General features: G+C 45.5%; 3 protein-coding genes, 1 long non-coding RNA gene and 2 pseudogenes across 7 annotated transcripts in view; 2 read left to right on the forward strand and 4 right to left on the reverse strand.

Moving 5' to 3' along the window:
* The window catches only part of LOC134431959 (uncharacterized), a 5,187-nt gene extending 261 nt beyond the window's left edge, over positions 1–4,926 (reverse strand). Inside the window, exons 1-3 of the long non-coding RNA XR_010031162.1 lie at positions 4,794–4,926; positions 4,050–4,168; positions 1–1,591 (exon numbers count right to left, since the gene is read on the reverse strand). The exon at positions 1–1,591 is cut by the window's left edge and continues 261 nt beyond it. This is a non-coding gene — a long non-coding RNA (uncharacterized LOC134431959). The remainder of the gene's footprint in view (positions 1,592–4,049; positions 4,169–4,793) is intronic.
* Positions 4,927–26,739: 21,813 nt separating this feature from the next.
* Positions 26,740–31,587, forward strand: LOC134432060 (ketosamine-3-kinase-like; annotated as a pseudogene).
* Positions 31,588–40,299: 8,712 nt separating this feature from the next.
* On the reverse strand, positions 40,300–51,330 carry RIOK2 (RIO kinase 2). 2 transcript variants are annotated; one of them, XM_063180106.1, is made up of 11 exons: positions 51,156–51,330; positions 50,527–50,665; positions 49,843–49,959; positions 48,840–49,015; positions 46,458–46,546; positions 45,135–45,326; positions 44,658–44,750; positions 43,512–43,707; positions 43,171–43,310; positions 42,181–42,277; positions 40,300–40,598 (listed from the first exon to the last, which is right to left on the reverse strand). In XM_063180106.1, the coding sequence occupies exons 1-11, from the start codon at positions 51,219–51,221 to the stop codon at positions 40,437–40,439; spliced, it is 1,467 nt and encodes a 488-aa protein (XP_063036176.1). In that variant the 5' UTR covers positions 51,222–51,330; the 3' UTR covers positions 40,300–40,436. The 2 variants fall into 2 exon arrangements, with proteins under 2 accessions (XP_063036176.1, XP_063036175.1); XM_063180105.1 differs by having other exon boundaries at positions 43,171–43,707.
* Positions 51,331–54,475: 3,145 nt separating this feature from the next.
* Positions 54,476–55,822, reverse strand: LOC134431654 (large ribosomal subunit protein mL50-like). 3 transcript variants are annotated; one of them, XM_063179753.1, is made up of 2 exons: positions 55,731–55,822; positions 54,476–54,987 (listed from the first exon to the last, which is right to left on the reverse strand). In XM_063179753.1, exons 1-2 carry the CDS (start codon positions 55,817–55,819, stop codon positions 54,591–54,593), a joined length of 486 nt encoding a protein of 161 aa, XP_063035823.1. In that variant the 5' UTR covers positions 55,820–55,822; the 3' UTR covers positions 54,476–54,590. The 3 variants fall into 3 exon arrangements, with proteins under 3 accessions (XP_063035823.1, XP_063035822.1, XP_063035821.1); XM_063179752.1 differs by having other exon boundaries at positions 54,476–54,990; XM_063179751.1 differs by having other exon boundaries at positions 54,476–55,020.
* A 7,889-nt stretch (positions 55,823–63,711) lies between these two features.
* LOC134432423 (post-GPI attachment to proteins factor 4-like) lies at positions 63,712–64,882 on the reverse strand. Its single transcript, XM_063181132.1, is given in 4 exon segments — positions 63,712–63,809; positions 63,812–63,850; positions 63,853–64,455; positions 64,458–64,882. Coding segments are annotated over 4 exon segments (1,161 nt in total). The 5' UTR covers positions 64,879–64,882.
* Positions 64,883–80,918: 16,036 nt separating this feature from the next.
* LOC134432252 (E3 ubiquitin-protein ligase BRE1A-like) lies at positions 80,919–113,921 on the forward strand (annotated as a pseudogene).
* Positions 113,922–142,030: the final 28,109 nt, after the last annotated feature.

Below are 142,030 nucleotides of genomic sequence, written 5' to 3' on the forward strand. Positions count from 1 at the left end.
CGTTAAGTTTTCCCCCTCCCTGAGTTGGGAGGGAGTACAATCCCAGTCTCTGGAAGGAGGTTGCCAGAGGGGTGCCATGGGGGTGCCATGGGGGTGTCAATAGGGTGCCAGAGGGGTTCTTGGTTCCTTGACGAGGGGATTCGCATCTCTGTTGGTCCGTCACGGTGGTTGAAGACAGGCAAGAGGGGTCTTCTTATGGAGCGGAGGGGAACCACCCCAGAGCTCAGTCCAGCCAGATCAAGTGTTTGGAAGAAAGTCCAGTTCAATTGTCCAGAAAAGGGCAGCATGCCCCCTTTGAGTACAGCATGGCGTGTTCTGCAAACATCACTTGTGAACACAGTAGATAAGCAGGAGACTTTCTTTCCCAACTGGCTCAGCAGCTTTAACCCTTCGGTAGTCTTTTCTCATGACAATTGTGAGGCAAAAAATGAAGGATTTTCGGATGGACTTCTACAGGGTGCTCTGACATTTGGCCAGCATTAACCCCCAATGCCAGTGCATGAGCCCACAAAGTGCAGTGGAGGGAGCAGCTGGCCAAACTCAGGCTGTGGAATCTGGGAGACTGCACATTGGCCTAATGCAAATCCTCTATGGTGTTGGACTGAAAGGCCGGACAGTTCACAAGAAATGCTTGACTTGATGCCTGAAGCGATAAATTTCTTTGAAATTACAGGCTTTATTTTTCCTGCTTATTAATATCATCAGCTCCAAAATTTAACTTTTCAGAGGGTGGCCATGTTTTTTTTCTAGATCATGGATCAGGAATCAGTTTCAAACACAAAAACCACTCCCCAAAGCCCTGCTAAACACACTTCATCCTCCATTCAGAAAATGAAGATATTTCTTCAAAAGAACAGAACTGAAAGCTCTAGCATACAGTTCCCAGCAAAGAGTTTCCAAGCCATTTTTATTCTCTGCTTTCTGTGTCCTACTTCATAGCAAAAGTGGATGCTCCAAGCACAGTGACATGGAGAGAGAACAGTCAGTCAAGAGGAACAACACAGTTTGGCGCTCCAGCCTGAAAGCTGGAACTTGGAGCCCACAAAACCCTGCTTTGACATGCAACTGACAGCAACCAGGGAATGAAGCCAGGGGTGACTGCTGGTTTCAGAAAAGGACCCAAGGCGTTACACAGAACCAGGAGAGAAGCCACTGTTGGCATAACAGCTGAAATAATTCCTAAAAATCCTCCCACATTTTTGCATATTTATTGGACATGTCCAGGGCTCCGGTGCATGTACATCTCTGCCTTTCTGCCACTTTGGAAGCAGTCGAACTGGCAGCATCTGCCCGCCAGCAGCAGCTGCTCCAAGCTGGGAATGCCACTGGCAGTGCTGATTTCCAGAGGCTTCTGTGTCCCAGGGGAAGCCAAGGCAGGAACGGGTTGAATGGTGCTGGCACTGCTGCTGCTCTGTGCCAGAGAGCCCCAGCTGGGCAGGGCACGGTGCCCACTGCGCTGCGGGCTCCTTCTCCTGCCAGAGCTGGGCACACCTGGGAACAAGGCATGGCAACTTGTGGGCAGCCCAAGGGGTTTCTGGGGCTGCTCTGCTCTGCACACACCCAGGACACCAGCAGCACAGAGGTTTGTTGCCTAAAAAGATAAAGCAGAGGAAAACAGCTGGAAAATGTTTCATTTTGACCTGTCTTACCTGGTCAACAGAAGTGGCCAAAATGAAAGTTACCAAGCAGGGCCTGATCCCTTCTCCTGCAGGAGGGGCCCTGCACTGGCTTCTGCCCAGGGCTGATACTCTTGTGCTGACATTCAGCTGACTGGGAGTACTTTGTAGTGTAGGAAGTTATAGTAATAGTTTGAGTGATTATGATTGCTTAGGCAAAATTGGCTTGGGTCTGTAGAGGAATGAGAATTTTGCAAGAAGAGAACACTTTCCTTAAGTTTTTTAAAATATTTGAGAAACACTTCTTGTTTGAAGTAATATGTTGCAAACAACTTCTTATTTAAAAGCCTGAGGAAGGTTCTTACTTTTGAGAGCAGTACAATTTTACATTTTAAGAACAGAAAAATGTAGGCAGCTGATGAACTTCAGAATTATTGCACACCAAATTTAGTCTTTCAAGAAAGTATTAGTGATATATATCTGATGCAATGCATCTTTTAGGCAGGTTTATTTCATACATATCTTTTCTTTTTATTGGCTATTGAATTTATCCAGTATGCATCAGGTAAATTGGGCAGATGCTAAATCCAAAGTTGTAGCTTCGAGCAGATTTTAACAGTACTAAGACACATGGTTTCCTGTGTAATGTGAAAAGTAGCTGAAGCCTTTGACTGTGATTAACTTTGATATAACTTAATTGAATGTGATTTTTTTTTCTGAGAGCTGTTAAGTAGGTAAGTGGTTAACTGGTTATTGAGATGGTTAGATATGGAAATAATTTATTTGATGGCATTAAAGAAGTATTTTTTTTAAGACACTGGAAATCGGAGACTGGATGGGTGTAATCAAAGCCTCATTAGTAGAAACCAATGTGACCGTGTTCACAGGGCTCCGAGGATGAGGGAAGAGACAAGGATCTGACTCCATGTTTCAGAAGGCTTGATTTATTATTTTATGATATATTAAAACTATACTAAAATAACAGAAGAAAGGATTTCATCAGAAGGCTGATGTCACCCTGGTTTTTAAGATTTTCTAAGCCTTGTGTTCACATTCTTGTAGTGAACTTTCTCACACACTTTCTGTAAATAACTCATTGTTTTGCATTCCTTTATGGAGGAGGAGTGTCCTGGGTTGACTATATGATGCTTTTATCCCCAATCGTCTCATTCTGTTTATGTTGAATAATAAGTTTTGCACCTTTAAGAGTGTTACAGAGAGTGAAGTGGGGGGAGAGAAGAAGCAGCAGTTTTTTTCAGACACTGCACTCACTCCTCCACATTCCTGCTCCTGGACTATTGTTGTCTGTGGATGAACAGACAGTGGGACAGAGCTCTCTTTTGCTTTTAGTTAGTTTTAGCTAGCTGAGGCAAAGAAGTTCCCTGGACTTTTGGGGTTTTTTCCCTTTTCTTTGGACGTCTTGAAACCTGCTCTGGACTGAACACCCAGGAGAGCACCGGCAGCTGCACCTGTGGCCCACCGGGCTGGGCCTGGCCTGCGACAATTCCAGCACCGGAGGGACTGATCAGAGACCGAGTGCAACTGCAACCCGGGGACGGGGTTTTCTCAGTTTGTTATCTCTTTTGGAGCGGCAAGGGATTTTAGTGTTTGATATCGTTTAGATTTTATTGTTTAATAAACAGTTTTTCCCACCTTTCTCCAAGGAGATATTTTCTCCCGGACCAGTTGAGGGGAGGGGCCGATTGGATCTGCTCTCCTACCGGAGCTCCTTTGGGGGATTCTCCCCCAAATTTGGTCTAAACCTGGACAAGGAGAAAGTTGATGGACTGTTGGGTTGACCACTCTCATTGGAGAGATGGCACTGTCACCCTCCAATCCGCTGTCACTTTTGGAAAACTATAAATGTTGGAGTCAGAAAATAAACTTCCCTTTTTTCTTCACCTTGAGAATAGCGGTGTGAACTTGTATTCTTTCATGTCTTATAGTGACAGGCTAGCTAAGAATAGAAAAAGAAAGAATGATAACAAAGACTTGTGACTCGGACTCTCTGTCCGAGCAAGCTGACTGTGATTGGCCATTAATAAGAAACAACCACGAGACTAATCACAGATCCACCTGTTGCATTCCACAGCAGCAGATAATTTGTTTACATTTTGTTCCTGAGGCCTCTCAGCTTCTCAGGAGGAAAAATCCTAAGGAAATTATTCTTCATAAAAGATGTCTGTCCATATCACCCTTTTTATTTTAATTACATTAAAAAAAAAAGTGTTTGTAATTTTGTCTGCTGTGTCCATGCAGAGGAAAGAACAAACACTTGACAGGTTATCTGTTGCCAGTCAAAACCCCAGTCAAGTGCTGATGTGGAATGAGCAGGGAAATAATTCACTTGTAGAACATCAAATTCTATCCTATCACTGAAACAATCTTACAATAGAGGAAAATGCAAAAAACAATACGAAGAAAGTTCATTACTTCAAGTCCAAACAGCTGAGCTTCAGGGAAAAGTCCATGGACTGAAGATGTTCCTCTTTGCCATCTCTGAAATTCCCATTTGGTCCTGAAACAGGCTTGCAGAATCCTGAAACAAAGAACTGGTAAAGAAAATCATCAATGATTATCAAAAATCCATTGACAGTTATCAAACAATTTTGAGAAAATTTCTAGAATGTCTCGGCCACAGCCCTTTATTGAACCACTTCAGCTGAGGCTAATTTTTGCCTGGTTTTTTTTTTTTTTTTTTTTTTAATTTTATTTTTTGTTTTTTTTTTCTTAAAGAGCAGCAGCAGAGAGGAGCCTCTAAGGCCTTGCAGGAGCCCAGGCCCTCGTGGAAGGATGAGGAATTCCAGACCCAGCCCACAGAATGGTGGCCCAGGTCCTGCCGGGGGAAGCAAAGCCCAAACGGCCCAGACCCAGACCACGAGGTGGGCTCTTGTGTTCTCACAACCTGGCTCCCTGCTGCCAATGCCTGGGCAGCACAAGCGACCGCACGCTTCCTCCTCCCTGGACTACCGGTACAGACTGGCCCTTGGGGAAGAGAAGCTTTCCCAGGGACCACCACCTCGAACCCACAGCAAGCGAGCGACGGTCGCTGTCCACTTTCTCTCGCCTCCGCAATGCAAATGCCAGTGTTCCCGCTTCCTGCCCCTTGGCACCACCCCCACACCCTCGGGGCTGGGGACCAGAGGCAGAACTCCCGGGAGCCACCTTCCCCCTTACCGCTGGGGCACGCTGGGGGAGTCAGGCATTCCAACTCCCAACGGGGAACCCCCGACCAAACGCGAACCGGCCCACGAAAAACGCTGAGTTTGAAAGCAGGCAGCCGGGCTGCACCCGCAGTCAGATGGCAAGCCACGCCTCCCCCAGAGGGCAGGCTGGCGTCCCCTCCCCTGTCCCAGCTTCCCCCGCAGGGGCAGCCACGGGACAGCCCGAAAAACTCGGGGGGGAAGTGGGGCTGATCGCCGGTGCCGTTGCAGCCGCTGGGGGTGGCGGGACCACGGGCAGTTCCAAAGACGGTCCTGCGGGCTCGGCGCCATTTTTAGGATCATCTTGAACTGGGACCGGGCCGACGGAAGGCGGCAGAACCGCCAGGCGGGTTGGTGGGGTCGGTGCCGCTTGCTGATCGTGGTTCTCAGCTTCAGCCTCCTCCACCTGCATGGCTGGCGAAGGCAGGGCCACCGCGGCTGGAGCCCTCACTGGGTCTGCTGGAGGGGCGACCGTGTGAGGGGCTGTGGGCACCTAAGGAAAGGATTTTTCATCAAAGATGTCTGTGACAAGCCAACTTGTTTTATACCTTGCTTTCCTCTTATTTATTTTTTTTTTGTCAGTTCCCTGTGGTAAACAGGCAAGAGAATCTAGATTATCTTGAAACTGGAGAAAATCCTCTGTTCCTGGGGCTGGTCCTGCTCTGCAGCGACAGGCACAGAAGGGGGTTTGCTGGGAGCCCTGGTGGGGGTGGCTTCCAGTGTGCTGGCTTTTTCCTGCATCTCTGCCACTGTACTGTGAGAATGCTATTCTCCATGGCCCCTGCCAGCCACTACCAGCCCCAGTGTATTCCATCCTGCCTTTGTCTCAGCCAGGGCACACAGAGTCTGGAAGACGCCGTTTTCAATGGACTGGTCCTGCCCAGTCCCTGGGCATGAGGCCACCCAGGAGCACTGGGCAATGGGGACTGTTTCCAGGGCACTGACCCAGCTTGGCTGCTGGCCTCCCATGTCTCTCTCCATGGCAATGTCTGCCAGTAGTCCCAGACCCAGTGCCGAGGTGTGAGGGAATGAAGGTGTGCCATGACGTCCCATTGTGATGTCACTGGATGGTGGAGGATAACATCGCTGGGTGGTAGATCATGATGTCACATGGGAGTGGATTGTGCCCTTGCACTCCTTTCTGTTTATATTTAGGCGCCAGATGTCTCTCTGTGGCATCCACCATTGAGTGGTGGATTGTGACATCACTGGGGGATGGATATGAGGTCTCATCCTTCACTACTTGAATTTTGGTGCCAGCCGAGCTTAGGTTCAGACTGGCTTGATCCTTGGCTCCTGCCAAGCATGCCTGGTCCTCGTCTCTCCCCTCCTGCTGCCACAGGCAGACATGGCCACAGAGACAGAGTGGAGTTGCCCCATCTGCCAGGACACTCAGAATGATGTGGCTTCTGCTCTGCCCTGTCATCATCAGTTCTGCCTGGGCTGTATCCTGCGGTGGGCAAAAAGAAATCCCGCGTGCCCTCTCTGCAACAGTCCTCTAGAGACTGTCAGGTTTTCTGAGCGGGGTGAACAGGACTACATACAATTTGCCATCAGCTATCCTGAGGAGTCACCAGAGACCAGCAGACAGGCAGAGAGAGCTCTCCTCCACCTTGCTGAAAATAGCCTCCATGGCCCTTTCCCATCTTCCCCACAGGGAACACTATACCAAGCTGAGCAAGGGGCTGCAGAGCCAGAGCCTGTAGGTAGCCTTCTGCCCCAGGTGTGGGCAGGACTGTTCCAACAACAGCAGCACCTCCTGGATCCTGTGCAGCCCTGGCTGTGCCAGAGGCTGGCAGAAATCTATGGGGATCAGTGGTGGAGGGCAGAGGCTGCAGAGGCCTCCATCCTGCACAGCCTTTGTGCCCATGGTCCAAATGCAGAGGCCTTGGTGGAGGTGCTGCAGCCTCTCCTCAGTGGGCACACAGCACCACTGGTCCATGGCATCATCAGCACCATCGTGGGCCAGTGCAGTGAGGAGGCCCAGAGACTGCTGCGTTTCCATCACACCAGAGAGGACAACAGGCCTGTGGCCATCACCAGCTCCAGCAGTTCCAACTGCACTAGCTTGCAGGAGAGGACTCCTGCCACTGGCTCTGCAAGCTTCAACACGGAGGAGGAAGATGGAACGTCACAGGCAAGCCTCCAAGGGAGTCATAGCTGTCCCCAAACTATGCCTGACCCTGCAGAGTTGGAGCAGCCCCAGGAGGACCCAGAGCAACCAGCAGTGGCAGGTCCATATTCCCAGGGCAGCATCTGCAGCCCCTCTGCTCCTGGCCAGGGCAGAAACCACTCTCTCAAGGATCCCCTGCATGTCCAAAAGAGGAGAGCCCCCAGATCCCAGGATTCTCTTTAGCCCAGCAAGAGGCAGCTCTGATGGTGGCACTAGTGAGATTCCAGGAACCCTTTAGCCAAGAAAAAGTAAATAAATTATCTTTCTCTGACAAAGTTCCTGCTTTCCCCTCCTTCTAATGTCTTTGCCTGACTCCTACGCCCCACCATCAGCTGAGAGCCTCTGGAGCCCCAGGACCATTTTGGCAACACCTCCTCACACAGGAAATCTTGCTGCAGCTGTGATGGTGGAAGAGCTTCTGAGAAAAGGAGTGCTGTGCACCACTTGGTTATCCTGGAAGATGTGTCAGAGCTGTCTGCTGATTTACCTGGATTTCTGTAAGGCTTTTGACACAGTTCCCCCCCAAGATGCCTCCCCTCAATGAGAGAGAAATTGATTAGGACAAAGCAGAAATCAAACTGAGTAAGTAGATCTATAAGCAGAAATCCTGCTTAAAATAAGGAATCAAAATTCATTCTGAAAAGCAGGACCAGCCCAAGGGGCAGCCGTAGCCATGGAGACAGGCCTGGAAAGGTCACCAGAAGTCACCAGCTAGTCAGGGACAGCTGGCAATGCCCTGAAAATAGCTTCAGATAGCTCAGTGTCTTCATTTTGTCTGTGGATTCTTTGATTGGTTGGCTGGTTATTTGGTCATTTAGTTATGTCTGGACTGGCTTATTCCAGATGATTTTTGTTTTCATTAGGATTTGTTAATTTCTGGCATTCTGCTTTGGATGTATAAAATAAACATTTTAATGAATATTTTCTTCAAAACAGTAATTTTTATCTTCTTTCTAATTAAATGTCTAAATGTTCATTTAAAAAGATCTAATCTCTCAACTACTGCTGAAGAGAGCAGTTGTTTTTTTTTTCCCATTGGAAAACAGTTGATGACACAGTCCCTGATGAATAGTTTCTAAATGTTACATATACTCACAACAAAGAAAATCTATTATTATATTGCAACCACTTCTAAAATCTCTGATTTTGCCATTTTTAAATCCTAAGGGTTTAATTCCAGTATATCTTAAATTGGCAAGTGAATATGATTGGAGAGTAATTTTTGCCCTTTGTCCTGTCACTGTAAGATTAGCAACCTTTCTCTTTTAAAGTTTTTTTTTTTTCTTTTTCTGTTGTTTTCTTTATCTTTGCTTGGAGGACTTTCCAAATGAGACTCCACACTGCTTTTCCACTGGAATCTCATTGGAGCTCTACACTCACCATTTCAGCAGCACTATGTCATACTTTGAACTTGATTAATAATGACCACTCTCATTACTTCTCACACATTTTTATTTTGGTTCATAAAGACTGTTTTTCCTGATGTATTTTTCTACTCCCCTAACCGAAATCAATTAACATCAAATTCACTTTGTAAAGTGATCACAGATTTGAAACCTGTGTTCACATTGACTACACTGAAGGTCCACCATTCTGACTGCTTTCTGTTTAATAGTTTATTTGTAAATCAAGCAAAACTCTAGGTACCTGCAGAACATTTTTATCATTACTACAGGTATTCAGAAACTGAAAGGAAAAACTCCAATTCTCAGTGCAGTACTTGTGACCAACTGCTAACTCTAACCCCCAAGATTCAGTTAAATAAATAAATGGGAGCTACGTGTTGATGGACCAGAAGGTAACTCTGTTACTGTAAAATGCTAAAAAGCTCATGTTATTTAATTCTGGTAAGCAAAACTAGTGAAACGCACTAGCCCAAAAATACAATTTATTGGGAAAAGGGGAAAAAATACATGCAATAATACAAATGAAAAACTACTGACAGGGTCAAAATACAACCTGACACCCTGCTAGTTATGGTGGTGGTAGCAGTCCAGATGAAATGGTGGTGTTGAAGTGGTGATCCCATAGAAAAGATCTGGTTGCTCTTGTGGTTCTGGAAACCAGTGGGTAAGGGCAGCTTGTTGTGTCCCAAACCCCAGATAATATTCAGGTGGGTATGCTTAGCTCCTCTCCTGTTGGCAGAACATCTCACAATGGGCTGATATCATTCTGAGTCATGCGGTGGGTCCCTGATTGCCAAGGAGCATCCTCCTGCAAGCCTGACTCCCTACATCGAGCTCCTTTACTCTCATGTGTAGTTAAGGACTCCGAAGGACAGTCTAGGGGAATGGAACTGGCTGCTGCTAGACCAGACTTAGCAGAGTCTGCCACTGTGGTAGGAACACTCAAACTGAAGTCGTGCACTGGAATCACATAATGAGGTGGGAAAGGACTTCAGGAAGTCTTTATCCCAGCCTCCTCCTCAACACTGCATCAGCCATGGCAGATTCCACAGGGCTTTGTCCAGTTTCTCTTGAAAACTCAAAGCAAGGAGAGTGCACAGCCCCTCTAGGTCTGCACAGGAACTCCCAGAATCTGGTCAGTTGCCAAAAATGTCTGGCCTGCAGAACACTACTCTCCCATCTTAAAATTAAAAAAAAAAAAAAACAAACCAAAACCAACAAAACCCCAGCCAACCTCCAAACCAAACCAATGCTCTGATTGAATTGTGACGTTGCAAAAAAATTAGACTGGTATTTTCCATCAAGAGTTATCACAACATGATCAACTTTCTACCAGATGAATAGCTGTTTGCACAGCTGGTGGGCTGATACAATGCTTATTCTTCAAAAATCACCAGCCTATGGAACTGCACAATGCTCATTCTAGGACCATATTGAACATTAACTGAGAACAGGAGAGTAAACAGCCCAGTTATGCCAACTTTTCTGCTAATTTGGAAATAAGTACCAAATTTTTTGGGTGGTCAGTTATGACTTGGGGGTCACTGACCACCGGGGACCAACAAAGAGACCCTTGGGACAGAAGATCACATGGACAGAGTGAACAATCCCATTAATGATTTGGGGAAAATTATTATGAGATGTATGTTTATTACAGGAAAATCAATGATTATGTAAATAAAATATATTAACAGAAGTTTTTCTATATTAGCATGTGGGGTGTTTCAGAGGAGATATCCTCTTGTGCATCTGGCTAAATAAAGAATGCCTGCTTCTTATTGCTTAATTGGTGTTAAGGACTTTTATATAACTGATTTGTGGTAATAACTTGACTCAGAGCAGATGAACTAAACCACCTAATCATCTTGTGGCAATTTTGCCAGTACTGTATTTGTGTAAGCTTGTGCCTTTATAAAAGTTTATTTGTATGGAAAATGTACAGAAGTTTTCCTTGTACAGCTCTCAGTACCTCCTCAGCACACACATGTGCGCGCACACACACACACACACACACACATAACTCATGGCACCTTTTAATTTTTATAAGAAGTATTTGTTTGTGATAAACCTCTTGTTGGAAGCAGTAGCTGTTTCTCACTACCTGAAGAACAACAGCAGAAGAAATAATTTCTTCATATACCCAGTAGATAATTGTCTTGTTGGTATCAGACTTGGCAGAAATTACTCTGCTTCCCCACATTCAGCCTTAAAGAGGTCTGAGCTTTATTCACTGAGAATGGGGAAGATGAGGGCAATGCAAGGAGTCAAAAAGAACATTAACAGAGTTGCATTTTGCCCATAACTGTTACATCTTCAGCTCCAAGGAAGTTGTAAAGCTCAGGCCCACGTGTTAAAATAACTCGCAGCTCAGAGAGAGGGACAGGAGTGCCTTGCCTGGGTGGCAGAGATGTAGAATCCGAATGCAGCAAGTCAAGGCAATGGCTGGAGATTTAAATGCAGCACAGCACTGCCAGCAATTACTGCTCTCATCATGATGAGGTGACTGGTACTGACAGTTTTCCTTTCCTTTTTTCTGGAAACCAAGGCTTTCAGTGTTTCCGTGTTTGTATTAATGAGTAAGATAGCATTTAGGTTTGTGGTTTAATGGAGGGCAAAGCAGTGCCCAAATTCAACTGATTTCATTTTTGTTTTGATTACATTTTTTTCTGTCTTAAAAGTCTGAAAATCATGGACATCTTTTTGGAAGTGCTCAGAATCCAAAGTCTCTGACTTTGCTTGGGTAGTAGCTGAGTGATCCCTCAGAGCCTGTTTGCCTTGAACTGAGTACGCAAAGATGTGAGCTTTTTCAGCCTCTTTTTTTAGAGAGGAGGAAAAAAACCCAGACTCAAACTTAATTCAACCTGTGTTGAACTCTTTAAAAAAATCTGACTTATTGAAGGAAGTAACATTTTGTGACACCTGTTTGTCAGGATCTGTCCTGGTGGACAGATGACCTGATGGTTCATAGGAATGATCTCAGAGTGCAAAAACCAACACGGTACAAGGGGGTTTGCAGTGATAATCAAATCAAATAACCACAGCAAAAATGTGATAGAAGGATTAAGAGAGAGAAAAATATGGAGAAAGAGAGAGAGAGAGAGAGAGAGAGAGAGAGGGGATATAGCTACCAACGCAGAAATGAAGTCCTTTGGTCCGGTCCAGTCGAGGGTCCACCTGCTACGCTGAGGAGATCTCAAAGGGTCTAGCTAACTCAGAGGTTTTTATTACTGAAAATTGCGAGGTGGGGGGGGAAACAGATACAATAGGGAACAGATGTAACAGCTTGCCTCCCACACACACCTCTCCCAGGCTGGCGGTTTCAGTCCCAGTCCTTGGAAGGAGCTGAGGGGCCTGTTAGGAGTTTCATGTCTCAGTCCTTGGTGGAGAAGCTTTTCACATCTACATCTGTCTGTCACGGTGGTTGTAAAACAGATGAGGGTCTTCGGTGGGAGATCACCTGAAACTCAGGAGAAATCCAGCCAGGCCGAGAGGTGGGACAGCTTCCAAAGCTGCTATTGTTGCAAATGGGGCATGGTGCCCTCTTCTTAGCATACAGCAAACACACTTGTAAAAACAGTAGCTTAACACTGAGCTTTCAGGTCTCAGGGCCTGTGGCGTATGACTTTTTTCCTTCAGAGCCATATTCTAGACAGGGGGGGTCTTCTCTTCAGTGGTCTCCCAAGGACGATCGTGAGGCAGATGAGGGAAAATTTGGACAGACTCTCACACTGTTGTATCAGAATGTGCAAAATTTACAATTCTTTGAGACCCTTATTAATCCAGACCAATAATGCTCTTATTAATGTTTTAACACTGTTGGTAGAAATAAAGTTACTTGAATTTTTTTGCTTCAGTCTTCAATGATATTTTGAATATGAGAATATTCATTTGGGAGAGGAACAGAATGCATTTACACAGTTCTAGTATGGTTTTTTTCAACATGCAGATCCTCTCATTCCTCTTCTCTAATGTAAGCAATAAAGCAAACCACCTGCTTTTAAAATGCAGCTCAAATGCAACTGTTTCTGCTATTTTACTTTTTTTTCATTATCTGAAGCATTCAGTTGTAATTTGCTTTGTAGCATGCTTTGTAATTGTGGGACTGAAAAAATGACCAGAAGAATTTTCCCAGCCGTAGAATGTATATAGAACAGTAGTAGACTCTTTGTCAACATTTGTATTTTGCTTTATATAGACCATTATTAAATCTATGCTTTGTAATAAATTTTACCAAGCAGTTCAATTACAGCAATTGCTTTTCAGCAAGCTAGACGAAGAGAGCATTCATTTAGGAAAGTGAGTTTTCCACATACTCCTTGTGCATTATTCCCCTTGAGTGAACTCCTTACAGTTCAATAATTACAGTGTAATATAACACCTACTGTGTAAGAGTATAAAAGGTTAATTTATTCAAGTTAACTTCTTCATTCCAGCACCACTGCTGTATCTGGGACTACATTTTCAAATGTGCTCGCATTTCAGCGTCATGTTCTGTCATTTACTGAGGGATCTTGGACCCCCCAGCACCAGAGAACTGCCCCAGCAGGGACTTCACCAGGCACTGCATGGAAGCAAGACCTGGGAAGATGCAGTTGTTTCCCAAAGTTGCTGTAGGCTTGCTTGGTCCAGGTTTCATCTCTTCCTCTGATGAGAGCCCGTCAGGACTGCAGGGTTGCACAGCTGCCTGCCTTGGCCTCTTGCTGGGTGGGGGAGAATCCTGGGGGCTGGGGGCTCTCCTCTTTCGGGCACACCGAGGCTCCCTGTGAGACCGGTCCCAGCCCTGCCTCTGGCTGCAGATGCTGCCCTGGGCAGATGGACCTGCCACCACTGCCTGCTCTGGTTTCTCCTGGGACTTGTCCCTCTCTGCGGGAATGGGCACAGGTGGGTAGTGCCTGGGACCCCCTTGAAGGGCGGCCTCTGCTACTCCTGCTTCCTCCTCCACGTTTAATCCTGCTGGGACACTGGCAGAAATCCTCTCCCAGGAGCTGCTGGAACTGGAGCTGCTAGACATGGAGCTGGAGCTGGAGCTGACAGCTGGAGGGCTGTCAGTCTCCTCCCTGCCAGTGCTGAAAAGCAGCAGCCTCTGAGCCTCATCATTGCACTTGGCTACAATGACAGTGATGAGGTCATGGACCAGCGGTGCTGTGTGTTCCCCAAGGCAATTCTGCAGTGTCTGGACCAAGTTCTCCACATTCAGACCATGGAGGCAGAGATCATGCAGGATGTTGCTCTGTGCAACTTGTACCAGCCACCACTGGTCCTGGAGTATTCCCTCTAGCCTGTCACACAGCCAGGGCCGCACAGGATCCAGGAGGCTCTGTCGCTCTTGGAACAGTCTTGCCCACACCTCAGGTAGGAGGCCACCCACAGGCTCTGGTCCAGCAGCCCCCTGCTCAGCTGGGGACAGTGTTCCCTGTGGAGAAGGTGCGGGAGACACCAGAGGTCCATGGGGGCAGTTTTCATCCGGGAGAATGGGAGCTTCCCCTGTGTGGCTGCTGGTCTCTGGTGACTCTGGTGTCTCTCTTTCAGGGGAGATGACAGCAAACAGCAAATAGTCCTGTTCACCCCGCTCAGAAAACCTGACAGTCTCTATCAGTGTCCTGCAGAGTGGGCATGATGGATTTGCTTGTGTCCACCGTATGATGCAGCCCAGGCAGAACTGGTGGTGACAGGGCAGAGCAGAAGCCACATCCTTTGGAGTGTCCTGGCAGATGAGGCAGTTACTGTAATTTTTTCTGGCCATTTTTGTGCTTGGCAGCATTTTGGGGAGAGCTGAGGATCAGGAGCTGCTCCCCTTCATTGGCGTCATACACTGCAGGAGAAGCTGTAGTCACTGACTGTCCCAGGGAGGGGAGGAAGGAATGGTCAGGCCCCTGAAGAAGAGCCCTCTCCCGCCTCCCTTAGTCCCATCACTCACCCCATGGCCACCCCAGTGGGACATTTTTGTGCACAGCTCACACTCAGCGCTGCACCTGCAGTACCCAGCTGCCCCAACCAGGCAGGGCAGGGAAATAAGAGTGATGGCTCTAGGATGGGCACTCTAGGAGAGATGTTGATGGCAGCCCCCAACACACCCCCAGTGCTGGGAAAAGCCTGGTTTGACTCTGCAGACCCCACAGTCTTCCTCAGCACAAGTCAAGGCCTGGGCCAGATTGGCCCAGTTACTGCTGGTACCCAAATAAAATTAGCAGTAGATATGTTGTCACAATCTGCTACTTGGGATGTCACCTTCCAGAGCCTGGTGATGTCACAATGGGATGTTCCCCACTACAGGTGCATAGAGCCAGGAAAGGAAAAAAAATAGTTTCTTGTTTTGAACTTCTACATTTTCATGTTGCTCTCCCTTGGTCATCTGTGTCATGCATCCATGGCTGTCTCTTGTCCCTGCTCCTTACACATTGCCAAGGTGTCCCAATGAGCAGGAATTGGTGGGAGCAATCAGCATGGACTGCCTGTGGCTGGATGATGCTCCTTCCCTCACTGCCTTTCCCTGTGCAATGCCAGAATTTGGACTATTTGGGTGGGGTGGGGGTGGCCAGCCCTGGGTGAGAGGAAGGATCCCCTCCAGCTGTAGGCATGTAGGCCACTGTGCTCAGCTGCAAGAGGAAGCCCCTGCCAGGCCCCTCAGGCACATCTGGTGTGGGGGAACATCTCCTTGTGACCCCCATGCTGACACCTTAGGGTGGTGCTCAGGTTTCCAGGGATACTCCTTTTGGGTGGGAAGAGCTCAGCATGACCTCCAGGCACTGGGACCAAGTGGGGCATCAGGGAGCTGCCAGCAGAAGCCAAGGGTGATGCCCAGTTGGATCCTCAATGTACCTGTGCCAAGATAATTTGCCCTTCCTGCACACTCCACCTTTGTCATCTGCTGCACTGTGGGTGCGTGGCTGCAGGGTTTTCTGTGGGAGGAGGCACCACTGATATGGCCCTGAGGCTCCAGAGCCCATGGCTGTACCCCTCAGCATGCAGGTGCCACCAACAGTGGGGCACAAGGGGAAGGGTAAAGGCATTAGTAGGGAGAGAATCCCAGAGACTGTGTGAGTGAAACAACAATTTATTTGCTTTTAATACTTCCTGACTAAAGGGTTGCAGGAGTCCTGCTAGCGTTGCTGTCAAGGTGGGCTCCTGCTGGGAGGAGGAGAATCCTGGGATTTAGGGGCCCTCTTCTTTGGGGGGTCCTGGGACCCCTTGTGCAAGAGCTTCCTGCTGTGGCTGAGAGTAGAGGGGCTGTGGCTGCAGCCCTGGGCAGAGGGACCTGCCACCACCGGCTGCTGCAGTCTCTCCTGGCTCTGGTCCCACTCTGAGGGGTTGGGTGCAGGTGAGGAGCAGCTGGGGCTCCCAGAGGAGGTGGATGCTGATATATCAGGCTTTTTCTCCACCTTGGAGGCTGCAGGGCTGCTGGTAGGGGTCCCCTCCCAGGAGCTACTGGGCTGAGAGTTGCTGGATCTGGATCTTCTACAGTTGCTGGAGCTCCTGGAGCTGGAGCTGGCCATAGGGCTGATGTATTCATCCCTGAGGGGACAAGAGCACAGCAGCCTCTGGGCCTCCTGGCTGCACTGGCCCACGATGACACTGCTGATGCTGTGAATCAGTGGCACTGTGTGCTCGCTGAGGAGTGGCTGCAGCACCTGGACCAGCATCTCTACATCTGGACCGTAGATGCAAAGGCTGTACAGGATGCAGCTCTCTATGTCCTCAACCAGCCACCACCGGTCCCAGTATATTCCCTCCAGCCTCTGACGCAGGCACGGCTGCACGGGGTCCAGGAGGTGCTGCTGTTGTCGGAACAGTCCTGCCCACACCTCAGGCAGGAGGCCACCCACGGGCTCTGGCCCTGCAGCCCCCTGCTCAGCTGGGGACAGTGTTTCCTGTGAAGAAGACAGAGGTGGCACAGCTGCATGACTGGGGCTGTTTTCATCCAGGAGGAAGGGAGCTGCCCCTGCCTGGCTGTCGGTCTGTGGTGACTCTTTGGAGGCTCTGATGACCATGTCTATATAGTCATCTTCTTCATGACCAGGAAACCTGACAGTCTCTACTGGCCTGCTGCAGAGTGGGCACACTGGACTTCTCCTTGTCCACCGCAGGATGCAGTCCAAACAGAATTGGTGGTCACAGGGCAAAGCAGAAGCCACATCATTTTGAGTGTCCTGGCAGATGGGGCAGCTCCACTCTGTCCCTGTGGCCATTTGTGTGCTCTGCAGAGGGCTGGGGAGAGGTGAGGACCATGAGCTGCTCCCACTAGTAGAAATGCTTGGCAGGAGTCAAGGTTTAAACCAGACTGGCCCAGGCTCTGCTGGTGCCCAAATATCAGCAGTGAGATACAGGATGTCAGAATCCATCCTCTGGTGAGGTCACAATCTGTCACTTGTGATGTCATCAGGATGTGAGACAAGATGCTCTCCCCTCCAAGTGCACAGTGCCAGGAGGAAAAAGGAAGTAGGAGTTTCTTGTTTTGAACTTCTACATTTCCATGTTGCTTTCCCTTCGTCACTTGTGTCACACATCCATGGCTGCGTGTCTTGACCCTGCTTCTGACGCATGGAGTGTCTGCAGCTGTCCCTAACTGCCTTTCCGTGTTCAGTGATGGGATAGGAGGATTTGGGTGGTCAGTGGCCAGCCCTGGGTGAGTCTTCTACCCCTGTGGGTTGATTTCCTGCTTCACGGAGAAGCAGAAAGGAATGTTTTACTCCAGCCCTATCCACCCCCACTGGCACTTGCCCACAGTGCCAGGTCCCTCTCCACTTCCAAGCCTCCGTGTTTCTAGAAGTCAGTGTGTTGGTCCTCCTCAAACTCACCAGCAGTGGAACTTGGTCTCACAGCCACAGGAAGGAGCTGGAGTTGCTGCCTTCCTGAATAGGGTAGAAGGGCCTTTGTTCCAGAGTGCCCAGGAACCATCACCATTGTTGGTCCCACTGTCCCATCATCCCTTCTTACCTCGAGCTATTGTCAGCACATTTGAGTCATTAGCACTCTACCACTCCTTTTCACATTTAGAAGAGCATACTTTGTGAGCCTGAGGGCTGGGTGGTGCAAGCTGGGACTGCTGGGGGGGCAGCGCAGGCACTGTCTCTGCTCAAGTGACAGCCTCAAGTAGCACCTGCTCGAATGACAGCCCCTTGTCTCTATTCATGGGGCTTTTCCTCTCTCCCCCCACCCCTGGACAGACCATCACATCCAGGCTTTTCAGGCCCACACCAGATTTTCCTGGGATTTTTTGAAGTCAGAGTCTGTCATCTCTAGAACCCTGCTGGATCAATGGTGATGGCACATGGACACTTTTTGCTGCTTTCTGAGACTGTGTGACTGTTCTGCTTTGCTTACCTATTAAAAAGGTTTGGGAGTTGAGTTTGGGAAAATCCCCAGATGCTCAAACATAGATTTTCTCTCTTTTCTCTTTAAGTAATTGTAAACTCCTTCCCAGTTTTTTTTCCCTAAAAACCTAAAAGCTACAATTAGCTCAGGCTTTTTTAAAAGGTAATGAGAATCAGTCAGTTTCATTAGACAAGTTTGAAGATTTCTTATTGACTTGAGGCAATTTAGAGAAGGTGTCCAATATCAAACATCACAATCTGTTCTGAAATATAATAAAGAAAAGTCTCATGACGAGTTTTGTAAGTGTTGCTAGTGGTTCCATCTCAGAAACTCTTGCTTCTGTTCTTCACTGTTTTGCAGTGGTTTTCCTTGTGCTTTTTAGCATTATTTCTTTATAAATAATTTCCACTGTTCCTCCAGAGGGAAAAAAATGAAACCATCTACTAATCCTAAAAAAAAAAAAAAATGCATAAAGTTTTCCTATTCACCAATACTTAGAGCATCCAGTTGATCAATACTGGGGACAAACATTATTTAATGTCCTGGTGAATGACCTGGAAGCTGGGACAGAGACCACCCTCAGCAAGCTGGGCTTGTCCTTAATTTTTGTGGTTATAGAACTGCATTGTCCAGGGACTCCAGTGGCACCAAGGCTAGCTAAGCACTTGCAGGTTTAGCCATCAGAACCTTCTTTATCATCCCCTCTCAAAATGCTCAGTCATGGTCTGGTCTTTCTTCAGCAGAACTAGAAATAAAAGGTACTTGCCTGTCTCTGGTGCTGTGATTCCTCTTCATGCCAAAATGCATGGACGGCATTTGGTCACCTCATAAACAATGATGAACAAATATCAAAATGTGATTATTGGTGTCCTAAACACAATGCAGACTATGAAAAAAAGTGAAAAAGAAAATGTTTCTGAATATTAATAATCTTCCAAAAGAGAATTTTAAAAAAGTTTAAATAGAACACTTTTGCCTTCTTTTAGACTAGTCTGTAAAAACCTCAATAATATAATTAGTGCTATAAATGATCAAATCTGTAGCCAAATTCATGAAAAATGTAACAAAGATTTATTAGATTGATAACAAAAAAACCAGAAATTTTGAAAAACAAGCCACAGCCAAGACAGCGTCTGCCCCAGAACCAGGTGCTGGCTAAACTAGGGTCCATTGACAAAGTGACAGCATGTCTCCAGGAGTTCACACTGATTGCTCTCAGCAGCCAACTTATATACAGTTTATTCTGCCTGAGGCAGAGATGACCACATATTCCTTTGTGTCCCTTCGCATGCAAAGTTGGATCCATACATGTGTAGAAACAAACAAAGGCGAAGTCCAAACCCAGAGGAATGTCTGAGTGCCCCAGCAGAAGGTGTATTCACATGGAATAGGTGATGCCAGCTCCTGAGTGCTGTAGATTTAATCATTTCCAGATGCAGTCTTGTGAGCTTCCGCAGGACATTCCATTCCAGGAAGATCCAGATGATATCTTCTAAGTGCATGGTGCCACAGGAAACCTCTGATGGCCCAAGCCAGTCTCATTCATACGGTAACTGATCTGGTATTGTCCCATTGGAATTGGTTACAAGGTGCATAACTCTGTCCTAGGTCAGAGTGACTGCAGGCTTATCTCATGGCCCAGGCCTCCCCTATTCATATGGTAACAAATTTGAGGAGCTGGTTTTAATGTGAATAGAATGCTGTTCCCAGCCAGAGTAGTTACAAGCATAGGTTTGGTTTCTCCTAATATTTTATACATACATATATCTATTTCTACAGCATGAATTATCTCTACCATATAAAACATTAGCCATACCTTTTGGTTCACAGCACGGACATAACTAACAACTGGCACATAGCAATGTCAGCTCCTTAGGGAGCACCCTGCAGGTAAATGTGCTAGCATGTAACACCAGCAGCAGACAAAAGAAGAGATGCAGAGGCTGGAGCATTTGATCACCTGAGGATCCACAGGATTCTGGGGGCTCTATTTTTAACATAGCCAATAGTTTTAAGACCAGTAACTTCAAAGCAGAAAAGAGAAAATTCTGCAAAGAGCTCTGCTGCTCTTACAGTCTCTGAGCGCCCTGAAGTGGTGGGTGTTCCTGAGTACCAGTTCCACCTGGAATATGCCATCACACCATTCTTCTGAAGTTTAGAACTAGATCTCCATACAATACTCTTTTTTTGCCTTATTTGCATTGCCAGCCCTGTGCCACAGCTACACTCTTAGGTCTGCAGCTGTGGAAGGCAGAGTCCCAGGCTTAGCTCCAGCAGACAAAGGGAAACCTTGTGGAATTGGCATGCAGACACTGCATGGGCTGCCTCAGATTTTTGCAAAACCCAGCCAAAAAAGTTGTTCAGCCCTCAGATTCCACCTGATTGAGCTGTCTGTGGATATGCAGCAGCATGAGATACATCCCAAAGAGAGTCTTCAAGCATGAGCTGTTTTGAATGCCTATTGACAGGTTTAACTGCAGATCTTGGGTGACATAGGGGTTTGAGATTTGTTTTTGCAAAGCAGGAGAATGGTGGCTCACAGAGAAGAAAATACCTTGTGTCAAATTTAGTGCATTTTTAGTCTTTTACAGAAGTTTACATTTTCTGGTAGGGTGGAAATGTTCTTTGTATTGACTTCATAGGGGTTTTTTTGTCCTGAAGATACTTCTTAGAAAAGTCTTAGAGTATCAGAAGACCAAACAGTCTCTGGGAGGGAGTAAACTCTGAGTCTCGCTCAAGGCTAATTTAAAGCAAAGAACATGAAATTCTAAACTCTGCAGAAATGTTTGCATGCCCTAATTTTGTCTCTCCTTTATAGTTTGGCCACTGCTACTCTGAGGTGAAGAATAGATGCCAGTATCTCCACAACAAGCTGTTAACAAGAAGAGATTAATACAGGAACTGGACAATCAGGAAGTGGAGTCCTGGTGCCAGTCGTCTGCTTCAGCCAGCCAGTCTATCAAGGGTAGCTTATTTACTTAAAATTCAGGATTAATACCTGTAAGATTATGTATGCCATTATTGAATTGTAACTTAATTATTTAAGATTATGCTAATTAGTGTCCAAATTTGGTATTAAAGAAGTTTCAGTAACTACTTTTGTTGTTATTGCTTATGCCATATTTCAAGCTGCTTTTTTCTTGTCTTTTTCAAGGCTTAGGTTTTGTGCATTGAAATAAATTTATCAGCAGACTGGAGGCACAATAATTCTCCTGTGAAGTTGTGCACATTTTAAGAAAAATATTTTAGGAAATTGAAATACTTTAGGATAAGTCTAAGTCTGTTTTCTCTCCTCTCTTGTTATAACTATTTGCCTGGAGTGATAGAGGGACTAGAAATTTGCAGAAAAGAACAAGAAATTACCTTGTTTTGGAGGGTTAAAGAGGCAGAAACTCACCCCTGCAACTTCAGCCCCCATTGTAGTGATGGCTAAATGTATTTGCTTGTAGCTGTAGGTTTTTCCTATAAAATTGCTACTTCCATTGTGCAAGATAAGAGCATTCAACAATCTAGTAGTTCCTCAGCTTTAATAATATTGGGGAAATGAATGTTTTACAAAAATGAAACATATCTAGGTTTTGGGCAAGATTATAACTTAAACATGTTAGTATCTATTTATATGCTATTATCAAGTATTTTTTGAAAAGAGAGAGGAAACTAAGGTATTGTTTACATGAAATATTTATTGAAAGATTTTTGTCCTGAGTGCCATAAATATTACAAAAATGACATGTCTATAACAATTAACTACTGTTATTACCAAATAGCAGAAACTTTTATTTCTTACAGCTTTTTGGTTTTTTTTAATGTAAATTGCTGCTTACTTTATCCTGTGAAAGCACAGATTGTTTGGTCAAAACTGAGCCAAACCTTTGAGTGTCTCACTGTGTTTGTAATTTGAAAATGCTGCCAAGTGAAAGGGGAAGCCTTATGTTTTCAAATCTTTTTTTTTGGTGCTTTTGACACAGATTTTGGTAGTATGCCTAGCTGACTTCATCTCCAGCACCAAATTACCCTGTTGTGTGTCATTGTGAGCCAGAAAATGTTTCTTTTCCAGAAAACAGGCAGTTCTCCATACTGGGATCCATCCTGCCCTGTATCTAAGCCACGTGCCTGGGTCTGATGTGAGCTGCCACTTGGGACACAGCACCTCTGTGTGTGTGCCCATTCATAGACCTGTTGCTGTGTCACTGAGACCCAGCACAGCTGATGGATTATTTTCTTCACCCTTCTTTCATAGCACTTAAAATAAATTGAGCTGGAGATCTTTCTCCTTTTTTAAAGCCTTTATTAAAAATCAGTTTGGGCAGGAAGAACTGACTGGTCACGCTCACGCCGCCACTGCTCCCAGGAGTGACATGGAGGAGGAGGAAAAGTGCACTGGTATGCAGGCAGAGCTGGAGCTTCCATCCTCCTGAGTGCGCCAAGAGATTCCCCATTTTTCAGTATGACATTCGAGGTCCTCTTTCTAGCTGACGTCTTTTAGGTTAGGGTGAGAGGTAAAAAGGTCTTAGTGGACCCTGGATTCTGTTCCTCATGTCTAGACATCACTTCAATCTCTCAATTCCATGTTGACTCGTTGTTTTTAGGGGTTTTTATTAGTTTTGGTGAGGGGCTTCTTCATTTGCATGCCAACCCAGATGTCCTCTCCTCTTCACCGTCAGGGTACCATCTTCCAGGAAGCAGCAGGGTGTTACTGGACAAAAAAAAGGGAATTCCCAAACATCAATAACAGGTAGTTAACAAAAAACTATTAACAACCAGTGTAATCACCTATTAACGTCTATGTTGTTAATAGGTGTAATCACCTATTAACAACAGGTGATTACAACAACAAACAGTTAGAACTCCACCCCGGCAGCAACTGGCCCAACCTGTGAACTCTGCAAGCTTTTAAAAAAATGTGCAACTTTTCTACTTATAACAGCACTGACCTGTACTTGCCTGCACCTCTGGGTTACAGGCTGTGCCTACACTGCAGCTGGAAGTCAGTGCTGCTGCAGAGGTCCAGCACTGCAGTTCATCATTGGACCTGACAAGGCTTTAATGGGACGTTTTACTCCACTTGCACTGAGCATTTCTGAAGTCTTGTGAGTGTCCACAACAGCCTGTGTGCTGCAAAACAGTGAATCTGCATCTCTCTTGTGTACCTGGCGTGGATATTGCTGTTCAGCAAATGCTGGGAGCCCACTGGAGCAGAGCTCATGATGGTGTTACTGCCTGCCATGTAGACCTGACCTGCTCACACAGACACACAAACACTGCCTGTGCTGACATGCTGGCTGGGGTGGCTGATAAAGTGTGCAAGAGTGCTGCTGTCATGTGCATGCAGAGAAATGGGAAAGATGTGCTGGTGAAGAAGAGGGGATTTGTTCTGGCACGTTTGGGTAAGTGTGCTGCTTCAGAAGGTGCTGGAAATCCAGTGCTATTCCTTCAGGATTCCACTCCATCACCACTCCAATGATGCAGGTGCTGTAGACAGGTGAACTCCACACGGGATCTCACTAATCCTTGATCCTGGCCGCTGTAAATCCTCGTGCTGGTATCTAGCAGTGATCAAACAGAATCTCTCTGCTCTTTTTTCTCCACCATCAAGCCAGTGCAGAGAACTGACTCCACTCAAGACATTCCACATGATCAACAGGAAACCTGCCTTTGGTCTTTCTGGCAGTTCTGTTCAATGAGGTTATACATCTTAACTGCATCACTTGTCTGAAAAATCAAAATAGGCTTTGAACATCTTGTGTTTTGAAAGCATAAACTTTGAGAATCTAAAACTTCTGCAAGTTTCAGCAATACTGGAAAATATAATGGGAGGTAAATGAGTATAAACAGAAGGTTATACCTCATTTGCAGAAGGTTTATATCTCATTTGCATAAAGCATGAATCTTTTAAAAAACTTTAAAAAAACTTTTATTGAGAGTTTCTTTTATCAAGTACATATCATTATTGCCAATTACTGCTCCCATCACTTTTCCCCACTCTTGCTCCTCCATCCTCACTAGCACCACGGAAGGATAGAGTGGGAAATGTCCTCAAAACAAAAAATGAAAAGACTTGCAATACCTGAAAGTTTTCAAAGAGGACACAAGAAATGGCAGTGCCAGGGAGAGGTCTCTGTGGATCTTTGCTTTCATTGAATCCATGAATAGTTTGGGTTGAAAGGGGATTAAACATCACTCCATCCTCTTGCCATGGCAGGGACAACTTCCGCTACACCAGATTACTCCAAGCTCTGTCCAGTTTGCACTTGGACACTTCCAAGGATGAAGCAGTGACAGCTTCTCTGGGCACCCTATTCCAGGGCCTCACCACCCTCACAGGGAAGAATTTCTTCCCAATATCCAATTTAACCCTGCCCTCTTCCAGCCTGAAGACGTAACCCTTTGTCCAGTCACTCCAGACTTTGAAGTCTCTCTCCAGCACACCAGTCCCTGTAGGCTCTGAAAGGGGCTCAAAGGTCTCCCTGAAGCCTTCCCTTCTCCTGGTTGAGTCCCCTAGCTCTCACCATCTGTCTCCATAGCAAAGGAGCTCCATCCTTGGGATCAGACTAACTAAACTAAATCTCATGGCAGAAATCAAGTATTTTATTGTGATGCACCATCAGGCTTCCAGATAGATAAATTATGTTTAAAATATGTTATAAACAAAAAAAACTGCCAATTTTTTTTTTTTGTGAAGAAAAAGGTTGCAAAAACTAGTCAGGCCACTGTTGCTGCTCAAGTGTTACCACTTTGTTATGATAATTACGAGTCATTGTCGTTAATGGTTCTTTTTTGGTATCAGTAAAGGCCCCATCTGGGGCTACCTTGATGGCTTTTCGGCTTTTCTCCTCAGACAGTGAAGAGAAGGGACAAAGGGACAGAGTGGGGGGGGGGGGGGGGGGGAGAAAGCAAAATAACCTCAGGACCACATGCCATGAGAGGCTACTACTCCAAACGTACTGAAAAGACCCCCAAAACAACGAGCCAATATAGAGCTGGGAAATTGGAGTCATGTCTGAACGTGAGGAACAGAGTGCTGAGCCTGCAGAGATGCCGGAGATCTTTGTGGCCCCTCACCCTGACCACGAAAGTCATCCCGAAACTGGGACCTGGAGAGGGGAGGCTGCAGGGTTCAGCATCCCCCGAGAGGGGAGGCTGCAGGGTTCAACAGGGGTCACCACGCCCTAAAGGCTCCCACAAGGACTGGACCCCCAGCTCTGCTGCTAGTGGACGAAGCTGCTTATTTCCCCTGGGAGACACAACAGAGACTGCAGACCCATTGAGTTGCCCAATCTTGAGCTGATCACTTTTAATAAAAGCATTAAAAGGAGAAAAAGTCTCCTGCCCTGTTTATTTCAACATGTCTCAGCAGTTGCAGAAGCTACAGAAAAATAATAAAAGCAAGTAAATTGAGTTAAACTAAAACCAAACATAACACAATGCTGACATCTTCAAATCAAGAACACATGGCCAAACAGCCAAGACAAGGCCAGATTATGAGGAACAAAATAAGGGCAACTCATCAAACTGGGTAAACTGTAATTGTGGCGGGGGAAATTTTAATCACTAGCTCATGGCCACCAACCCAAGAAACCCACCAGCTCAACAGATGGGTGAAGGGCTGGAGCATAAGTTTGATGAGGAGCAGCTGAGGGAGCTGGGGGGCTTAGCCTGGAGAAAAGGAAGCTCAGGGAGCTTTCTGGCTCTGCACAACTCCTGACAGGAGGATGCGGCCAGGTGGGAGTCAGGGTCTGCTCCCAGGGAACAAGGGAGAAGATGACAGTACATAGTCTTAAGCTGCACCAGCAGAGGTTTAGGTTGGACATTATGAGGTATTTCTTTCCAGAAAGGATGATTAAACACTGGAAGAGGCTGCCCAGGGAGGTGCCAGAGTCAGTGTCCCTGGAAGTATGTAAGGAACATGGCACACCAATATTGCAGTGACTTGTGAGGGTTCCTCAGGGTGAGAGAGATAGATGAGAATCTTGCTTCATGATCAGAAGGCTGGATTTATTAATTTATGATATATAATACATTATGACTATACTAATAAGAATAGAGAGAAAAGTTCAGAAGCTTGCTAAGCTAAGAATAGAATAGAATCTAAAAACAAGAGAGCTCTCTGAGAATCTGCCCCGGGACCTTGGTCCTGTGATTGGCCCTTAATTGTAAACATGGAACATGAGCCAATCACAGGTGCACCTATTGCATTTCACATCAGCAGATAATTATTGTTTACATTTTTCTTCTGGGGCCTCAGCTTCCCAGAAAGGACAAATCCTAAAAGAAAGGATTTTTATGAAAAGATGTCTGTGACACACCAATGCCATGGTCTGATTGACAAAGTGGTGTCTGGTAACAGGCTGGACATGATGATCTCAGAGCTCTTTCCCAACTAGTCAGAGGAGAGACCTCATTGCTGTGTTCAACCTTGCGCAGGAAGCAAAGGGACAGACATTGATCTCTGCTTGGTGGTGCCCAGTGACAGGGACCGAAGGGGACCTGAAATTGTATCAGGGCGGTTTAGGTTGGATATTTGGAAAAGCTTCTTCCTCCAGAAGGTGTTTGTGCACTGGAAGAGGGAAGTGGTCACAGCACCAACCTGACAGAGCTCAAGGTGTACATTTGGACAATACTCTCAGGCACTCGATGTGATTGTTGTAGTGTCCTGTGAGGAGCAGGAGTCAGACTTGACGAACCCTGTGCATCCCTTCCAATGCAGAATGTTCTGCGATTCTGTAATAGATTCTGACATGAGCACAAGAACAAAACTGAACAGGCAAACTGAAACTGGCATATGAGGAGCGAGAGAGCCCTTTAACAACAGTGGCCAGGGTCATCAGCCCAGCTCCTTTACCTGCCCCAGCCGCTTCTGCTGCCATTTTTGCTGACTTAAGCCGCCCTTTGACTCCCTTCTGACTCCCTTTGTCCCCCTCAAGCGCCCTTTCTCGGCCCCAGCTGCCCTTTGCCCGCTCCTTCTCTCCCTGCCTTTTCCTGTGCCTTTAATTCCTTTCCCACACGTGGCTCCCCTCACAGCGGCCGCCATGGGGGACGCGCTGAAGCGAGCTGGGGCCACCGCGGTGCTGTGGCCAACTGGGCCCTCGGGTGGTGGCTGCATCAGCCCGGGCCGGAGCTGCAACACGGGCCGGGCCGGGGGTTCGTGAGGAGCAGCTGCGAGGGGGAACTGTGGCAGGGTGGGGATCGGGGCTGCCGGGGCTGGGCGGGCGCCACGGTGGAGAGCGGCATCCCTGGATTGTGCCAGTCCAGGTGTGGCAGCGGGCCCAGGGTGGGGACTCTCCCCTGTGCTGGGCACTGATGCGGCACACCTCAAACCCTGCAGGCAGTTTTGGGCGTCTCATGACAAGAAAGACATTGAGGGGCTGGAGGATGACCAGAGAAGGGAGCGTAGCTGGGGAAGGGGCTGGAGCACCAGGAACGGCTGAGGGAGCTGGGAAAGGGGCTCAGCTCAGCCTGGAGAAAAGGAGTCTCAGGAGGGAATTGTGGCTCTGCAGAACCCCTGATAGGAGGGTCCAGGGTCAGGCTCTGCTCTGCTCTGCACAGGAAACAAGTGAGAAGAAGCAACCTTAAGTTGTGTCAGGGGAGGTTTACATTGGATGTTGGAGGAAATTTCTTCACATGCAGGGTTGTCAGGCACTGACGGAGTGCCCAGAGCAGTGCTGAGTTAGTGGTTAGACTCAGGGATCTTAGAGGGCTTTTTCAGCCTTAATGATTGTGTGGTTCTGTGATTCTGTGGCTGCAAACAGAGCTGTTTTTGAAGCTTGACTCTATTTCTCGGTCTGGACAGTCATGGTGTCTGTGAATGTCAGCGCCATTCTTCTAGCCTGCCAACTGATGGTGTATATTGTCCATGACTTCCTAGACATTTGCTGTATTAATAGAATGCTGCACACATTTTGTGTGTATGCAGTTTGCACTCCTTCAACTGTAAAGAGAGTTTCTAAGTTACAGAGAATGCTAGAACCTAACTTGATTTTCACTTTGTTTTACAAACTAAAATTTCTGCAGCTGTAAAATTATCATCAAGCCTGATGGTACAATTCTCTCTGTATCTTGTGCATCATTAAATATTTGTTCCAAATTTTTTATTTATTTTATATTTTATTTTATTTTAACTGTGACCGATGCTTATAGAGACCAATGCTTTTCTTTAATATCTGTCAGGTCAGACAAATGTTTCTGGGAGAAATGGCAAGTTTGGAAGCCATCCTGAAAACACAGACAGTAAGAGTGCCTAAACCCATCAAGGTTGTAGAACTGCCTGGGGACAATACTGTGGAGGTGATGGAACATTTGGAAATGAAGAGCTTACACAGGAAAACAGTTATTTTTGCCTCCTTTGACCAGAAATTTTGGCTATTATGACAATTAAATCACTTGCCTTTATAAAAGAAAAGTTTTTATAAAGCATGTCAAGGGACATGATAAATTATACTGCAGAGAATTGTATAAAACACTTTATAATGTCTCACCTAGCAAACTGATAATACATCAAGAAGTGACTCTGGGTTTTGGTTACTTTTGGTTTGTTTGTTTAGGTAATTAGTGGTTTTTACAATAAGGTTCCGTTTTACAGTAGGGAAAATTACCAACGTGATCACAGGTTTTGTGTACTTGCCTTTGATATAAGAACCAGTGCTGTAATGTTTGCCATGAGTTTGCAGAGGCACTTTCCCAAATAAATTAATTTTGATTTCATTATTTTTGCAACTCTTAACCTTCATTTCGATAGTTTCAAACTTTTGACCCTTCTCTGTGACTAGCACTTAATATGATGAATCCCATCTGATTCCACTGGGGAGGTGATCATGACCAATGTTTCTTTTCTCATTTTCAGAACTTCTGTAGCCACTTTTAAGTCTTGTCCCTCATCCTGCTCATTGCCAGGGTTTGATTCATGAAGAGCCCTCAGTGAGTCCCCAGAGAAAAGACAGAGAACTTGCTGGTTTGGATTTCAAGTGGTACCTTTGGGGTGCAGATTCTGGGGGATAGCTACTATCTGTTAACAGGAACAAAATGAGGAACTAAATTTGCTTTAAATGACATTGCCTTTAGAATAGAGAAAGTTCAGAAAGGTCAAGAAAAGGAAAAGGAACATAATTTGGGGAGCAACTGGCTGTAAGTCTTGTTTGCAATTACTACAAGATTTTCCTGAACTTTGTTGAGGATCAGCTTTTATTAAAAATAGATAATAAACCAGGCCTACCTGACACGCCTCTTTGAGGTCTTTTAGAGAAGAGCAGCCAGAGACAGTGATAGAAGGAAGAGGATCAGCCTTGTTTGGTTTGACAGACAGTTTGCAAGAGGAAATTAAAAAAAAGGCACAACATGTTCCACATTATGTGCATGCTTTCTTACACATACCTTACTGAAAATGCTTAGGGAATTGATACCACACAGGAATTAGAATTGATAGTTTATTATTGTAAGTAAATTTATGATTTCACTTTCAATAGTGGTGTCAGAAACAGCCAGGAAAGTGCATTTTTTCTGTATTAATATGCAGTCGTGATAGGAAGACAAGGTGTTTATAATACTGGGAAATTTTGGGAAGATATTTTGTTAGAGCTGAAGAACTACTGCTTGCTTGATAGACATTTTCAAGTAACTCCTGGAATATCAAGACCTGGATTTATTCATGTGTCAGAGCTGCTAACATTATTTTTGTTTCTTAGATATTCAGCACTGCTTGGAACTCTGGCTGGCTGATCTTCACCTTCATAACCAGCAACTTAGAGAGATGATGAAGAAAAGGAGTGCAGTTGGTACAGTACACAGCTGTTTGCAAATTTAACCTAATGAATAATAATTTACAAAATAATTAAAATAGCTTTTGCCACTTCAGGACATGTTCATCTTCTTCCACTAAAGATAGAATGAGAATAGGTTGGGATGAAACACACAGATGGGAGTGTTCTTCTTTTTGCTTTTTTTTGCCCTGTTTTGGATGTCTGTGATCAGTTCAGTTTGGAAGCCTGAACAAGAACATGGTATCAGAAGAGATACAGTACCTCAAAATACAAAAATAAGCAGTATAACATAGTTACCAGCAGCAGTAACTATTGTAACAAAAGAACATTAACCGTTGTGAAAAAAAGAATGTTAAAGTGCAACTTTTTTTATTCTCAATGGAAGCAGCATTGTACCCTTGCATAGTTTTTAAGGTTCATTTGCATTTTGGATGCTCAGTATTTTGTCATTGGTGTTGAATTTATGTCTTTGGATTGAAAGGTAAAGGACAAGGGCAAATGGAAGTCCAGTTTGTGGACTAGTTTGGCTTTTATACAGTTACCTGCTGTGGTTATCTTCCACAGATAGGTTGTATTTCATCAGACTGATAGAATTTTGTCTCATTTCTCCTTTGGTGACAAAAAAAAGGTCAAAATTATCATAATGTAAATAAATTAATTTTTGTGGAGCCATGAATAAGAAAATCATGGTTTATCCTGCTAAGAAAAATAGTGCTTTGGACAGCACTTATAGCTGCATTGGACACAGATGGCTCTTCAATTTTTGGGGTTTTAATCACTGAGAGAAAATTAATTATTCCTCCAATTTAACATTTTAAGATAACATTCAATTAAATGGTAGCTCTTACTGTCCTGGATGGTACCAGCACAAAGGCTGTGTGATCCTCAAAAGATTTATTTGAAAAAGAACCAAATCTGCCTTTTGTGTGGTATAGAACTGACATCTGCAACAGTGGTCCTTGAGGTGAACAACTGGCAGAGTGACTGGGTGAGTTTCTTTGCCAGACAAAGGATCCAGCCCCAGATGGACCTGATTGAAAGGAGCTCAAGAGACAGGGAAGTAAGGGAACTTTAGGCACAGCTTCAGGTACAAGCAGTTCTCTCAGTTCTCATTACAGTGACAGCTGGGTATCAGTTATCTAGATTTTATTTTCTTAAAACAAAGCTCCTATTCCTTGGTGTGCACCAGGTTCTGTTGGTAGGAGACTCCAGTTTTTAGGGATCAAAATGCCCTTTATTCTAGGGTATAATGGCTTTTGCCACATCACCCTGTGCTAACAATACAGAGTGAATTCCTAAGTGCCAGCGCTTTGCCTGACTGTTTGGGAAATCTTACAGGTGGAAATCATATTTCTCACTCCCTGGAACACTTCTACAATGAGAAATGTACATAAGCAGGGCTGTTCTGCATATTGTTGATTTTCTGTTTGCATCTTGTTAAGTGACTGCAGTTTTGGCTCTTTGGTACTTCCTCGAGGTTGCTGAGAGATGCCTGAGCCTTCTAATGCTGAGGTGGTGGTAGTTGTTGTTATTGAATCTGGTCAATATTACAGCACCAAATGCAATTTTAAATTCTTTATTGTCTTCCTAAAAGAGATTTGATTGACTGTTCTGCTGTTGGCTTTTATGAAAAACAGAAATCCTCTGGATTTGCTCAGCATCTCTGTTAACTTGGTCCTGTGCTGTTTGAAGTTACAGGTTTATTTAATTGACTTTTTAAAAGTTTAAAGTATGCAGATAAACCTCTACATTTTAAGGTGAATGATGTTAGTAATTTACATGTCTTGCACTTCACCCTGCAGGTGAAGATACCCAGTTTTTTCTGTGGTGTAGAAATCATTCCTTCTCTCCTGCATGGGGATCTCTGGGGAGGAAATGTAGCTGAGGATGATTCTAGTCCAATTATCTTTGATCCAGCTTCTTTCTAAGGCCATTCAGAGTATGATCTTGCAATAGCTGGGATGTTTGGTGGCTTCAACAGTTCTTTTTATTCTGCTTATCACAGTAAAATCTCCAGAGCCGCAGGGTTTGAGAAACACCTGAAGCTTTAACAGCTGTTCCACTACATGAACCAATGGAACCATTTGGCCTTCTGTAAACATTATGAGAAACCTTGTAAAGTAAGTTGCTGCTGAAGCCAAGTACTTCTTGTGCTGTTTGGAAAACCCCAGACTTGTTAGTGCAGCTGAAGGTGTAGTGATATTAAAAAAAACCCTTTGAGATCCTTGACCTTGCTCAGCTGAAGACCTTAGAATTAGTGAGTCATACGGAGTACCAAGTAGGTACTTTTTAGGATTGTTGGGAATAGCTTTATCATGTAAATACCTGCAGAAGGAGCTTCTTCATTTGCATAGTGAATAAACTAATCTCAGCATCCAGAAAGTACTTGAGATTATGCAAAGTAATACAAATAAATACTGAGGAAATGCCTAAAAAAGTTGCTCTTTGTGTTTTGCTGTGTCTTCCCCCCTCTTTCTCATGCAGTTGTGAGCATGAGAACAATGTTAACAACATGGTTTGAAAGTGAACAGGAACTATGAGAAGGGATTTGGACTTGCTGTTTATTATCACAGAATCACAGAATGGGTGGGGTTGGAAGGGACCAGTGGTTGTCATCAAGTCCAGCCTCTCTGCTTTAAGCAGAGTCCTGTAGAGCACATTACTCAAGGTTGTGTCCAGAGGCTTTTAAAGACCTCCAGTGTGTTGCTAATATGATTCTTGTGGATGGAGACTATTCTCTTATAAAGCAGAGTGAAATTTAGGTGCCTCCTAGTGTGCTTGTAGTCTGTTCTATTCTTTCTGGTCAGAAGAGAACTAGTTATTTTCTTTTTTTGGATTATGTTTATGTTGAATAGTATGCATTCTTAGAGAACTCTCCAGGTAAGACACTTTGTATATACACATCTTGTGGAGGTGTATTCTCTCACCACTGCAAACAGAAGATGCTTTTTTACTGTTGTCACTGCCCATTCAACAATGCCATCTGGTTGTGATGGAGTCTTCACATACATTTTCTGTAGCTTTACAGGGGCCATGAGCTAACATTTTACTTCAGTCCTTGTGGAGAAATATTGAAAGACAAGTCTGAGCAAAGAGAAGTCCATGGTAGCAGTAGTTGAACAGAAACAAGAAGTCTGCAGCCCCAGGAGCAGGGACACTGAGGCAGCTTGGTGTGCTGCCCTGAGAGAAACAGGAAACAAAGGATGGAGTGGCATGGAGGTGTTGTGGCCATGCTCTGTTTAAAGCAATGCAGCCAAAGGGAGCTAAGCCAAGGAAGGGCCCAACCAGTCACCAAAAGCTGAATTTTGTTTTATTGGCTTGAAAATACAAAAAACTTTTTGTACCTGCATATGCTAATAAATTAAAGACTCTACATGCTTTACATGTGTGAACAAAAATCACTCAGTTTCCATGTAATCATAAAATTACATCAGCTGGAACTTTTTCTTTTCCCCACCCCCAAAGAAAACTATAAATATAGCATAGGAGGGGAGGGCATCAGAGGAGACTTGCCCTGTGTATACTGGAAGGCTGATGGGCTACACCCAGCTGCTTCTCTACAGGGGTGCTGTGGCATTCACATTTTCTGAAAAATTCCTTCACCCAGGATTTTTCTCCTGGGAAGCTGAGAAGCCTCAGAGAAAAAGGAAAACAAATTCTTATCACATTTGCTTCTCCTCTGTTTTGCCCATGTGGAATGTGTTTGGAGATTGTTTACCACAGGTGATTGTTTCATTGGTTTCTGCTGTGAGTGTTTTGACTCAGTGGCCAAGGAGTCCCAAGCTGTGTTGGGACTCTGGAAAGACTCACGAGTTTTCATTATTATCTTTTTAGCCTTTTGTAAGTATCCTTTCTGTATTCTTTAGTACAGTATAGCATTCTTTAATATAATATAGTATCATAAAATAATAAATTAGCCTTCTGAGAACATGGAGTCAGATTCATCATTTCTTCCTGCCACGAGGGTCTCAGCAAATACTATAGGGTGCCTGTCAGGTAACTTTTATTCCAAGGGATTCTACTGCTTGTGCTTTCTCATTTCAGTGTATTTATCAAGGATAGTTTACGACCCTTATTCTGTCACAATGATCAGTAAGCAACACTGTTTATGCCTCTGAAACTGGGAATGTGCCCACTCTTGATTGTGCACCTTCTCTGCATCTGTGTTCGTGAGAGTCCTAAGGCAGACATAGAGTGCTGCACTGTTCACTGTAAAATATTATCTGTGAAGGTCTCCCAGGGACTCAGACACACTAAGGAGGGGAAGATGTAGACACCTCTGGGCCCAGAACATCTTTGGATAACCTGGAAAGCAAAGAGGTCTTCCTTTCCTACATTTTTACATTACAGTCCCCACTGAGTGCATGTGCTGTAGTTCTTGTGGTAAGAGACATGAAACCAAAGAAGATAAATAAGTAATTCAGGTAACAACGCCTCACCAGTGTCAGAAGCCCATGATGACTGTTCCACAGACTATGGCTCCAACGTATTAATAACTCCAAGGTAATAACATGTTCAAGGTGTTAATAGTGAAATTGTTCACTTCCTGATGTAGGCTAGTAGCAGTGCTTCTGTGCAAGCATACCAGGTAGGTGAGAGAGATGCATGATATCTAACATGCACTTTGAGTGTTGGGCAATTACTTTTATTAAAAAAAATGGCTTTGCAGTGGACATTGACATATTACTGAGGGTTTTTTTTGGGTGCTGATTTTGCAGTTATTTACGCAAAGTAGAAGTAAGTTTGGAGAAGGCTGTCACTTCCTACAGATTTTGCTCCTTGATTCTGCTATTTGTCTCACTGGCTGTTTGACTCTTCCTGCACAAAGTCTGGTGGTAAAATAGGTTTTAATTTTGTTGCTTGAATAAAAATTTTCCAATTGATTATGGTTGTCTCTGTTTCTTAAATTAAAGCCTTACATCTTGTGTTTATTTTTGGGGAGCTGCTTGCTCCAACCTACTAAAAATCCCTACTATGTGAGAGAGTTATGATCATCAGAGGTGTTTATGGGAATATGCATGGTCATGGATTGGTCTGGAGCAGTGTGTCGCTGAAGAAAAGGTATGTGCTCTTCATTACAGTGCAATTTCAGGACCTACTCTGCCTTCAATTTTTTATGTATTTTACCAGTGTGTGGATGTTGATGATAAAATGTTCTGTCTGTGCCTTTTTCCTTGATCCTTTCACCCAGACTTAGTCCAGTTTGTTGAGAAAATGCTGTGGAACTTTAGCCAGTAGTCAGCCTGGCTAGATCCCTTAACTGATCCATCTTCCTCCATAATAAACTTAGAAGTTACTTAACAAGGTCATTCTCTTTACAAATCTTCCACAACAATGTTGATTTTTCTAAAATACCAAATACTTTTTATTATTAGCAGGGCAAAATAAATATGAAAGTGGATTTTCTTAAAGTCTTAGATGTGAAATAAACTTGCTGATACAAACAGTAAGTCTTCAGAGGTGACCTTTTCCTAATAGAACTGAATCAAAGTATTTTTGTCATTGAAGAAAAATAGTGTTATTTCTAAGCTACACAAATGTAAACAATTGTATTTACAGTGTTAATGTAAGGGATACTGTGTTAATTTTTTCTAAGCTGTTTTATGCTGTCATTAAAATTTGAAGGGGTACAAAGAGGCAGACAAATGGGATGTAACAGCAAACTCTCTTTTTCTGTGGATCCCTTGTCTTTGAGCACTTCTAGGCAACAGCTGAATCTGGGACTGGAGAAGGGAATGAAATCTCTCCTGAAGGCAGAGTGCTGGTGGTTCCTCAAAAAGATAGTGCAATTCTACAAGTTAATTGGGTTTTTTTTAATACATGCTCTTAGAATTCTTTCTCCTGAGATTGTTCTGTTACTTTAAGTGTTCTAGGCATGCCTTTATTAGTATTCACCTTTTTCTCTCACATTTTGAAGATTGTGTCCTGCTTTTCACCTATTCCTCTGGTTTGGCTCCCCCTGCAATTTCTTAGTCTGACGAGCACATTTCCTTATATCCATGCTCTCATTCTGTATGTCCTGGTTCTCTGTCCTAATTTTGCTGACTTTCTATTTTTTTTTTTTTTTTGACAATGAAAAAGGGTAAAAAACCCAAACAAACAAACCACTGGGTTTTTCTGGAATATACAGTGTATTTGTAGTTTATGTTGTAAGCAGTTATAATGTCCTCTAAATAATAGTTCCAAGATGTATCTTGATGTATCACAGCACATGTATAATTTAAACTAAATTTTGAAATTAATTCCTGAGGGAATTATGTGGTGGATTGGGATATGATTATGTATAATTTGAGTAATATTGATTTCTGCCTTGGAGAGAAGTCAGGGGAAGGGAAACGTGGAAATCGGAACTCAATGGGAAGAATCTTAGAAAAATTTGGGTTAGGATAGACTTCAGAAGGTCACTTACTAGAATCTTCTCCTTAGAGCAGGATGAGAGACAAGGGCAGGCCAGGTCACTCAGGTCTTTGCCTGGTCTTGTAACCCTCCAAGAATGGAGTCTCCACAATCACTCTGGGCTTTACTGTCATTTTTTTGTGCAGACACCTCTCTGCAAGAACCTGCCTTCCTGTTGAATTGCTTATGGTTTCTGCATGCCCAGCATTTCATACAGCCACCTGTCCACAGATCAACCATCCTTTTCCCCTCCTGTTGGAATTAAACTCTCCACCCAACTTCTGTCAACTGGGATCAGTTTGACACAGAAATATTAGAATTATATTCATATAAGATTTTATATTTCTTTGCAGATTAGTAGTGAGTACCTCAGTCCCAATTTGTCTGTTCAGCATAACTCCCTCCTTAAATTTTTAACTGATTGTTACAGAGTTCTTGACCCCATGTGACTTTGCTGTATTGCTTTTTTTCTAAAATCTTGCACCAAGATTTCACCAAGCTATAGCAAAACCCTGCATTTATTACTAAAAAAAAAAACATTGAAGCAAAAAGCAGGTCCCATACATTCAGGAGCTTTTCCTTTTCTCCATGGGAGACCTTCGTTAATCCAGCTGAAATAAATAGAAATTGTTCGATGAGACATCAATAAAACTGGATTTGTAACAAGTGTCCATGTTAGGTTTTTTCTTTTGCTTCTTTTAGAAGCAACTCCCACCCCTTTTTCTCCCAATACATTCTATACATTTTCCTATATTTTTCTTTTTTTAAATTCTGGAAGTGTAAAGTGTGAGAAGACACAGAATGAAAGACATCACAGAGTTGCATTTTTAAAATACCAACAAAATCTTAACAGAAAGTACTGAAAAAATATTGCTTGTCATTATTGTGTTGTATTTTAGAAATGGGCTTGTATCAGAAGTCACTATGGCTTTGGGTCAGTTATAGGTTTGATTTAGACAATGAGCAGAGTAACTTCAGGTAGAGGACTGGCAAAGAAGAGTATTGCAAAAGCATAACACTATTGAGGAATAAAATTATACCTTTGGGGTGAAATGCCATTAATATTAAAAAGAAAAATATACAGACAATTACAGCAGAGGAAAACTACTCCTTTAAAAGTTACTGTTTCAGAAAATGAAACAGAGTTTCATTTTCTGTTTAACTAGTAGGTAAGATATTTCTGTTTAACTAGTGCGAAAATCTGTAGTTTAAAAAACACTTGTAATGCTTTATGTTGTATGATAATAACATTACGAAAGTTTTCACTAGCTAAGATATGTTAATATAGATAAGTGAAATTATTCTCAGGCAGACAGAACAACAGAAAGAACAATGAAATCCACTTAATCTTAGTGCCACAGTCACACTGTGTTTTTAAAAGGAGATAAAAAGATAGCTTTACTCTGCTTATGATGTATTATACTCAACTCTAACATGGAGAGGGAACATCTTTTCATGCCTAAGTTTGCCTGCCATATGTGCTCACAGCAGTCAAATAATGAAAGGAATTCTCTACTTTGTGAAGACAAGATTAAATTCTAAATTGCACCATCTGAGAACTAATTTTATGATCATGATCTCCAGCTTTTAAACAGCCAGGATTTAAAAAAAAGTTCTTCAAGAAAGAAAACATCCTACAGCTTCTGATACAATGGTACAATTTCGATACTAGAAAGTATCTGTCTCTTCTATTGTTAGCTTTTGTTGTTTTCATGTCTCCTTGGTTTAGCTGGGAGGCCTCCCTTAAACTTTTAATTTACTGTGGATATCGCATTCTACACATATTCAGAATCCAGGAAACTTTATGGGCTTCAGATTGTGACGTTAGGTACACAATACCTCTGTTAGTATGATATTTAAAAAGTCACATTAAAATATGATCCCTCAGTTTAACTAAAATGAGGTCAAAAAATAACCAGGATTATTCTTTTATATTCTTTCTGTCATTTATGTTACAAGGCATGAAGGGTGAAACAATCTCAAAATATATGAGTTTTTATATTTCAGATGCAAAGAGGAGGGACAACTCAAAAGTCTTGAAGCAGATGAAAGGCAAAATTCTAGCTCATTCAAAAAGGTCACTTACTGTCAGTCCTATGAAGAAAACTTCAGATTCAGAGTAACACAGAGCTTGGAGGATGGTGCACTCTGGAAATACACACCTGTACCGAAGGAAGAGTGAGGATAACAGGAGCAGGTTCCTCCGTATCTCACCCCAACGTGACAGGATTGCGTAGGAGGGAGTGCAGCACAGAGAGGAAAATGCAGGCTACAGGGCTCCATGTTGTGACAGCAGAGAGATGGATGTTTTTAGAAAGGAATTGCTTCTCTGAAGCCAGAGATTTATGGCCATAGAAAAAGACACCTGAAAGATTCCTCCGTAAGATAGTGGATAATTTAAGGTAGTGGTTAAATAACAAAAAAATCTTCCCTATAAAGAGACATCTAAGAAAAGGTCAGCAACTGGCTTTTGAAACCAGTGTTGTGAAGGAGGAATTTCCTTAAATACAGCATGGTTTTCTTTTTATCTTCAATAGAACATGAAAAGTTATAAATGTACTAGGATACTAGGAATGTATTTAATATTGATCTAATAATGTAAATATCTATTACAATTAAATCATATAGTAAGAAATAAAGCTATTTTAGAGTTCTGCTAGCACTTCGCTTTCCACTGTATGGAAAGACAAATATCTGTCATCTATGCCTATCTATCATTTACAACTTCTCACCCTCCCTTCTTTGCATTTAGAACCTCCAGAAACTAGAGATCCCTAGAACACTGCCTCTTTGAGAGGAATTACGGAGCAAAGAAGCCTGAGGATGCAGGCTTCCTTCCTTCTGAGCAAGGAAGAAAACGGAGGATTCACTTGTCAAACATCCCTCCTTAGCCATACAAAAGAGCGAGGGAAGGGAAGATGTACCGGGGGCATGCCCGAAGACCCCCGGTGCGGGCGGCAGCGGGGAAGGGGCTCTGGGTGGGAAGATGCCTGGGGGACCGAAAGGGAGGCAGGGGAGGAGTTTCAGGCTGCCAGCGCGGCTCGTCCCTACCCCTGGAGCGCGTCCCGCTATCCTCGCCGGCTGAGCCGGTCGGTGCCGCCCCCTCCTCCCGGAGCGCCAGCGGGTGAGGGAGGCGGCGGCGGCCCCGCCAGGCAGCCCAGAGCCACCGCCGCCTCCCCATCCCGCGGCCATCCCGGCGGGAAGGGGAGGCGGGCGGGCAGCCGGGGAGGGGCACGGCTCGGGGCACGGCGGGGAAAGGCTTCAGCCGCTGCCGCACCCTGGTACCCTCTCTACCCGTGGGCAGAGTGAAGGGAACTGGGAGCCGCAGGTGAGAATATCCAGTGACCGTGAGTGTCAGTAAAAAGGAGAATTTGGAATTTTCACATTTAACACCCCAAACTGCCAGTTACATCACTTCCTGTTACTTCTTGTAAAACAGCAGCAGTGTCTGCTTATGGTGCCTAGGAAGATAAATGTTCTGGTGTTTGTGAAGGGCTCCTGCCATCAAGAGTAAGCACTGTGTCTGTAGGGGTTGTATTCTAGGGTTTTTTAATGTTTGGAGTTTCTTGCCTACTGAGTACTGTCCAGATCATGAATATTAAAAAAAAAAAAGGAATATTAAATATTACATGAATAATAATATTAACATGCATATTAAAAAAAAACACAAAACAACAAACCATCAACCAAACAACTCCAAAACTAATCAGAATGGATACGCAAATGAGACTAAATTCCTGTTGGTCAGCTCTGTCAGTACTGATGATTAAAATAGAAATATTAATGGAATAGTGTTGAGATAGCACTCTGCGCAAATGACAGTGACGTATGAGGGATGAACACTCTGCCAAGCAAAATATTGAAAAAATTCTATACTGCTTTTAGAGATCTCTGTCAGCTGTATTTCATTATTATTTTAAGATTAACTTTTTATATCTACTGTAGCTACTTTTATCTTTAGAATAAAGTAGTTGGATGGCAGTAGGATTTTTTGTGCTTCAGTATTGTTTTGTAGAACAGCACTTCAAAATGTGCTCGTGCCAATAAATATTTTAATGATTTCTACTATTTATGTTTCTAAGCTCCAGCAGACAAGGTGCATTGTGCACTAAATGATTATTTCAGCCAATGGAATCAGCCAATGGAATTGTTACATCTGACTAAGTCCCCAAGTTTTGGAAAAAAAGCTAAAAGAAGGTAATGTCACCTGTCACTAACTTAGCAAAAACTATTTCCATTTTACATTTATGGAAATAATTGTGCATCTACAGTTGAAGAAAAAGGCTTTTTGTGCCTCTGCACAACAAAGACACCACAACTCAGTTAAGACAAAACACTACTGGAAATTCCTGTCATAATCTTAATCAATACTACTGATATAATGTAAATTAGAATCAACAGTTTTGACCAGAAACACAAAACACAACCTCCCAGTCAAAGTCACAGGAATGAGAATGAGATTTATTAACTCCCAGAAAAACATCTGGTTTGCATAGCAGAGATTGCTCCTTTACATAAAAGAATTATTGGTAAATTAGCTGTATACATTCCTCATGTTCCACAGGAGCTTTAATAAATTATCCCCAGAAATTGGCTGCATCCAAGCTTGACTTAATGTTGTGCATATTTTCTCGACGCTGCTTGGTGTAAATATTTGCCTCCCCTTTTTGCAGCCGTTGTTTCAGAGCAGATTTCTGCTGCTTGGTCAGCTGACGCTTTATCTTCTGTTTCACCAGCTCCTACAAAGAAACAGGCAATTTGTCATCAAAACTTCTTTAAATCATTTAGCAGAATGACATGACATGATGTCAGAATTTTTTCAGGACCAGCATGAACATTCATGATTCACGATTTTCACCTTGACTGTAGAAATGAACAGAGTTCTTTCCTTGTAAGAAAATCATAAAACAGTTCAACTCACTGAAAAAGGAGATCCTCTGCTATGGACAAAGTCTGCACAGAGTGCTGTGTGTGTGCTCTGATAGTCTTTATTATAAAAACCAGAATTTTAAATATATTTATAATTTTGAAGTTAATCTTCAAGTGTGTTCCCACTGAGATGCTAAAGGACCCACACCTCTCAGTGCAGAACACAGGCCTTACACAAAAATGTAAAAGCTGATTATACTGCAGATCATTCCATGCCCAGCAGTAATTGTTTGGTTTGTGCTTGTTTCTTCAGCACCCTGGTTATTCTGGAGTTTAGATTACAAAAATATGACTGATTCTAAGGGAAAACAACAACTCAGTAACACAAGTGTGGCTAAGGGAGAAGGGGAATTAGTGATTTATAGCTCCTCCTCCAGGTTTTCCCATTCCAACAAGGTGGAGTACTTCCATGAAATCTCATCTGTTACTTGCACTGTGGCTCATTCTGAGTTCTGCTCTCCATTGTGATGGCAATATCTGCCCACAACAAAAACAAAGCCATGATTTTGCAGATTGTGGCATGGTCCCAGCTCAAGTTGCCACACTTATGCCAAGTGCACACTTGCGTATTTTTTCTTGGACGAAAAAGAGACACCAAATTATTTTCATCTATTCAATCATGGTGGAGTCAAATCTTGCTGGAAACCTGCTAGAATAAATTCTGCAAGGCAGATATCATTATCACATGTAATCTAATGTAATTTCACCAAATTCTATTGCTGAACTGCAGCACTTGGTGTAAAGACTCATCAGTCTTTCCACCATCACATCCTACATGTGTTTCAAAATTCCTAATACCAAGTAGACGTATCACCTACTGCCTGCTCTGGAGTTGAAGAAAAGCACATTAAATTCTGCTGAAAATGCCCTGATTTATGTAATTTAGAAGGTCAAATTCAAATTGCCAAAGAGATCTCTGTTGATGGCAAGTTCACAGAAATCTTTCAGAAAAGAATCTGAAGAAATCTCTAAAAAGAGAGGTGAGAAAGCCAAAATTAAATCTAGACTCAAGGATCCACATTCAAAAGAAATAATATTAATTGTCGCTAGCAAGAAAAATTGATGAACTGATGCTGTTAGTACATTAACATTTATTAATATAAATTAGTTATTGGGTAAATGAGAGTTGTTAGTGTTGATATGGAGCTTCAGTGAGAGATCAAAAATCAAAATATGAAGAAGAGTGCTGGAAAGCACTCCCTGTAAGCAGTTACAGCGGTATCAGTCCTATTTTTCTGTGGGAATGGAGATAGACACTGGAGAGGTAGATGGTAACTGTTTTTAAAGATGATTCATGCCAGAGAAGAATTTCAGAAACAGGGCTAACAGTTATGCGCAATTTAAGGTGGTCTGAGGGTAAACTAGATGACAACATAACAAAATAATATTTACCGGAGGAATAGTTGAACAGCTCCCAACACTTCTGATTGATGTGATGCTCTTAGTCCTTGTCCTGTGCCCAGCAATGGGAACAATACACTCCTCATTACTGAAACACAAAAATCTATGTATTATCCCATGAGCAAGATAAGCACACCTTTGCTTTTATGAGCACCCTGTTTGAGTCTTCACTTTCTGGGCTACAACTTGAAAACTTGCTACAAAACATGCAAGTTTTAAACATTACATGTTTAAACAACCAGTTTAAACATTAACACTGGTTGTTCAAGACAGGCACTTTGTGAAAGAAGAATTTGTTGCATAACAGCCATGTAAGTATCAAGCACCAGAAGAGAAACCCCAGGGCATTAAACCACTTCAGATCCTGCAGAATGTTTTGACAGTATTTAACTGAAAAGCAAAAACAAATGAGGAGGAGTATGATTTCTGCATCCACATACACGGTGGGCTGGCAAACTCAAGAAATATAATTTCACACACAAGGGGTTAGTGTGAAGGCAAGCAGGAATTTCTAAGTATGTCAGGAAAGGAATTAAAAGCTGGAACAACATACAGTACAATATATTTGAATCAAACAGCTTGTTCTTGATAACTTCAGCTGAGTGAGTAGCAGAACATTTGCCTTTGACACAAAGTATTTGAATTATAAACTTCGTCAGGGAAGTTATTTAGAAGCAGTATTTTAACATCACAAACTCCTTCATTATCAATATTAGCTGAAATGAAGAAAAAGGGGAAAAAATCCACCACAGAAAATAGGTTGGTCTTTGAAATTCAAAACCTGTTTTCTCATTAGATAAATACAACAAAGGTGGACAACCACACCACCAATAGGAAGGGTATTTACTGGTATATTTTCAAAATAAATTTAATTTTTAGTCTTCAGTTTAAACAACGGCAGCTGAAGAGCAGTCCTTCTTGAGCTACTTTGGGGGGGCAAGGAAAGGGTGAGACTTCTAGACAGTAAATGTGAATCTTTACCTGTAATGACTGAATTCCTCATTTAAAGCTGATGAGTTGACCAGCTCAGGGCATTCCTCTTCATTCTCCTTAGCCTCATGGCACCCTCCTTGACCTGCCTGATCTTCCAGTTCGGCAGCATTTTCAGTTAGTATTTTGCCCTTAAAAGAAGTAATTGCAGAACTCTCTGCATCTTCACTGGACTTCCAAGGCACAGCTGGCCCTTCGTTTTCTTCCAAGGCTGAACTCAACTCTGCCATATTTAGTCTTTGCATATTTTCCCTGCTTTTAGCTGTATCAGCCTCCTCCTCACTGCTGCTTGCAGCGCTGTCAGAGGCTCTGCTTTCAGAGAAATCACCCACCTCACATGGGAAGTCTTCACTGTTCTGTTCATTTCTGCTGAAGAAGTTGAGCCCTTTCTCAGCATCCTCTGGAAGTTCTAACATCTCTGTATTGTCATCCTCATCAGAACCCATGGGGTAAAGCAGTTCACCATCCTCCTGCATCTCCTTTGCATAGCCACTTGCAGCAATCTCTTTATCAAGAGAACATTCTCTCCTGCGGAAAAAGAACATTTTCTTTTAAGCTAAATTTAATAAGCCAAGTTACCAATATACTACATCTTGGGCTTAAAATGCTAACTAAGCTAGACTAAAATTACCCACTATTAACAAAAAAGATACACTGTTGAATCACACAAAATACATGATGGTGCTGAGCTTTAGGTGAAATATTAACTTAGAATGTAATCCAAGAGAAGAAAACTCCTCCAGAAGATGATCGCATCTCCATAACCTGCATTTATAGTTGCTTGGGGTTTTTTTCAGGAAATTGTTCTACTTTAGCAGGAATAACATTTTGGTTTAAGTTCAAATCATGCTTAAGCAAACAGAATACTAAAGGGTCTGACATACAAAGGCTGATTAAAGTGTAGAAATCCTTAGGAAAAGTGCTCAGAATGAAATAAAACAGTTTTCATTGTAACAGTTTTGGTCTCTACACAATTTCAGTGTAAGTTTCATTCTTAAAATAAGTGAAAAGTAATTTTACTTTTCAGAAGGATCAAAAGACTCTAGGAAGTTTAAATGTAATAATCCCTAAGGAGGTAGCCACTCTATTTACAAGCATTTAAAATAATTTTGAAACAGAAACCCAAATTAATCTTCAATATATTAGATTATTTAACTGAATTAAAATCAAACAGTCTGATTCTGCATCACTGTTAAAATTTCCTGGACATTCATCATTTGGATCAAGCTTTCAGGTTGACCTCTCTTCCTTGGTTGCAGAAAGACAAGGCAGCAGAGGATTTTAAAGCACACTTGAAAACCACTTACAGTAACTTTGAGGAAAACACAATAGAAATCAGAAAAATGTAACTTAAAATTATACAGTCGGGCCTATTTTTTTTAGTTTCTCCCACAGGCATCTCTCACAGGAATTCACTTTTCTCAGAATACCAACACTAGTGCCATAAGTAGAACTCAAATTCATCTGATCATTTCCACCTGATGTCTTTGAAGGTTGGGAAGAGTTCACTCTCATAGTAGAAGCGTTTCTTGAAGAACTCCTTAATACAGTTAACATCTCTGTTAAAATACCTGTAAAAAGTACAGATTTGTACAAACAAAAAATCAGTGAAGTCTACTGCAACAAGAAGCATTTATCCAACATGGTTTTATTTGAAAATTATTTCCATGAGTGATCTCAAGCCAAAAGGCTAGAAAGGGAAACTGGATACAATTCATTTCTGAGTGTCACTAAACCAAACAATATTATCTCTGAGAAGCAATTAATCACATATTTATTCTGCAGAGACATTTCTACTCATTCTTTGTTTGGAACATTACTTGTGCTGCATCACAACACTCACAGAAAAAGTCTTCTCTTCAGGAGAAGACTCATGGAAACAAGTTATGGTTGACTGTTTGCTTTCATCAGCATTTGTCAATTCACCTGGAAAACATCTTTGGATCTAAACCTACCATTCAGCATTTGCATGCGATGTTGACATCATCTGAGGGAAATCAATCAAAGTGGCATGGTCGTTATTATCCAAGATGAGATTAAACTCATTGAAATCCCCATGGATCAGACCATGATTGGCAAGTTTTACAATCAGGTCCATTAATTCACTGTAGACCGCAGCTGGATCTTCAATTTGGCGCACCTGGCACCTGAAAAGTTAAGTAAAATTAATAATCTCAACCTTGAAAGACTTCATTTAAAAATACAGATAAAGTATATGAAATACATTTGACAGAATGCCAGAGTAATTCAAATTAAAAGGGCCCTCAGGTCTCTGGTCCAGCATTCTCCTGAAATACAGAGACCCGACTGCTCAGGTCTCTGTCTAGTTGGGATAGAAAACTTCTGGGAATGGAGAGAGACAGTGAAACCTTCCCAAGCAACTTGTGCCACTGCCTCTCTGTCCTCAAGAGGAGAAAATACGTCCTTAAATCCAGGCTAAACCTCACCTGAACTCACTCACTGTCTCCCACTGAGCACTGCTGTCATAATGCATTATGTAAATAATGGACCAGCAAACTTATATGTTTCTCCTGTTTTAGGTAATCTAATCGTGTCAGTAGGAGCTAAATCTTTTTACGCTGAAATTCAAATGGCACATAAGAATCTGATTCTTACACAAAATCAGATTTTCTAGATTATGTTAGGAAAAGAAGAAAAATTAAACTTCCACTGCAGACTGCCACAAGGAACTTGAAGTGTTCTGTTTACACAATGGATGTGGAATTATTTAACAAATGAGGGTGGGAAGTCTTTTCCACATTATTCTTCTACTATTTTACTTTGGAATTAATTGCCTTTTGATTAAACTTAAGATCTTGAATCCTATACAAGACAATGGACCTGTTTATTCTGTAACTAGAAACTTTAAATTTCTGGATTACACCTGGGTTATTGTATGAAAGAGACAGGTTTTGGTTTTGAATGCTTTTGCACTCAAATCCAAACCAACACTTCACCTAAAAACCTCAATAATATTTAATGTTTCTAGAGGTTGAAAAGCTCAAGCAAAATAATCTTTCTTAAAGGTTCAAAACCAGATTAGACATGGTAGTCTGTTATAAACACTGCAGAACTGAGTTACAAACTCATCTGTATTAACAGAGCAAGGACCACAAAGTGGAGCTCAGAACATAAGGGATATTAATACTCTATATACAAAGTAACATATAGAATGTGCAATTTCTCCGCAGAAAACTTGAAAAAACCCTAACCCTGTTACTTTTCCTAAGGTTGCCAGGGTCTCTCTAACACAGAGGATTCAAGCTTTCACTACTTACAAAGGATATCCATCAACAAGTTCCATAACAACTGCATGCCTATTGTAGTCTATGGGCTTCGGAACAGGAAATTCTCTGTCATGCAAAGCCTGGAAAGAGACAACACAATGAAAAATTAAAATTAAATTGTTAAGGAAACATTACACATATTGACAAACCAACACCTAAGGTAAGCTGTACACATCACTGTGATAGCAGCAAATATTGCCCAAATCACATGCCTAGGAAGGAAAACAGCCTCCCAGCCACTGGACCTCCCACTGCAAAGACAATAAAATTCAGAAGTTTAGACACTGAATGCACTGCCTACAGTTTAATTATCATGCATCTAGAAGAAAATCACAACAAACTGGAGAAATGACACAACCTCACCTGGTACATTAGCCTGTGGAATCAGTAGTAGAAATAGGAAACGGGGTGCTTGGGGGGTGCTTGGCGTTAGAAAAGAATTCCACACTAAGCTGCTGCTAATACACTCCTGCCTGATTAGCCAATCTATACTCAGTTGCTGTAAACACAAGTATGTGTTTGTTTGTGTATGTGAACACAAGTTCATTCCTAAACAGTAATAATTGGCTTTATACCACACTAAGATTAACCAAAGACAAGTCATAATATTTTGAAGCTCTCCTGCTTGCATTTTCTAGCACAAATTTAGTCATTCACTGGATCTACTCAACTTTTTTATGAGTTTATTCTATTTTTACTCATTCTGTTGTTACCAGTGAACTTTTCTAGAGAGTCCTAAGTTAAAGTAACATAAACACAGTATTTGTTACTTAAGTATTTCGTCTTTTCAGCACTCAATTAAACCTCCTCCAGTCCTCTGCTCAGAGAACCTGACCCCCACAATAACATTTCTACAAGTTCTGACCACATAAGGTTTTACCAGCTGGACCATCTGGACAGAAGATCTAAATGATGGTTAGTTCTTTCTCTCTCTGTGGAGGCCACTGAGACAATTAATCATGGTTCTTTATTTACAGGAACAAGAAAATAATTTCATGTAAATATTACTCTTGAATAACACAAAAGGGAGAAACAAAAACTAGGTTTTTATTAGTAATTAGTTTTCAGCTATCATCTTTCATCACTATACAATATCTGTGGATTTTTGAAGAAGGTAAAAAAACCACAGAATTCAGGATTAGCAATATAATGAAATCTTTTCTCACAGCACAGAACTAAGTGTGCCTTTTTAGATCAAAACACTAGTTTTGATCTGGAAGGTCTCCCTCAACAGCACAGCAACAAGTGAAAGCTTGGTAAAATAAAAACAGGTTAATTTTAAGAAATGACAACTGCTTCCCAGTTTATGCAATAAATTTTGCAGGAAAAACTGCAGAACTGGTGATATATAGATTATCTATCCATAAATAACATCATTAATTTGAAATTCTCTCATGATACCTGAATCTGTTCCATGTGATTTCAATGGCAAAGCTTAATTTTGGCATTGGGAAGTGTACAAAGCATGTTGCATTGAAACTTTTTTTTTTAAATCCTGGCTGATTAAAAGCTGGAGATCATGATCATAAAATTAGTTCTCAGATGGTGCAATTTAGAATTTAATCTTGTCTTCACAAAGTGGAGAATTCCTTTCATTATTTGACTGCTGTGAGCACATATGACAGGCAAACTTAGGCATGAGTAAGAAAAGATGTTCCCTCTCCATGGTAGAGTATAATACATCATAAGCAGAGTAAAGCTATCTTTTTATCTCCTGTTAAAAACACAGTGTGACTGTGGCACTAAGATTAAGTGGATTTCATTGTTCTTTCTGTTGTTCTGTCTGCCTGAGAATAATTTCACTTATCTATATTAACATATCTTAGCTAGTGAAAACTTTCGTAATGTTATTATCATACAACATAAAGCATTACAAGTGTTTTTTAAACTACAGATTTTCGCACTAGTTAAACAGAAATACCTTACCTACTAGTTAAACAGAAAATGAAACTCTGAAACAGTAACTTTTAAAGGAGTAGTTTTCCTCTGCTGTAATTGTCTGTATATTTTTCTTTTTAATATTAATGGCATTTCACCCCAAAGGTATAATTTTATTCCTCAATAGTGTTATGCTTTTGCAATACTCTTCTTTGCCAGTCCTTGAAGAGTTTAAAAAAAGACTGGATGTGGCACTTGGTGCCATGATCTAGTTGAGGTGTTAGAACATGGGTTGGACTCGATGATCTTAAAGGTCTCTTCCAACCTAGAATTTCTGTGATTCCGTGAAATGTATACTTTACGTCCATGAGGGGAGAGATAAAAATGAAGCATAAATCCTGTCAGTACTGTGAACACAAAGTGATCAAAAGACAGCCTGAGAAGCATCTTCCAGCCTGTCCCACCATTGCTGGCTCTGTGTGAATGACCATCTACCTTCATGTAGGCAAACTCCTTCATTGCTGCTATCCGGGACAGGTACAGCCAGGACATTTTGTGCCTGTGCTTGTGGTAGTCACGTTTGTTTTTCAGGTTGCGAAAGGAGGTTCTCCCCAGCCGGTGCAATTTCAGTGCAAACTGTTGCTCCTCTTCGTTGGCAACAATATAAATATCTAGAAAATATGTCACAGCACAGATCTAAGAAATTAATCATATCTAACAAGTCAGATGAAAAAGGGCAGTGAAAGATTGTTACCTCACTCCTCACCCTTTCTGACCTACAAGTTTTAGCAAAGGCAGCGAATTATACAGTGTGTATCAAAAGTTTGAACATGAAGAAATTACTGTTAAAGAGTTCATGGTACCCCAGTAGAAGAAATGCTGATGGGATCTGAAGTATCTTTCAGTGGTCTGGTGCTTTTAACTACATCCTGGAAGAGCTTTTCTTTCCTGAGCAACAGACAGACAACCCAAGGGACCAGACGCTTAATCTTGTGTTAACAAATACCCTAAACTTAATTTCTAGTATTTGTCTAGATAATAATCCCCTTCTCCAACTACAAAAGTCACATTCTGTGTCAAACTACATGAACACAGCAGGAACCAAGATAGCATTCCAATAGTTTTGAGCCTATTTTACTTTACTACCTTATCTTTAAGTGGGATGAAAAAGCTGAAATTATCTTTTTGTTAAATGGTTTGAAACTCTTCACAAAGCACAACGCAAGCAGCACCCGCCTGCAAAGTACCTTTTTAAATAATGAACTAAGAAACAAACAAATTGGGCAAAATGAAATTACACTGTTGTTAAAAAATACTCAAATGCAGCCAGAAGCCTCACAGAGTACTTGAACATGCTCTGTTCAAATACATCTCGGTGTTTGACAGATTAACTGATCTGCCTACCCAGAGGAAAACTCCCCTAGCTTCTAGCAAAATATTTGCAGTATTACAGATGTGTTTGCTTTAAAAAATTTTAAAAAATGTTATTTTACTTTACCTGATTCTTTGCCAACACCCATCTGGTTCCCCACAGAACTGATGACTTGTCGGGAAGAGAGAGTTTTCAGAGCCAGGTAATCATATCCTGCATTAGTTAACCGATAACCCTGGACAGCTGGGTAAAAAGAAAACACATTTCACTCCTTGTTATGCACACATACCATTTAAAATAAATGTCAGTTTAGTCTTGTTTCTTGCAGTACACAGCACCCAAGTAATATTTCACCCCTTGGCTCTTACCAGCCCCATTTGACTGAATGGTGAAAACATATAAATTGGATTGGAGCAATCCCTCAATCCTCAGAAGAACTGGGACAAAAGGGAGAACACAGACATCCCCACTGTGTTTGTAGGGCCAGATCCAACTAAAAGGCTGAAGGGAATAGGGAAAGACCTGCACCATCTCGTCACATAAAAAAATACTGCTTCAAGTGAAGATTCTTTTTACCTTATTCTGAGCAAAAAAGAAAGTTAACTGTTTATCTTTTTTCTGTCTCTTACTACTAAAGATACAAGCAGACACAGCATCTGGTGCTGCACAAACGCACATTTCCAGGCTGAGTCCAAGAGAAGGCAAAGCAAACATGCTGGGCACTCCTACATCCCAACCTGTTGGGCAGGTGCCACTGTGAGAGACTGGGGACAAGATAAGAAAGGGAGTCCAACAAAAATTCAAACTTACTTTTAGTTCGTTCGTAAGCCAGAAGTTTGTGCTTCGCCAGCTCTCTCAAAATTTTATTACAGCCACCGTGTTTAAGGCTGGCAATGGAAGCAATTAAGCTAGCAGGAACTATTTCATGGTTCTTCATGCCCATTTCCACCTAAAAGAGTAATGAAAAACATATTTTTCAGCACTGTGTTGAAGTACAATGAAGTACAGATCCAGCTCAAGAGTAAAATCTCTTTTCAAATAGGCAATTTTTAAAGACTACAGAGTTTAAGACTTAACTTTTTAAGTTTTAAGCCTTAACAAACCTTTCCACTTGCTTCACTGCTCCTTGGCAGCCTAGGTACAACCCACCCGGGGAAGTTCTTCAGTGCCAGCCACGACACGAGCGGCTCATTAGATTTCAGTCCCAGACACGGAGAGCAGCGAGAAAGAGACGCTGGGACGCTGTCTCACCGTGATGGGTCTGCGATCAGCCGGGCATCCCCGGGGGACTTCCCAAGCATCCCCAACAACTCCCTGTGTCTCCCGATTCCCCCCAGCCGGGGAGCCGAAGGAGACACCGGCCCGAACCGGGCCCTCCCCACAAGAGGCCAGCACGGAGCCCCAGCGGAGGCACCACAGGCCCGCCCCGGCCCGCTCACCGCAGTCAGCACCCTGAAGTGCTCCCGGGACAGGTACCGCAGCATCACCACGTTCAACTTCCCCATGGCCGCACCGGCAGAGGTGCAGGGACGGGGAAAAGAGGAAAATAAGGAAAAAGATCAGGAAAAGGATGAGGAGAAAGATGTGGCGGACGAGAAGCACGATCACGGGCCGCGCATGCGCAGCAGCGCCTGGCCAGGTCCTGGCAGCTGCGCGCGCTGCCGCGCTCCACCGGGTCCCGCCGCGCTCCGCCCGCCACCGAGCCGGGAACCCGACCCGAAACGCAGAGAAACTCAGCTCCGAGCTCGGCGGGACCCCCTTCCATGCCTCCCTGCCGAAGGGGAGCGTTTTGGGACACCCGTGCAGCTGCCAGGACCTGTTCCCGTGGAGCGCTTCCCGCTTGTCACGTGACGCTGCGGGACTGTGTGGAATGCCCGGGAGCGGCGCGGTCGTTGTGGCTGGGAAAGAGCTGTCTTCTCCGGGGGATAACCCGGTGCTGCCAACCTATTTAAACACAAATCCAGACGTTTTGGCAAGCTAATGTAGCGAAAAGCTCTTGGTCTTCATTTACACTTCATAGCGCGTATTTCACCAGAAGAAAGTGAAGAAGGTTCGCGTTCCGTCACATAGACCCCTGTGAAAGCAAGTTCTGAATGCCAAAATGTCAACACTTTTGCAGTTTCCTTCACGTTAACATACTAGAACCTCATCTGGCACATTTCTTGCTCTCCCATGTTTTTTCCTCTTTTCCCCCCACTGTTGTCGATATGAAAAATAAGAAGGCAAGATCATTTTCATTTCTCTCAGCCAGCCATCTGTGTTCAGCTGTGTTATCTTGAAAAAAGAAAAAAAAAACAACAAACCAAACAAAAGCATTCCAAAGAGCAGAAGACAGCCCCATCAGGTGCACATACTGTGAACAAAGACCCATATTTACTATCTGTGATCTCTGACTCTTACATCCCTTGTAGGCTATATGTTTGCTCAATAAATTTCCATCCTTTATTGTGGTCTGTAAATTTTAGAGACTCTAATTGCTACAGATTAAAGACAAAGTTAATTTTATCTAGTGCTAATGCCATGGTCAGTACTGTCAGATGAATCCATTTCATGGATGCACAACAGGAAACAGGCTGAACTGCATCCTCCAAAGTACTTGGATTTTGGCCCAATTCCTCACCCAGCTGACACAAAACAAGCATTACCCTTTTCCAGGCACACCTATCAGCAAATGAAGACCATTTTTTCCTACTCTTTACTGTTTTTTTTTTTTTTTTTTGGTTTTTTTTTTTTGGTTTTTTTTTTTTTTTAAGAATCCTTGGCTTTTCTGCCTTGCTCTGATTCTAGACCATGAACTGAAAAGATCCTGTTACTGATTCTGCAGTGGATTTTGCCACCTGGTTAGCAGGGGAAGAAAGAAACTTCCAGCTTCAGGAGACAGGGAAATAAAGACTTGGGGCTTGGTGTCCTTGTCCAGCTTTCCATTATGAATTTATGACCTTTGTCTATATTTTCCTTAATAATCTGACTGCCTAAAGAACCAGTTAGTAAATTCTGTGTTCCTCATGTTTCACTGTTCCATTTGCCAACAGAAGCAAAAAGCGCCCCAAAGAATCCACAATTGTGTAGATACAAATTATTCTCCAGGGATCTGTCTTTCTCTAAGGGTGTGAAATCTCCAGGAAGAGGAGACCCAATCATTAGAGTCAGACTTACTGACAGCATTCTAGAAATAGAAAATGCTATGTGAAATACTTACCGTTTTCTGCTTCAGAATTTCATGAAGATTTGTTATGCTTTCTGTGATTGCACTTTTGGAAAGATTAAAATATAAACTGCTCTTTCATGTACAGGAATTTCTGTATGAATTTGTGAAAAAAAACCCCGAACACCAAAACCACAAAAAGCTAAAAGCAGACAGCTGATCTCCAGAGACAAGAATTAAATGGTTACTTTTTCCTTTATGTAGAAATTGTCTGGGTGCTTAAGGAAAATGTATCCCTGATCCACAACTCAGGGCTGTAAAGTTGTAAAGTCTGGCGGCATGTTCCACAAATTCATGGATTACTTAGGCAACACCGTACTGCAATTATGCAGTGTTCTGATGCTTTCAATGAAAGTAAATATAAGGAAAAGCAGAAGTAAAACTCAACTGAATTGTGTGTTATAAAACCCACCAAACTTCATATTCTGGAAAGAAATCATAAATTTTGACTTTGTTGAGTGCTTCAGTCCATGAGAGCTCTTGCTGACATATGGTAAGATATGAAACAGGTCAATTGAACAAATTTTCATATTTTGTTTGTTTTTTCCTTTTGAGAAAGGGAAATAGAAAGATCACAGCATCCTGAAGGCTAGCACAGACTAATCCTCATCAGTCCTGCTGGCAACTCCTTCAATTGCTTTGACACCCAGATCTGGGCCAACCAGGAACAGTATAAAGAAATTCAGGCAGGCAGACAGCTACAGTGCCATTCATCAGTCCTGGAAAAAACATTCCAGAGCTTGGCATCTGTGCTCCAGCGCTTGCCAAGCGCATCCCCAGAGTGGCCACACAGGCGTTGGCTTTCACAGCAGCGAAACAGAAGGAAAGCAGAAGATTTCTGTGAGCCACAGTGTGAGCAATGGGAAGCACACTGCCATGGTCCTGAGAATCAGAAAGGTAAAAGCTTTGAAAGTCGTGCGTTGGGGTAAGGACAGTTTAATACGGGAAGCAAAGGCTGCACACACAAGCAAAGCAAAATAAGGAATTAATACCCTGCTTCCCATGGCCAGGCTGGTGTTCAGCACCTCCAGCAGAGCAGGGTCCCACTGCACATCTCAGTGACTTGAAAGGACAAATGCCATCACTCCACGTGTCCTCTACTTCCTTCTCCCCCCATTTTTTTATACACTGAGCCTGATGCCATATGGTCTGGAATATCCCTTGGGTCATTCTGGGTCACCTGTCCTGGCAGTGTCCCCTTCCATGTACCCCCAATCCCCTCAACTGTGTGGCAGGAAGAATAACAGGAAAGGCCTTGGCTTTGTGCAAGCCCTGCTCAGCAATAGCAAAAACATCTCTGTATTATCAGCCCTGAGTTCAGCACAGGTCAAAAATACAGCCCCATAATAGCCCCTGGGAACAATATTAACTCCACCTCAGCCAAAACCAATACAGAGGTGCAGAGTAGAAATTGTGGAAATGGCCCCCTTGTTGATCCTCACTGGTTCCTGTCAGTGCCCAGCAGCAGGGCAAGGGCAGGGGCAGTGCCCACGCTGCCCCTCACAAGAACTGGTCTGCAGGAAAAAAAAAGAGCAGAGCAGCAACAGCCAAACCTGAGCACAGCTCAGTGAACCTTTATTACTGAAATTCACAGATCTCACCCCAGCCAGAAGGCTCTGCTGCTGCCCTGCAGCACCAGCCAGGCACAGGGATGCTGCATGGGGGGGACTCACTGCTGCCATATGATTTTCAGGTTCGGGGGCAGCTCTGCAGCCGTGAGTTCATCGATCTTGGTGCTGTCCCTCACAGGGGTGCAGTAGAAGCCCAGCACGTCCCCAGCGCAGCGCATGCGGTGCAGCTGCGAGTTGGGGACGGCATGTCCCAGCTCTGTGGCCAGCCGGGCCAGCAGGCGGTGCTTCAGCCTCTTCTCCTGCAGGGGAGCCTGCTGCCAGTCCTCGGGAACAGAGGGCCCGAAGACCTCCCTGACGTGGGACTCGAGGCAGCTCTGCAGGTTTTCGGGCGGAACGTAGCTCCGGCGGCGGGGCAGGGGGTGCATCAGGCTGGGCTCGCTCCTCTCCTCCTTCTCAGGAACTGCTCTGTCTGCTTCCACTTCTCTTTCCTCCTTCCTACTGGCACCAGAACACATTCTCAGCCTCTGGCTACTCAAGACAGAATCAGAGCATTTTTGTATCCGTGGTGTTTTAAACCACTCAATCCAGACATTCTACACATCCCATGGACTCATCAGGTCTATCGGCCAGAAGTGCACAGGCCTTCCCCAAGTGCTGCTCCGCACACAGGCCACCTCTGCAGAGCAATCACCCACCCACCTTCTATCATGGCTCTGAGTGAAAACAGCATTTTAACAAGATTAGTTACTTATTTTCTGTTACAGCTCCGTTTTCTGATTTGCTGTGAATAAAAAGCATATCAGAAAATAACCACAACTACAGAAGAAAATCACTGTCCATATGTAAAAAAAAATCAGTACTAGTTTCTAAGTAAAAAATTTTGCTTTCTCATATGCCCCAATATAGTCAACAACCCATGCGCGGTTTCACGCAAAATGTTACAGAGGAACTGTTTTTCATTCCCGCGAAATCCCTCACTTCCCACTCCTAATAAAAGCAGTAACAACTCTAAAGGCTCCAGCCCTGCAGCACTGCACCCCCACCAGCAGTGCACTGGTGGGCTCTGCTTGCCCAGAGAACCTGTGGAGTCTCCTTCCCTAAGGTTATTCCAAAGCCATAGACAAACCCTGAGAGCTTTGCTCAGGCGGTGCCGGGCTAAATGACCTCCAGAGACCCACGGCCCGGTGCAGGCCCAGCATGCGGACAAGGCCCGAAGCCACCCTGTGCCCTGCGGGTACCTGCGGCCACCCCACAGCGCCCTGAGCCCCGCGGGGCCGAGCCCGGGCCTCTGCCGCGCCGCCACGCGCAGCGCCCGCACCGCCGCCATGCTGGGAGCGCGCCGGGCGCCTTCCGCGGCCACCGCGAGTGACGCATTTCTACCGCGCCCCGCACAGCCTCATGGGAAATGTAGTCCGTCCCCTCAAGCCAGCCCCCTCGCTGGGAAACGGAATGTGTGGAAATTTCTTTAGGAAAAGGCGTTCTTTGCTGTTTGGTCTTTGTGCGCTTTCAGGCCTAATCAACAAGCAGGGAGATTCAATCAAGCTGACAACAAGCTGTAAGTGATGCCCGGGTGTTGAAATTTTGCAGAACCACAGAGTATGCTGAATTGTAAGGGACCCATCAGGACCATTGAGTCCCACTCCTGGCCGGCACAGCACCATTCCCAAAAGTCACACCATGTGCCTGAGGGTATCGTCCAAATGCTTCTTGAGCTCTATCAAGAGCTGGTGCCATTTCGGTGACTTCCTACGTGTTACACTGCTTTTCCTCACCGGAAAATCTAGCATGGAAACATACTTTCCAGATGGTATATGGAAAAGCAAAACGTGATGCTACAGTATCAGGCTAAATGAAGGAGCAAGTTCTGATGTCCTGTAACAAAATGTGCATATGAAAATCATGGTTGTGAGACCAAAGGCCCACATTGAGGTGCACAGCTGCAAGACAATTTCCCCAAAATTCCACATACCCACGCATATTGCAATGACATGCAAACTTCTCTGTTGTGATGCCTGAAAGAGAGGCTGGAAATAAAAGCCCATAGACCTGTGTCTATAGAGCAGGTATTTGTTTATTGCAGTACTGGAGGTGAGGGGGATTTCTCCTAACTCACTAACCTGTGTCAAGTGCTGTGGTATATTTATACAGTAAGTATTGCTTAGTGTTACTGTGTCATTAAAACGCATCATATACATGCCAGAACTAATTGACACAGCGTGATCTCAGGGTTCTAAATAGTTGTTTTGCACTGTGCTTGCACCTCCCCAGTTCCGGGGTCATTTCAACTTTGTCTTTGGAGCATGCACAGTTATGCTGTTCCTTGGTCTGTCTGGTCTTAACTGGCCTAAATTCTTTGTTTTGTGGCTAATTGACTTTGCACTTGCCAATTTTTCATTAGTACTATACTTATCTGTCTCTGAAACTATCCATGGGGTGAGGTTTTTTCCTTTTTTTTTTTTTTGTCCATTCAGTATTAAGCAACTAGTTAACCATACACTAGCCATTACATGGCATAAAAAGTTATTTATATCCGGTTATATAGATACAAAAGTTGTGACTCAGGTTATATAGGTATAAAAAGCTGTGATTCATGTTATATAGGTTTCAGGTGATATAGATATATAAAAAGTCATGATTTAGGTTATATTGATAGCAGGTCATATAGATACATCAGGTTATATGGGTATCTTACAACTCAAGCTAAATAAGAACCTTGTAACTTTGATCTAAGTCATATAGGCATCAGTTGCTTAGCAGAATTTTTTAGTGAAAAATACTGATGCTGTATAAATGGTGTATCAACATTGCAGTTTATATGAATCCACACTACAATCATTCACCAACTCTAGGCCTCTAGGTTTGATTATTTGCTTTAATTTCTTCCTCCCCATCCTGCAGGCCAGTACTCCTGGAGGGAAGTATAGCACAAGGACTGCTGGGCAAGCATCATACCCCCAGCAACATCACCCTCTGCAACCTTGGACATTGGCATGTTTTTACCAGAGACACCCAGTGTTTGCCTGCAGAATGACATCATTTCTCCATTTGTTTGGCTGCTGCAGTGACCCTTTGGCCTTGACAAGGACAGGTGAGACCCTGATTTCTCTCTCCACAACACTGTCTTTCTCCTTGAGCCTCTCTTGTGCAGCTGCATGCCAAGGTCAGTGCTTGTAGGAAACCTGAGGAGCCTGCCAGGCTGCCAGTCAGCAGAGAAACCTCTGAAGGACCTGACAGTGCAGTCCAGTCAAAGGCTTTGTGCTTCTGCTCCTCTGTTTTCCTCCATGCTGCCCCTCCTGTGCTGGAATTCATAAAATTAGAGGGTTTTTAGGAAATAGTTAAAAAAGAACAGGCCTCAGACTGAAGTTTTGTTAGCATTGCAAATACAGCAGAAAAGTTTCCCAAGCAGTAGAGCACACGTGACAAATAACAATAGGCCTCTGTAGAATTGGCTTATGGATGGCAACAAGGTTATTTAATGTATATCTTTAGAAGGTTAGCATGAATAGAGCTCTGTTCTTTGTCTCCTATGAACCAGTCTTTGTTTTAACTACCATTACGTGTGTTTTATAAGATTGGATAGAATGCTTGTCAATACGTGTTGTTCTATGTATGATCGGCTGAAATCTAGGCTGAGATGGTTTTATGCTATGCTGTAATGCTCCACCTCCTTGGCATTCCCTGTGAATCAGCAGGCTGTTAACATCCTGTCTCCATTATCTAACAATGTCCTGAGACTGATGTGCTGAAAATAAAAGAAAAGCTCTTGTGATCTGGATTGTCCAGTGTTGTCCATATCTGGACGTAGTTGCCACGGTCAATGGTTTCCTTGGTAAGCGTGGGCTCCTGATTCCCTGCACTCCTGATCCGTGGTTTTTTTTGATGAAGGAAGCTGTGGCACATGACATGGGCATAAAGCCTTCCCTGCTTTACAGTGTTTGCTTTACATTCCATTTCTCCCATCCTAGCAGAGAGACAAACCCCATGGTGTATTAAAGTTTCTCCACCACAACAGAAGCATCTAATATAGATTAAAAATATTTTAAATTAAATATCTTATCTAAGACCCTCTTGAGACAAAGAAGGTGCCGTAATGGTGGTCTTCTTCCTCAAAGTCAGAGTCAGTTTGAGTCCATTTTTTCCTGCTTTGGTTAGAAGCTGATGTAGGAAGGAAGTTCTTGGAAGTGTTTTAATCTTGATGTCATCTGCAATATGGGCTATTAGAGAAAATCTGTGGGAGTCTTCTTGAAAAAAACCAGTGTCAGACATTTAGACACTTTTAATAATCCCCTGCAGCCCACCTTGCATTCTTAACCCTTCAGAAGTACATAAATGTATTTCCAGATGGATAATAGCTGGTGTGTGCCTTTCCAGGCCTTCCAACCCTTCAATCCAGCACTCCAAGCACAGGATTACAGGTCCTCACAGAATATTTGAGAACACAGAGGTAAAAAGGTGAATGGATATGATCTTTCTCACTTAGTTTAGGAATGGGAGTCTTTTCAAGTCAGAAAATGGAATGAAGAATCATAGTAGATGATGTCACTGTTAGTATGCAGACCCATCACACTGACCATACTGTGCAGAAATAACAGTGATATTAAAATTACACTGGAAAAGAGTACATACTTCCATGACACATAATCATACTTTGGGGGTACTTGTGCCTCTAAAAAATATCTTACAGTGGTTTTGTGTGTCCTTAAACAATCAAAGGAATAAGCTTGCATCATGAGGGGAATGCAGTGCACTTATTACATTCAACCAAACAACTAACCCAACATTTTGTTTTAAAAAAAGCAAAAAGGTAAACACTTGGCTTCTATAAAGGGAAACATTTAATTACTTATTACCTCTTTATCTGAGCAGTACATGATCCCTCCAAAAAACCACAATTAGGTGCTGCATGTTAATATTTGCTTTAAGTTTGCAAAACACAAACCACAGCAGATGTCTGAACTGGACAAACTTGCTGAAAGGACCATTTGTAGATGTGGTTTCTGTCCATAACACTGGACACCAAGGCAGAAATTCAAAGAGAAGATAGGCACAGCTGCCCAGAGGCTTAGAAACAGAACAATTAAATGTAACTCTTCACCAACATTTAAAAATCACTGTTGTTCCTAGCTTCCATGTTGGTTCTGCCAACATGGCATTTCTAGCTTGCCATGAAGAACAAAGTTATGGGAGGGGACACTGATGTTGTTGACCCTTAGCCTGTAGGTACATGGATAAACTGGCTGATGGGGTGGATTCTCTCAAAGTTGTCAGGACAGATCATCAGTGGAAATGAAGTTACTCCAGAATGGAGGCATGCAGTGAAGAAGCACAGACCATGGAGTACCTAATTCTCCATGCATTTTTGGCAGGTTTGTGTTTTACTGAAGATTATTCAGAGCCACATGTTAGGCCCTGCCATCTGCTGAATTCAGATGCAATGTCTGTAAAGCTGTCGTGAAAATACACAAAATGAAACTCTGACTTTGGGAGAGAAACTGCCAATGCCTTTGTAACTATAATTGTCTCTCACAGAAAATTACCTTTTCTTATTTTGTGAAATATGTACCCTCTGTGTACAAAAGTAAGCCAAGGTCAAATCCAGCACTCAGAGCTTGATTTTACCTCAGGTCCCTGTTAAAATGCCTCAGTTTTGATTGGAGAAGGGCCTGAGAAATCTGGTCTAGTAAGACCTGCTTTGAGTGGGGTTGGATCAAAATTATAAAATCTGTGCCATTGCATGAACACGGGAGTATCCTTCTTTGTCAAATATGGTAAGGAAAGATGGATCTGCCAATCAGGAAAACAAATAGTGGGACATAGAAAGAAGAGACTATTAATAGAGTTTTTATAGAAAGGTTGTTTATTTTGTAGAAAGTTTTCTTGTAAATAACTTCATTTTTAAAAAATTTGGCCTGCATCCAGACAAATTGCTGCTGAAATACCCAATCTGGTGATTCACAGCTCCTCACCACAGGAAGGAAGGCTTTTCTCTCTTCAAATTCAGTGCCTTCTGACTACGACATTGATGCCTACTGGAGTTAGAAAATCTTCTTGGGCTTCTGATCTAGTACAGACTTGTCAGTTTATGCCCTGTGTTCTGCCTGTGTCATGCTTACGTTGGACATGCTTTGGAAACAAATGTAGTTTTTGTTTAAGTTAATAACTCCCCCTGAACTATCTTGGACAGTAAAGCCTTGGGTCCTGCTGATGGCCCATCAAGAAAGACTCCTCTTGTGCAAGCAGCAGCTGTTGCATTGAAGAAGTCTCCGAACTATTGGGAACGAACCAATACCCAAGCAAATCCATACTGTTTGTTTCAAAAATAGTCACTAAGCTTGTTTTTAAGTGAAAGAAATGAAACTCTTAAGGCCACATTTCAGGGAATTAATACCATGCTTTGAGCTTCTGTAGTCTGAGATGGGGCAGCTCAGCTCTGCTCCCCTCACAGAAAAAAGAGGGAAAAGGCTTTTGGGTGTTTGAATACTGCATTTTTAGCCTGAACTGCAGAAAAAAATCCAACAGGAATTAAGAATTCACCGTAGCCTCCCATTCTTTGTTCTGAGGGTGACATGCACTTCTCTGACTTCTAATTTCTAGTAAAACATGCATCACAGAAAAGAGAAAGAAGACTCAATCTGCTTCTGGGAGATTGGAAGGCAGCCGCAGGAGCCCTTTCCTGGGATGCTCCATTGGCAGGGTGGGCACTGTGCAAGTACCTGAGTAATCAGAACAGCTTCCTGAGGCTCAGCAAAGCAGCTCCTCTGTTGTGAAGGTGAATTGTGTACTTTAGGAAATTGTCCCAGAAGGGCATAAAGAATTTCTTAACCTGCTTCTTGCACAAAGGAGTTTGTTCTCACCTGGTTTATCTGAAACTCTCACACTGGAAAGTTCAAGCCCTGGGTCTTGTTTGGTCTCGCAGTCAAATTCTGTCACCTCTTATGCCATGAAAATTGTCTTCTGGTTTAGAAGGGATGCCTCAAATTTATGTTCTTAATTTTCAGCTACGAGGCTCAGTGAAATTATTGACCTCTCATGGACTTTTGAAATGTCAAATTAAGTACTACTGGACAAACAGGAAAATAACTTTGAGACAAATGGATAAATCATTTCCTCACAAGATAACATTTATTATCTGGATACAGCTTCTTGCTTGCTTGCTTGCTTTCCCCTCTTCCTTTTTTCATTGTCTGTCCCATTTCTTGCTGTGAGATTTTCTTTGTAAGAATGAATATGAATGGAAAGAACAGAGCACTGTCCTGGATTTTTACAGTACAAGGACATTAAAGAGAGAAAAGCAAGCACTGAAACATTCATAGCTGAAGATCCAGAAACCAGTTGTATCAGCAGGCACTTGGTGGAATAAATACACAGTGACACTCAAATCCTGACACCCAAACCCCACAAATCTCTTCACTGGCCGTGAAGCCAGAGGAGAGATTTGCCCACCTGCCACTGTGTGACTACTCTGGCATCTCCAGGGCTTCCAGTGGCTGGGAACAAAATGTGGTTTTGCCTGTGCCATTTTCCTGGTGTCTTTTGTCAGGAGGCCTAAAGGCCGGGCCTTTGGAATGGCATGGAACCCACAAGTAGTTTTTACTCCCTCTAATTTCCAAAGATATTCTGAAGGTATCCAGCTGATTAGTGGAGAGCAAAGCACTGCCGTGATGCTGTTTCTCAGCTAACCTGCTCTGTGCCTTTGTGCTGTGTAACTGGTGCCCACCGTGCTGATAGAGGGAGGGTTGCCATTTTCTTTGGTTTCATCTCTCAAGAGCTTTAGGTATTTCTCACCTACAATCAGACTTGTTAAGAGCTTAAGGCATAAGTCACCTGTGAGGGAGCTGGGACAAGAAAATTCAAAGCAGACCCCATCCATTACCAAAAAGAAAAAACCAAACAACCCCCATTGATTAAATTCAACAAAAATATTTTCTTGGTTCATTCCAAAGCAAGGAATATGGTTTTTAAAATAGTTCAACCAGATGCCACCTCAAAATGAATTTGATTCAAAGCTAACTAAAGCCAAAGTAGGCTATTCATCAGATATACCCAATTTTTGCCTTTTTTTATTCAGTATGAGATCTTCTGTCTGTTGCAAGGTTTTCTATTTAACTGTGCCCACAGCCCTGGTGCAAAGAACCTCTCCCAGATGCCTAACAACCAGGAGACTGGTCACTGTCAGAGTGGCCCCTTGATGTGCTGTGCTATTGTTGCTTGCTCTTGCGAACAGCTGTCTTTGTTTCCCACCATCATTTTGCTTTCTGCCAGGAGTAGTGAATGAACCACTCCAGCTGAGCTGTGAATTACAGCTCCAGAATGAACAAGGATCCTGCACAACAGCACCTGACTGAATCTTTCCTTTGCCTCTGTGCTGATGGAAAGTCAAGGTAAATTCTTGTTGAATGTATAAGTTCACTCAATGGCTGACAAGACCTCTTTTAATGGATACAGAACAATGAGTGATGACCCTGACCAACACAGCAAACATTGTGTACAATATGTGCTGTGTATCAATGAAAATGTGCCTTTGGAGCCCATCTGTGTGACATCAGTGGCTGTGATTCTGTTTTCCTATCCCTACTCTCAGAAGTGACCTTTAATGAAGCAGCAGAGGTTTTGTTTTTAAAAGCCTCTGAGTTGAAGGAAAAGAAGTGGGAATGGTGAAGGCACAGATAGGGAGACAGCAACTAAAGAGACTTCAAAACTTTGAAGTATCTAGGCAGAATTTGTGGGAAAGTTCCAGCAACGACTTCTGCTTTTGATGGGTCTGCTCAAAACCACAGCTTTGGAACGGAGACAGGTCACAGATAAGACCTTAGTAAGGACGAGGAAATAAGGCCTTCCCCTCATCATTAGCTTAAATTTGAAACATTCACTTTGTCCAACATTGCTGCTGCCCTAAGGTGAGGATTTTTGTAACCACTGTCCAGGAAGACTAGGCAGGAAAGCTGTGCATGTTGGTGTGAGAGCTTTTCTTTTGGAATGGCTAAGGAGAGTAAGCTGGAATCCTTCACTTCCCTCCCAGGTGATTAATGCAGTAATTCCAAGATCATATTAAATAGGGTCTCCATGAACAAAAGCTGATTTTTTAAGAAAACTTGTACTTTTAGAGAGAGTTATTTTTGTCCATGTGAAGACAAGCAGCACAGACTCTGAGTTTGCACACTGTCCCTCTGCCCCATGGTGAGTGCGCTGGGTGTTGTTGTGCAGCAAGGCAGGAGCAGCTCACAGCAGTTTCGGGTCGCTGTTCAGTCGGAGGCTGGAGTACATCCTCATGTGCTGCACCAGCTTGGGCTCCACCATGAAAGCGTTCTCACCCTGCCCTGTAGCAGCGAGTAGAGGGCAATGTCCTTGGCAAAGCCCTGTGGCAGTGCAGCCCCCACAGGTATCCCAAGGCCCGGCGGGTGGAGGCAGCAGGGAAGAGCATGGCGGGCGTGCAGCACTCGCTGGCCAGTGCCACGTTGTAGACCATGGGGTGCAGGCGGCGCAGCTCCAGCCCGTAGTGCTGCCCCACCAGCTCCGACAGGGTCATGCTGTACAGGGTGAAGAATGCCACCAGGCACCAGCTGGGGCCCGCCTGCCCCACAGCCCGGCAGTACAGGCAGCTCAGCACCAGCCCCAGGAACATGCCCAGGCCCAGCCCCTCCAGGATCCTCATGGGCTCGGGGTTGATGAAGTGCTGGAGCCTCTCAGGACAGTACAGCTTGAAGTAGAGAGTGTCTCTGAGGTAGGGCTTGGAGAACTGGGCCAAGAAGAGGTGCTGCAAGACAGAAAATATCTCCTCCTCTGGCACGGCATCATCTTCCATGAAGAGGATGTACTCTAGGCTGTACATCAACAGTGACTGCTCCAGGCAGAAAATGTAGTCCTGCTTCTCCTTCTCAAACTGGTTCAGGCCGGGGTCAGGATTCTCTCCCGTTCTGTCATGACTGACCATAGGAAAGAGGCTGCTCAGTAGCTGGGGTCCACCTCCATGTTACTGAGGAGCATGCGGTGGCTCTGGCAATGCGCCCCACATTTCTGGAGGAGGCAGTGGAAATGGGAGGCCACTTGCAAGATGTAGTGGAAAACATTCTGCCTCTGCACAGTGATAATGGTGGTCAGCAGCAAGGGCTGGAAGGTGTCGCTGCCAGAGGCCTTGGAGGCATTTGGCATCTGCATCTTCTCAAAGTAATGGAGACCATCCTGGCCCTCCAGCTGGTTCTGTTCCAGGAACTCCTGGCTCATGGGGTTCAGGTGCCAGCACCGCAGGTGGAAGTAAGACTGCAGGAGCCGGTGGCAGATCAAAGGTGCCAGCACACCAAAAGTCACCACAGTCAGGGTGAGGAGATGAATGAAAGGGCTGGACCAATGGCACCACTTCCCACAGAGCTGCCAGGCTCGGTGGAACATAACTACTGCACTGCTCATGCCCTCAATCCTTTACCTCCAATGCATCCTTCTCCCTGGACTGCAGGATACCACTGGAGCTATTGCTGCCAAACCTGCACAGGTTGTCCAAGACTAGAAAGGAAGAAAAAAGCATGGTTAGTGAAATAGGAACTGACAGAGAAAATAGTAAGCAGGGGACTAGTCTCTGGGTAAGCTAAAATACAAGGCCCCTGTGGAATCCCATATGGTGGAGGCATCACAGAATAGTCCTGGGACATTGAGGACAGATGAGCCAAAATTAATTTCCAGCAAAGGACCCCTAAGGCTTTTTTAGCACATCGGAACTCTGATCTAACCAAGCTCAAAAGGACTTAGTGTGTTTGTTACTGTGCTTCAAACATGTAACAACAGGCAAGGTGGATGCAGGGTGTGTGGAAATCCCTTTCTGTTAAAGGTTAGGTACCCCTCTCTGGTGACAGTGACATAATAATATTTAGATCACAGCCACAAAGCAAAGCCAGAATTCTTGTATCTTAGTCTAGCACATACAGGAGAGACAAACTTTTACCTCTTTGGAGACATACATGCTTCCCTGTTGCTGTTCACACACTTCCAAATGTGGTTTTTTTTCACTCTCCTCCCCAAAGTCTGAAGCATGGGTCTATGTATGCTAAGGATAATGTGTGTGCCTGTTTCTCTCAGATGTCTCCTCCTTACTAGACTCTGTGAAATACTTGGGCACAGCAACATGAACATGTAATTAAGCCATTGACTCCTACTTCTTATTTAAAAGAATGCAATTTAAAAGTATATGCCTTGAATTTTAAACTGAAACATTTCTATAAATATATAATATTTTTGTACGCACATACAGGCACACTCACTTTAAGCAAACCTTCACCTTCACACAAGTTAGAGTTTGCCATATTTGCCTTTTCTGTTCTGTTTCTTTGGCTGCCCTGAACACTTCACAGCCTGGCTTTCAGAAGCTTACACAAAAATTTGGGCAATTAGACTGTTCACATGAATTCCCTTATGTCACTAATCTTGCTTTTAACCTGCTGGATTGTTCCTGGAAAAAAACGTTCCCTTTATGTTTCAAAGCTGCAAAATTTTAGATTCCTCCAGAATATAAGAGAGACCATCTGCCTTCTCCTTCTTGTACCATGAGACAGAGACACAACTCTTCCTGTACAATTACATTATTAAATGGCTCTTTTTGGCCTATCTACACTTCTTCTCAGTGTCAGTGGGAAAAGCCATTTCTTTCCTAACATAAAAACAGCTGGATGAAGTAATTTGGTCAGAGCCATTGAGTCTTCTCTCTACAAAGGGATGAAAGAGGGAAACAAAGGCAGGGTCTTGGAAAATGTCATGGAAATGTCATGGGCTGTCACAGTCCCAGCCCAGCCATAGCAGTAGGGGGAGTAATGGTGCTCACACAAATGGTACTTTACACTTTTGAACCTACAGCAGCACCCAAGCTGAAACCTTTGTGTGAAAAGCTTTTCTACACCCCAGCCTAACACCATGCAGAAGAGCTACCAGCTCAGGACCAGCTCCCCTGCTGATGAACCCTCTCTGGCAGAGACAAGGCCTTTGTGGTGCTGTGACAAATGTCCTGCTCAAATCTGAGGAAGTCAATGGAAGCTTCCCAAGGAGCCATAGAGAGATCTCCTGTAACATATGGGCATGCTGACAGGGACTGTACAGATATCCTCAAATTCCAAAACCTGAGGTCCCTGCCAAGAACTGATCCCTATTACTGGGCCAGATGGCCAGCTTTTCTCATCTGCAATTCCTCTTATTTTCTGACAGCTTTTAGTAGGTCAGTTGCCAGATAATACTCCTGCAATGTGTCAGGCCTCCCTTGACACCACTAGTGTCCAGCAGAAGCCAAGCATCCACAGATCTGATTGCTGCACTTCCATGCCAAACTGGGAGCTGGGCTCCCCAGAAAATACAACCATCCCAGCAATAGCTGTGCTACTAAAAATGTTCAGAGGAACCTTAATGGTAAGAGACCAGTAGTTATTTGATTCCATTTTAGTGGCAGGTACCAAATATATCTCTCACCTCCTCAAGCACTGCTGAAAGCAATTGTTCTTTGCTTGTTTGTAGATGATGAGTGGCATCTATCATCTTATCATCTGGTAAACCAGGAAGAGATCAGGGCTGCTGCACTTAAGCTCTCAGCTCCCTTAGAACTTTTGTTTCTTATGGTCTGTGTACTATAGATGTAACACTGTCACAGTTAACAGATTAATGACAGCTTGAAGTGTAAGAGAAGTGGCTAGAGAGGCGCAGAGGACGTGGCCATTTGCAAAAATTATGTGGAGCATGAGATAGAAATTGAAGGCACTGCTGTCTGTTTTGATCTGCCATTCCTCAAGGCCTGTCAGTGAATGTACAGACCTCCTTTGTCCAAGGAGATGGAATTTAAGCACTATTGGAACAGTAAAAATGCACAAATATTCAGGGTGTAACCGTGACCAATTAGGTAACACAGGAAACTGCAGAGTTAAAACTTGAATGTAAATTTCGTCATAGGCTGGCTTGTTTTTCTCATCAGAGTGTAGTTAACTTTTACAGGTTGTTCATAAATCCCTGGAGATCCATGAAGCACAGTTTGAAAGCTACTGAACTAAGAAACAAGGGACATAGCTGTGGCAGGTGAATGACACTTTGCCCATTTTGTTTGAACTAAAAGGATAAGACTATGCCACCAGTGAAAGAAGCTGTGAACTCAATATATATTCACTACAGATATTTCCCCAACTTCTGTCTTGTTTCTCATGTTTATTGATTTTCCTCTGTCACATAAACATGCACAGCCATTTCATCTGGCTGCCTCCCTGCAGGGCAATCCCATGAGAAAGCAGTGCTCCCTCTGCTGCTACCCAGCAGTCAGATCAGATGGAACTGGGAGTGGAGAGCAGCCTGAGAAGAGGTCTGCAAGGTAATAGCTAAACACAGAGACTTAAGGCAATGACTTTGGAGGGCCGTCTGTGATTTTGGTTGGTGTGACAGGGGGTTGAGGTGCCCCAAGAGAAGCAGGGCTTGTGATCACAAGAGTCTGTCTATCTATAGAGGGACTCATCCACTCGGTCATTCTGGTGCAGTGGCCTGTAGCAAACCCCCATAATAAAGTCACCTGTCCCTGTCCTCCCTTAATCCTGATTCATCATCTGTTGGACAGCTCCTCATCCAACGCTGGGCAGAGCTCCATTCACTCCAGCTGGTCACTGGCATAGAGAGTGACCCCTCCTTATCTCCCCCACCTGCCCTTGCTAAAGATTCTGTATCCTTCCATTCCACCACTGCAGTTTCAGGATCCACCCCAGCACATTGCCATGATGCCAAGGAGCTGCCAGCCCTGCAGGTGTGCCTGTGACTCCAGCTTCCCATATTCATTCCTCATGCCATGGCACAGAGGCAGGTAAGTTGGACTCTGATGAAGGCAAAGTAGTGGCTGGAGTGGCTGGAATTCCTTTGTGCTGCCATTCAGGTGCCCTTCTGCTGATCTGTGATCCCTCCCCATATTCTGGGCCTCTCTTGCTAGCCCTGGCTTTAAACTGAAATGCTTGAAGTTCCCCTGCCACAGCAGGTTTAAATTAAGGCCCTTACCAACTTGGTGAGTCTGTCACTGAAATCACCTCTCTGTGTCAAAGGACCCCAGCAGTCCCAACAGGTTTCTGCAAGTACTTCCTATGGTCCAAGCTGCACCCCTGGCTGTGGCACCAATCCTGTGACCATTTGTTTGTTTGCCAGATTTCAAATCCCCTTTCCTTTGACTGGAAAGGCTGGAGGAAAAGCTACCTGTGCTCCAGAAGATGATAAAGGGATTTGAACATCTCTCATGTAAGGAAAGGCTGAGGGAGATGGGGCTGCTCATCTGTCAGTTTCTCCAGGGAGAGGTTGGGGGAGGGGCCTGGGGGATGGATGGGGATGGATATGGGGTCCAGCAGTGGGACAAGAGGAACAGGCAGGAGCTGATGTCTGGCAAGCTCCACCTGAATGTAAGGAAGAATGTCTTCCGTGTGCAATGACTGGGCACTGAACAGATTTCCCAGAGAGGTTGTGGAGTCTGCCTCATTGAAGACATTTCAGAACCTGGGCACAATCCTGCAATGTGTCCTGGAATGACCCTGCTGGAGGAGGGAGGTGGGACTTGGAACTCACTGTGGTTCCTTCCAAGCTGTCTCATTCTGTGACTGTGCCAGGCCTGTCTTCCCAGGAATTCAGGTGTCTAGGCCATGTTTTACAGGAGCTAAAGGTACCCACCTAAGCTGGGATTAGACAAAACTGGAGCTGCAACAGCTTCACCCCTGCACCTATACAAAAGGGGTGTTGGCTCCCTCAGTCCCTGTGGGCTGTGGATTCCTGTGACCCCTGCAAGCCCACCAAGCTCTCCTGTGTGGCCGGGTGGAAATCTCCCTGTGAGCTGGGACATTGCTCAAGGATACTCCTGGAGGCTAAGACCACCTTACCCAACACCTGATGTCTATAATGAGGTAACACATTTTACATTTAGTGTAAAAGTATATTGTATGCTCATGACATTTATATATCCAGCTATAGCTTTAGGTGTAGAAGTGTAGTAAGTAGCAGAGTTTAAATCACGGTTTAAATCATTCTTGAAATCAGAAACTAAAACACAGTTCAATTAATTACCATTTAGTTACAGCTTAATTATTAATTATTGTTAAATCACCGTTAAATTATAATTGAATTATTCTTTAATGACAATCTGCATTTTTTATCATTAAGTATAATTTGATTATTATCTAATCATTAATAACACCTTTTTGTTATTCCCACAATGATGAATTATCATAAAAATTCATCTGTGCCAGTAGAGTTGCAGGTGTAAGAATGCAGGGAGAGAAAAGGAAACAGATGTGGTGATGGCTGCTAACACTGATGTTGTAGCAGATGTTGTAGTTTACTGTTGTTTATGACTGTGAAGAATAAAGCACAGGAATAAGGAAACAGAATATTTGTGAACAAAGGTCTTTGACGACAAACCTGTAAATTTCCAGTTGGGACCGGGCTGATTTAACAATCAAAATGCAAAACTGTACAAGACAACAACCAGAGTATTCTGATTCAAACTCTGTTTGAAAGAAAAATGTGTCATCATTTGATAAAAAGCATTCCTCTTTGAAGAGACTCTCTACTATTGCTAAACTATTGATTTCCCTGTATTCACCACTTGTGCCTGAGGAATATACACCCTCTTCCTCCCCTCCTCCCACAGCGCAAGAACCAGAGTGTTTATGCTGCATGGGAAGGTGTGGTGAATGGAATGCCCTGGTTCTGGGGGATCCTGGTGATCTGCTTGAGCCCCAAGGGGAGAAAATGAGGTAAATGCAGAAGCTGAAAAATAATCTGTGGTACAGTTAGTAATGCCCTTGTTGGACAGACAAGAAATCAGCAGATTTCACATGTGCAGGAGGGTGTTCCTCCTGGCTTTTGTGCTTGCAAATGCTTTCTGAACCTGATGTGCCCTAATGGTTGTACATAAATTATTTTCTCAGTGACTGCAGGGGAGAAGCCAGCCCAGGAACCTGTAGTGTACATAAGCATCGCTTCATGTTTTGCTGCATCACAGCAAATCCACATCTGTGGTCACTTGTGAGGTGACCATCAATGCCACACACTCGGGGTTTACCCAGTATAGCAGCTCATCTGGGGTCTCACCAAGTGATGAATTTCCTCACTCAGAGTCACCAACTGTGAGGTGTTCACAGGGCTTTTCAGATGAGGCAAGGATTTGACTCCATGTTTCAGAAGTCTTGATTTATTATTCTATGATATATATTACATTAAAACTATACTAAAAGAATAGAAGAAAAGGTTTCATGTCAGAAGGCTAGCTAAGCTAAGAATAGAATCAGCAAGAATCATAATAAAAGCAGCTGTCTCAGACTCTCTCTGAGACAGCTGTACTGTGATTGGTCATTAATTATAAACATCCAAGATGGGCCAACCAAAGATCCACCTGTTTCATTCCACAGCAACAGATAACCATTGTTTACATTTTGTCCCTGAGGCCTCTCAGCTTCTCAGGAGGAAAAAATATCCTAAGGAAAGGATTTTACATTAAAAATATCTGCGACACAGTTGGTCTGCTATTTTGTTTTTCCTATTCACTGGTTGCCTGAAAATGTCACTTTTTCTCTTTATTATCTTAGGATGGCTGCTTCTTGTGTTCTTGGGCCCATTTGTCCAACCTCTTTCCTTGAGCCTACAACCTGCAATCGCTTTCTTCATCTGCCATTGACAGCACCTGGAGCTGATTGGCGAAAGCTCTTCTGTTCCCACCTTTGGGATGAATCTGTGCTCTGCTATTTCCTCAGGAGATTCCAGGCACACAAAATCTTTCACAAAAGAGAGGATTTCCCTCTGCCCTCCAGGGCACAGCCTTCTGCTCAAGATAACCTCAGGTTCAGCAACAGGTGAGAGAGAGATCAGTTCCCAGACCATCTCCCATAGGGCCTTTCCTCTTGGAAGCAGCACAGTTCTGCTAGATCAAAGATCACTTTAGGTACCATCCCGGGTATGCAAAAGCTCCAAATTTACCTGCACATCTGCAGACACATCTGGGTAATATGGGAATAGTTCATAATGCTGTGTTCTACCTCCCTACCTTACCAAAGAGGATGCATTTCACACCCATGTGTTGGGCTTTCATAGCAAATTTGGTGGCTACTACTACTCCTGCATCTTGAGGGAAAGACAGTATTTGAGGTATTGTAGGTCCTTTTAATTTGGAACAGAGGTTTGGAACAGGTAATGGGTGATGCTCAGCACACCCTGGTTACAAGGCTGTGCATTTCTTGTTTACAGGAGATTCAGTCCATCCAAGTCTCCTTTTGTGGCCGCAGCCTGAGCACACCAACACTGCAAGCTAAAAATTGTCTCCTCTGTAGGCTGTTCCTTACACAACATCAGTTCATCTCTGGGTCTTTGGTGGTTTCTCAATACCAGGCTCCCCTCTGCTTATGCTAAAAACATGTGCACATCCTTTCCAAGAAACACTCTGCTTCAGTCACTACAATTCTTAACCAACTGTAATTTTGTAAAGTGCTCCACTCTTTCTTGTAGCAATTGCAAGTGAAGGACTATGAGGTTCAGGAAAAAGCAGCCGCATTTGTCGCACTCCTGACTCCAAGTAATTGCAAATTGCTGCAGACTTTCTCTGCAGTTCCTCTGCACTGGCATTGGATTGCTTGGGTTCTCCCATCTTCTTCACAGAAGTATCTCAAGTATTAATACAAGTATTATTAATCCCTCTCTTTGTCTCTTTACCACTCAGTTTTTTCTTGTATTTTTTTCCCTCATCTGCTGTGTTATCTCTGCACAACAATTCGCAAGGAGGTGACAGTTAATCTAGCAACAACACTGAGGAAAGCAGAACATTCTTGCTACTGGAGGGAAACAAGAGCCTCAGTCTTGAGTTTGCAGGCTGTGTGGAAAATCCACATGTATCCTGCAGCATAGCCATTTGTTTTTTAGCATCACAATCCAGGTGGCAGCTAGAACTTTCTCTTTTAAGTCCCATTTTAGGGCCTCCCCAAACACTTTGGTCCATGGTATGTGCTGTATAAAAAAGTGGCTTCAAAGTCTGTTTGAATGCTTATCTAAAGCATGGTGATTAAGACAGATATGGAACTGAATGTACAAGGGTAGGAGTGCTATGCACGAAATAGAGGAAATGCCAAGGTGCACAGAGATAAAAGACACTGGCATGAAGTTAAATAAAAGGTCGTGGCTGTCCCCATTTCACTTAGAGCTTTGCAGAAAGGACATAAATCTATTCTGCATGGATCCTACACCTGAGACAAAAATATGCAGGACAGAAAAACAAATATAAAGAAAGGGCAAGAAAAAAGCAAGAACTGAAAGGTGTGCTGAATGGAAACCCTCATTTGGAGTCCATTTTATGAAGCATAAAAGCACCTTTTGATTTCAAACATTTTGGTCAACAACTGACCTCACTAAGAATCAATCACTTATCAACCACTTCTGACTTAGGTAAGTGCTCTCCAGCTGTAAAGAAATGCTGTAGGTGGAAAACATGTTTGCTAATGTTTTGTAATTTGTTGTGGCTTTTATTTTTTAACTAGTGAAGGTCTGAATACAACCTTTTAAGAAATCCCCAAGGTATTCAGCTTTCCAGCCCTGCTATACGAATTTTATTTTATTTTATTTTATTTTATTTTATTTTATTTTATTTTATTTTATTTTATTTTATTTATTATTTTTAGACAGTATTGTGTAAAAACAGATTTCAGCCAAGCTAGTCAACATCTATGTTCCAGCTGCTCTCACACTTACTCACAAAGTTGCAACAGCTGTGTTGCAACTCAGATGTTTATCCAGCCTGAAGTCTTGTTGTGTATTATTCAGTTAGTCTGTGGCTCTTGGGCATAGCAGCAAGTTATATTGTGATTTGCAGCACAGGGACTGTACTTATTTTTGGCAGTATCAGTGCTGACAGTTACAGTGGAGCTGGGTGAAAGCAAACTTGGTACTTGCTAAAAAACCTTGTGCTGCTTAGGAGGTGCAAACCTATTTCAAACTTTAAACATCAAATCACAAAATGGTCTGGGTTGAAAGTGAACGTAAAGCTCATCTTGTTCCAAATCCCTGCTATGGGCAGGGACACCTCCCACTATACCAGGTTGCTCAAAGCTCTATCCAACATGGCCCTGGACAATTCCAGGGATGGAACATCTCCAGCATCTTTGGGCAATGCAAATAAATCAGGAACCTTGTCAACCTGATGCTGTTGACAGGTGTTTTCATGTTTTTCTGCAAAGATTAGGATAATAAACCTAACCACTAAAATTTCACTTCAGACTTGCATTATCTGTTAGCTCAGTCTTAGCTAACCTGTCTAGTGTATGCACATGTATCTGTTTCACACTTTCCACAGAATCACAGAATAATTTAGATTGGAAAAGACCCTTGAGATCATGGAGTTCAACCTAAAACCCAACACCACCTTGTCAACCACACCATGGCATTAAGTGCCACGTCTAGTCTTTTCCTGAACACCTCCAAGAACAGTGACTCCACCACCTCCCTGAGCAGCTTCTTCCTATGTCTCATCACCCCTTCTGTGAAAAATTTCTTCCTAATGCCCAACCTGAACCTCTCCTGGCACAATTTGAGGCTGTTTCCTCTTTTCCTGTCCTTTGCTCCCTAGGAGCAGAGCCTCAACCCTCCCTGGTTGCACCCTCCAGTTAGGGAGTTCTTGAGAACATGGTCTATCCTGAGCCTCATTTTCTCTAGGCTGAGGCCCCCCAGCTCCCTCAGCCACTCATCATTGGACTTGTGCTCCAGACCTTTCTCCAGCTCCATTCCCTCCTCTGGACACACTCCAGCCCCTCAGTGTCCTTCTTGGATTATGGGGCCCAGAACTGGACACAGCACTCAAGGCATGGCCTCTCCATTGCTGAATGCAGGGGGACACTGGCCCTGCCGCCACACCATGGCTGGCACAGAGCATGCTGCCCACACTCACCATGTGGGACGCCCTTCCCACCCACACCAGCCGGGACATGGCTCCATCCAGGGGCGAGAAGGGAGGCGGCTGCTCTGCCGGGGCCGCGTGTGGGCGGGGGCGGCTCCGCCTGCGCCTCCATCTGAGGATGAGTTCAGCTCTCCTGGCTGCTCTCTCTGCAGTCCTGGTTGGATGTTATGAACTGCAAAGTCCAAAGGCAGTGTCTGTGCTAACTGGGCTTTGTGTCAAAAGAGATTTCACCAAACACAGCCACACATTGGTTTAAATATACATCTTCTCCTCCCTGCTAGCTTGAAAATGAACAAGGTAAGAATCCCAAACAATTAAAAGGGGAATAATTGCATGTTCCCTCAGCTTTGGCTCTTATTCTTGTCAAAGCTAATGGCAAAAGCCATGCCCAGGGCATCTTAGTTCTGTCACCAGCTTCAAAGGGTGTTTGTTCCTCCGTTCGTCCTTTCTGCTTTTGAAAAATGTCAATCACTTGTTTTAAAATTTTAAAAGTTTAATAGTACTAAAATGGTTATAAAAACAGTAATACAAATTAGAGCAATAAGATTTTGGACAATCAGAGGACAATAAAGGATGATAAAAGCAAAGAATTATGTATGTTTGGATGCTTTCCTCTTGAAAGCATAGCTCGCTAACAAAGGATTAACTCTTAAAAGCAAGAGCCTGTTGTATATTCATACAACTCATACATTATTCAAAAATTCTTTTCAAACAAAGCGTGTTTTTTGGTTATTGTCAACTTCCTCTCCTTCATGTAAATCATGGTCAGACTCTATTGAGTCTGCAAGAAGATTAGTTCTTCACAATAAAGAGGCAATAATTTTTCTCTTTTAGTGTCTTGTTGCTGCTATCTCTGTGCAAAGAATTTCTTGATTATCTCATCCTTTTCTTGAGCTAGTTGAAAAGTATCTTACATAGCATAGTTTCTATTTTAACATTATGTTATAACCTAAAACTATATTTAACACACTAGTTAAGAGAATTAATACAGCATAACTTTCTAACATAACATATAATATTCATTTTAATATTTGCAAAAAGCCAATCATAAAATATGCATTTTTTCATACTTGACCTGAATTCTCAGGGTGCCAGGGAATATGGAGGTCCCACTGAAATCTCAGCAGCCATAATCCCTTGAAGGATCCCCCTGTAAAACGAGCTTCCCCCGTCCAAGTGCACTGTCTTCACAATCCCATATTCAGAAACCATTTGTTAACTGATTGTTAGGAATAATTTATGTAGTTATTGGCTTTCACTATTATTGGCTTCAGTAAACTATTTTGATATAGTACAGTTTGTAATCTCTATTTAACTGCTTTTGATATAGTATAATTTGTCAGGCTTTTATGGTTAATATCCTAATCCCTGTGTAGGTAGTATACTTTGGTGTGATATATATTATAGTTTAGGCCTTGACAAAATATTGGCTATATAATGTGTATTATAACATTAACTTTTGCAGAAGTAATTGTAGCTGGGAAATAATAACTAATGCCTTTATTTTTGTAACTAACTGACAAGTAATGAAATAGCTAATGTTGATTGGAAGTACTCGTAAAAATGGCTAGAACATCTGTGTGATAGGATAACTTTGAAAAGAATCAGGCCCATAACACCAAAAGAGCAAGGAGCAATCTACCAGTGACCCTTTGGTTATCAATAACTATAACCACACACCAGGGGGCCTCTTGAAGAAATAAAATACAAGACTCTCAAAATCACATCTGCATTGTTGCATGTACTCTAAGAAGTTGAAGTCAGGGGTTGAACTAAGAGAAAGAATTCCTGGAACATGTAAACTCGAAGGAATGTTTGAATATGTGTAATTCTCATAAATATGCATTTGACTAATGCAAAAGTATATAAGTATATAAGAGCTGTTGAAAAAGTATATAAGAGTTTTTAACCATGTGCTTCTGGCTATGCACCCAGCGCTGTTACTTTGCTTATCCCTTATTTTCCCTTATTAAACCTTTAAAAATTGTAAAGAGTGTTATACATAAAGAATGAGATTATTTTCTCTTGCAATTAAGGGATGAATATTGTGTGTGTTTTAAGAGAAGCTTTATTGATGTATAGTTATATTATTGTAGTTTGTTGTTTAGATGTCCTCTGTTCTCCCATAGTTCCTCCCCCCCCCCCCCCCCCATTCTGTACTGTGGCTGTCAGACAGTCTGGGGTATCTAGGACAGGTAGAGAGAAGGCATGCACAAATATCCCTTGCATATGTGGGAGACAACTGCTCACTTTGAAAATTTTAAAAGGTTTATTAAACTTTAACAAAAATACAACAAAAGGACTACATAAGGAAAAAGCTACATCGCTGGGAAACGCCCCTCATGCACACCGCATGGCCAGTTCATCAAGATGGATCCTCAGTCTTTTGTACCCTTGGGGGTTACATCAATCCCTGGTCCCTCCCAAAGTATATCAGACAGCTCTTCTTTGCCATTTATCGGTGGAAACTGCTTTCTTGGAACTTGACTGGAGATCAGATGTTGCCATGTCACACCCCCAAGCTTTTCCATTCCCAACTTCCCCATACAAGGGGCACGTGTGCACACGTTCTTTCTGCCTGTCCTAGACAACCCGGGCTGTCTGATGGTCACAATACAGGGGGAGAAAAGGGAACTATGGGGAGAACAAAGGACATCTAAACTACAATAACATAACTGTACATCACTAAAGCTTTTCTTAATATTTACACAATAGTTATCTTTTAATTGCGAGAGCCAATCATCTCATTAACCATCTATAACACGTTGGACAGTTGAGAATGGAAAAGCTTGTTGCTAGAAGGGGCAAAGCATGACAATACCCAACCCTCCAATCAAGTTGCAAGAAAGTAGCCTCCACCAATAAATGGCAAAGAAGAGTTTACTGTCAGGCTTTGGGAGGGGCTGGGGCTGGCTAATGCAACCCCCAGGAGTATAAAAGGCAAAGTACCATCTTGAAGAGCAGTGAGCCGGGTGGTAGGTAGCCATGGTGTGGGGGCAGGGTGGGCTCCCAGGTCTGTTTTTCCTTATTTAGTCCTTTTGTTGTACTTTTTGTTAAGGTTTAATAAACCTTTTAAATTTTTTAAAGTAGGCAGTTGCTTCTCTCAAAGAGTGAGCCTCATTTCTCACACTGATCAAATAGTTGCTGAAGCTGCTATAAACTCTTCTGGCCACTCTGCCAGCTGGCATACCTTTATCAGAGGATATCTAAGCCCTCTTGCCCAGAGCATCTCAGTAAAATACACCCAGCATCCCTGGAAAGGACATAGAGCCCAAGGTAATTTTCCTTGCCTTGCAATTTCCTTTGTAGTCTGGTTATTAACTTTAGCCAGGCACCCCTCAATACCTTGTTTTGCTAAAACAAAAAGACCCAAGGCAGTACATCTTGATGAATGTCTCTGCCAATCCCTGAAAGTCCCAGTGACTCACCCCATGAGGCTGTTATAAATTATCAAATCGTTCACCAAAATTATAAAAATATTTAGCAAATATTTATTAATTTGTCTGCAATACTGAAGTTTGGTCTTTGAAACCACCACAGCCAAAGAGACAGCATTGAGCCCGGGATTCGCACTAGGTGAACAGGGATCTGACCTCCTGAGTGTCAGAGTCCCCCCTGTTCACACTCGGTGCTTTGCACGGCAAGATTTTATACAGTTTATTCTGACCAAGGCAAAGATGACCAAATTTCCTTTGTGTCTCTTCACGTGCATCGCTGTCTCTTTCCATGCGCAGGGCTGGACAAAGGCCGAGTCCAGGTGTGCCATCGGAGTGGCGTCACTGACTGTCTTGATAGATGCAATTGGCAAGGTGATAATCACTCTTGGGTGGCTCCCAATAACTCAGGAAACCGGTGATAATCATCCTAGAAGCTTCTATTCTTACATTAAGGCATCAATTGTTATCTTAACTTGTGTCCGGGAACTAGTTGAATCTAAATAAGACAGCTGCTCCCAGCTGGGGTGGTCAAAAGACATGGTTTGGATTTTACAATATTTTATACCATACATTAATAGCATGAATTATCCCTACCACATATTACAAGGCTGTCCCAACACCTGCAGGGTCAAAGCTCCTGGCATCCACTGTTTACTGCCCTTTATTAATAAGTTCTCCCCTCTTTCTTGTGCCCCACTACCTTTAATTATCTCCAACTCCTCTGATGGAAAAGACAGCACCAGCACCACCCCTTCCCCCCTCCCCCTCAGGAAGTAGCTCAGTCACAGGGGGCAAAGGGGGATCCCAGAGACCTTTGGCAGAAGCACGGCTTTCTGAACATCTCCATTGAGCTGTTGACTACCTGCTGTCCCTTCTGAATACCCTGCCTAATGTCCCTTAACTGCTCTTATTTCTGCCTCTTTAGGCAAATTCACTACCTCAAGTGAGTAATTGAGCTCTCCAGAGGGAATGTTTTTCCCTGCAAGTTAGCAAACTTCACTCCTCCCAGCTTTCCAAATGTATGTAGAACCGCTGAGCATACTTGGAATATGGAAACATTCTACTACCAAGCTAACTTGAGTTTGGAATACCAGCAGCTAAATGCTGCTGCTGAAAGAAGGAAAATGGCACCTGTCATTCTGAATTCCTTGGTTTTCTCTGTGTCATTTGACAGTGATACCAGTTTCAAGATGTTCCCAGTTGTTAAAGGATTCACATTAGTAGCAGTATATGTTTGAGAGATTTCAGTTCATTTAAAAATTGTGTTTATGATGGTCTTGCTTAGCCTTAGACCTCTGAGCACTTAGGTGCTCTGTTGAGGGGGTGGACATAGGGATTAAAAAGATTAAAATCAAAAAACCAAAAAAACCCCTTTGAATTAGCTGAGATGGCTGCATCTCTATTCTGCCAGATATTACCAGCTTCCTGCTCTTTCTCCATTTTCAGTTTTGTCTTATTTTTGTTGCCGTCTTGGGATTTGGCCAGTGTAAAATTTGGGACAGTTCATGGAATAGTCTGTCACCCCACAAAAGATGAAAAGCACATGATGGATAAGAGAAAAATTACTTCTGAGCAGCATCAGGAAAAGTTGGCTCTATGCAAAGTGCTGGCTGAAGCACTCCTTTGATTGCAGTTCTCCAAGCTGCAGGAGAGGGTGGAGACAGCAGAATCCTGGGTGTCTGTCCTGGAGACCATGATTGATGACCTTCAGTGGGACATTGACAAGATCCGCAAGAGATCTTGTCAATGAGAGATCAGAGAGAGCAGAGGCTCAACCACCACCTGGCGATGTCCTGGAATGAGTAAGGCGCTGGCCAGGAGACCTGGGAAGTGGGAAGGGTGTTGGATGGGTGTGTGACATCCTCTCTGAGACATTGCTGGGAGAGCTGAGAACCTGCAGCATTCCTTCTTCGGTCTTGGACCTGCTGCATTATTCTTGTAGGTGTTTCATTGGGTCTTGAAGAAATCTTTTGCATTTTTTGCAGGTAAATTCCAGAGGCTACCAGGTGCATGGAGCTGGGAGCAGCCTTTGTGGGGGAACAATCACCATTAATGCCCACAAGATGAGGTCAGGAGCTTAGTTGTGGTCAAGGGGAAGAATACATTCAAGGAGAACAAGGCCCACAAATTGAACAGAATTTAGATACTTATTTTAGATAATTGTTAGGTCCTGTGCCACAAATGATCTTGAGGAAGTAACTACACAGAATGAAAAGCTCAAGGTGAGACATCTGTAACTTTGTGGGATGGGCTGCCCTCAGCTTTGCGGTGCTGTGTGTGCAGAAAACCTCATTTGCAGTGTCTGTTCTGAGCCAGCGCTTTACTCCAGGTACAATTGAGCGGGTCTGTGGCTCCACTTGCACATCAGTGCATTGGTGACACCGCGTGGCCACCGTTGGAAATTGTAATGGTTTCCAGTCCGTGTCCCGTTCTGATCTTTGAGTCCATTTTAACCATGTCTGGTTAAAACTGTATTCATGTCTTTACAAGTATGTTGCAGGAGCCTTATTCCAATACAAGTAGTGATCCCTTCTCCACCTTCCCCATGCCCTGTGCAAGTGGAACTAGAGAACAGAAACAATCAGGGAACTTGTGTGGGGAGAGAGGCTCTTGAAAGAGTCAAAGAATTTCTGTCTTTCCCACTGTGGGGGATGGATAGATAGGAAACAGCCTGTGGGTTTGTGATGTTTTAAAGATGGTAACACTATAAGCTGTGATGCTGTGGTATATAAATATATGGTGGGGAGAATAATCCAAATTTCCTCTTAGTGGTCAGTGCCAGTTAAAAGAAATATCCCCATAACTTAAATCCAGAGATCTGATGCTGGAAACTGTCTTGAGGCACCTCTGAATTCTGTTTATCTGCATGAGTTTGTTTAAAGATAAGTGGCCTTCAGCTTACAACATTTTTTTCCCTCCTAATTACTTTTAAGGTGAATGCATGTATATATGTGTCTGTTTCACTGCTACTAGTCCACAATAGTTTGCTCACTGTCTTTTTAAGGAGGATTCAGATTCTGTACTTCTTTTTCGTTAATTTCCTTTTAGTTGTTATGTCTTGCTGGTAGAAGGCTACTATAATGCCTACTTGCACGTGCACTTTCTCTATTCTCTCACTTTTCTATGTGTCCATCTTTGTTGATGAGGTGATTATTGTTTATGGCAGGTCCAAGGCTGTCAGTGAGCAAGAAGGTATGGAGTTGTGCTGTGCTTAAGAACAACCACTACCTCACCCACACTGCCCTTTAGGGGCTACAGTGCACTAGAACATCTGGGTTGATTCTTTGTTACTGTTAAATACTTGTTCTGGCAGGTCTCTTCATCTCAAAAACCAAAGCTCTTCACCTGTTTTATTGGGAGGCCATGGTTGGGTGTAAAACTGGCATGACTTCTTTTCAGACAAAAGTGTTGCTCTGTTATGTGGCAGAATGATAACAGTCTTATTTTGTTCTTTGTCATTGTCACTTAGCTTGCTCTCCATCTCCATGACAATCCTCAAGAAGGTTGGCAGAAGTGTGGTTTGTTGCAGAGGTGTTTCTGTTTTTGCAGGGCCCATTAACTGGGAGATGTGTCACCTCATCAGCAGCCTCCAGAATCACAACCACCACTGAAGGGAGAGGTGCTGAGATACAAGTGCAAACTGAGAGAGGCCCAGTCTGACCTGAGCAAGGTAACACAGCAGGAAATGCCAGAAAAGAGGAGAAAGGCTTAGGAGAAGGGGGAATTCTGTCACCCTTGCCAGGAGTACCAACCTTTCTGATACGCTGTGCAGGATGCTGTGAAATTTTCTGTGGAGCTCTGAACTCTGCTGCTTCCTTTGACCAAATGAATGCTTTTCCTTTGTAGCTGTGTAGCACTCCATGAAAAGGGGGCATGGAAGCATGGATCTGGGAAGACAAGGGAGAAGGGGGTGAGGAATACTCCTGGCTAAGAACTTTAACGTTTGTTTTCTTGGTCATCTCTCTTGCTGTTCCACGCCAGATCTGCTCTTACAGTGGCAGTGCTCTCCTCCAGTCCCAGTCCAGTGCTGAAGACACAAAGGAGAAACCTGCAGAGATCAAGCAGGAGCCTGATGATCCTTCTGCCCAAGTGACTGTTCCCAGGGCTGCTTCTGAAAATGTTAATGAGATGAAGGCCAAGCGAGATGAAGAGGAATGGGAGCAGGAGAGATGGGAAAGGGAGAGGGAACAAAAGAAGGAAAAGGAGAAGGAGAAAGAGAATGAGAAAAAAAAGAAAGAGAAGGAAAAGGAGTGTGAACGGGAAAAGCAGAAGCAGAAGGAATCAAAGAAGGAGAGTCCAAAAAGAAGGAGAAAGGGAAGCATAAGGATGGAAGAAAGAAGGAGGCTGAAGTGATCAAGCAGCTGAAGGCTGAGCTCAAGTAAGAGTTGCTGTTTCTCCCTTTCCTGTGTGAACAGTGCCCAAGCCTGGGGTGTTTACATGTTCTTGCTTTTATGGGATCAGCATCACTGGAATTTGGAACCAAGAGAGTTTCTTGACACCCTCTGTATCTGATTGTGATGTGGTCAGTGCAGTAGCCTAAAGCATGAATTACCAAAGAAGATACTTCATGGTGTGGGTCAAGTAATGTTGATTTATTGGTGTCATAACAATAGGATAGAAGTTCACAGCAGCAGGTTATTAATAGAGGACACAGCTGTGTTCCCAGTCCTATATGGTTCCCAAAGAAGAGGTGGATAGTTTGTATCTTATTGTTAGGGTACCTATCTCCAGCCTACTTCTTGCATTTCATCCCATGTGCCTAAACATGTTTCTTTTCCAGCCTGTATTCAGCTGCTGTTTTACGTTACCAGGATAAGATGACCCAAGGATGACTCCATATTGAGAGGAGTAGTGGATTTGTCTTTACAAACAAGCTGTGGGTCTGCTGGTGGATAAAGCTAGCACTGGGAGATAAAAAAACCAATGGGAAGGATTCCACTGGTTGATAATGGAAAAAGATATTTGCCTTTAGAAATAAACTTCATGTTTGCTGATAAATTAAATTAGACATTGAAAGATGAAAGAAACAATGGGGAAGAAAAACTCCTAAATTCCATAAGAATTAAAAGTGAAAAGGGAGGGTTATCCTTTAGAGAGGAATTTTTGGTATCAGGCATATCAGGGAGTCTGTCCCTGTCAAGTACCTCAGCCAATGGGGAAAGAGAGAAAGGAACCTCTGTGGTTCCAATCCCCTCTTGCCTTGTTCACAAGCAGGTCTCACCTATAGGCAGCACTTCCTCTGTGCAGCACACACACGTGGGGTAAAGACTTAGATTACATGGCAATAGTTAGTAAAAGATACAAGAAGCTAGGACAGGACAGGCTGTGATGATTGTGGGCAAGGCTGAGGTGGACAACTGTGTACTGACTGCCCATATTTCCCATGAGACTGGCTCCTTTTATACCCTTCTCTGTCTAACCCCAATTTGTTCATCCTTGGGCTCCATTTCCCTACACATTGCTTCTGGATTTGAGCAGCTCTTGATTGCCACAGCTGTCCCAGTTCAGGAGCCATTCCTGCTTTACAGTGTCCTCAGTTACAAAGTCCCAGCTGATCTTTTCGGAGGTGGTTCCTGTAGTTTCTTGGAAACTGTTGTGACTGGAGAGGTTTGCTTCCTCTCTTTGTATCTGTGGTTTTTTATGACAGGTTTGTGTCTCTGTATATTTTGTTTTGGGCTTTCTCCTTCTCCCACACTCAGATAGCCTTGATGGAGTAAACATTTTCACACTCTCATGTGCTCTCAACAGTTAGTGTGACTGACCAGGTTTCATTCTTCTCACTGCCTCCCTTACCATTTGTCTGCCAAGTTTGCATCTCTGTATGTTTTATTTTACCTCTTTTTCCTGTTATCTCCTCCTTGTATGGAAGAAAGTCCTTGACCAGATGGCCTTAAAGGAGCAGATACTCGCTGAGCACATATCCATACATGTACAATTGCAGGAGGCTGATGTTCCTACTCTGATAAAAGATGTTGTGAAATTTTCAAAGGTGTGGAAGTCAAGATCTTGGGCCTACAGCCTGTCTCAATGGTACATCTGCCTGTAATACTCTGTCAAAAGAACCTGGGGTTTTCTTGCCATGCTTTGAAGGCAATCCTGAGTGTTTCAGATAATTTTGGAGAAAACAGGCTCTGAACAATGCTCAGTGCATATCCTTGAGTTTAGTGTTGTTTCTGGTTGGTTCTTGTAGCTTGAAAAACTGAGACAGAGGGTGGAAGAATTGGAAGACAAGGAAAAAAAGGAGAGTAAGAAGATGGCTGATGAGGATGCTCTCCACAAGATCTGAGCAGTGGAAGAACAGATTGAATATTTACAGAAGAAACTTGACAGGGCTAAGCAGGTGAGAAATTCCTGATGAAAAATTCCTCTTTTGGCTGGGGCAACTGGAGGAGCAGCCTTCAGGTTACGTCCGGGAAGAGAGAAGGAATTTATATCTGTATGGGCCAGAGATGGGAGTTTGGTGCTTGTTTACCAAAAAGGAAGAAAACTGAGCAAGCAAAAGAACCACCAGCAAAATAACCCCCTCCACCCTCAGTGCTGGAATATCACAGGCAGGCCATGGTGGGAAATGTTTAATAACAATTAAATATTAAATAAACAGTTAAACATGTGGCCGTGGTGAAGCACACAGAGGAGAATTGGCTTTATCAGCCATTAAGGGAAGAGATTACAATTTCTTTTTAAGATTTATTACCTCCTCAGTTTGTTTAGTGTTGCAGACATTTTTTCATAGAAATCCTTTCTTTGGGATTTGTTCATCTTCTGGGAAGCTGAGGCCCCAGAAGAAGAATGTAAAGAATTGTTATCAGCTGGTGTGGAATGCAACAGGTGCAGCGGTGATTGGTCTTCTGTGAGTGTTTGGATTTGCTGCCTACTCACAGGAGAGTTTGTCCTTGCTTTCTGCTGGACACAGAACTTTGTTATTCATTCTTTCCTATTCTATTCTTAGCTTAGCAGCCTCTGCAACTTCTCTCTTTATTCTTTTTAGTGTAGTTATAATGTATTATATATCATATATCAATAAATCCAGCCTTCTGATCATGAACCAAGATTCTTGTCCACTTCTCTCACCCTGAAGACCTCATCAGGTCGCTGTAATATTTGGTGACCCCTTGTGTCAGAGCAAAAATTAATTGGATAAGACCAGAGGAGCAAAATTGCTGCAGTGGGTAAAATCCTGTATGCGTAGCATTTGATGGTTGCTTTGAAGTGACCACAGAAGTGGATTCAAGCCAGGAGCTGAAGAACTGAAGATCCTAAGTTGGACAGAGTTCACAGCCAAGGCTGACCACAAAGTGAAACTGAAAATCCTCCAGGAGATGTTCGGAAAGAGCAGCAGAACCGTGGAGCAGGCCAGAGCATGCTGGACTTTCAAAAGGTACTGTTGGCTTTCCCCTTCCTGATGAACCAGCCCTCAGAAGTTTGTGGCTCTTCATATGGGGGACACATGCCTTGGAGGAAGAGGTTCAGTTCTCTCCTTCAGAGGAGAGTCTTACTGCCCTCTGGCAAAAATGGTGTGGAGAGGACAGATTTTTCTTGTCAAAACCAGATCTCCATGAGTTCTTTTGATGGGCAAAGCTTTTTGGGTTCTTTACTGATGTCCTATACGCTTTGGATGTTTTCGTGTGGGAATGCATGGACTCCATTTTCCGATTCGTTTGGGGTCAGGGGTGCGATTTAGAGCTCTTCCCAGTTTTGAAAGGGAGAGCAGCTATTTTTCCATGGATTTCTAACTGCTATGGGTTGGCTCCGTTCCCTCCAAATTCAGCGGGAGAAGACCCGGTGGGGGATGAGATTCTGCTTCCCAGCCCCCCCTGCTTCGCGGCGGGGGGGGTATGAAACTTCACGTGAAGAAGTGTTTTTTACTTTTTCTCCGGGGCATGTGCGGATGGAACTGTCTCTTCCCCCCCCCGTCTCCCTCGCCGGGGGGATGGGAGGAGGCGGCGCCGCCACAGCTGGCCTCTCGGACCCCGCCCCGTTCAGAGATAGGGGTGGCACCGGTCCCCGAGGCCTCCCCGCCCCTGCCAGCCCCGCGGCTGCCTCCAAGACCCGCCCCACCGGCGCGGCCGCCACTCCGGGCGATCCCGTCTCCGCCTCTCCAGGCGGTCCCACCCGCGGCTTCACCGGCTTCCCCGGCTGCGTCTGAGAATGCAGAAACAGCGCTTCCTGCGCCTGAGTCACTGTTGCTAGGCAACGACGATGCGTCTCCAGCTTCTGGCTCAGCGGAGGAGGAGTTCTCTCCAGCCCCCTCGGCGCCCCCGCCGCTTCCACCGGCCTTCCCGCCGTCTCAAACCCAGACAGTCCCTGTTCAGGATGGTGTTGAAGACGGGGCTGAACCCACGGGACTCTCAGAGCAACCCGCGGCCGCTCCTACACCCAGTGTGACCGACCCCCCCCCCCCCCCCCCCTCCTTCCCGAGTGTTTCAGGTTGTCCCGGGACTGCCCCTGCAGCGGCCCCGGCAGCTGGTCTCCCCTTCCGTGGAGTGGGGGGTGTGTGACAGCTGGGGGCAGGGGCAGTGCGTCTGCCTGTGTTCAAGATCAGCATTCTCGGCGGGTTGGGGTTTTTTTTTTCAGGGATTGTCCCATGGAGGCTGCCATCTCTGCCACCTCTCTTGCGCCCTAGTGGCGGGGTGCAGGTGAATCCCAAAAGCTCTGCCTTTGGTCCCCAGCCCGGATGGGGTGGGGATGAAGCCATGGGGCAGATGAGAGACAAACCCGATGCATTTGCATTGCAGGGGAAGAGGGCACAGATGGAGGAGACCATAGCTGGTTTGTTGTGGGGAACAAACATCTCCAGACCCCAGATGGGATTTCTGGGGAAGGCTTCTATTTCCCTGCTGCTGGCATGCCTCAGTGGTTTTGGGGAAAGGAAGCGTGTCACCACCCGTGCTGCCATTGTACTGGCAGCAGGGTGCAGGCCTGTGGGAATGCAGAGCCTGCTTCGTGGGTTTGGGCCAGGGCCATCACTTGGCCTCCTGATGTTTCTGGGAGTTGTGATTTCTCCTACCGGTCCTGGCCCACTCCTTTTGTGGGTCAGTTTTGGGGTTCCTGGTCCATCATGGGCCAGGGCCACCAGGGCCTTTCCTTCTCTGGCACTGCTCTGCTCTGCTGCTGCTCTTTTCGATTAAAAAAAAAAAAAAATTAAAATTAAATAAAAAAGATTGAAAAGATTGAAAATAGTGGGCAGCAGCTCTGAAGCACTGAAGCATTGAAGGGCCAGAAAAGGACATTCCAAAAATTGTTCAAATTGTTTGAAATTGTTATAAGACTGTCAATGGTTTTTGATAACTATTGATGGGACTTTTGCAGCAAGTCTGTTTCAGGACCAAAAAGGACTCTCAGATTTGTCCAAGAGAAACAACTTCAGCTCATGGACTGTTCCTGAAACTCAGCTGCTTGGACTTGAATTTTCTTTGCATTGTTTTTTGCATTTTCTTAGATTCTAGGATTGTTTTAGTGATTTGTTAGTATTGTATATTTTACAGGTGAAGAAATTTCCTGTTCATTTCACATCAGCATTTTTATTTTTAATTTATACAATTTAGAAAGGTGAGATGTCGCAGACATTTTTTCATAGAAATCCTTTCTTTGGGATTTGTTCATCTTCTGGGAAGCTGAGGCCCCAGAAGAAGAATGTAAAGAATTGTTATCGGCTGGTGTGGAATGCAACAGGTGCAGCGGTGATTGGTCTTTTGTGAGTGTTTGGATTTGCTGCCCACTCACAGGAGAGTTTGTCCTTGCTTTCTGCTGGACACAGAACTTTGTTATTCATTCTTTCCTATTCTATTCTTAGCTTAGCAGCCTCTGCAAATTCTCTCTTTATTCTTTTTAGTATAGTTATAATGTATTATATATCATATATCAATAAATCCAGCCTTCTGATCATGAACCAAGATTCTCGTCCACTTCTCTCATCCTGAAGACCTCATCAGGTCGCTGTAATAGTTTAGTGAATATGTTTGCATGGAAGTGGTACATACCTTCTGCTAAAAAAGGCTCAGTCCAATGAGAGAGCAGAACCGCCTCAGCAGGATAGGGGCAAGCCAATGAATTGACATGTACTTTCTTAGAATTTGGATTCTTGTTATTGTAGAACAGAACTGCTCTATCTTGTCAATGCTGAAATGGCCAAAGTGAGTTTAAGGAGCTTGGCAGCCTGTTAGTTGGAAGCTGTAAAGCTGTGCATGTGTAGAATTTTTGCCCTGGTGTATCTGACAGCTGTTCAGCTGCTGGGAATTGGGTATTAGTTTCTGCCCAGCTCTGGCAACGACTGTGTCAAACCTGATTCTGCCAGACAAGTGACTGGTGACCATCTTTTCTCTGCACCTTCAAATTCAGACTATCTTTGCTGTGGTGCAGACTTGTAGGGAATACATTTTTCTGGTCTTTGGGATTCTCGGTGTTCCCTGACACCAAGAATCTTCCTCCATCTTCGCTAGGTTTGGTGTCTCTGAATAAAATGTTTAGGCTCACTCTAGGGGGACCAGAGCACAGTTTGGCCAGAGCCTGTGATTCTTTTGCAGGAGGAAGAGGCCCTGCTGTCAGAAATGGATGTCACAGGCCAAGCCTTTGAAGACATGCAAGAGCAGAACATCTGCCTGATGTAGCAGCTGCGGAAGAAGGATGATGCCAACTTCAAGCTGATGTCAGAATGTATCAAGTCCAACCAGATCCATACTGCAAGAGGAAAAGGAGGAGCTGGCAGAAGAAATTTTGACACTGAGAAACAGGTCATAGGGAAAAAGGAGAGAGGACAAGAGAGATGGTAGAGATGGTGGGGAGGTGGAAGTGTGGGTTATCTGCACACAGCTGTTTGCTCTCTCCACCACTGAGGGAACGAGGAGAGAATCAGAAGGGACAAAGTGAGAAAACAGGTGAGCTGAATAAAGGCAGTTTAACAGTTAAAGCAGAGATGTCTATACAAGCGAAACAAGAAATTAATTAATTTATTACTTCCTGGGGCAGGCAGGAGCTGAGCCATCTCCAGGAAGGCAGGGCTTCATCAGGTCTTACTGTTATTAAATGCTGCAGCTCTGAACATCCTCCCACTGCTTCCTTTTCACCAGCTGTTATTGCTGAGCACAGCCTTGTAGGGTGTGGAACACCCCTTAGGCCAGCTGGATCAGCTGTCCTGGCTGTGTGGCATCCCAGCTTCTTGGGCACCCTCAGCCTAACTGCTGGTGGGCAGCATGAGACACAGAAGGTCTTGGTGCTGTGTAAATACTGCTCAGCAGCAGCTAAAACAATGCTGTGTTACTCACAGTGTTTTGCTCCAAAATGCTAAACATAGCAGCATGTGATCTACTCTGAAGAGAATTAACTGTCCTCACCAGAATCAGTTCAGGATGGTGTGTTCCTCTTACCAGCCTGGGAATGCATCAGGATTCAAAGGGGCCTGTCATTGTAGGAAACAGAAGCTGCTGTATGGGCATTACAATGTCCTATGGGTTCACTGCTATGGAGAGCAGATGGGTGAGGAAAAGTGGAAAGTTCTTTTCCTGTTGGAATAATACTTCTGCCTGTATATTCTACCTATAGCTGTATATACTGGTAACAAGCAGGAGGAGTTGGAAACTGTTGGGAGGGATGACAGTTTGACAAGAAAGTTTCACAGATATATATGCTTAGCGGAATGATTTTTAAATGTAGAGTTGGATGAAGGAATAGATAAGGAAGCAAGTTTTGATATAGAAGAAAGTTTACACCCTTACAGATACAATGATCATATCGGCCCACTAAACACTGGGGGGATCTGATGCAGAGTGCAAAGCCTCTTTGAACAGATAGGAGAGATGAGACTTGAAGAAATAATTTTGTGGATGCAGAAAAAGGGATCCGACCTCAGATCCCATGGTTCAGGCTTAGTTCTCCCAAATAGAGCAGGATTAGTTTTATCTGCTCATTTTAGAATGACCTGCCCTGTGCTATTTCCATTAAGGAAATTTAGAATTGTCAGGAACTGCCAGAATCAGAAATGTTTTGAGACAGATCATGTTTATGTAAGGTTTGGCTGTCTCTGGAATAAAGAAAGCAGGAAAAAATGCCTGTAACAATCAAGCAGAGCAAAAGAGGAACAATTGTATGGTGAATTTTTTCCCTACAGCTCTCGGCCAGCTGAATTCTGGGGTCATCTACTGGGGAGTGCAAAGCTGCTTTTACTTCCACTGCCCGGTGCCATTGTTTGTGTCCCAGCACTTTGTTTGATGTGAAGAGAAAGAAACCAAATCCCACACCAACAAGCTGCAACCCAGAATTGAGTGTGAATTACAGAAATAAAGGCCTGGGAAAATAGCTTTGGAAAGGGTCTATATCCTAGACAGTGTGAAAGCCTCAGGCCTAGCTTGGCTGGGCTTAGGGCTGGCTGCCCTTGGGAAGGGAATGGAAGGGGATGGAGTTGGGGGTGGGTGTCCCAGGGCAGCCCAGAGGCCAGGCTGTTCTTCTGGTAGTTCTGGGGAAGTGGGTCAGGATTTTCCCCCTGGCCTGCCTCAAGGAGGGGTACCTTGGTGTCCTGGAAATGCTGTGCAGGGGAAGGTAATATTCCTCTCCATCCTGCATATGCCTTTTATCTCCCTGCAGCTTTTCTAGTGTCAAAATGAGTAGAGAAAAGGAAGGCATTTAGCAGGAAATGAGAAATGTTCCCACTCCTTCCTCCTGCTTTTGAAGCAGAAAACCTTTCTTTTGGGCTGTTTTTGAGCTGAACCCTCTGAGATGTGATGAAGATTCATGGATATTGCCTGGTTTTGAACTAGGAGGAATAGGGAAACCTCCTATGATACAAAGTCCATTTGGCTTTTCCAGTGTAGGAGAAGGAGACCTCCAAATGGATGCTAAGGTCATGCTAGAAGCATTCTTTGTGTGCAATGGCTGTTTTAGAGTAGTTCTGAATGGCAGAGCAAGCTACACATCAGTGGAGGTGGGCAAAGTGCACCCTTGGAAGCAGAGAAGCAAAGATTCTAATGTTGAGTGTAAGCAAGGCTGCAAAATCAAATGGGAGAATTTGATTTTTCCTGGTTACCATTGTGGCTGTATCTCATAGCCCTCTTATTTTTTCTGCTCATGAACATCAATGCTTCTGCAACTTGTTTTCACAAGACTCCTCCTTTTGGTCTGCTGGTCTCAGAGACCAAGTCCATGAGAGCTGAGTCCTTCAGAAGCCAGGAAGTGAGAAACAGCTGCAATGTTTGGCTGGCCAAGAGTGTTAAGCTACAGCTCATTAGCCCTCCTTGCTGGGTATTGCACATGGTTTTTATTCTCCTGCCATGGCCTGTAGGAACTGAACTACCTGTTCGCTGTCATGTGAGCTCTTCATCTGTCTTGGAGCGTTCCTATGACTTTCATGCTTCAAGCAGGGCTTCCTGACAAAGGTTGCAGTGGAAGGTTGTGGCGCTACAGTGTTCCACCTCACTGTGTGCAATTGCCAAGGTGAGGACTGGAGACATTCCTCTGAAACTATTGGAATGTATGTGGAGCTGCATTGAAGCCTATGGCACTCTGTGGACTCCGTGCTCCTGATGAGATTTTGTGTGTGGTTTATGTGTCTCTGCTTGCAGTGTGTGCTGTATTTCCATTGCACCTAGGTTCGTGCTATACTGGGCAAGCTGGCTCCAAAGAACTTAGAGTGGAAGAAAATGGAACTTCTGGAAAAAGTGATGAAGAGGAGACAAAATAAAACATCCCTGCAGCTTCCTCCTAAAGCAGTTGAGCCTGGGGATGCAGCTGAAGCAAGTAAGTGGAGGCTACACTTGTGGTGGTCCTTTTTGACCACTTACTTGCCCTTTGCACAATGTTGCAATCAGACTGGGGGGGCTGTTCTGCTTGCATCTGAATGGAAGCTTGCATAGGCTTTAATTCTGTTTCCCAAAGAAAAATACAGAGGCATGAAGTGTCTTGCCCATGGCCTCACTGAGTCAGTAACAGAATAGCAGCTTCCCACTTTCACCTCTAAATTATTTCAAAGTAGAAAACTCTATCTTGCAAATTACACTGGGGCTTCAGACTCTCTCCTGGAGAGCAGCCTCCAGGGAAGGTAAGTCCAAAAGAATGCTTTTCAACCAGGCTGCAACCTGGAAGAAACAAAATTCAATTCCTTCTAATGTAAACATCAGAGGTCCTTCTCCTGCCACTTCCTGCTGAGGAGCTGGAGCTGTAGAGCTGTGCTGGAGCCCCAGGCCGGGCTTCTGCTGTAGCCCCAGGAGCAAGCAGCGTTCAGGAGGAATCTGCCTGGTAGTGCCATGAAGAAATCAGTTGTGAGAAAGCAGGACACCGTGCCCTTACTGCCCAGTACATCCACCCTTCATGGGGATGGCAGCTTCCCACGCAGCTCCTCAGGTAAGCCTGCTCCGTGGCAGCTTTTTCCTGCATGGGTTTGTCCTTGCACAAGGAGCACAAACTGCCTCTTGCCTCAGCCAGCACAGCTGGGATCTTGAGTCCATAGCCTGTCCTGAGAATGAACAGCAAATCTACTTTTGAGTTATTTCAAAAGTTGATAGTCCAGAATATTTGAAGTCAATGGAAACAGAGGTGCTGTCAGGTGTAAAGGGTCAGGTATGGCTGTTCCCTGGGGATTGAGCCAGGCCCAGCAGGGCTGGGTTGTTCAGGCTTGGCTTGGTGCTGTCACAAGGCAGCTGCAGGTCTTTAATCAGGGAACCGCAGAGTGCCCCTGTCCTCAGGGCTGGGGGATATGAGGGCGCTGAGACAAAAGAGGCCCCTGAGGGGTTCCCTCCTGGGCTGGTCAGTCCTGCTGTGGGCACTGTCTGGCAGGGAGTGGGAGCTCTGTGGCCTCAGGAACCTGCCAGTGGCTGTGGCACCTGTGGCTCTTGGGAGCTGGCACTGTGGGGGCAATTGTCAGGTTCAGCCAGGAGCTGTGCCCAGCTGGGGGAGGCTGGGAGCAAGCAAGGAGGCCCAGGATCCAGCCAGCAGGGAAGTCTCTGAGGCAGTGGCAGTGTGTGCCACACAGAGCCCTGGCTGGGCGATGGGGCTGCAGGCCACGCCATGGCGGGTGCCATGCCCGGGGCTGCAGTGCCCATGGCCGACCCTCTCCTAACAGTGACCCTGCAGACGGCCACTGGCGCAAAGTGCCGAGAGGAGCTGCTCTGTGGGCGTGGGCAGAAGGACAGAGCCTCTTCAGACCCACAGCAGTCCTTGCAGGAGGCACTCTCCATGCTGGGCAGTGATGACTGGTAAGAAAGGCCCCGTTCCCTCTGTGTCCCTCTGAGTGTTAAGGTCGGTCAGAAGCATGTCTTGCTCGTGCCTTGGAGCTCTGAAAGCCCAGAGGGCCAAAGGGCACTGGTGATACCCCTGCAGAGTATAAAAATTGGAGAGCATAAAAATTGGAGAGCAGCCTTTTCTTGGCCTTGCTCTGCAGCAGTGCTGCAGCAGGCCCGTGCTGTTTCCTGGCTTTACCTGCTGCTCCGTGGAGCTGCAAAGGAAATGTTGTGGGAAGAGAGAAAGCTGTGGGATGAGATGATTTGCTGGCTGAAGGCAGAAGCACGATGGCAGCAGTTTTGGGTGTAGAGATTTGGGTGCCTTGGGCCACTGGCCTAGTGGGGCTGAGCAAGATTCCTCTCTGCTCCCACTGCTGACAACAATGGCAGGGACTCCTGCATGTGAGTCCCAGGAGCAGCTCCAGGGAGCTCCTCTTTTTGAAAAATTGACTGAGTTGTGCTTTCAAGTCCATCAGCCTGCCATTACTCCTGAAGGGCTCATGGCAGAAGAGAAGGAAAAAGAAATAAAATCCTCTAGGGATCTTGCATTTTGGAGTTCAACTCTTCCTTTTCAGTGCTTCATATGGGCCTGAGATGTTTTGTCAATAATCACAATGTGTCCCAAAATTCTACACAGACAGAAGGAGGCCCAGAGGTGATAACCCTACAAGTGTGAGGTGATATTGGTTATCTTTTTGATGTCTGGGTTAGCATCCACTCACTAGTGGGTGCTTTATTCTCACAGGGATAAGCATGAAAATTCAGCCACGATGCATCTCCTTTGCTTTGCCCTTTCTCTTCTGCTTTCTCTTCCCTGTTTCTCTTTGGTGCCCTGTGAGGTGCAGACAGTTGCTGCAGGTGTGGGGGTCCTGATGACAGTCAAGGGTGCCTGTGTGATCAGTTGCCAGCCCTGTGCTGCAGCTCTGATGCCTCATATACCTTCCTGTGGCTGAGGGCTTGCACAAAGCAAGTGCTGAGACATGGAGTTGTTTGCACCTTTTAAATAACATGTTGCTGTTGTGGGGATGGTTTAAGGTAGGAGTGTTGTGGGAAAAGCCAGAGTTTCAACAGTTCTTCCCAGGGGTGGAATCTTAGTCTTCTGGGACATTCCGCTGCTTTTTGGGGAATATGTGAGGTGGAGTGGAGTGGGTGACGCTCAGGCCTAGATTGTAGAGTGGAAACTCAGCTCCAGAGTGGCAGTGCAGACTCTCAGTGCTGAACTGCATGCTGGGGCTGACAAAGAAGGAAAATGTCCCAGTAACAGCCCCATGGGACTGTGTCTCAGGGACAGGTACAGGGAGGTGACAAGAAACAGCAGCATGGCCCAGCCTCACAGCTTCTAGGAAGCAGTGGCAGAGGGACTTAATAGCAGAGATTTTCAGAAAGGCCACAAATGAGGACTCTGAAAGCCTCTTGGATTTATGTATGCTTTTGACAGCCACAGCATCCTGTGGCAATGTGTTCCATGATTTCATTAAGTCTTCCTTGAAAAGTACCTCCCATTGTTTGACTGAGCTGCCAGCCTGATCATTTCAGAGGGTGCTGCCTAGTTCTTGGGTGGAGAGGAATATCAATCTTTTTGGTACTTGCCTTTCAGGGAACTGAAGAAGAAGGGACTCTTCAACATCACACGCCTGGCTGAGTCACATGCAGAAGTCCTGCTTTGTCGACTTCGTGAGATTTGCTTGGCAGTTACCAGCGAGGTGAGAACATTGTTTTGAATTGTTCCCCATACTTCATACACAGCTTGTAGAGTAGATATGTGCTTGTTCATCTTTATGTGCTCAGGGACTGAATTAATTTCTGGTTTTAGACCTTCTACTTCTAATGTCTGTCAGCTATCTGTTGGAATCTGTGTGTACATGCAGCTGTATTTACTGGCAGGTCGGGTATCTGGCACTTATCTTTGAGTGTGGTGCCATTATAATGCAAGGCAGAAACTGAGACACTAATGGCATTATATGCCAGAGTCCCAGTCTCTGCCCAAGCTGTAATTCAACACTGCAAATGAGTCTGTAGACCTGAGCCTGTGTTTTCTGTTTCCTGTCTGAGTGCTTCAGCTACAGGTGTTGCTTTTTTGAACAGGAGCACCTGACTTTATTTTTATGACTTGTGCCTTTAGGGTTTGAAAGCATCCCTTGTTTTAATATCCTTCTTTGTTTTTCAAATCCAAGGGCCTAAAATCAAAGCAGTTGACATTATAGAAGGGTTAAGTAGAATACTTTAGTGAAACATATTTTTTATGCCTGCAGTAAGCAGGTGTGAGGCCAGACATTGGTGCCAGAGTAAGTGCCTTTCTGTGCTTGGGCTCTTCTGCTCTTCCTGTGCTTTTATGTTCCTCTATACACAGCGGGACATGCTGTGATTTCCTGGGAATTTTGGCTAAGGAAACTGGTTTTCTATTCAAGGTGATTCTTATGTTTCCCCTCATGACTTCCCCAGGTGACCAACCTCCAGTCCAAGGTGTCCTGCTCTGCAATCATCACTCTGGGAGAGCTCTTTGGAATCTTGAAGAAGGACATGGACTCTGAGGGTGATGAGATTGATGGGGTCCTTCTCCCCATGGTGTGGAACTCCCCAAAGTTTATTCAGAAGGCAGCCTGTCAGAGCCTGGTGATGATGGTAGAGAACGTGACTCCTGCACAAGCAATGACTGCTCTCATGGACAGGGGAGTCAAGTAGGTTCTTCTTCTTTTAGTGCTATCCTTCACCTTCCAGTGTGCACATGGGGGAAGGGATCCGAGAGAGACAGAGAATGGGAATGCTTGGAAGGAAGGGTCCTGTATCCTGCATCTTTTGTGAACTCAGGGACTCGATTCTCCGATCAATCTCATTTCTTTTCTCTTGCCACCTATTTCTGCCCTTCCACAGCCTATTAGGTCACAAAATCACAGAACTATAGAATATGGAGAGTTGGAAGGGGCCCATCAGGACCATCCAGTCCAGCTCCTGGCCTTGCACAGAACAGCCCAAGGGTCACACTGTGTGCCTGAGATTGTTGTCCAAATGCTTCTTCAACCCTGTCTGGCTTGGTGCTGTGACCACTGCCCTGGAGAGCCTGTTCCGGTGCCCAACCACCCTCTGGGTGAAAAACCTTTTCCTGATATCCAAACTAAAGCTCCTCTGAGTCAACTTCCTGCTGCTTCTTGGAGTTCTCCCAGTCTGTCAGAGTTTCCTAGATGTGAATGGTGGGGAAGTGCAAATGCCTGCAAAGGCTAAGGATAGAGCCTTGTGCTTGTGTGGGAAAAGGGACAATTGCAATTGCAGCTGTGAGCACTGTTGCATATTTCACAGCACTAACCACAGAGGCCCTGGGGAAAAACCAGGTATCCTCATGATGCCATTAACCTGAGAAATAAGGAGGGTCCTTGCTGGGGCGTGGAGCACATGGGGGAGAATATGCTGGGTGTGGCACAGCCTGCACAGCAGGCACAGCTCCTGCCAAAAGGAGCCTTGTGTGACTGTGCTGGCCTTAGAGCTCAACTTTTTGTTCAAAATGAAGTTTCATGTTGGCTTTGAGATGATGAATCACTTCACAGGCACCTTCACAGGCCAAGTGCCATGGGACAGCTGAAGCAAATGCTGCCCTAAGTGTTGGTGCTGGGCCTGATAGTTCTCAAGAGACACTCTCTAGAACAGGACAACCAGGCTAAACTGACTGCCACCCTCTCCTCAGCTTTAGAATAGGGTAAAACATTCAGACATGCCCCTTGCCAAGCTTTACAAAAGAAACAAGCTGCATTGCTGGATATTCCGCAACTTCACTTCAAAACCCCAGAGTGTGGTTTCCCTGCATTTGTTTTATCCCAGAGGTCTGCAGATGTGGGGAGAAATGGGTGGAAAGAGCCTCATTCTGCTGCAGCTCTGTGTAGTGGGTGCCCTCTGATGGGTCAGCATGAGTTTTCCTTAATTTCTAAATTATTCATATGGGATCTATTACTTGAATCTTTCTCCGAGTAAATTTTGGGAAAGAAATGGAATATCAGCTAGTGCAGGGAGACTGAATTCTTCCCTCTTCTGTGCAGGCAGGCCTTCTGTACAATGTTAACTTAGTGTTTATCTGAGGACTGAACCATCTGCAGGTGTCTGAAGCTGCAGGGAGAGCCCAGGCTCCTTTCCCCAGCAAGGGCAGGGAGCAGGCTCTGGCCGAGGCCGCCGCTGCTGCTGCTCTTTGTCCCTGTGCCCAGGGTTTGCTCTCTTCTTCCCAGCAGCCGCCATGTCCAGGTGCGGAAGTGTGCGGCCAAACTCCCTGTCCCTGATGGAGAAAATGAGAGTCACCCAGCTCGCAGGCACCCCCAGGGTTGAGAGGCTGGCACAGGTGGCAGGGAAGCTTGCTCAGGACTGTCACAAGGACACAAGGTAATGATCCCCCTTTCACCTCCAAAACCAGGAAAACCATTTTGTGTTTGGCTTTAAAGGTAAAACCACAAAAGAGTGGAAACTCAGGCAAATAATAAGTGACCTCACTGTGTGGCTAAGGGTCATAGGATCATGGAATATGCTGTGCTGGAAGGGACCCATCAGGGTCATCCAGTCCATCTCCTGGCCATGTGCAGAGCACCCCAAGAGTCACTCCATGTGCCTGAGAGCATTGTCCAAATGTTTCTTGAGCTCTGTCAGGCTTGATGCTGTGACTGCTGCTCTGGGTTTCCTGGGGAAATGGCTGTACTGGGTAACCTGAGGTTGGCCAGCAAGAAGGACCATTGCCAACTTCTTGTGACTTGAAGGATTCTTTACTGAGATCAAAAGAGATCAGATTAGCCTGTCTAACAGTTTTGATTGCACAAGACAAAGCCAAAGTATTGGCTAATGTCCATCACTGAAGGATCCCACACATCTATTTCACATTAACTTAAGATTTCCCTAGAAATATTTCAGACGTCTTTAGGCAACATATTCAGTCTTTCTAAGCCGCTTCTGCAGATTTCTAGAATGCTGTTTTCTGTGGCTCAGTGACATCCAAATTTTTTCTTGAAGAAAACTGTGGTTTCCTAGCAGCAAAATCACCCTAAACCACCAAAATCCCCTTACTTTGATGATGAAATTCCCATTAGTAGCTGCCAAGAACACCAGAACAACTAGCTGTCCCTGTGCATACATATAGTATAGAATAATCAAAAGCAAGGAGGAGGTGTCTTGTCCTGGCTTCCCTGACAGTTAAAGAAAGGTAAATTTCTGTGCAATGGCAGCAGGACACTCCTAATAGTCTGTGACAGCAAAGCAGATTTGTTTGCTTATTCTCTGGGATCCTTTGATCCCACAGAAGCACACCCCCAGTTTCAGAGAGAAATGGGAAATGGTATTTTTCTCTTGCCCTACATTCTCCTTCTCCCTCTTGTGTTCGGCTGACAACACTGTGCAGTGTCAAGTGAGGTAAATCTCCCTCTTTGCTGAGTAGGTAGTGCCTTCTCATGCAAGCATTGCACCTGATGAGTTTAAGGCATCAGCCTCTTCTGTTAAAACTCTTCCTTTGTTCACTTTTCTTTTGTTTCCTTCCTTCCATCCTCCCTTAGGCATGATGGACAGGAGATGGTGTAGATGTTGCTGAGTCATCAAAAATTTAAAATGCTTCTGGAACAATCTCTTTCCACGCATTACCTGGAAGATATCCTGACAAGAATTAAGAAGAAAGTGCTTGGCAGGAGGAATGTCTCCTTTGTGCAAGTATTGCCACTGCTAATATGAGATCAAACATACCCAATGTGGTTTATCTCATTCTTCTTCTGCTGAATCATTTTGCTCCTGGGAATGAGTTGTTAATCCTCAGCCTGTTCATCTGCAGACCATAGAGGAACTGCTATTATTAGGGGAAATGTGGGGTTTTCAATACTTTGAATATTGGTCACAAAGAGGAAAGGAAAAGAGGAGAAAATTGGGTTTACACTCACGTGTACAGCCCCACCACTCTCTCCCTACTCTGCCCCCAGTAAAGCAATTAAGTGAGAATAGTGCTTCTGAACATAACTGTCTTTGCAAAAGAGACTGGAAGTAGTAGTGCCAAGAAAATTTCCAAATATACAAAAGATGTCCAAGTCAATCCTAGTTGCTACAATTGCTGTCTGTCTTTTGGGAATACTGCCCTGCTGTCAAGCCCTGTGGAGCTGAAAGAAGCTTGGTGAATTCAGCAGCATCCAGTGGAAAATAATTTGTTTGTTTGGAGTGGGATTTTATTCTTTTTATCTACATTACAGAAGGGTGTGTGCCTTTGTGCAGGAGCAGGGAGAGTGAGCGTTGAACCAAATCAACTTCCAACACAATGGGCCAACCCCCAGAGTCCAATTTTTTCTGCTGCTTTCTTTAAGACCACTCATTGCCTATCAGTTTGCATTATTTCCATTTATGCTCAAGACTAATGAATTTGGGATTTTAGACTGCTGTTCAGTGTGCTAGCACCCATAACCTGCCTTGGGCTATTGAAAACCAAGAGTTGGCACCAATGAATCTCTGGTCTGTTTATTTCTGTAAGTTAGGAAGTGTTTCCCTAGGCCTTGGTACTACATTGATCCTGGTTCTAACTTGTGTTTTAAAGAGGGAATTTCCTATTTTATATTCTAAAGATTCGTGGGGTTTCTCTGTGTCTTTGTAGGGGATGGAAAACCAGAAGGCTGAATGCCCATCTGTAAAGGAGCCAGTGAAGGAGAGGAACGATGGCTCAAAGGAGCCCCAGTCCCCATTGCCTTCTAGCAAACGGTACAGAGCACTTTTGTCAGATGTAACAAAGCACATGACAAGCTCTACATGCCTCTTCCACAGGAAAATCTTTCTGCTGTAGATGACAAGTGCCAGAAATTGTTTCCTTTCTCTACAAATGCTCTAGGATAAAAAATGTCTCCTTCTGCATTGTGTTGAACACAACTTCTCTAGAGGGCTTTCCACAAAAATTGGGCAACAAAAAGATACGCGTTGGCTGCAGCTCAGATGATCCAGTGCAGTGGCAAGGGCAGTGCTGTGCAGGTTAGGAGAGGGCAGAGTTTCTGCTGCCTGACTTGAGACAAGTAAATTCAACCAGCTTTTTTTTTTTTTTATCCAAGTGGAATGATAAATAAAACACCCTTTTTAGATGGGTGTTTTGATGAAAAGTCCCAGTCTAAAAGCAAGATGCCATTCCCCAAACAAGCAGTTCCCATCCATATGGTTTGGCTTGGCTGAACCATGGTTTTCTTACCCTCAAACAGTGCCAAGTTTGAGTAGTAAGGAGCAAGTCAATTCCTGAGCCATTTTGGTCAACAGATGTCTCAATGTGGGCTTTTATCTTGGTACTCATTTCCTTCATAGAGTTTGCTTGATGGACAGCATGTTTGGTTTATTTTCCCCTGTGCTGCAATTAGCATTTAAGACAGAAATTTGGTCCTTGGTGTCTCTTCATGCCACTGGCAGACCTACTTCTCCTCTGATAAGAGAGAGAATTTATTGAGCTCTGTCCTGCTCAGCGGTAGCAGGAAAGTGACCACATGCCTCAGTAGCATGGCTAGCATCTTCCTGTGCTCATGGAAGAGACAGGTTGATCCAAGGGGATTATTCCCAGAGGGTTTGTTAAGCTTTGCATCTAGTCTCTAGGGAAGAAAAGGAAATGTGAGCATAGTTGTGGGATGTCTGGCTTCCGCTTCTATCTCTGTTACTGATTTTCTGGATCCTTCAGATATATCCCTGTTCACCTGTTCAGATGCATCTGAGCTACTTTTCCAGATTGTCATGCCTGGTTGTAGAGACACTTCTCCAGAGTGATGAGTTTCCTTACTATAGAGCACACACGTGCCATATGAGGAGGCATTTAAACTTGGAAGTAGTGTCTTCCTTTCTCAACAAAGCAATGTGACCTATGTGCCTTGGAAGGCATCTGAAGATAGATCACATGCATCTCATCCTTGGTTTTCCTGAATGAGCAGTGATGAGAATGTCACTTGCAGATTGTCTCCTGAAATAATTGTCATGAGGTCCACGTTGTTCTTCAGAGCTTCATGATTTTCTAGCTTGAAGTCATTAGGAAAGCTTGTCAGGATGTTCGGCTCACAATTAACTGAAGGTATTATGAGCAACAGCTCCTAATTTGGTTTTGTTTTCCAGGGTGAAGTCTGCCCCTGGTGGACGCCTCCTCCACTGTGCAAAAGCCCAGATCACATTACCTGCAGCTGTGGAAGGAAGGGAGTCACTCCAGAAGCTTTACCACCTCCTGGAAGCCAAGGGTTTTCAGACACGGATGGAAGGAGTGGCACTCCTCCTAGACCTGTGCAAATCCAGCCCCCAGCTGATCTCCACTAACATTGTCCAACTATGTAGGGTATCTTCATTTTTCCTTTTCTTTTGCTCCTTTCCCAAGCCTGCAGAAGAAAGTTAATTCAGTGTGTCTTGGCACTACATCCTGGCTGTTTGGGACTGGCTAGTCCCTCTTACCCAGAAAAAATTTAATTCAGGTCCAGGCTTCAGGACAAGTTATTTCAGTCCAGCTGTATTTGTCTGGCAGGTGCCTATTGCTGCCATTTATCAGATGCTGGCAGAATTTTCTGCTGATGTAACTGCTGCTGTCCTCCCACTGCTAGTTGGGTGAAGTGAAGGGAATCCAGCCATTGAAAGCCTGGCAATTATTCTCTACACAAAAAATAGGTTTTCATGGGGAAGAGAAGTTTCAGGCTGGGTTGGTTTAAACGAAATGTTTTTAAAAGGGTACTTCTGTAAACTCCATCTTGTCTTGCTCAGGCATAACTCTGGCTACTCATTTCCAACCTCATCCCTATTCCTCTTGGTAAAAATGGTGCTCACCCTTCTTGGGGGGGGGGGGGGGGGCTATTTTTCTTTGGAAAAGGAGGAAAACAACTAAGGACAGATCTATCCTTTCTCCTCCCAGTAGCTGTTTTTTATCCCTTTCCAGAAAATGGTGCCTGATAATGTGGCTGTCAAGGGACTGAACCTGCTCTAATGAGAGCTGTACAGCACATTACATTTCAGAAGTCCACCTGTTAGAGAAATGGTCTGGATCCTGGAAGAGTTGATCGGAGGCCTGTCCTTCTCTAGACACAGGTTCTGAGACAAACAAAATAAAGCTTAAATTTCCTCCAGCCATAGTTTTGATAAAATCATAACTGCCCTCAGTACTTGAGGCAATTATATAGAAGAATGGGCATGGTAAATATCTGCTTCCATACTTGTAAAGCAAAGGTAGACTTTTACAGTAATAAATGGAATTGATTTAATGATTTATAGATGGAGAGAAATATCATAGGAACTTTTCTGTCCCCAACCAAACCTCTTAAAAATGGGAGAAAATCTTTCCAGCAGCATCAGATTGAGCAACCATTCCAGTGAGTGGCCCACAGGAAAACAGTGAAATCGTGCAAGCAAGGGCTGACCTGACAGAAAGGATCACTTTCATCTTTTATATTGCTGAGTGCTCATTTCTACATCCTCTCTTCAAACGAGGTCATTTTAATCCAGCTTTCATGTTGTTTGTTCTCTTCACAGATTTTTGATTATTTTGTCCTGAGAATAAATGACACCCACAAGAGAGTGAAGAAGAAGGCGCTGGACGTGCTGGCAGAAATCATAGGACTCCTGGAAGATGCCCTGAACCCGGTGATGAACTGTTTGGTGGAAGGAATAACAAGGAACCTGAATGCAAAGGATCCCGGGGTTCATGCTGCAGCTGTGAAGGCACTGGACAAATCTGTTACTCATTTAGGTAAGGCTAAGCCCTGACATGGACTCTTCTCAACTGTGTCTCTATCTGTCCCACAAAAGAGAGCGCTGAGTGCCTTGGGAGCTGTTGTCTGTGGAACGCTCCAGCTGACACCCACCAGAAGCTGTGCAGGTGCAGTCCTTATGTACCAGTCCCCAACAGGCTAGAATATGCAGCAGCATTTCCCAACAGTCCCAGGCTCCCTTGGCTCTGTGCTGCTTGTCTGAAGAGCAAGTCGTGGACTAGAGCTTTGCTACAGTTCAGAGGCAAAGGGGTTTTGGAGTTTGCTTGGGCCCCATCTGACTTCCCAAATGAACAGCTTTGCTGCTGGTATGAAGGCCCATCAGAGCTTCTGCAGAGTAGCCACCTGGAAGGCTCTACATTAGAGGCATTAGCTGCCTATTTCCCACTTTTCTTCTTTGTCTTCTTTTTCCAAAGAGGAACTGGTGATTCACCAAGTTAATTTCTTTAGAACAAACAGGTCTCAATCCAGCTGTCAATGATGGACAGATGTTGTTTTGCATGGGGCAAGATGGCAACAGCAAATACCTGCATAGGCAAGGGCTGCTGTAAATTCCTTTGCCACACAGATTTATGTCAGCTCTGAAAATGCTACACTGGGGGAATATGCCTGAAAAATGGAGTGTTGAAGAGGCAGGTCTTCAAGGGGACTTTCCACTTTCTCCACCTCAGCTGCTCTGTGAACTCACAAACTGCCTGACTCAGTGCCTTTCTGTGTCCCAATATGGGCTTCTTCCCTTTTGCTCTGGGATGCAAAACCTTTTCAGTGCTTCCATGTGACTGAACTGTTGAGGTCCCTGATGTGAAATATTTTAACATAGCTCCTGGTACAGCAGACAACTTTGGATTTACAAATGTGAAAGGAGAGCTTTTCTTTTGGAATTTAAAACTCTGCCAAGTAGGCTGGAAGGAAAGACAAAAAGGATTCAAAAATAAGCAGAAGTTGATTTTATTGTATAAAATGGGGTTGCTCCTGCTCTTTCCCTCCTCCTCACTCTCCTTTCTGCTATGACCTCACACAAGTGAGCAGAAATGTGTATTTCACTTGTAGATGAAGTGTCACTGATGAAAGAGCTCATCCACCAATGGAGCAAACTGAGTGGCCAAGCCCTGCTGGATGTCACAGAGCATATCACAGGTATGGCCTGCCCTTCTAAGCCAAGAGGTCTCTGAGGGAGTATTGACAGGGAATGTCTGTGAACAGGCAGCAGACTAGCTCCTCCTAATCAGGAGGTGCTGAGCTTGTCCCTGCTGCCCAATAGCCAAGGCAGGTGGATTTGGCAGGTTTTCCCTGGCTGCTGCAGAGCTGGGCAGCATCTGAGATGGGGGCAGCGCTCAGCCTCAGGGCTGAGCTCTCACTGGGGCATCTCAGAACCCACCTGCAGGAGAGGGAGGGGCTAAAAATACCCCAGCTGGCTCCTCTCTTGGAAGCCTGAGGATGTCTGTGATCGTTAAGGGAAAATGGTGGCAAAAGCTGTTTCGGGGAATCAGTTTGTTTTGTTCTCACAGAATCTTTATTTTTCTCCTGCAAAGTTTTGAGGCTGAACAGCTGGCAGAGCCTGGGGGTCACAGCTTAGGTCAAAACTCAACACAGGTCATAGAGGCACAGATTTAGTGCAAGGCAGGCTTTGGGGGCACAGGGGCAGAAGCAGAGTGCTGGGGCTCCCTGCCTGTCCTGTCCAAGTGGCACTGGACTGAGCAGTTCAGGGTGTGCAAACAGTGTCTTCCTGTGTCTGCACTGTCCAAAATGCTACAAATGCAGCTAATAATTGATTCCTCAGAGGAGCTTGCTATGTCAGCAGTAGCCAAGGAATGGAAAAATTATAATCTCAATAGATAGTAGAGAAGATAACTGATAGCCTTTCATGAACTGGGGCTAAATCCACTGCTAATTACGCCAACATCTTTAAATGCAAGGTGTAATACACTTGGTGTCTTCCTTGGGAATCTCAAAAGGGCATGTTCAGTGATTAGGATGTCAAAGGCCCTTTAAAGAGCATTTGAGTAAAGTAGATTTCCAGCAATAGGGAATTTAGTTTTGCAGTTATTTTGATCTCTTTTTCAAAGAAAGGAATTAAGCATAAATTAGGACTACTTTAGAAAGAGCAGATGTTCTCTCTGAGATTTAGTAGGAACAGACAGCTGTTCCGCCCTCATGTTCAGTAGTCACCAATTTCTTTAATGACATTTAAATTCAAATGAACTCCCAATATAAAATGGGTACCATAACCCTTTTTCTGCTTAGCAGAATTGGTTTGGGGTACTTTCAGGAGATGTTTAAGTGTTGAATTGTTGCATTAAGGTGCTGGTGGATTAACATCATAGAGAAAATGAAGTCTCTTCCACCACAGAATAATAAATGGCTACTGCATAACATTTTGCCTGATCAGAAAATAAGAACGGTCTCCAGAGCATATTTCAGCTTTTGGTCTCTCAGCCAAATCTGCCATGCAAGAAACCTGTTGGTAGTCAATTTTTGTCTGTGTTTGATATAGTTCAGAAAATGAGCAGAGAGCAGATTTCAGAGACAATGATGTTAGGGAACACTTGTGTTTTGGTTAAATTTCACTCCCCTGTGTATTATTTTTCTCTCTCTATTGCCCCTATTTCAGTGGACATTATAAGGGAAAATGCTATTAACATCGAGAGGGGAAATGCCATAAAAATGTGGAGATGCTCAAATGCCAGGGCAATGGGGTCTGAGTAATTCTTTAAGACACCCTGAGGTTTGCCACAGCTCTTTGCTGGAAGTCACAAAAGCATTCTGCTAAAAACACCAGTTAGTCACTGATGTTTCTCATCCAGCTGTCAAGCAGCAGCCATCTCTGGTGGGCTGGAGTTTTGAAGTGTATTCTAAGACTGCCCTTTGCTGTGTGCCACAGAGCAAAAGCCAGATAAGACTTTTGCCTCTTGTCATCAAAGTTACAAACATGGAATAATCCCTTTTATTAGAAATCTCTCAATTGCCTCTCTAGGGCGCATTTCCAAATCTTCTGTGTGGGTTTAGACAACTTAATGGAAAAAAAGGAAGTTTGACATTTCAGTCGTTGTTCGTGCCAAAACAGATTGTGAAATGATTTAGTAAAGGTACAAAATCTGCCACAGGCTCTGGTTGGAGAAATTAGTCCTGAGGGGTTGGTGGTTCTGTTTCAAGGATGATCAGCTGCAATGCCCATTTCTGGGTAATGGAGCTCTGTGTGCTGTTTCACTGATCTTGGCCAGAGAGGCTCCCAAGAAGCAAACCCAGAGGTAGATCCTGGTTTGCATTGAGGCTGGTGGGTAGGGAGCTGTGTGTCTGTCCCGGCAGTGCTTGTGGAATGGGTTTATGCCAGGAGCCCTGAAATGGTGCAGTGCTATGCCCTGCCCGTGCTCTGGTCCTGCCTGGAGAACAAGGCGCTGCCTGTGTGAAGCACCAATGTCTGCGCTGTGGTCACCAAGCTGGCCTGTGCCCTCTGCGAGGTGATGAGCACCCAGCTGATTGAGTGTGCTGACAGCAAGCCTCTACAGGTGCAGCAAAACCTCTCCAGCCTTTTGGGCTGGTGAAGGTTTGATGTTCTCTAGAAAGCTGACCAAGTGCTGAGTTGGACACCACCGGATGTGACATTTTAGCTGTGCTGAAAATGATAAAACACTAAGGAAGGGCGTGCATCTGCCCCCGCTTTGCTCATCGCCCTTCCTAGTCATGGCATGGGGGGCCTGAAGCAACTCCAGACTGAGGACAAGTTGAAGACCAAGCATGGATCAGCCTCACACAGAGGTGAGGTGGGAGCCTGGCTGCTCTCTGGTGGGAGGAAGGGTCTTGTGGCAGCCCAGAGAGGCTGTGCACATTGCCAAGGAACAGTTGTGCCCTGCATGTGTCCCCTGCAAGGAGCTGTGCTGCTGCCAGTGCCCCTAGAGCTGTAGGGCTGCTGAGCTGTGGGGCAGGGAGAGGAGCAGGAGGGTGCATGTGCATCTGAGGCCTTCCTGGAGAGCACAGGGCTCTGGGCTCCCTGCTGTCCCAGGGCAGCCCAGAGACCAGGCTGTTCTTGTGGTATCTTTTGGGAAGTGGGGCAGGGTTTTGCCCTGGCCTGCTTCAAGTTTCTGCCATCAGGGGCATGTTTCCCTGAGCAACTATTTATAAATTTCCAGGATATGTATCCCATGAAACATGTACCTTTAGCTGCTTTAGGTTTGCATTGCAGCCTCTGTTACACTTTGTGTTTCCACTTTGCAGGCCTGACTGGCTACACTCTTACCAAGAAGTCTTCTCTGCACGCTTCCCGTTGTCTCTTCACCAGGAAGTCCTTGCATCCTGTCGGAAGAGCTGTCATTCCTCCAAGCACAGGAAGAAGCTGCCGCCTGTGTGAAGACTGAAGATTAGAATTTATATGTTAGGCTTTACAATTGCAGACGTACCTGTGTTCAGATTTTTAGAATTGTAGTTTTGAATAACTGTGTTTTCATTGTAACTTGAAATTTTGGTTACTTATTTTTAATTGTATTTTTTTTTTTGATGATTTAAAAAAGTTAAATAAATGTGGCATTCACATTCTCTGAACAGAGAGAGACAGAGAATTCTCTCTCAGAGGATTTTTGCTGGAGAAGCACAGAGAGAAGAAGAGGAAACATTTTTTTATCTCTGCTTGCTGCTCCTGTTGTTTTGCACATGTGGAATGTGTTAGAAAGATTGTTTACTTGAATTGAGTTTCTAATTGGATTCCGGTGATGGTGGTTCATATTAATTGGCTATTGGGTCAATGCTGTATCCTGGCTGTCTCCAGACAGTCACAGGTTTTTCTTTAGTATTATTTGTAGTATAGTGTTCTTTAATATAGTATAGTATAATAGAATATCATGTACTTTTAATAAAGCAATTGTTCAGCCTTCTGAATCAATGGAGTCTGATGCCAATCATTCTCTGGTTGGGGGTGCCCTGCTTTTCAATAAATAAATAAAATTGAAATGAACCAAAAGGAGAATGTGAGACCAGGACCTGCTAGCCTAGAGGTTATGGGAGTGCAGCTCACTCAATGTGCCAGTGTCTCACCACATGCTTTCCTCATCGGGCCGCTCCGCTTCCTCTTCCACCATGGCTTCTTTGTGTCATTTGTGCTGCTCTTTGTTACTTGGCATTACAATGGGACCACCTGTTCACATGTTTGGGGGACAATGGACCCAAAAGATCCTGTCCAGTCAAAAGTTTTCCACGTAGATTTATTCTGTGCTCACCAAAGGCCTGAGCAAAGAAACCAAGAGGAGTGTGCCCAAATGGCAAAGCTTTGCTCCTTTGCCATCTCACACAGATCTGGCTCACAGGTGTCTTCAATCACAATTTCATAGGTAAGATGAAGTTGTGTATTTCACTGGAAAATGATGCACAGCTTTGGAAAAGTCACCTGTATGTATATTTACCCAGGACAGCAGTCTAACTGTGTTGTTTGCAACTTGCTTGCTGAGGGATAAGTGGACTGTGAGGCCAATAATGAGTGACAAGGGTTCCTCCAATCTATTTACACTCCAGCCTGGGTGCCATTCAGCCCAGAGCTAGGGGATCATTTGTTCCCATGGACCAGTGCTTGCCAGGGTAATGAATTCCTACATAGCTGGAACAGGCAATTCTGTATTTCACTCCAGCTATTGGTGGGCTGCATGATCATTGACAATGCTGCATTTCCAGAAATTATTCTACATTTTCCTTTCATAGTAATTTGAAGCTTTTATACTTCAGTTTTCAATTTGCTTTGCCTTAGGAAAACCACTTCTGGGCCCAGTGCATTCTGTAACCTTTTAACAGCAAAATCCTCATGGCTGCCAGCTTCAGATGTTACAGAAGAAACTGCATGTGAATGGGTTAATTGGGTTTTCTGCAGGAAAAACTCTATGTGTCACGTGCCTGCATGTGTTTGCTTAGCTATGGGTCTAGTCCTGGCCTAGTAAAGCCCAGGCAGGGTGGCATGTTGCAGGGAAAACTGCTCCTTGAGCTTATGGGGTTGCCATCAGCAGCAGAGTGAATGTGTCCTTTGGGGATTTCTTTGGAGACAAGATTGGGGGCCTGCTCCATGCCACAAGAGTCTCTTAGATCTTTCTAAAATATCCTAAAAATGGCTGTGAATCTTCACATCTCCTTGCACAGCCACTGGTTGAAGAGGGACATTCTTGTCCCTCCTCAAAGCTACTGCTCTTGCACACCAAGAAATATGAACATCCATAAACAGCAATGATGCATGATGCATGGTCCTCCTGCCGCTGCTTCAGAGCTCTGCAAAGGGCAGAGCTGGGGATTACCAATGTAAGCACTTAATTAGCATTTCATGCTCCTTCATGATATCCAGATCTCAGAGCTTTTAGTTTCAAAGCAGCCCCTGTACTGGCTCTAGGGAAGAAGAATAAATGGAAAACAGACACTGCCAGCCTTGCAGGGGTGTAGGGGAAAACCTGGAGTGTCTGCATCAAAACATGAATGGGAAGAGTGCAATTGCCCAAGCCAAAGCTTCATTAGGAGAGCAGGATAAGTTCTTTACTGCATGCTTGCATGAAAATCATTTGGGACCTCCATTCTCTATCTCATGCAGAAAAGAAGGTCTTAATAATACCATGCTACTTAAAAACACAGTGGGATGTAGCTCTGTAGTGGTTCACAATGAAGCAGACTGCCTGCTTTGTCACTGCCAGCCCTGGTGACCCTGCGAGGGACTGTAGTGTATCCCATGCCTGTTTTACCTCCAAGCAAAGCTTGGTTTTGCTTATTAATGTGGAATAAATACAAGAGTAATAAAATGGACAGTTAAGCAGGTCGTTTTGGAGGACAGGCTCTTGGTTTCACACGTCAGTCCTGTACCTTGTGCTCCCAAGGCTTGTCACTCATCATGAAATATTCCAATATAAAAACTCAGCTCTTATGTTACATCTGAATAAAATTGCATCAGATCATCAAGAATTCTGCAGGCAGGATCAAGACAAAAGCCTTCTGCCTCCCACTTTAAGCTGTCCTGGAATTCTGCAGCCCTTTCTGAAAGCAGCTGTAGGCAGAGAGTTTGTAGTTGTTTTTGTGGCCTTTATGAAAGATATGTGTATCAGTCTGCAGGGCTCTCCCGGCAGAAATCTGTTTGTCCAAGCCCAGGGACACGGTGCTGGTAGAAGCAGAGCAGCCCTGCTCCCAGCCCAAGAGTCTGTGTGCTGAGCCACACTGGGGAGAAAAGACACTGAGGGGCTCCAGCCCAGCTGCTTCACCTGGTGTGCCCACTCCATGGAGCTCTGCACTGGGAGAAAGTCAATGCCGGACAAGCCACTGAACTTTCATCTGCTGCTGGAATTACTCCATGATAGCTCCTGCTCTTCCTGAAGGAGAACCCAGTGCCGTCTTGTAATGCATGTCCTGGGGGGATTTTTCTCTGGAATTTTGGGTCTTTGTTCCAGTGGGGGGACGGTGAGGTCTGACAGTTTGATATCTAGAAGCTACTGGCCTTTTTTCTTGCTTTTCAGGCATTCTGCTTGTTAATAAAGTGCTGGGTTTTTTCCCAAATTTCATATATTAGTATTCATTTCTTATTGCTGTCAAAGCAGCCCAAGTTGGCACTGGTGCCAGCATGGGCCTGGGAGGCATCCTGCACAATGTGGAATTTCTGGAGGAAACTCCAGGTCACAGGCCCCTGAAAACCAACACCAGCCCTTTTCCCACAGAAGAAAAGAATTGCTAAGCCAGTCTTACTGGATAACCAAGGAGGCAAAGGGTATGTTAATTAGAAGAGGTTTTTATGACTTAGAGCAAAGGACAAACCCACCTCAAACAAGAAGGTGTTTTTACCAAGAAGAAAGATAGCACAGGCAAACAAGTCAGCAAAGTTACAAGTAGAAAAATGGTCTCAGAATTTCCACTGCAAGAAAACTGGAAAACAACTTCTAGCTTAAACTGTGACATACTAACTTTTAGTGACTGGAGACTAGTAACACGAATATGGTAATTACAGTAGTTATGATAGACTATAGATAATAGTTAAGGTATAATTTGGTTCTATTGTATTAAGATGCTCAGCAAAGAAAAGTATATAATGCATTGTAACCAAAACCAAAGGGTCTCCAGGCCTGCCTGCAGCTGGAGCTGACAGCTGTAGGCACAGATTCTGTCACCCACGACCCTGGACTGCTGTAACGTCTTGGATGGAATAAACTGCATTTTGGAGAGCTGCTTGGAGTCCTGCATCTCTCATTTTGGCTCTTACAGGAAACCATGGTTCAGTCTGAACTATCTCAGACATGGGCACAGGCTGGGAGAGGAAATCACTGAGAGCACCAGAGCAGAGAAGGACTCTTGGATTCTGCTGGATGAGAAGCTGGACCTGACCCAGCAGCGCATGCTGGGAGCCCAGAAAGCCAACTACATCCTGGGCTGCATCCAAAGCAGCGTGGGCAGCAGGCTGAGGGAGGGGATTCTGCCCCTCTGCTCTGCCCTTGTGAGAGCCCAGCTGCAGTGTTTCATCCAGCTCTTCTGGGGTCCTCAGCACAGGAAAGACCCATGGACCTCTGGAGGGCTCCTCCTCTTCCAGAGGAGGCTGTAAAGATGGTGAGAAGAAATGAGCCCCTCTGCTACAAGAACAGGCGGAGAGAGCTGGGCCTGTTCAGCTTGGAGAAGACTCAGGGGAGACTTCATTCCAGCCTTCCAGTACCTGAAGGGGGCTTAGGAAAATGAGGGAGAGGAATTTTTTATGTGAGCATACAATTACAGGACAAGAGGCAGGGGTTTTAAACTGAAAGAGGGCAGGCTTATATTAGATGTTAGAAAGAAATTCTTCACTCAGAGGGTGGTGAGGCACTGCTAGACGTTGCCAAAAGAAGTGGAATTGTTCACTGCCTTACAGCAAGTCTTTAAGCCACTGCCCAAAAATTAAGACTTTGTTGCAAATATTTGACTGCTAACTTTTAAAGTGTTGACCAGAGAAAGCTGGGTACAGCTCTCTGGATACAGGCATAGCTGTTCAGGGAGAAAAAGGCAAGCTGAAGATGTGCTCCCTGGTGATGGGGAAGCAGGGATAGTTTTAGCTGCAGCTTGAATGACAGCTCTGAAGACCCACAGAGCATGCATTCATTCATTCCTTCTGTTCCCTCTGTGTCCCTTTCCAAGATGGATGCCCAGCTGCAGGTGGATCAGAAGCTGGAGGAGAGGGAACACTTACTGCAGAGCAGCATTGGAACAGGAGAGAGGGAGCTGGGGCTGCAAACACAGGCCCTGGAAATGAACAAACACAAGGTGAGCAATATCTTCCTTTCCTCTTAGGCTGTGAGGGGGAGCTTGGGGAGGCAGGGAAGGCTCTGAGGTCTCACTGGCATTACAGAACCTGGTATTCCCTGGTTTTGGATGAGTGTATCAGAAGGCTGAGGAGTCCTGGAGAAAATTATGATTAAAGCACTGGAGACTGATATTTTGTTTTGGTAAGGAGAAGCAGGTTATATGTTTTTCTGGTAAAGAAAAAGACAGCAGCCAGATGAACTGGGGTGAAAGCTTTTATAGCAAAGATGGGGTAAGCAAAAGGAGATATAGGTGGGGAGTGTGAACACTTTTAACAAATTCCTAAGATAGTAAAGTAGGTTACCAGTGTTACCAGTAAAATAAGAGTAAGTCTTGTGCTGCCTTTGTTGTTAAAGTTTAGTAGAAATGCAGAAATTACATTAAAACAGGCAAAAAGGAAAGCTAGAATATCATTGTGAGGAGGAGCTAGGGAGAATTCAGCAGAGACACCTGTGCTTAATATGACAATTAGTGTTATTAGGGCATTTGGTTATAAAGTCAGAAGAGAGCTGGTGAAGAGAGAAGATTGTTAGAAATAGGTATCTTGCAGTTCTGTCTAGTTCAGCTATAGAACTGCCTCTGAACAATTTAATAGAGAAGATGTTGAAGCTGGAAGGCTGAAAATACCTTGAGAAGAGATTTGGATGATCACTAGTGTTTTTCTAAGTGATGTGCTTTGCAGCATGCCAAGGTTTGGCTCTGCCCAAAGGAATCTTGAAGCTAAATGATTAAAACTTGCTGATAATAAGGTAATAACAAGGGACTAGAAGCCACTAGAGCTGTTCTTCTATGTTTGGTCCTTATATACTGGTTTTCTTTCTCAGGCCATGGATGCAGCCCAGCTTGCAGATGATCTGAAGGCCCGGCTAGAACTGGCTCAGAAGAAGTTACATGATTTTCAGGAAGAGATTGAGGAAAACAGAGTAACTAGAGAGAAAGAGATGTTCAACTTTAAAAGGGCTGAGGTACATATCCTATGCACACTCCTTAAAGATCGGTCTGCCTTGGTGTCCTTCTTGTACATTGAGCTTGCCGAGGGTTTCAGCTGAACTGCTCTTGGTGTCCAGTTTCACTTTGATTTTGGCTTCATGAGGTCTTGGCTCTTTCAGATTTTGTCCCCTGATAACTGACAATACTTGTAGCATCAGAGGAACATGTTTCCTCTTGGATTATAGAGGATGAAACTATGGGTGGTATGACTTAGCCAGATGCATAGCCTCTTTTGTCCCTGAAGAAGCTGATAGAGAATTTACTGCTCCTTCTCTTGGTCTCCTGTTTTTGTGCTGGAAGATATTTCTGGGTTGCGCAGAAGGCTGGAGACCACAAAGAAGCCTGACATGGTTCCCAACTGTGATGAGATCCTGATGGAGGAAAACAAGGATTGCAAGGTGAGTACCTGTGTCCCTCAGCTTCCCTTTTTACCTTAGTCAGAAGGTGTGCAGGCACACTTCCAGTATCTGACATCTCTTGTCTGTACTCTGGCACTGGAGAAACCACATTGTCCTTCTGAGGATTGGAAGGACCTTCATGTTGAGACATCTCTGAGCACAGCAGCTGGGCTGCAGCGCCCCTCACAGCTCTCTGTCAGTGTGTCTGTGTGTCTATGTGTCTGTCTGTCTGTGTGTGTCTGTGTCTGTGTGTGCATGTGTGTGTCTGTGTGTCTGTGTGCCTGTGTGTGTCTGTGTGTGTGTGTGTGTGTGTGTGTGTGTGTGTGTGTGTGTGTGTGTGTGTGCGCGCGTGCGTGTTGTAGGCCTGCCTGATGTGCCCGTGCTGCAGCACGCACAATAAGGACGCAGTGCCCACCAAGTGCTTCCACGTTTTCTGCTTGGAGTGCGTGCGGCCGCGCTACGGCCCCCGGCAGCGCAAGTGCCCCAAGTGCAGCGCGGCCTTCGGGGCCAGCGACTCCCACAGGATCGACATCGGCTGAGGCCTCTGAGCTCCTGCTGCTGCCGAGCCTCACTCCCTCCCTCTCAGCCTCTGCTGCCTGGGCTACAGCATCTCCTGGCAGCGGCCTTCAGGGTCTCGAAAGAAACACACTCTTGATCTTGCTTCCTTTCTTGGCCCTGTACCTTTGGTCTTGCCGTCGTTTTTTGTGTGTTCTTTGCGCCTGAGAGGAAATTTCCAATCCCTCCCTTTCACACTGCCAAGGTGGGAACGCGCCGCTGCCTTGGTGGGATGGAAGCTGAGCTGCAGCAGAGATCTGTGAGAGCTTCATTTGAGAGCTCTGCTAATTAAATCCCATCAAGGAATGGCACTGCTCCTGGAAGGGAAGATTTCCCAATTACCAGGCCCAACAGAGGCCAAGGAAATGAATCTGTAGACTCGGTGGAGCAACTCCTTAGGTACCTGTGATCTTCCTGAGCCTGGGCAAGAACCCCTAAGGGCTGGGCACTAGGAAACCCTAGCCCCAAACAAATACATCTAAATGTCCAGAAGAGGAGAAAGGAGAGATCTTGGAGACCCTTAGAAATAGTATTCCACTCAGGAGCCCTCGTTGATGTGCTCACCTTCCCCTAGGCTGAGGCATTGCTGTCATTGTCCTTCTCAGAAAAGGGCTTTCAGCATCCCTTTGCTGCAGCTTTACCACAAAGATTAACCGTGTTATGCACAAATTCTTACTAAAGCTGTTTTTTGGTTTATTTTTCTGGTTCTCTTGCCTCTGGTACTGTCTATTCTCCCATTCTTTATCCAGTTCTTCAAAACATTTCTCACAAGCTTTAAACTTTTTTGTTTAAATAGCAGAAACACTTAATTTCTTCCTTCCTCTCCTTTCAAAATATGCTCAGCTAGAGCAACTTTTGTCCCTCTGGCTGTATCCCCAGTGCCTTATTCCTGACACAACAGGAATAAGGCCCCCAGGAGGGCCAGGATGCTGCATTATTTCTGCAGTCATTTTGTCATGGCTGCTGGGAATTCTGGCAGAGATGTCATGTGGCTTAAAGTCTCAGTTCTCCCTCTGCTTGAAGGCTGCATTTGAAGTCTGCTCCTAAACTCAAAATGGGAAGTTTTTGATTTCTTCCTAGGGTGTAGTGTTTTTCTTGTTAACCTAATTTACATGGAAGATGCACCTGTCAGAGGTTTGTCTCCCTTCCCTGAAGGAGGGAATCTCCTGCCTTCCTCCATCCCCTCCCTGCAGGAAATACCAGATACAAAGTGAAAGGAGTTCATCACAGGCTCATACACTATTCATTATCTTGCTGAAAACATTCAGAATGTATGAGTAAAGCTTGTAAATGATGAGGAATCCTGAAAAGTGTGAATGAACACGGCATCCTGCCTTTCCAAGGGGAACCTGGGCTGCTGGGAGTTCCTGCCATGGTATAAGAACTGTTAGAAGGAATGAGAGTAGAACCCACTCTCTTTTCCCTGTTGCTCCTGAGATTACAGGTTCTGGCAGCAAGTTGGCTAAAGAATGGTGTGGTAATGCTGCTGGTAGATTTTGGGGTACAAATGCTTCTTCAACCAGGATCTGGCTCATGAACAAACTGTCTGAATCTTCAAACAGCTTTGCTACAGCAGCAAGAGTTCCTTTTACAGCTGAGAACAGCAACCTGAACTGAACAGCCCCAGCAGAGCTGCAAAGCCCTTCTGTCCATCCCCAGTGTCTCTTGTATCACCTTCCTACTGAAATGAGCTTTGTGTGCACTCTGCCCAGGTTGCCATCCCTCTGCTCCTTGTAGGAAATGAATACTTCAAACAATCTGCATTAGTTTCACAGAGGAGTTTTGGAAACTCCTCACTTAGCAAGAAAAAAGTCTTGGTTTTGTTTTAAAATAGTAGCTTATTTCAAGCTCATTTGGGAAGTGACTGGGTTTCTTTTGGTGGATAGAATTTAAACACTGATAAGCAGTGAAAATTTTAGATAGTCTGTTGCCAGAAATTACAGGAAGAATTCAAATTTATCAGGACTAGAAGTATTGGGCTAAAAGAAGTATTGGGCCATACCTTCATCAAAGGGTTCTCTAATTTCAGTGTCTGATGTGCTGAGGCCTGAGCAGCAAGCCTAAGCCAGAGCTGACTTACAAGATGAATCCTGGGGTCATCAAGCCCATCAGTATTTAGCTAAAAATAGACTACAAAGACACTTATGCTAGCTCTGCATAACCTTGTGAAGTTATCTGCAAGAAATGTATCACTTTAAGAAACTTTCCCAATTGACATGAATACGGGCTTCTGTAGGGTTTTTTAGGGGAAACTCCTCCCAGCCCAGGCCTGAGCTGTGGCCGAGGCCTGGCCCTGGCTGGTCGGGAAGTGTGCCATCAGATCCAGCAGTAGCTGTGCTAATGATGCAATCAGGTCACTTTGTCCTGCTCGCAGGTGTTGCAGCATGGGCACGTCAGGCAGGCCTGCAACGCACACACAGAGCTGAGGGGGCCCTGCAGCTGCTGTGCTTTGGCAGGGCAGTCATTCATCCCCTCAACACAAGGGCAGTGGACTTCAACTTGTGAAATACAAAGCTGTGTTTCCTGTCAGGTACATACAGGCAACATGTGTATTTGTGATTGTGGTATGTGTGGAAACTGACCACAGGACAGTTATAAAGACAAATTCTAATAATAACTAAGGAAAGTAAAGCATGGAAGAAGGCCTTTGAACCTATCTTTTGTTCGCAATTAACCTTTATAAGTCTTCAGTTGATTTAGGAGCATTTGAATTAAAGTGTTAAGGATGTTGTTTTTTGACAGGAACTTTCTTCTTCGAGCTAAGTCTTAAAGAGTTTTGCAATAATAACCTTTTGAAGTATAATTTTAGAATATTGCTTGTAGTAAGGATCTTTGAAACTATAGCTTTAGAATATATATAAAGGAAACATGCTTATCTCACGCCTTAACAAAACAGTGAAAAGCAGCTTGAAACAGGAAGATGAACACCAACTCAAGAATTAATAGTTTTGATCAAGGGAAGCTGGGATTTATAATCCTTGCAATTAAAAGGTGGACCCACATCTGGAGAGCTGGACCTCACCAAATGGGATACTTCTTCCTTCTTTTGGAAACCGGACCGCCACCATCCGGGGATACTCCTTTCTGGGATACATCCTGAGAAAAACTAAATCACAATATTGTATAGAATTTTGACGTAAAAATTGGGAATAGAAAGTGCTGAGAAAGCTGATGAGTACCCCTATAAATACCTGTAACCCTCAACTATTGGTGTGCAGTTGGAGGGAAAACTTCCACCACTGTACCCAGCGCTGTATTGCTCATACTTTACCATATCAATTAATAAATTGATTGCTGCTTGAATATTGAATATAAATGAGAAGTCAAGCTTCTCATTTATAACAAACTGCAAAGCCTCTCTTTGCAATGGGATTGCTTTTGCCCTGCAGCCTCCATAGGCAAGGCCTTTGTGGGAACAGGGGCCACCCCAGCCTGTGTCCTGAAAACAGAGCCTGGAAAATGAGCAGATCCTGCTGCCTTCTGCTACTGCTGATCCTAGCAGTAACTCCCTGTCAGTTCCTCCAGGGAACTTCACACAAAGTTCCATCATTTCAGCACTTGTGAGATCTTCTTGATTCCCAGTTCTCCAGCCTCCTTCTGGATTTTGGGGCATCTCAGCACTTGTGTCCATGGCCCTTCCTTTATCCCCAGCCTGCAGCAGTCACAGTCACTGCTGCCTCCACCTTGCTGCAGCTCATTTGCCAAAGTGCTGCCAAAGGCAGCGGAGCTGGCTTAGGATCCCTGCTGGCTTCTGGTCTCTGGGATGAGCTTCAGAGGAACACTTGGAGCACTTCCCAAAGAGCTGCCCATGGGAGGGGGTGTGACAGTGTTCACAGGGGTCTGAGGATGAGGGAGGAGATGAGGATCTGACTCCATGTTTCAGAAGGCTTGATTTATTATTTTAGGATATATATTATATTAAAACTATACTAAAAGAATAGAAGAAAGGATTTCATCAGAAGGCTAGCTAAGAATAGGAAAAAAAAGAATGATAACAAAGGCTTTTGTCTCAGACAGAGAGTCCAAGGCAGCTGACTGTGATTGGCCATTAATTATAAACAACTCTATGAGACCAATCACAGATCTACCTGTTGTATTCCTCAGCAGTAGATAATTGTTGTTTACATTTTGTTCCTGAGGCCTCTCAGCTTCTCAGGAGAAAAAATCCTAAGGAAAGGATTTTTCATGAAAGATGTCTGTGACAAGGGGGGGGGCGGATTTGTCCTCCCTGAGTGGATCCTGCTTGGATTCTGTGCTCAGTGGAGTCCCGGAGTTTTCTCAGCAGGCCTCTACAGCGAGTTCTGAGCCAACGTGGGGCTCTGCTGCCAGCCCAAATCTGTGCTTCCCTTGCCCAGCCTGAGTGCAGGTGGGGCATGTGCTGGGCATGGCTGGAGATTTGCATGGCCAAAATCCTCCAGCATGTACATCTGCCCATGGCATTGGGTAGCACAAATCACAGAACACCCATCGCAGCCGACAAATGCCTGTCCTTGTTATGAATAAGAAGCTTGACTAGGCCAATATTCAAGCAGCAATCAATTTATTATTTAATATGGTAAAGTATGAGCAATACAGCGCTGGGTACAGTGGGGGAAGTTTTCCCTCCAACTGCACACTGATAGTTGAGGGCTACAGGTATTTATAGGGGTACTCATCAGCTTTTTCAGCACTTTCTATTTCCAATTTTTACTCATCAGCAAATTTCATGTCAAATTATTACATCACAATTCTGTACACTATTGTGATTTAGTTTTTCTCAGGATGTATCTCAAAAGGAGTATCCCCAGATGGTGATGGTCCAGTTTCCGAAAGAAGAAAGACGAATCCCATCTGGTGGAGTCCAACTCCCCAGACGTGGGGCCACCTTTTAATTGCAGAGACTATAAATCTAACAACAGTGATGTCCAGCTTCCCTTTGGTCGAAACCATAAATACTTGAGGTGATGTTCATCTTCCTTTCTCAAGCTGTTTTTCCCTGCTTCAATAAGGCGTGAGATAAGCATGTTTCCTTTATATATACTCCAAAGCTATAGTTTCAAGGATACAAGTAATATTCTAAAATTATACTTCAAAAGGTTATTATTGCAGAGCTCTTTATGGATTAACTACAAGCAAAAAGCAACATCCTTAACTCTTTTAATTCCAATGCTCCTAAATCAACCAGGGTTAATTGCAAACAAAAGATAGGTTCAAAGGCCTTTTTCCATGCTTTATTTTCCTCAGTTATTATTAGAATTCACAGCTCTCCCATTGTTGGTGTCCACACATTTTGCACTCACAAATACACACGTCGCCTCTTTGTACCTGACACGAAACACAGCTTTGTATTTCACATCCTCAAGGTCTTCCTTGCAGCTGTGGCAAAAGTGGAGGCTCTGGAATTGCTTCCAAGGCCTGGCAGAGCTGCAGTCCCGGAGCCCACTGCGCTCCCTGCTGGCCCCCTCCATCCCCTCAGCCCCGCCATGCTCTCCGTGAAGCCCCAGCCCCCGTCATTTTCTTCAGCCCCTCACAGTCCTCTCACCCCTTTCAGTCCCTTCTGAGCCATCACGTCCCCTGAGACCCGCCAGCCCGTCAGCCTGTGCCACTTCCCTGTCACCTCAGCACCACCATGGCTCTCGGCTGCGCCACAGCCCTCAGCACCAGCAGCAGCTCAGGGTCACCGTCCCTTCGGCGCCACAGCCCCCTCAGCCCCCTCTGTCTCACCGTCCTTCAGCAGCTCCTCGGGGGACAGTGCCTGGGGTCAGCGGCAGCTCCCACCGCTCCAGGGACAGCTGGGGCTGGAAGAGCTGCTCCGCCCGGCCCGGCCGCCAGCTCGGACCCAGCACAGGGACAGGGGACGCAGGGGGCACCGGGGGAAAAGCAAGAGGTGAAAAAGGCAGCCGAGGGGGGAAAGAGGTAAAAATGCAGCCTAGGCATACACAGCTCAATCTATGCATGTAAACTTCCACACACCTCTAACTGAATAACTATGCACATTAAATCTATATATAAGCGCCTAAATGCGAGCATCTAAATCTGGCCATCTAAATGTAACTCTATAAATATATAAACATAAATCTCAAAATAAAAAAATTTAACTAATTCTGTTCCATCTATTACAATATAGATAAATTTAACTGTCTAGATGTATATATATATGCACATATAAACACACCTCTGTAAATCTATAAATATAACTATATGGATATAGAAATAGAATTGTAGAAATCTATAAATCTATCTACACACTAAGGGATTCCACCTGCCTGATGGTCACAGGCTCTCCCTCTGATCCTTCTTCCCATGCAGGGCAGCCCTCCTGGCAAGGCAGATCAGCTGGAAATCTGGGAAGCAAAGGGAGCACTGGGTCAATATTGGTCTCTGTGCATCATTTGTTCCTTTGGAAGTAACTGTCCTTCTATCAAAGACTGTAAAAGATGGCAGGAAAGGCAGACTATCACTTGGCAATTTGAAACCTGCTCTTCAAAGAGCCAGACCCTTTCCAAGTGTTTAAAACTTCTGAAGTTTTGAACTATTTCCAATGCACTGAAAGACCTCGCAGTGCAAAGGGCCCCCATGAGAGCTTGAAACACAGACAGTGCCAGCTGCCACAAAGAAGCCCAGCCTGGTTCTTTCTCTGTGCTGACAGAGAGACCTCAGTCCTCACTGAAATGGCTGAAGCTGAAGGTGCTGGGAGCTGAGTTATGAACTAGCACCGTTCCCTGCCATTTACAACCTGCCCTCTGCAGTGAGCAACAGCTCCTGCAAAACAAACACCAGCTCTGGGTCATCCCAGAGGGAAAGAGCTCCCTATCAGGACTGCAGCTGCTCCCTATCAGGACTGCAGATTTGCTCAAGAATGCAGATCCAAAGTGCTCTCTCTCCCCTTTAGTTCTCACTAATTTAAAGGAGTAATTTCAGTTTTTCCTTGAGCTACTGGATTTGTGACTAATGATTTTCTTTGGCCTCAGAGCTTCTGCTGCTTTTATTTTTAATGTATATCGCTACAGCCATCAGCAGACTGGTGGTACTACATTGATTCAATGCTTGGAGACAAAAATCTCAGACATTTACATTCACTTTTTGCTGGGCTTTTCCTCTCTTGCTTCAAGAGTCACTCAGTGTTGCCTCCAGAGCACTGACATCCTACAGCAAACTTATCCATGGACATCAGCACAAAACTGGGACACCTGGCTTGGTGACACAACTCCCACAAGGTCAGGTTTATTCCCTGCTCTCTTGCCCCAGCAGAGGACTCAGTGTCAGAGCCTCTGGAGAAGCGTGGAGGGCAGGGCTCAGGCAGGTTGTGCCCGTGCAGGAGTTGAACTCAAGGCGCCAGGAAGCACCAAGCCTGCAGACAGGAACTCAACCCTTCTCATCTCCCTTCCTGCCAGAGGCAGGCTCCGAGCAGCCATCTCACCCCTCTCTAAACCAGTGGCAGCTCTGTCCTTACCAAGCTCCTCGGGCTCCTGGGAATTGTTCCTGCAGCCTTCGGTGCCAGGCAAAGCTCCCTCTGCTGCAGCTCTGTCCACAGGCTCCCCTCCTGAAGACTCAGGGGCAACATTAATATTCCCCTTGAAAGAGAAACAGAAAGGAAGAAACCCTTCTCACCATTTAGACAAAACACTTGGTCTAGCAACTCCATGGCTCACACACTTAATCCCTTGTTCCTAACAAGAACTCTGGGCCCCAAAGCCCTTCAACAGTCAGAAAAATTTGACTTCAGCAACACAGTCCAAAAGCTGTCAAAGCTGACAGTGACAGTGTTGAACATGGGCGTGACACTGAACACATGGAATGGCTGCTAAGGAGGAGTCCTGCCAGCTCCTGGCACAGGGATGTGCTCTTCCCTCCACAGCCCTGAGCACAGCAGTCTCATCCAGGCTGCAGCTTGTCAGGGACAGCATGGGAACACACATCTCTTCCCACAGAGATGCCCAAGAGCAAGGGGACTGAGATCTGCAACGTGGACAGCATAGACTGGCCAGTTTGCCCAGCTGAGGATTTCCCAGATGGAAACTGGACTGCAGGCAGCAGCTTTCTGAGAGAACAAGAAAGCTGCAGCTGCAGCCCAGCCCCAGCCACGGCTCTGGGAGCGCCTACACGCACGGCAGGGCTCACACAGCAACAGCAGCTGCAGCCCAGCCCTTGCTTTGCCTTGGCCTTCCCACCCAAAAGAGGCACAGCCCACATCTGCTGCTGCAACAGAGGCACCTCTGGCATGCCCCCCCTGCACGGGACACTTGGTCTACAGTGCCACTTCTCCAAACACTCTTCTCTTCTTTCCCATCAAACAAAGCCTCTTAGAACCTACAAAGCTTCCACTTCCTCACCACAAATGTTCCTACATCAGGGATTCTTCCCAGGAAAAGGAGCACCCAAACTTGGCCAACACAGGCTCACAGCTTTTCATCCTTACTCAGGGATGACATTTCCATTTCCTCTTCTTTAGGAAGTCTTGCTTTACCAGGCAAAGCCTTCCTTGTCCATTCACAGCTGAACTCAAGAAGCTTTTCCTTCTGAACCATGTAGTAACATTCACAAGCTCTCAGTCCAGCCCCTTCCTTGCCTGTCCAATGCAGTTGCCCCAGCAGAGGGAGAAAACATCTCCTCCAGTGTCTCAAGCACCATGTCCAGATCCAGGGGTGGCAATTCCTCTTCCCCAGGAGTATTCCACAGCCAGCAGGGGGCTGTCCATGCTGCAGAACCTGCACTGTCAGCTGGAGCACTGGGGGCTGAAGTGTCTGGGGTGGCTGCAAGAATCCAAACACATTGGTCAGGCTCCAAAATGCGTCTTTGGGATGCAGAGCTCTAGTGTTGCCTTGGATCAAACATCACAGGAAGCACACAGCAACCTCAGTTCCAGAAATGTATTCAGACTTCCCAGGGGATTGGAGGAGTGAGTTCTTCCTCTTAAAAATATTTATCTGAATTGACATGTACTTAGACTAAAGCATGGACTGAAAATCTGATGTAGACAAACACACACACACACACACACACAAACCCCTTATAATCACGGCTTTGTGCATCTTCCCAGCAGCTTTGGGATTTGGCTACATTTGGTTTCTCATCACAAAAGACCACAGAAAATGGATTCACTCAGAAAGTGCCAAGACCTGCAGACATGCATGCTAAACTTGTACTGTGAGTTTATTCTATAAACAGCCTTGAGGATGAGGCCATATTCTGCAGCTGCAGCTGTTGTGGGGCACACAGAGCTCATTTCAATGGCACGGCTTGATTTGCAGGGCAGACAGTCTTGAACATCTGCAATGTCCTATCAGAGTCCTAGTTTGGCTTCATTCAAAGAAAGAGGAGAGTGCACCTAACACTGACCACTTGTTAGGCAATATCTTTCACCTTGCCCTTGTACCTCTACAGAGAGGCTGTCTGCAAAATGTCCAGAACACCCTCCAAATCTGCAGCGAGGACAGGAAAAGCAGGCAGAGAATCTTTCTGGTTTCAAGGTCCCCCTTCCTAGGTGACTTGACACTTCCTACCTGATTCTCACTTGAGATCTACCCATGATAGAGCACTGCAGGAAAACACTTTAAAGAGTCATTAACCAAGACCTGCTTGGAAAGCAAGGGTAGAAGCTCTTTCCCTCCCTGATGGGCTGCGGGCTGGCAACTGCTGCTCTGAAGATGTGCAGCTGCTCCTCTCTGGAGAGGCCATGGAAAGGTTGTGATGGTCTATGAGTACCAGAGGAACGATGAGCTCAGGTTGGCATTCAAGCTCCATGGGAACCAGCAGAATGAAGAGCTCACAGTGAAGATGAAATTTGCTTTTTCCTGGCTCATCTGATGAAACCCCAAGAAGTCCAGATAGAGCAAACACCTTTTCCCAAGAAGCTAGGAAAACCTCAGAATCCTGAGCACCTGCACTTAGCCTGGAATGGCATGGAGGCAGCTCTAAATCCTCAGGTGGGGCAGCACTGAGGCCCTGGTATGAGAGGGAAGGAAAAGCAGTGAGGGAAGGAAAAGGGAAGCAAAGGGAAGGGTGGGTCACTACTGGTCTTTGGGTGTGTTTCCCTTGGCAGCAACTGTATTTCTGTCAGGGAAAACAAAAGCTCCCTGAATTGTTAAAACTGAAAATCATGGACAAAGCCTCTCTAACTAGTCAAAGTTAGAAAGTGGTATGTTCATTATGCTGGCAGCTGGCACAGGGGAAGGTCATTCCCGAAATGTGTGACCGCTGGCCGGGCTCGGCTTGGCACAGCACAGCAGGTTCCAGCAGGATAGGGAAGGGCAAGGCAGGCAGGGAAATGCAGGGCAGGGCACTGGCAGCAGTGACAGGCCCTGTCCCCACGCTGCATCCCCTGTCTGGGTAACCATCGGGGACAGAGAGGAAGGACATTGCTCTGGTTTGGCGGGGGGAAAGGATAAAGAGGGGGAGTTAGAAAACATTCATTTGGACTCCTTTTCAGCAGACTAGCTGGTTTTATCTTACCATGTCTACCTGTCTTTGGCAGAGTTGGCACATTTCTCACATGATTTGGAGTCAGCTACAGGAATGGGCAGCAATTTTGTCAGCATGGATATCAAAGCTAAAGTGCTGCCCCATGGATGGATGTTGCTTTCTTCAAGGGATTTCTGGCCTAGAGTTGTAGCGAAATCACTCTGGTGTCTCCCCAAACAGGGCTGCCTTTTTCTTTCCTCAGGAATCATCTCTTCTTTTTCTTCCCCCAGTCTGGGGCGAGCTCCAATGCAAATGCCTCCTGCAGCCAACTCTTGTCACTGTAGACTGATAAAGGAGATCTTGCAGTGGAGAGAGACTCCCTAGAGCTGCTGTGGGGAGCTGAAGGGGGAAGCTTTGTCCCTTAGTCTTGAAGTCTTGTTGGGGAGCTGCTTGTGCTCTTGGGGACGGACACCAGTGCATAAATCCGCATCCCATCCTGCTTCTTTAAACATAGTAAAGACAGGGGAGTGATATATTACCCTTGCCTTAACTACCTTACCTGCAAAAAATTAACTTTCCCCTTTTGTTTCTACTCTTCTTGCTATACTCTTTTCCCCTAACTAAATCTTGCTAAAATTTTAACTCTCCCAGTTCTTCTAAATCCTTGATTCACTGGCCTCATCTCACACGCCAGCCATGTGTGAGCTAATGCCTGGGAAATTCCAATCCTGAGCAGGAGATACAAGGCCTGGTTCTGAGCTGGAAGGGTGAGAAGGATGAGATGCACAGCATTTTCATCCAGGGGATGTCCTGAAAGTGCACTGCCTGCCTGCCCCTGCTGCAGACAACCACGCTCCACCTCCTTCTACTGCTCAGCATTTTTTAGGAATCCAGGGGTTCGTATGTATTATTTGCTGCCGCAACTAATAGAATGAATTTGCTTTGCAAGCCCCTTTTGTCCTGGGTTATTTTGTGCATGGGTCTCCTCCTGAGGCTGTGACAAAAACCAGAATGGACCTACAGGACACTCCTATTCTCATGTCAGTAAATTCAGAGAAGTGATTTAAGTATCAATAATTCAATAAGTATCAGTCAGTAAATCAAATAATTTGGGGGAATATTTAGCCTGTGAGTTTCAGCAAAGTATTGAGTATGTCTTAGATCCATGGATACAAACTAGTAAGTGAGATTGCTGGGTGTGCATGTATTAGGGAAGTGATTCCCCACACACCCTGTGCTGAGGTCAAGTATTGCCTCTCTTCTAACCCTGAGCTGGCAGCAGGGATCAGGCCCTGCTTGGTAACGTTCATTTGGAAGACTTCTGTTGAGCAGGTAAGAATGGTCCAAATGAAATCTTTTCCACCTGTTTCCCTCTGGTTTACCTGTTTGAGGGTTAAAATTCAGTGCTGCAGGTGACCTAGGTGTGTGCAGAGCAGAGCAGCCCCAGAAACCCCTTGGGCTGCCCACAAGTTGCCATGCCTTGTTCCCAGGTGTGCCCAGCTCTGGCAGGAGAAGGAGCCCGCAGCGCAGTGGGCACCGTGCCCTGCCCAGCTGGGGCTCTCTGGCACAGAGCAGCAGCAGTGCCAGCACCATTCAACCCGCTCCTGCCTTGGCTTCCCCTGGGACACAGAAGCCTCTGGAAATCAGCACTGCCAGTGGCATTCCCAGCTTGGAGCAGCTGCTGCTGGCGGGCAGATGCTGCCAGTTCGACTGCTTCCGAAGTGGCAGAAAGGCAGAGATGTACATGCACTGGAGCCCTGGACATGTCCAATAAAGGTGCAAATATGTGAGGAGATTTGTTAGGAAGCATTTCAGCTGTGATGCCAATAGTGCCTTCTCTCCTGGTTCTGTGTGTTCTAGACGAGTAATGAAATGGTTGGCTCTGACAATGAAGAAGTAGATGTTATGTGGATGTTCAAATGTAAAGTGCTGTTACTGTACTATATCCTCCCACAGTCGTCTTTCTCCTCCCCCTTGTAATCGCCTTGGTAGCCAGGGCATTTGGAGAGGGCTGGCTTGTGACCAGCAGGCAGGATGTAATAACACCTGACCTCCAGTCAAGATGCAAGAAAGTAATCTCCACTAATGGACTGCAGAGAAAGAGTTCACTGATAAAACTTTTGGAGGGGCTAAGGGTATAATAGGCAGAGCATCCTTTTTGTAGATGAGCACATGGCTGCTAGTCATGGAGACTCTCAATGCTGCAATTTTTCCTTATTTCATTCCTTTGTTAATGTGTAATATACCTTTAAAATGTTAAAAACGAGAGTAATTTCTCAGATGTGCAATGCTGTGGGCCATTCTCTTGGTCTGGTTTCCTTTGCTTGTGTCCCAGCTGAGTACTCAGTGCTTGGAGTTCCTCTTGGATGCCCTGAACAACAGGGTTTGGCCCATGAGGGGAATTTGTGCTGCTTTGTGACAGAGGAGAACTTCCCAGGCTATTTTGTGTTTTCTCTAGGGAAGGTTGGTTATTACTTTGCATAAACTCACAGACAACACAGAGCTGTTCCTTTGTGATGTCAAGGCATGGTTGCCACATTGTCGTAGTGACATCAGAAGGTTGCCTTGGTGCCTGGAAGGCCTGCGTGTCAGAGCAGCCCTAGGCCGTGCTCAGATCAGGAGAACCCTCCTGGTCGTAGCATTTGTCAGTAGGCAGCTGCCCACTGACAAGAGGCTTGAATTTTTAGTTTTTAAAAAAATTGCAGAAATGCCAATAATTAACCACCTGGCCACTGCAGCTTTTGCTGCATATTTCATTACTTATTCCATTTATTATTTTATGAATTTCGCACGTAAGTAGAGGTTTCCCTTCTGCTTAGGTTAGGGTGTATCGTAACCTGGCTTTTGTATGACTTCCTGTTCGCTCTTAGTGACTGAGTGATTTTGAAACAGAAAGAGCATTAAGATGCCACTGGTTTGGTAAAGCTCCTGTCAAGTCACTCAGCTAAAAAGGGGGTGTCTGTAGCCACAGGGGCAGCATTTGCAAGGGAACCTGCAGGGCTTCAATTCCCTCCACGGGAGAGTTTGTGGCAGCAGAGTCTGTCATTTCCTCAGTTTGCTGGGACAAGCAGGACACCTTTGAAAATGTAGACTGGCAGACCATCTTGGAAGGCCTTTTAAAACTCTGCAGTTTTTCCCAGAATTCAGGGAAAGCTTCTTTCTTTCAACAGTTTGTCTTGAAAAGATCTGACTGTCTAACTTGACCCTTTACTGAGTGCTAAAATCGTGATCTTCCCTTGGCAATGAAATGCAAACTCCAAAGCAGTGAAGGTCTGCTCCAGAACCCTGGAGCTGATGCTCTGCTGTTTCACAACAGAAATGCCACAGCTCAGGGGGATTTTGGGGAAGCTTTTCTGGGCAAGCATTTCCAGCAAGTTAATGAAAAGTGGTGCATTCAACTGATTTTTTTAAAAAGTACCTCAAGGAGAGGATTTTAGAAGCTGTTTATGTGTTTAGTAGAACAGGAACATTGAGTTAAAGAAAAATCTGCATTTTCTTGGTCATATTTGTAGTCATTTACTGGCAAAACAGGCCAAAGTGTAGGCACAACCAAAAATATTGACCTGACCTCTTGCTGCCTGTGTGAATAAAATATGTCTCCTGGAGGGATGCTGCAAAATGGGAAATCATGTCTGTTTGGGTTGACTTGTTCTGTGGAATTCAGCAGCCCAGGATGTTTTCTCACAGCATCTGGTTCATTTTCCCTGCCCACTACAGGTCACCTGAGGCGTGTGTTCAGCGGAGCTGATCATGAGGTGAGTGAGAAAGGAACATTTCACGTTCCTGCTGTTTAAGCACTGTAGAGGAAGCTGTGAGCTTGGCCAGAGACAGTAGAATAGAGAAGGCGAGCTAGGAAGGCTGAAAGAAAATCCATTTTCATGCTGGCAGAAAAAAAATCAAAGGCATAAGTGGTAATTTATTATTTCCATCTCAGAGATTTAGGGAACTACAAATCCAGTTTTGCAGAGAGAACGTTGAATATTATAGCATATAGGGTCGAGTGTTTAACTGAGAGCAAATTCCTCTACAGTTGAAGTGCACCATTGAAATTCAGTAAGAGTACCTCAGCAATCAATTCCTATCAAATCTTATAATATCTACATATCTATGTATATATAAAAGATGTGGTTGCACAATAGGAAGGCCATTTTGCAAGGTTGACTGCTCTGTCTCAGGTCAAATGGGCACGATGGTGGCTGGGGAGCTGCGTGGGCCAAAAGGACGCAGGGCTGGCGGCCTTGAGCAGCTGAGGATGAGGCAGCGTGTGGCCAGGGGGCCAAGAAGGCCAAGGGCATAGTGGCTTCTGTCAGCAGCAGTGGGGCAGCAGGAGCAGGGCAGTGAGCGTGGCCCTGTGCTGGGCAGCACTGCGGCCACAGCTGGAGTGCTGTGTGCACTTGTGGGCCCTGGGGAGCAGAAAGTCATGGAGGGGCTGCAGCGTGTGCACAGAAGGACAGGGGAGCTGGGCAAGGGGGTGCAGCACAAGGCCAGGGAGGAGGTGCTGAGGGAGCTTTAGCCTGGACAATGGGAGGCACTTGAGGCACCTTCAGGCAGACTTCCATCAATCCCTGCATGACGGTGCTCAGCACAAGGGCTGTTTCAGTGCCAAACATCTCCTCACTGCATCCAAGGCCTTTAGACACTGGAGCGCGTGACACTTCCATCTTGTGGTTGGCTGGCTCCTTGTTTTACTAGGAGGACAAGGCTGTTCCTTTTCTTGTTTTTCCAGTAAGCAAAGATGCTTCTGCATAGCGTTTCCTGCTTTTCCCAGCCCTGGATGGGATTCTGATCCAGTTTTGGTTTTCCACGTCTGCAGCAGCTGTAGCAAAGGCGTTGCTGTGGCATTCCTTCTTTTCCATGTCAGCGCTTTCAAGCGCTAAAAGCTCCGTTTTGCCGAGACAACCTTGCTTGCTGATAGCAGCCAGGCAGGAGAAACCACTTCATATCCGTCAAGAGTTCTGTTGAATTGGCCCATTTTAATTTGGTGGCTGTGACTTAGAAGCCCTCTGTCGCTATGAAATGTTAGGATTTTTCCTTAGAAGATATGGTGGTAGATGTAAAAAGAAATGAGGTTCTACATGATAGGAAATGGCCTCTCCCTCGTGCTTGTCTCCTGCCACAGATGACAGAACCAAGAGCCGTCTCTCCCCTGGCTCCCGCTGCTCTTGGAGAAGAAGCCAAAGAGGAGAAAACTGAGGTGGATGACCGCCAGCCTCCATCAGTGCTCCCACCAGAGCCTGGATATTCTGAAGCTGTAAGTGCCAGTTGTGTGTGGTGCTGTCTTTAGTGCAAGGCAGAGCTGCAAGTTTTGGAGCAGCCAGCACTTGGCTGTTGCAGGCTGAGGATGCTGGCTGCTGGAGTCCTGCCAGGAACTCGGGATTTCCTCCAGGCAGCGACCACAGAACTCGGCCCCTGACCTGTCCCATTGAGGCAGCAAAGGGCTGGTGCCTCTGGGAGAGCATCTGGCTGCTTGACTCAGGGAAGCTCTATCTCTTGGCTTCTGCACTGCTATGGCCAAGGGCAAAGGAGGGAGTGCTGGAGGTGCCAGGCCTTGGTTTGTTTGTTTCCCCGTTTTGGAAAGGTGTGTTTGGCTTGTTAAAGCGGTCTGCACTTTCTGGGAGTTGTTCTTCACTTGTACAGTCTAAGGTGGGCCAGCTGTCTTTTGACTTTTGATAAGCTGCAAGTGGAGGATTGTGTGGTCCATGCAGCTGTGGCAGGCCATCCCTGTCCCGCGCGGCCAAAGAAACAAAGTGCGGTGTTGCGAAGCCTTCTTGTGAGGCCAAAAGGAGAAGCGGCCAGTTTCTGTTGGTGCATATTTTGGTGCAGTCTGCAGCTTTGGCAAGTGCCTTGCAGCCTGGAGTGGGGGTGAAGCTGCAAGTCCTTGACTGCTGTCTTGTGTTGCTTGGAAGAGGAAGGCCATCTTGCAAAGGTGCATGCTGTATCTGAAATTAAAATGGCACTTTGTGGCTGGGGAGCTGCGTGGGCCAAAAGGACGCAGGGCTGGCGGCCTTGAGCAGCTGAGGATGAGGCAGCGTGTGGCCAGGGGGCCAAGAAGGCCAAGGGCATAGTGGCTTCTGTCAGCAGCAGTGGGGCAGCAGGAGCAGGGCAGTGAGCGTGGCCCTGTGCTGGGCAGCACTGCGGCCACAGCTGGAGTGCTGTGTGCACTTGTGGGCCCTGGGAAGCAGAAAGTCATGGAGGGGCTGCAGCGTGTGCACAGAAGGACAGGGGAGCTGGGCAAGGGGGTGCAGCACAAGGCCAGGGAGGAGGTGCTGAGGGAGCTTTAGCCTGGACAATGGGAGGCACTTGAGGCACCTTCAGGCAGACTTCCATCAATCTCTGGATGACGGTGCTCAGCACAAGGGCTGTTTCAGTGCCAAACATCTCCTCACTGCATCCAAGGCCTTTAGACACTGGAGCGCGTGACACTTCCATCTTGTGGTTGGTTGGCTCCTTGTTTTACTAGGAGGATAAGGCTGTTCATTTTCTTGTTTTTCCAGCAAGCAAAGATGCTTCTGCATAGCGTTTCCTGCTTTTCCCAGCCCTGGATGGGATTCTGATCCAGTTTTGGTTTTCCACGTCTGCAGCAGCAGTAGCAAAGGCCTTGCTGTGGCATTCCTTCTTTTCCATGTCAGCGCTTTCAAGTGCTAAAAGCTCCGTTTTGCCGAGACAACCTTGCCTGCTGATAGCAGCCAGGCAGGAGAAACCACTTCATATCCGTCAAGAGTTCTGTTGAATTGGCCCATTTTAATTTGGTGGCTGTGACTTAGAAGCCCTCTGTCGCTATGAAATGTTAGGATTTTTCTTTAGAAGATATGGTGGTAGATGTAAAAAGAAATGAGGTTCTACATGATAGGAAATGGCCTCTCCCTCGTGCTTGTCTCCTGCCACAGATGACAGAACCAAGAGCCGTCTCTCCCCTGGCTCCCGCTGCTCTTGGAGAAGAAGCCAAAGAGGAGAAAACTGAGGTGGATGACCGCCAGCCTCCATCAGTGCTCCCACCAGAGCCTGGATATTCTGAAGCTGTAAGTGCCAGTTGTGTGTGGTGCTGTCTTTAGTGCAAGGCAGAGCTGCAAGTTTTGGAGCAGCCAGCACTTGGCTGTTGCAGGCTGAGGATGCTGGCTGCTGGAGTCCTGCCAGGAACTCGGGATTTCCTCCAGGCAGCGACCACAGAACTCGGCCCCTGACCTGTCCCATTGAGGCAGCAAAGGGCTGGTGCCTCTGGGAGAGCATCTGGCTGCTTGACTCAGGGAAGCTCTATCTCTTGGCTTCTGCACTGCTATGGCCAAGGGCAAAGGAGGGAGTGCTGGAGGTGCCAGGCCTTGGTTTGTTTGTTTCCCCGTTTTGGAAAGGTGTGTTTGGCTTGTTAAAGCGGTCTGCACTTTCTGGGAGTGGTTCTTCACTTGTACAGTCTAAGGTGGGCCAGCTGTCTTTTGACTTTTGATAAGCTGCAAGTGGAGGATTGTGTGGTCCATGCAGCTGTGGCAGGCCATCCCTGTCCCGCGCGGCCAAAGAAACAAAGTGCGGTGTTGCGAAGCCTTCTTGTGAGGCCAAAAGGAGAAGCGGCCAGTTTCTGTTGGTGCATATTTTGGTGCAGTCTGCAGCTTTGGCAAGTGCCTTGCAGCCTGGAGTGGGGGTGAAGCTGCAAGTCCTTGACTGCTGTCTTGTGTTGCTTGGAAGAGGAAGGCCATCTTGCAAAGGTGCATGCTGTATCTGAAATTAAAATGGCACTTTGTGGCTGGGGAGCTGCGTGGGCCAAAAGGACGCAGGGCTGGCGGCCTTGAGCAGCTGAGGATGAGGCAGCGTGTGGCCAGGGGGCCAAGAAGGCCAAGGGCATAGTGGCTTCTGTCAGCAGCAGTGGGGCAGCAGGAGCAGGGCAGTGAGCGTGGCCCTGTGCTGGGCAGCACTGCGGCCACAGCTGGAGTGCTGTGTGCACTTGTGGGCCCTGGGAAGCAGAAAGTCATGGAGGGGCTGCAGCGTGTGCACAGAAGGACAGGGGAGCTGGGCAAGGGGGTGCGGCACAAGGCCAGGGAGGAGGTGCTGAGGGAGCTTTAGCCTGGACAATGGGAGGCACTTGAGGCACCTTCAGGCAGACTTCCATCAATCCCTGCATGACGGTGCTCAGCATAAGGGCTGTTTCAGTGCCAAACATCTCCTCACTGCATCCAAGGCCTTTAGACACTGGAGCGCGTGACACTTCCATCTTGTGGTTGGTTGGCTCCTTGTTTTACTAGGAGGATAAGGCTGTTCCTTTTCTTGTTTTTCCAGCAAGCAAAGATGCTTCTGCATAGCGTTTCCTGCTTTTCCCAGCCCTGGATGGGATTCTGATCCAGTTTTGGTTTTCCACGTCTGCAGCAGCAGTAGCAAAGGCCTTGCTGTGGCATTCCTTCTTTTCCATGTCAGCGCTTTCAAGTGCTAAAAGCTCCGTTTTGCCGAGACAACCTTGCCTGCTGATAGCAGCCAGGCAGGAGAAACCACTTCATATCCGTCAAGAGTTCTGTTGAATTGGCCCATTTTAATTTGGTGGCTGTGACTTAGAAGCCCTCTGTCGCTATGAAATGTTAGGATTTTTCCTTAGAAGATATGGTGGTAGATGTAAAAAGAAATGAGGTTCTACATGATAGGAAATGGCCTCTCCCTCGTGCTTGTCTCCTGCCACAGATGACAGAACCAAGAGCCGTCTCTCCCCTGGCTCCCGCTGCTCTTGGAGAAGAAGCCAAAGAGGAGAAAACTGAGGTGGATGACCGCCAGCCTCCATCAGTGCTCCCACCAGAGCCTGGATATTCTGAAGCTGTAAGTGCCAGTTGTGTGTGGTGCTGTCTTTAGTGCAAGGCAGAGCTGCAAGTTTTGGAGCAGCCAGCACTTGGCTGTTGCAGGCTGAGGATGCTGGCTGCTGGAGTCCTGCCAGGAACTCGGGATTTCCTCCAGGCAGCAACCACAGAACTCGGCCCCTGACCTGTCCCATTGAGGCAGCAAAGGGCTGGTGCCTCTGGGAGAGCATCTGGCTGCTTGACTCAGGGAAGCTCTATCTCTTGGCTTCTGCACTGCTATGGCCAAGGGCAAAGGAGGGAGTGCTGGAGGTGCCAGGCCTTGGTTTGTTTGTTTCCCCATTTTGGAAAGGTGTGTTTGGCTTGTTAAAGCGGTCTGCACTTTCTGGGAGTTGTTCTTCACTTGTACAGTCTAAGGTGGGCCAGCTGTCTTTTGACTTTTGATAAGCTGCAAGTGGAGGATTGTGTGGTCCATGCAGCTGTGGCAGGCCATCCCTGTCCCACGCGGCCAAAGAAACAAAGTGCGGTGTTGCGAAGCCTTCTTGTGAGGCCAAAAGGAGAAGCGGCCAGTTTCTGTTGGTGCATATTTTGGTGCAGTCTGCAGCTTTGGCAAGTGCCTTGCAGCCTGGAGTGGGGGTGAAGCTGCAAGTCCTTGACTGCTGTCTTGTGTTGCTTGGAAGAGGAAGGCCATCTTGCAAAGGTGCATGCTGTATCTGAAATTAAAATGGCACTTTGTGGCTGGGGAGCTGCGTGGGCCAAAAGGACGCAGGGCTGGCGGCCTTGAGCAGCTGAGGATGAGGCAGCGTGTGGCCAGGGGGCCAAGAAGGCCAAGGGCATAGTGGCTTCTGTCAGCAGCAGTGGGGCAGCAGGAGCAGGGCAGTGAGCGTGGCCCTGTGCTGGGCAGCACTGCGGCCACAGCTGGAGTGCTGTGTGCACTTGTGGGCCCTGGGAAGCAGAAAGTCATGGAGGGGCTGCAGCGTGTGCACAGAAGGACAGGGGAGCTGAGGCAAGGGGGTGCAGCACAAGGCCAGGGAGGAGGTGCTGAGGGAGCTTTAGCCTGGACAATGGGAGGCACTTGAGGCACCTTCAGGCAGACTTCCATCAATCCCTGCATGACGGTGCTCAGCACAAGGGCTGTTTCAGTGCCAAACATCTCCTCACTGCATCCAAGGCCTTTAGACACTGGAGCGCGTGACACTTCCATCTTGTGGTTGGTTGGCTCCTTGTTTTACTAGGAGGATAAGGCTGTTCCTTTTCTTGTTTTTCCAGCAAGCAAAGATGCTTCTGCATAGCGTTTCCTGCTTTTCCCAGCCCTGGATGGGATTCTGATCCAGTTTTGGTTTTCCACATCTGCAGCAGCAGTAGCAAAGGCCTTGCTGTGGCATTCCTTCTTTTCCATGTCAGCGCTTTCAAGTGCTAAAAGCTCCATTTTGCCGAGACAACCTTGCCTGCTGATAGCAGCCAGGCAGGAGAAACCACTTCATATCCGTCAAGAGTTCTGTTGAATTGGCCCATTTTAATTTGGTGGCTGTGACTTAGAAGCCCTCTGTCGCTATGAAATGTTAGGATTTTTCCTTAGAAGATATGGTGGTAGATGTAAAAAGAAATGAGGTTCTACATGATAGGAAATGGCCTCTCCCTCGTGCTTGTCTCCTGCCACAGATGACAGAACCAAGAGCCGTCTCTCCCCTGGCTCCCGCTGCTCTTGGAGAAGAAGCCAAAGAGGAGAAAACTGAGGTGGATGACCACCAGCCTCCATCAGTGCTCCCACCAGAGCCTGGATATTCTGAAGCTGTAAGTGCCAGTTGTGTGTGGTGCTGTCTTTAGTGCAAGGCAGAGCTGCAAGTTTTGGAGCAGCCAGCACTTGGCTGTTGCAGGCTGAGGATGCTGGCTGCTGGAGTCCTGCCAGGAACTCGGGATTTCCTCCAGGCAGCGACCACAGAACTCGGCCCCTGACCTGTCCCATTGAGGCAGCAAAGGGCTGGTGCCTCTGGGAGAGCATCTGGCTGCTTGACTCAGGGAAGCTCTATCTCTTGGCTTCTGCACTGCTATGGCCAAGGGCAAAGGAGGGAGTGCTGGAGGTGCCAGGCCTTGGTTTGTTTGTTTCCCCGTTTTGGAAAGGTGTGTTTGGCTTGTTAAAGCGGTCTGCACTTTCTGGGAGTGGTTCTTCACTTGTACAGTCTAAGGTGGGCCAGCTGTCTTTTGACTTTTGATAAGCTGCAAGTGGAGGATTGTGTGGTCCATGCAGCTGTGGCAGGCCATCCCTGTCCCGCGCGGCCAAAGAAACAAAGTGCGGTGTTGCAAAGCCTTCTTGTGAGGCCAAAAGGAGAAGCGGCCAGTTTCTGTTGGTGCATATTTTGGTGCAGTCTGCAGCTTTGGCAAGTGCCTTGCAGCCTGGAGTGGGGGTGAAGCTGCAAGTCCTTGACTGCTGTCTTGTGTTGCTTGGAAGAGGAAGGCCATCTTGCAAAGGTGCATGCTGTATCTGAAATTAAAATGGCACTTTGTGGCTGGGGAGCTGCGTGGGCCAAAAGGACGCAGGGCTGGCGGCCTTGAGCAGCTGAGGATGAGGCAGCGTGTGGCCAGGGGGCCAAGAAGGCCAAGGGCATAGTGGCTTCTGTCAGCAGCAGTGGGGCAGCAGGAGCAGGGCAGTGAGCGTGGCCCTGTGCTGGGCAGCACTGCGGCCACAGCTGGAGTGCTGTGTGCACTCGTGGGCCCTGGGAAGCAGAAAGTCATGGAGGGGCTGCAGCGTGTGCACAGAAGGACAGGGGAGCTGGGCAAGGGGGTGCGGCACAAGGCCAGGGAGGAGGTGCTGAGGGAGCTTTAGCCTGGACAATGGGAGGCACTTGAGGCACCTTCAGGCAGACTTCCATCAATCCCTGCATGACGGTGCTCAGCATAAGGGCTGTTTCAGTGCCAAACATCTCCTCACTGCATCCAAGGCCTTTAGACACTGGAGCGCGTGACACTTCCATCTTGTGGTTGGTTGGCTCCTTGTTTTACTAGGAGGATAAGGCTGTTCCTTTTCTTGTTTTTCCAGCAAGCAAAGATGCTTCTGCATAGCGTTTCCTGCTTTTCCCAGCCCTGGATGGGATTCTGATCCAGTTTTGGTTTTCCACGTCTGCAGCAGCAGTAGCAAAGGCCTTGCTGTGGCATTCCTTCTTTTCCATGTCAGCGCTTTCAAGTGCTAAAAGCTCCGTTTTGCCGAGACAACCTTGCCTGCTGATAGCAGCCAGGCAGGAGAAACCACTTCATATCCGTCAAGAGTTCTGTTGAATTGGCCCATTTTAATTTGGTGGCTGTGACTTAGAAGCCCTCTGTCGCTATGAAATGTTAGGATTTTTCCTTAGAAGATATGGTGGTAGATGTAAAAAGAAATGAGGTTCTACATGATAGGAAATGGCCTCTCCCTCGTGCTTGTCTCCTGCCACAGATGACAGAACCAAGAGCCGTCTCTCCCCTGGCTCCCGCTGCTCTTGGAGAAGAAGCCAAAGAGGAGAAAACTGAGGTGGATGACCGCCAGCCTCCATCAGTGCTCCCACCAGAGCCTGGATATTCTGAAGCTGTAAGTGCCAGTTGTGTGTGGTGCTGTCTTTAGTGCAAGGCAGAGCTGCAAGTTTTGGAGCAGCCAGCACTTGGCTGTTGCAGGCTGAGGATGCTGGCTGCTGGAGTCCTGCCAGGAACTCGGGATTTCCTCCAGGCAGCAACCACAGAACTCGGCCCCTGACCTGTCCCATTGAGGCAGCAAAGGGCTGGTGCCTCTGGGAGAGCATCTGGCTGCTTGACTCAGGGAAGCTCTATCTCTTGGCTTCTGCACTGCTATGGCCAAGGGCAAAGGAGGGAGTGCTGGAGGTGCCAGGCCTTGGTTTGTTTGTTTCCCCGTTTTGGAAAGGTGTGTTTGGCTTGTTAAAGCGGTCTGCACTTTCTGGGAGTTGTTCTTCACTTGTACAGTCTAAGGTGGGCCAGCTGTCTTTTGACTTTTGATAAGCTGCAAGTGGAGGATTGTGTGGTCCATGCAGCTGTGGCAGGCCATCCCTGTCCCGTGCGGCCAAAGAAACAAAGTGCGGTGTTGCGAAGCCTTCTTGTGAGGCCAAAAGGAGAAGCGGCCAGTTTCTGTTGGTGCATATTTTGGTGCAGTCTGCAGCTTTGGCAAGTGCCTTGCAGCCTGGAGTGGGGGTGAAGCTGCAAGTCCTTGACTGCTGTCTTGTGTTGCTTGGAAGAGGAAGGCCATCTTGCAAAGGTGCATGCTGTATCTGAAATTAAAATGGCACTTTGTGGCTGGGGAGCTGCGTGGGCCAAAAGGACGCAGGGCTGGCGGCCTTGAGCAGCTGAGGATGAGGCAGCGTGTGGCCAGGGGGCCAAGAAGGCCAAGGGCATAGTGGCTTCTGTCAGCAGCAGTGGGGCAGCAGGAGCAGGGCAGTGAGCGTGGCCCTGTGCTGGGCAGCACTGCGGCCACAGCTGGAGTGCTGTGTGCACTTGTGGGCCCTGGGAAGCAGAAAGTCATGGAGGGGCTGCAGCGTGTGCACAGAAGGACAGGGGAGCTGAGGCAAGGGGGTGCAGCACAAGGCCAGGGAGGAGGTGCTGAGGGAGCTTTAGCCTGGACAATGGGAGGCACTTGAGGCACCTTCAGGCAGACTTCCATCAATCTCTGGATGACGGTGCTCAGCACAAGGGCTGTTTCAGTGCCAAACATCTCCTCACTGCATCCAAGGCCTTTAGACACTGGAGCGCGTGACACTTCCATCTTGTGGTTGGTTGGCTCCTTGTTTTACTAGGAGGATAAGGCTGTTCCTTTTCTTGTTTTTCCAGCAAGCAAAGATGCTTCTGCATAGCGTTTCCTGCTTTTCCCAGCCCTGGATGGGATTCTGATCCAGTTTTGGTTTTCCACATCTGCAGCAGCAGTAGCAAAGGCCTTGCTGTGGCATTCCTTCTTTTCCATGTCAGCGCTTTCAAGTGCTAAAAGCTCCATTTTGCCGAGACAACCTTGCCTGCTGATAGCAGCCAGGCAGGAGAAACCACTTCATATCTGTCAAGAGTTCTGTTGAATTGGCCCATTTTAATTTGGTGGCTGTGACTTAGAAGCCCTCTGTCGCTATGAAATGTTAGGATTTTTCCTTAGAAGATATGGTGGTAGATGTAAAAAGAAATGAGGTTCTACATGATAGGAAATGGCCTCTCCCTCGTGCTTGTCTCCTGCCACAGATGACAGAACCAAGAGCCGTCTCTCCCCTGGCTCCCGCTGCTCTTGGAGAAGAAGCCAAAGAGGAGAAAACTAAGGTGGATGACCACCAGCCTCCATCAGTGCTCCCACCAGAGCCTGGATATTCTGAAGCTGTAAGTGCCAGTTGTGTGTGGTGCTGTCTTTAGTGCAAGGCAGAGCTGCAAGTTTTGGAGCAGCCAGCACTTGGCTGTTGCAGGCTGAGGATGCTGGCTGCTGGAGTCCTGCCAGGAACTCGGGATTTCCTCCAGGCAGCGACCACAGAACTCGGCCCCTGACCTGTCCCATTGAGGCAGCAAAGGGCTGGTGCCTCTGGGAGAGCATCTGGCTGCTTGACTCAGGGAAGCTCTATCTCTTGGCTTCTGCACTGCTATGGCCAAGGGCAAAGGAGGGAGTGCTGGAGGTGCCAGGCCTTGGTTTGTTTGTTTCCCCGTTTTGGAAAGGTGTGTTTGGCTTGTTAAAGCGGTCTGCACTTTCTGGGAGTTGTTCTTCACTTGTACAGTCTAAGGTGGGCCAGCTGTCTTTTGACTTTTGATAAGCTGCAAGTGGAGGATTGTGTGGTCCATGCAGCTGTGGCAGGCCATCCCTGTCCCGCGCGGCCAAAGAAACAAAGTGCGGTGTTGCAAAGCCTTCTTGTGAGGCCAAAAGGAGAAGCGGCCAGTTTCTGTTGGTGCATATTTTGGTGCAGTCTGCAGCTTTGGCAAGTGCCTTGCAGCCTGGAGTGGGGGTGAAGCTGCAAGTCCTTGACTGCTGTCTTGTGTTGCTTGGAAGAGGAAGGCCATCTTGCAAAGGTGCATGCTGTATCTGAAATTAAAATGAAATGGCACTTTGTGGCTGGGGAGCTGCGTGGGCCAAAAGGACGCAGGGCTGGCGGCCTTGAGCAGCTGAGGATGAGGCAGCGTGTGGCCAGGGGGCCAAGAAGGCCAAGGGCATAGTGGCTTCTGTCAGCAGCAGTGGGGCAGCAGGAGCAGGGCAGTGAGTGTGGCCCTGTGCTGGGCAGCACTGCGGCCACAGCTGGAGTGCTGTGTGCACTTGTGGGCCCTGGGAAGCAGAAAGTCATGGAGGGGCTGCAGCGTGTGCACAGAAGGACAGGGGAGCTGAGGCAAGGGGGTGCGGCACAAGGCCAGGGAGGAGGTGCTGAGGGAGCTTTAGCCTGGACAATGGGAGGCACTTGAGGCACCTTCAGGCAGACTTCCATCAATCCCTGCATGACGGTGCTCAGCACAAGGGCTGTTTCAGTGCTAAACATCTCCTCACTGCATCCAAGGCCTTTAGACACTGGAGCGCGTGACACTTCCATCTTGTGGTTGGTTGGCTCCTTGTTTTACTAGGAGGATAAGGCTGTTCCTTTTCTTGTTTTTCCAGCAAGCAAAGATGCTTCTGCATAGCGTTTCCTGCTTTTCCCAGCCCCGGATGGGATTCTGATCCAGTTTTGGTTTTCCACGTCTGCAGCAGCAGTAGCAAAGGCGTTGCTGTGGCATTCCTTCTTTTCCATGTCAGCGCTTTCAAGTGCTAAAAGCTCCGTTTTGCCGAGACAACCTTGCCTGCTGATAGCAGCCAGGCAGGAGAAACCACTTCATATCCGTCAAGAGTTCTGTTGAATTGGCCCATTTTAATTTGGTGGCTGTGACTTAGAAGCCCTCTGTCGCTATGAAATGTTAGGATTTTTCCTTAGAAGATATGGTGGTAGATGTAAAAAGAAATGAGGTTCTACATGATAGGAAATGGCCTCTCCCTCGTGCTTGTCTCCTGCCACAGATGACAGAACCAAGAGCCGTCTCTCCCCTGGCTCCCGCTGCTCTTGGAGAAGAAGCCAAAGAGGAGAAAACTGAGGTGGATGACCGCCAGCCTCCATCAGTGCTCCCACCAGAGCCTGGATATTCTGAAGCTGTAAGTGCCAGTTGTGTGTGGTGCTGTCTTTAGTGCAAGGCAGAGCTGCAAGTTTTGGAGCAGCCAGCACTTGGCTGTTGCAGGCTGAGGATGCTGGCTGCTGGAGTCCTGCCAGGAACTCGGGATTTCCTCCAGGCAGCGACCACAGAACTCGGCCCCTGACCTGTCCCATTGAGGCAGCAAAGGGCTGGTGCCTCTGGGAGAGCATCTGGCTGCTTGACTCAGGGAAGCTCTATCTCTTGGCTTCTGCACTGCTATGGCCAAGGGCAAAGGAGGGAGTGCTGGAGGTGCCAGGCCTTGGTTTGTTTGTTTCCCCGTTTTGGAAAGGTGTGTTTGGCTTGTTAAAGCGGTCTGCACTTTCTGGGAGTTGTTCTTCACTTGTACAGTCTAAGGTGGGCCAGCTGTCTTTTGACTTTTGATAAGCTGCAAGTGGAGGATTGTGTGGTCCATGCAGCTGTGGCAGGCCATCCCTGTCCCGCGCGGCCAAAGAAACAAAGTGCGGTGTTGCGAAGCCTTCTTGTGAGGCCAAAAGGAGAAGCGGCCAGTTTCTGTTGGTGCATATTTTGGTGCAGTCTGCAGCTTTGGCAAGTGCCTTGCAGCCTGGAGTGGGGGTGAAGCTGCAAGTCCTTGACTGCTGTCTTGTGTTGCTTGGAAGAGGAAGGCCATCTTGCAAAGGTGCATGCTGTATCTGAAATTAAAATGAAATGGCACTTTGTGGCTGGGGAGCTGCGTGGGCCAAAAGGACGCAGGGCTGGCGGCCTTGAGCAGCTGAGGATGAGGCAGCATGTGGCCAGGGGGCCAAGAAGGCCAAGGGCATAGTGGCTTCTGTCAGCAGCAGTGGGGCAGCAGGAGCAGGGCAGTGAGCGTGGCCCTGTGCTGGGCAGCACTGCGGCCACAGCTGGAGTGCTGTGTGCACTCGTGGGCCCTGGGAAGCAGAAAGTCATGGAGGGGCTGCAGCGTGTGCACAGAAGGACAGGGGAGCTGGGCAAGGGGGTGCAGCACAAGGCCAGGGAGGAGGTGCTGAGGGAGCTTTAGCCTGGACAATGGGAGGCACTTGAGGCACCTTCAGGCAGACTTCCATCAATCCCTGCATGACGGTGCTCAGCACAAGGGCTGTTTCAGTGCTAAACATCTCCTCACTGCATCCAAGGCCTTTAGACACTGGAGCGCGTGACACTTCCATCTTGTGGTTGGCTGGCTCCTTGTTTTACTAGGAGGACAAGGCTGTTCCTTTTCTTGTTTTTCCAGCAAGCAAAGATGCTTCTGCATAGCGTTTCCTGCTTTTCCCAGCCCCGGATGGGATTCTGATCCAGTTTTGGTTTTCCACGTCTGCAGCAGCTGTTGCAAAGGCGTTGCTGTGGCATTCCTACTTTTCCATGTCAGCGCTTTCAAGTGCTAAAAGCTCCGTTTTGCCGAGACAACCTTGCTTGCTGATAGCAGCCAGGCAGGAGAAACCACTTCATATCCGTCAAGAGTTCTGTTGAATTGGCCCATTTTAATTTGGTGGCTGTGACTTAGAAGCCCTCTGTCGCTATGAAATGTTAGGATTTTTCCTTAGAAGATATGGTGGTAGATGTAAAAAGAAATGAGGTTCTACATGATAGGAAATGGCCTCTCCCTCGTGCTTGTCTCCTGCCACAGATGACAGAACCAAGAGCCGTCTCTCCCCTGGCTCCCGCTGCTCTTGGAGAAGAAGCCAAAGAGGAGAAAACTGAGGTGGATGACCGCCAGCCTCCATCAGTGCTCCCACCAGAGCCTGGATATTCTGAAGCTGTAAGTGCCAGTTGTGTGTGGTGCTGTCTTTAGTGCAAGGCAGAGCTGCAAGTTTTGGAGCAGCCAGCACTTG

The sequence above is a fragment of the Melospiza melodia genome, chromosome Z (genome assembly GCF_035770615.1).
Source record: "Melospiza melodia melodia isolate bMelMel2 chromosome Z, bMelMel2.pri, whole genome shotgun sequence".
Taxonomy (NCBI): domain Eukaryota; kingdom Metazoa; phylum Chordata; class Aves; order Passeriformes; family Passerellidae; genus Melospiza; species Melospiza melodia.

Coding starts and splice junctions, on each gene's coding strand:
- RIOK2 (XM_063180105.1), bottom strand. CDS start 51,221: ATGGGGAAGTTGAACGTGGTGATGCTGCGGTACCTGTCCCGGGAGCAC. Junction 46,547..48,839: donor AGGAGTTTGCCTACATGAAG/GTAGATGGTCAT, acceptor GTCTCTTTCCAG/GCTTTGCATGACAGAGAATT. Junction 45,327..46,457: donor CTTGTTGATGGATATCCTTT/GTAAGTAGTGAA, acceptor TTAACTTTTCAG/GTGCCAGGTGCGCCAAATTG.
- LOC134431654 (XM_063179751.1), bottom strand. CDS start 55,819: ATGGCGGCGGTGCGGGCGCTGCGCGTGGCGGCGCGGCAGAGGCCCGGG. Junction 55,021..55,730: donor GCGCTGTGGGGTGGCCGCAG/GTACCCGCAGGG, acceptor TGTCTTGAGTAG/CCAGAGGCTGAGAATGTGTT.